The sequence below is a fragment of the Harpia harpyja genome, chromosome 19 (genome assembly GCF_026419915.1).
Source record: "Harpia harpyja isolate bHarHar1 chromosome 19, bHarHar1 primary haplotype, whole genome shotgun sequence".
Taxonomy (NCBI): domain Eukaryota; kingdom Metazoa; phylum Chordata; class Aves; order Accipitriformes; family Accipitridae; genus Harpia; species Harpia harpyja.
In genome coordinates this window covers 3,014,441-3,156,653 of record NC_068958.1, presented here as the reverse complement: position 1 = coordinate 3,156,653, position 142,213 = coordinate 3,014,441, and the positions used below count along the sequence as shown (strand labels likewise).

The window sequence follows — 142,213 nt, the reverse complement described above, 5'->3', positions numbered from 1 at the left end:
AAAACAGCTCAAGCAAATAGCAGCTGGCGCAGCGGTGGGACACAGCAACTTGTACATGACGAAACCAAAATGCCGTTCTCGCTTCTGTGGTGCCAGTGCTGCTGCCGGCCATTTGGCAATGAGCTGGGAAGCGCCTCCAAGCCTTGCCCACGTGTGTGTGGTTGCCTTGGAGGCAACTGATTAAGATTGTAAGTGTGTGAGGTTATTTCTCTAAAGAGGTGGGGTTATTAGCATTTTCACACAATGTTCAGGGCAAGGAAGAGCACCTGCCAGCAGCCTGTTTATTTAGCACATCTTGCAGCAACTGGTGAGGAGTTCAGAGTAATTTTCATTGCATCCCGCGAAAGATCGGAGGATTAGTGTATGAGACATCTAAATGCTGCTTGTTCAGTGCAGGTTTGTAAATGTGGTGGTGTTAAATGCAGGTATTCTCCTGGAGCCAAGTGGCCCCTAATTCAGATTTCCTTTAATGCACAGATTAGCAGTAGGCTGCATTCAAAGGTCCAGCTCTCCACTAACTTAAAATTAAAACGAGACCAAAAAAAACCCCTAAAGCAGCTTGTGGTCTATCATTAGATAATGGTACTTCTGAACCTAAACTGGTACAGCAGGTCTGGGCAGAAATCCACACCTTAAAAATTAAAAAGTGCTGCTATCTGAGTGACAAGATGGGTTGTAATTGGCGTAGTGTTTGTCAGCTCTCGAGATGAGAAGTGCGCTTTCAGCACAGAGACGTGTTGCTGGCGTTCTCCAGCAGCGATAAGAAGAGAGGCTCCTTCAGCCTGAGAGCTGCCTCCAGCAAAGCCCAAGGCCGTACTACAAAGGGTGGGGAAGGTAAGTACAGGTTGCACTTGGCTTTGAACATGCAACTTGATGTTGGCAAGGTGAGACATTACTAACACCACAGATGGTGTGGCAAGAGAGTCATTCCCATTCCTAAGTGGGTGGTTTGCCGTAGCCTCTCCCAGCAAGCCGTGCAGTCATTGGGCTTTCTCCTTCCATGCGCTCAAGCTTCTCCCATTAATTGGAGGTCACTAGTCACACTAACCCATAAAAAGCAGTAGAATATCGTGCAATTACCTGGCCGGCTCCTCTAACGCGTCTGCCTGGAGTGGGTTCCAGTGGAAACGGGAGGAAACAGCAGATGCTGCCCCGGGAGCTCGTACGCCCTGGCAGCCCGATGCGCCCAGATCAAGGCTGCAGTCCCCTCTGTGACAATCATTTGCTCTGTGCTTGATCATGCTATTTTTTTTTTTTTTAAATGGTGATTTTACTATAGGAGAGGAATTGGCCAAGGAAGCAGCACCTCTGGAAGCTGCTGGGGATGCTTTGCTATAGGGGAAGCGGGTTTGGGACAGAATTAATGGAGCGAATTCTTTTGTGTCACTACTCAAAAGCCTTCAATTCAAATGCAAGACCTGCATTTGTGACCTGGAGCATTGCTCCAGTGGTTTGGTCCTGGAAAATGGCTTGAAAGTGGGCAGGTCTGGAGCGTAGATGTGCGAACAGCGTTGGTACGACTGCCAGTGAGCGTGACCTGAGAAGGGACGGCAGTGCCCAAGCCCTGTGTATCCAGTGTCACCAGGAATCCAGTCACTGGTGGAGCTGGGGGAGGGACATCAGTAACTCGAGATGTGCTGGACCAGACCATGCCGGACCAAAATAAACCTGGAGAACTGACCAGCTCTCTCAAACCCCAGGGTGTAAATCAGACGGCTGGCCGAGGAGCTGGTGCCCGAATAAAAGGCCTGAGTTCAGAGCCCACGAGTGCCCGGGGCTCCTGGGCAGTCACCGTGGCTCCGGGTGCTGGGCTCCAGCAGCGCAGCCGCTGCCTCCCCTCTGCAGGGTGCTTGGATGCCAGTGGTTAATGCAGCAGCTGGAAGGATGCAAACTCCACGTCCTGGGGTCCTGCACAGATCCTGCACCCCAGGATGCAGTACTGCTGCTTCCCCACGGCTGTCATAGGGAAGAGTTGCAGCTCTCAAACAGGTTTCTCGTTAACGTTGCCATCAGGAGTTGCATAACGAGCTCTCCCACTCTGGGAAGCGGCGTGCATGGAGGAGCGGTGAGCTGGTCGAGCTGGTTCCAAGCCAGGGCTCCGCGTGTGCCGTGCAAGCGACGGCTGCGGAGGCTTCGCATTTAATTCTTGGCGAGGGCTGTCTGAGCGTCTCGGTGCTGCGCTGTGCAGGTGTGAGTGGCTGCTGGTGCACCCTGAAAAAAATTATTCATGGAAGACTTGTAGCGCTTATGCATGATGTGGTTATGTGGCTTCTATGAGCCATAGCCTGGGCATAAACCACATTTATGTTGTAGTGAACCTCTATTTGTCCTCCCAGGAAGGGCTGCTCCGCAGGGAATCTGTGCCCAGGAGTCCCGTACCCGCGGCAGCTCCCACACGCCCAAAGTTTGGTTGAATTATTCAGCTGCTCCTCGACGCTGCTGTGTGGGACAGCCCTCGGAATAGTGCAGCCCCCGGTGCCGCGCCGAACCTGCTGCCTCCAGCCACACAGCCGCCTCGACCCCTTCCCGTCGCACGAGGGCCGTGGGGGGGTTGGGACATCTCTCTGGATTTCTTGGCACATGGGATTAGATTTTTTGCGCTGTTCCCACGTGGTTCTGGCAGCCGGACAGCAGCACGGCTCCAGCTGGGGTGAGCCAGGTGGTACGGGCTGCTGGACCCCCACGTCCCGCACGGCTCCTCCGTAAAGCGTGCAAGAAAAGGAAAAGAGTTTGGACCCTTCTAAATCATCCTTAAAAGGCCACCAGCCGACTGTTTCCGTGCTGTTGGCTCGGCGTTGCAGCAGCCCTCTTCCATCTGTGTTTTCCCCTACACAGCAGCTCGTTGCCAGGCTGCGTGCGATGAATCACGGGGTGCTCTCCGCATTTACCCCCCTACGCCTGGCTTCCTCGCAGACGGGCGCCTTCGTCCCCTGTTCCCAGACCCAAATGCTCACAGAGAAAAGAAAAAAATGCACAGTCCTCTGTGAAATCTGCGCTCTGGCCTCTGAGTGATCCTTCCCCATCCCTCCTCTCCTGCCAGCGCAGGCAGGAGATGGCAGCAGCCCGCTCCTCCTGCCAGCCCCTTCTCCGCCCTTGCAGGAGCATCGTGCCCGGCCAAGCCCATAAGCGGTTTGAAGTGCCTCGTATTTTCATCCAGCCTGGGTGTCTGGAAGCTGGACGGTGCCTTTCCCCGCCAGAGACCCGGCAGCGCGGTGCTGGCCGGGCAGCTCTGGCCGCCGCAGGCTTCCTCGGTGCCGTCGCTTCCCAGGCCAAGAAGTCGTTCAGATTTCCGTGGGTTACCGTGGGCTGTATTTATAGTTTGCTGTGCTAAAAATAAAAGCCCCAAGTGTTGGGTTCCCTGATCCCAGCCTCACGTGAGGAGGGATGCCCAGAAGCCCCTGAGAGGGTGTCTGGTGTGGGGGGGTGAGTGATGCCCCTGGGGCTGCTCTCGTGGAGGGCTGAGAAAAGTTTCTATCTTGGAGACCGTGTAGCTGCTGCATCACTGTCTGACCTGGCGCTGCTCTTGCTAAGTACAGAGCCTCGTGCAGGACTCTCATCCTACTAAAAATATTTCATTCTGTCTCATCGGGCTCGATCTAACGGAGCCTGCGAGCGAGAGGGGACGGAGCGTCAGCGCTGCTGGCTGTGGTTGGCGGGTGGTGCGTAACGGAGCCCTGCACAGCACAGCTACGAGCAAAGGTGCTACCAAAATGCTCCGAAAAATGTCTGGATGCGGAGCAGTTGCGTGTGGTGGTGCCTGAACTCCCCTGTGCGTGTGCCCAGCTAATGCTTCTCCCTCTTCTTGACCAGTTTCCAAGCAAGGCCACTTTTCAGCTCCCACGGTGTGACCGTGCCGGGCCACCAGTGCTGGGGAGCTGCGAGTGCCTCCCAGGGATGGGCTAGGTCCTGTGGGGATGATGCACGGGAGCAGCATCGCTAAAGACAAGGAGCTCAATGTGCCCCTTGAAGGTGCCCTCCCCCTGTTCATGTGCCCGGCATGAAGGCGAAGCCAGTCAAGGCAAGTGATTTCTAAACCAGTTTCCTTAATCTGGTTGTGTTTTGAACAGAATTGAGGCCCAAGGGCAGCACTGGGGCGCGGGGTCCCATCTGCCCGGGGTGTCCGTCCTGCTCTGCCCCAGCCTGCCCCGTGCCCAGCTGCCAGCCCTGGGCAGCTTTCAGAGCTGACCCATGGAGGGGCTCCGGCATCTCCTCCCCTCCCGACTCCGTGGGTCTCCTGCAAAATAACGCCAGGATCCCGGCGAGCCGCTGCCCAGGGCGGGCTGGATCTGAATGTTTTCCCCGCACAAACCCTTCCAGCTTTAACCACCAAAACCGAACCGGGAATATTTGCTCCTGACATTGCCCTCGGCCCCTCCAGCCCCCGGCCCCCTCCTCCGCATCTCTGATGTCACTCATAAATGAGCGTGATTCATTCAGCAGTTGCCGTGGCGACGCCAGCGATGCTGGGGAGCTCAGCGCTGCCCTGCTCCCCCCGGCCCTTCCCGGGGAGCGGAGGGGACCGAGCCCCCCAGCGCTGAGCCCCCGGGACGTGCCATGGGCTCCCACGTCACGGGCTGCTGCCCACAGCCCCCTGCGACCCCCGAGGCTGCGAGGATGTCGACGGCTGTCACCGGTAAGTCAGCGCTCTCGGGGATTTACCCGTCCGGGGGGCTTCTGCCAGGGGTCTTAGAGCATCCGTGTGTCTTCCCTGGCGGGACAGGCAGCGGCACCCATGCCCCAGCCCCACGGCTCTGGGTGTCCTCTGCAGCATCCCCTTCTCCGTGTGCTGCTGGCAGCCCCGGGGGGGCTCGTCGCCCCAGTTCCCGGGGCCAGCTGGGGGGGTATGGGTGGCTCTCGGCCAGCTCCGAACCCCGGGGAACGAGGGGAGCCCAGGGCAGAGCAGTGCTGGGCAGGCATCAGCCTCAGCACGCGTGGGGACTGGGGTGGTACGGCACTGCGTGTATGGGACCGGGGCCATACAGCCCCACACGTGTGGGTAGCATCCGTGCCTGATGGCCCAAATCATCGGCACCGTACCCGCTTCGACTGGGACAGCGGGGTCAGCCCTGTCACAGCAGGATGGGACCACCACGAGCCACGTCGCGTTTCAGCCCCGGGTGCTGCTCGCGGTGTCGCGGCCTCTCTCCTCGCTCGGACCCGTCCGGGCGCAGGGCCGCATCCTGCCCGCGCAGAACCGCGGGCTGCGTCTACCGACCTTGGGGTGTGCCAAAGCCTTTGGAAGGGATTACGGGCGATGGATACCCTGCTTGGGGCAGCCGGGGGTGTGCGGGGAGCCCCTGTGTGCCAAGCTCTGCAGCAGGGAGGGACGTGCCGTGCCCCCCCGGGGCATTAACATCTTTGCCAGGGAGCAAAGTGGGGACCGGGCTGGCCTCTGCCCACCCCCCTGCCTGCTCCTGCCCGCCCGAAGCATCTGCTCTGAGATCCATCGGCCAGAGTTTGCTGCTGGTGGTGGCTGGGAGGTGCTGGCGTGGTTTCCTGCTCGGTGTCTTGAGTTTTACAGTCGCCGAGTTCTCGCTGTAAATAGGACCCGGACAAGCAGGATTGAGATGTTTCAATTACTCTGACTAATTTGTACATTAACATATTTCTCTGGCTACAGATTTAAGAGCGTTCAAGCGCAGCGTGTGCAAGCTGGCAGGGACCCAAGGGGTGAGGAAGGCAGTGTTTGTTTTGGCACCTCTCTAGAGGCAGGGCGAGAGGGGACAGGGCTGCCAGGTGAAGGGCTCAGCCGCGGCACGGAGCCGGCAGCAAGGTGAACCAGGAGCTGCCGTCCCACCACAATAGCAGGAGCTAAAAATACTGAGTCGAAATGCAGTGGGAAGCCACTGCCCGCCCCCCACCAGACCCTGCCTTGGTGGAATTAGAGGAGCTTTCATTTGCTTTTGAGGCAGGTTCTGCTCTTTAGAAGCTCTCTGGGCCGAAGCCTTGCACATCAACATCACCTGGAGCGGGTTGCGATGCTGTGCCCTCAGCCCAGGGCCGTGTGGTTTCTATCTAATCTATGGAGGGAGAAGCCTTAAAATCCAGAAATGACAGCCCTTCCTCAAAATACCCTCTGTATCTCGAGACTGTAACACAAACCTGCCACAGGGAAAGGGAAACGCCTGTGTCAGGTACATCCCTCCTGTGTCTGGGATGGAAGAGGTGATTTTCCAGGACCCAGCGGGCAGCTTTTGCCTCGTGCATCCCACGGGGGACCTGGAACAAGGCGGCCCCAGTTTCGCTCCCACGCAAACACCTCCCTCTGTGCAACGATTGTAAAGTGTTTTGGTGAAATGACGATGTTGTCACATGTTTTTGGAAAAGGTTGGCTGGAGTCCGCTGTGAATTCCCAAAGGTAACGCTTAGCAGTGGTTCAGGACGTTGTTTCTGAGCAGAACCCTGCACCAGCTCATAGGGAGAGAGGAGGGTTATGTGCCGTTTTGTTGGAAGTCAGGTTATCGGGGTGCCGAGGCTTCGTACTGCTCCAGCCACAAACCCAATGGCATTTATTGGGATGAAGATGCCGAGCACATTCAGTGTTGCTCTTGGCTATTGCAGCTTGCAAAGCGCAGCCTGGAGCAGGGGGCAGATGTTGCGTTTTGGAATTCGGTTAGATTTTTTTTCTTATTCATTTCTTCTGCCTCTCAATTATTCATTTCTTTCCAATAATGTTTAAATAGTGGTGAAAAAGTTGGGGATAAGTCATTCTCTCTTTGCATAGTTATACATTTGTGGTAAATACAGTTTTACTTTCCAAAGTGTCCTCAGGAAAAAAGTGCATTTTGAAAAGAAATCATCTGGGTAAAGCAAACCAACAGTTCCCATTGAAATTGATTTTTGTCTGAACACTACCCAAATGTGACTGCTAAGAGGGTTTAATGAATATAAAGATGCATTGAAATATAGAAAAAATATCATTTGCTCATTAATTAGATCGTGGCAACACTCAAAAACCTTTCAGCACTTGCCCAGCTAGTCCCTGGGGTCTTTCTGGTTGGGGTTGCTCAGGGAAGGACAAGGCATAGGGAAGGCACGCTGGGACCAAACCTCTTGGTATGAAAGTCTCTCTGGAAAACCTGGTGGGTCGTAAGTGCTATTGACCCGTCATCCTCCTAAACATAGTCCAGGGACTTTAAAAATAAATAATCTTAGAGATAAAAATATCTTACATGCTAAAACCCCTCCTATTATTAATGCAGGCACTTAAAACCCACCACCAGCGTCTCCAGAGCTGTAATTGCTGCAGATAACCGCAAGCCCGGTGAGGGACCATCCCGCTCCTCGCAGCCGGCAAAGGAAGGTCTGGCTTCCAGCAAGCCAGCCAGGCAAGGCGAGTTGTCACCCCTCCCTCTGCCAGCTCTTCCCCCTGGCAATAACAGAGTCATTAATTAATGTTTGTACAGCGCTTTGAAGATAAGTGCTGAACAGAAGTATTATTGTAGATGCGATGGGGTTCATCCTCACCCCGTGCACACCAGCCGGGGGAAAGCCCCTCTCTGCAAGGAGCAGAGCTGCCAGCACGCCCTGCCCGGCTCGTTTGCCCCCGGAGCAGTACGGTCCCTGGTTCGGAGGGGCAGGAGCAGCCCCGGAGCAGCCCCGTGGGCTGGCAGGGGAAGCCCAGACAAGGCCCGAAAGGCAGGCGGAGGTGTGAAGCGGCACTTCCCCCGGCATCATTTGATACACATCAAACATTTTAAGCGCGGGGAAAAGAAATAAATTTGAATAACTTGTTGCACTCATCAGTATAATAGCTGGATTGCATGCACATTACCTTTAAAATAATATGAATGCATGAATTAAATAGTCCCACTATCTGTACTTAATTTGTTTTCTTTATTTACATGAAGAATATTGCTTGTTGTATGCGGTTCCCCGATGCACAAGGCCGTGCCACTGCATATTCCTCATGGGTTACAGAACTGGATATAAGTAATTACTGACAACGGCATTATGCTGTAGAAACTGTTCCCGTGGTGTTGGTAATCACACTGAAGTGACTGTTCTATTACTAAGAATAATACTCTGCTCTCTCCTCCTTAAGGCTGGCTGCATGATGAACTGTCATAGGGAACTATTTTGTACAAGGGAGAAAAAGACATTTTGAAGCTGTCAGAGCAGCAACGGAATGAGGAGTCCGCCAGCCCCCCTTTCACCCTCACGTTACAGTACCCCAGCTCCATTCATTCAGGCGATATTTTAAATATCTTTTTGACCACTTCTCTTTTTCCTTAGTGAATTGCTAGTAAGACGTAACTTTTTTTGAACTTTGTAGTATGTGCTGGGGGATGCCAAAGCTTACCAGCACAGAGAAGACGGACTTCTCCTCCCAGAGAGCCCGCGGTGGCAGTGCCAGCATCAGTGACCTCCAGAAGCACCCAGGCTCTAAGTCGATCCCAGCTGGGGATATTAAGTGCTCAGCACCGGGGCAAACGAGGCCCTGCAGAACTAAGCACTGGGAAGCAGATAGACCGGTGTTCAAAATTAGTCCAGGGCTGAAAATAGAGCCATAAGGAGAGGGCTGCAGGCAGCCTGGGCTGCAAGTGTGCACGAGCTGCTCCTCACTGCTCTGCCGGGCCCGTCCTCAGCACTTTTGACCGTTATGGAAATTTTGCAAGGATAACAGGAAAAAATTCCCGCTGATTCATTTGACTGTCCTCTCTCGCTGCTCCTGAGAGCGCAGGCAGGAGCTGTCGAGCAAGACTGAAGGCAAGGAACATCTTCCCAGGTAGAGCCACCCACCTTGACACGCTGTTGAAGAGGAGGGGTGGATTAGCAAGCGCTCCCCCAGCAATGCTAACGAGCAGCCCCGGCAGCGGGCAGCTCGGTCCTGCAAGGTGTGGGTTATAAACCAGCCGGAGGGAAGAGGAGCGCAGTATGCACCAGACCAGAGTGGTTTCTTCTTGTTTGCTCCGTGGCCGTGCTGCCTAGAGCAAAGCCACCCGTACAGTGTTTATGCTGTGGGACTGGGGTATGGTAAATCTTACCTGATTGTGGGCAGCGTTTGAGGAGCTGGTGGAGGGAAAGGCTTTCTCTCCTGCTAATAACTGTTCTTTTCCTGGGGAGGGGAAGAAAGGAAGTCAAAGATGGGAAATCGCCACTTTGGAAAGTGTGGTGAGGCCTCATGGAGGGAAGTAAACGAAGCAGAAATCAGGCTACCCAGTGTGCCAAAATTCCCAAGCCATAGACCCTCGCCCTGCTTTTTTGCTGATTTTAGCACTAAGAGCATTATGTGATGGGTAGAGACATCGCATGGAGTCCTCCCTTTCCATAAATAGCTACAGGGAGACAGTGAAGCATGGGCTTCATGCAGTCTCCGGCAGATGATACGCGTTTTCCTTCAACTGAAGGTGCTTTTTTGTAATGCTGAGGGAGAATCCCAATTCCTGGCTGGCCTTTCCAACTGGAAGGTGCTGGTTTGTGCCTCTGACGGGTCAGCTCTCGCTTTCTCTACATACCCAGCAGGTATCTCCATCCTACATGATCCCAGTGCACAGCACATTTATATTTCTACAGACTATACATTTTTTTACAATATCAATTTAGATCTGATGTCCTTGGGATGACAAGGGACTGGCGTCCTTGTTCTACACGTAGTCTCCCATACTGATAAACGAAACGTGGTGGAAAAAACCAAAATCGCAGGCTTTCTTCCAGTACGGCAGAAAACAAGCACGTGGGTTCAGCTTTGTTACACGTACTAGGTGTTGTGTTTGAATATGCTAATTTCTTAAAGGTAGGGCCTCCAGAGTTCTGCTGGAAGACAAGTTGCGCAGTATTTGTCAGTTCACATGTACACCCACTCTGAATGGTTAAGGAATCCAGGAGACTAACAGGAAAATTATTTCTTATAGAAAAGCAATGTATTAACATTTTCCAGAAGCAAAGCCTTGAAGCATGTTTAGTAGTAGAGTACAGGAAAAAAACAAGTGGTACACAAATTAAAGATGAATTTGCTGCTACTGAATATAGGAGAGTCGTTTATTTTCTCATGGAAAAAGCAAACAGGTTTAGCAATCCACTGATGACCCTCCCATTTTAAATGCAGGCTTTTTATCCCCAGGACAATTTTGAGGATGCTGATGCGGGATGGTGCCGAGTTCTTGACAAACCGCTTCATCATCACCTACAAAGTTTCCCGAAACACCAATTTCAGCTTCCACTTAAGGGCACACAAATGCCCTAAGTAGCAGAGTTTCAGGGTATTGCCATAGAGGAAGAAGTGGCAGCACACTTCACATCCGACTGGAGGACAGCGATACATAAGCGCCGATCTGGAGGATAGCGCTGTGTGTGTGAAAGGGGTAGAACAAGAGGTAATTCTAAGGTCAGGATCCTACATGCAGCAGAAGCCTGTAAAAGGAGAGCATTCTCCTTACCGCTAGACTTCCCCCTGTGCTTTTTCTCCACAGTGTTCATTTTCTTGAGGCAAACTTTTCCACTTTTTTATCCGGAGAGTTTCGGGGGTCTGGGTAATACTGGCTTGGCTTTGCAGAGGTAGTCTGCCACCCTCTTAGAACATATTTCTAAGTGCTTCTGATAAGTTTAACAACTGGATCCATTCTTTACCTCTAGCAAAAATACATCGGAGGAAAAAGCAGGTCAGTTTTCTCCCAGTTGCACCTTTACCCTCGCATACCAGTCACCTGCTCTAAGAGTCAAAGGGCCATTCTGTTTCTGCAGTCCATTTAATGCACGACCCACTACATAAATGAAAACATTCTTCTTGAGTTTAAGGGGATTTGGATTGGGCCTTAATGCTTAATCTAAAAACAAGAGCAGCTTGTTATAGTGATAACGTCACAAAACAACAGCCTGTAAAAACTGTATTGCAAACCTAACTCTTCGAACAGAGATTATAAAACAACTAGCATGTTGTTTGTAAAGGATATCTACTTTAATTGCATACAGCCTTGCAATATGGAAGAGTGATAGAGGCTGGAATAACCTTTGAACGCCAGATTGTATTTCCTGATGACACAGAATGCCCTCCGCTTGCACTTTGAAAAGATATAGGGAAATGTTGAATCTTAAGACAGACCCAAATTAATCTTTAATGATTTTGAAACATTTATGTAATCTACCAGTTACATGCAGCAAAAAATAATTTATGAGAATCATAACAAAGAAAATTAGGTAGAATAAGGTCAATCTGCTATCACTGTTGTGCAGCTAAACTTATAATCACATTTTCAGTAGCTGGATATTAAGATAATTCATCTATCCAGCACGGGCATTAAAGGCTTGAACCTCTAGTCACTTAATCACGTAGCTTCACTTTTGAGATGAGCCCTGAAACTCACTTGTCAAGCGAGTTAATCTGCAGGGTCTGGTTCTGATCACAAACGCAGTGCGCAGCACAGAGTGGGATGAACCCCGGAGGCTCTCCGTGCGAGCAGCAGGACACCAGCCTCTGGACCTCTGGACAGCGGCTGGTAGACAACGGTGTCTAACGGGCACCCAGCAGCATGGCCTGAGGGTGATTTTGATAGTCTAACTGCACCCAGCAAAGAACAACAATCAACATACTATACCTGTCAAACGTTTCTTGCTGTTATCTATGGAACATGGCAAAAACCCGGTGAAGAAATTCTCTATTTGCTAAGAAATACGCAAGATGCATACGCCCGGCTTCTGCCTGAAAACCTTTGGCATCCTTCGATCATCAGCAGGTACTAACACATCAAGTCTTGGGGGAAATTATTTGCAATAACTTGAGGAAAAGTATCACTGATTATCAACCAATGTTTTGTCAGGTGTGGCTGGCAGCAGAGAGAGATCTCGACCCTTCACGCGATCAAGCAAACGTCTGATTTCACTGCAGCAGAATTTATTGCGTACCTAAAGGTTTCCACGGCTAGCGATTTGCAGTCAAGAGACAAAGTTTCTCGGGCACTCCCGTGCTTCCCTGCGCGCCGACGGAAGCCCAAGTGAAGATGACAACGGGTTGCGAAGGGGCTGCCGGCGAGAGGAGGGGAACAACGGGCTGGCGGCGGCGGAGCTCGGCCCCACGCCGCTCACCCCAAACCCCCGTCCCGCAGTCCTGCCCGCCCGCTGCTTCCCCAAACCCCTGCAAGCGGGTTACGAGGACCGCGACCCGCCTGACAGGACGGAGGGCGAAGCCGCCCCAGCCGCTCTCATGGTTCACCCCGCTTTTAACCAGAAAGGCTCCTTCTCCGTCACCGTCACCGTGGATCCCCGTGCTCGGAAAGCGGAGCCGGGGCCACGAAGCCGCAGCACGGGGTCACCACCCGTGGAGGCGGCTGGACTCCCTCCCTCCCTCCCTCCCAAGGCGGGAGAGGCGGACTCTGCGGCCTGACCAGGCCCGGCAGTCGTCCTCTGAGGATGGGAGGGCTCACCCGACCACCGGCAGCTCCCCGTGACCCACGGGACAGGGGCTCCCACGGACACCGGGACTGCGTCCTGCCCTGCCCGGGCCGTGAGGCGGCCCGCCGGGGGGGGGGGGGGGTGTGTGAAGAGACTCCCCGCGCCGCGCGCGGGCCGGTTCCCCGTTGCCCCGGCAACGGTTGCCTAGCGAGGGCCGCAGGCGGCCCGACTCTCGGCGCCTGCGCATTGGCTCCCCCTCCTGCTCACCGCCCGCCGGCCCCCGAGGCCTGGCGGGGAGCGCGCGCGCGGGAGGGACGGAGGGAGGGGTGGGGCCCCGCCTCTTTTCCCGCCGAGCGCGCGCCGCCCCGGCCTAGGCCCGGGAGAGGAGGAGGACGGAGAGAGGAGGAGGAGGGGGGTGGGGGGAAGCGAGGGAGCGCGCGCGCGCGCGCCCGCGCGCGAGGCGGGCGCATGCGCGCGCAGCGCGGTCCCGAGCGTTGGCAGCCCCGGCCCGACGGCGGCGGCGGCGGCTCCCTCCTCCCTCCTGCACCGGCGGCGGCCCCGGCCCGCCGAGCCTCTTCCTCTCCCCCCCCCCCCCCCTCCCCGCCGCCTCTCGGCGAGCCGCCGGGGCCTCGGGCGCGCTGTGAGGCGGTGCCCTCCTCCTCCTCCTCCCCCCCAACCTCCTCCGCCCCGGGGATGAGGCAGCGGTAGCGCGGAAAGGTGAGGCGGCGGGGCCTGTAGGCCGCGGGCGGGCGGGCGTGAGGTGAGGGGGGGGGGGGGGGAGCGGCGGCGGGGGCTCGGCGGCTCCCGAGTGCGGAGCAGCCTCCCCGGCGGCGGGTGGGCTGCGCCCCTCTCCCTCCTCCTCCTTCTCCTCCTCCTCCTCCTCCTCCTCCTCCCGGGTGGGGGCGGGGATGCGGGCTGGGCCGCGGCGGGGAGGGGGAGCCGCCGTGTGTGTCCCCCCCACCCCCCGCCTTTGCCCTCCTCCGGCGCGGCGAGGCTTCCCGCCGCCCGGCGGGGGCGAGCGGTGCGGGGATGGGGGTGCGAGCGAGAAACCTCTGCTGCTTCTCCCGGGCGAGGCGAGGGAAGGAGCCCCAGGTGCTGCCCGGGGCCTTGCCCCGGCCCCGGCCCCTGCCCCCGGCGCGGCCCCGCGGGGCGGGGGCGGTGCGGGGAGCGCGGCGGGGGGGGGATGGCCGCGGTACCTGCCCGCATTGTTCGGCTGCCAGGCGGCAGGGGGGGTGGGGGGTGCGCTGGGAGGGTGGAGAGGGAGCGCCCCAGCCTTTCTTTATTCCAGCGGTCGGGCAGGTGATGGGGCTGCTCCTTTCTTCTGTCGCTAACGCCAGCTGGTAGCCTCGGCAAAGGGTTTTTTTCCGTGAGCAAAGCCCTGTCTTCCCTACAAAGGGATGCTCGCTCTGGGCTCGGATGTCTTTTGATTTCCGAGTGGATTTTAAATTGCTAAATAAGCCCTTCCGAGGAAAATCCTGAAGGATGTCGGGCCTGTGGCGTTCAGCCCGCCGTATTGTGCCTGGTGTAACGCACGATGCGTTCGGCCGGCCTCTCTCCTGCGCGGTTTTAAAAATGCGAGGGGAGCGATTGCTTGTGTGAAAGTCCGCTGCCTTTTGTTTTTGTTTTAGATGGTGGATGTTGATGTTTGTGCCGGTGGAGATAGTACCAGAAGAAAAATGGATGCCCTGACAGATAGTGCAGTTGAGATTGTCCCTTTGGAGCTCTATGATTCAGCCAGAGCAAAAATAGCTGCTAATCTACAATGGATCTGTGCTAAAGCCTACGGAATAGGTAAGATCGCTTTTCTCAGGAAGTCATTCTTGATTTTGTTCTTGCTTTTTCGGTCTCCCCTGCCATTCCAGAAGTAATTAAATTGGGCTTGACTCACCTTTGTTTTAAATATCAGTGATATGACAGTCTGTTCTCTTGCAATATTACATGTTTCCTGGTACCTTCGACAGGAATAATGGAACTGCAAGAGATGCCCTGAATCAGCAAACCTAATGGTGAACACTCACAGATTGTGCTTGTGAAGAATGCATACCTCAAAATGTTTAAATCCTCATGTTAGCTAAGTAGACTTGCTTCCACAGAACTGTATGTCACTACTTGCAGGCCCCGAGTCCCTCCAGGCTGTGAAGGCTTTAGTGTGTTTCCTGGTCTAGTCATCTTGGCCAAGGGATGCTAGGACCTTGACGCCCTTTGTACACTCAGTTAGGACTTTTTTTCTGTCAGATCGTGTTGTTGGTTTCAAAACGAACTAAAAAGCAATGCATTTATGATCAGCAACATTCTTTTATGTAAAAGAAATGTCGAATGAGCAGGTACGGTTTGTCTGGGTTCTGTGACATTAAACAGCAAGTTGTAGGTGGTAGAGGAGTTCTTTTTCTCATGTTGTCATAAACCTGTACAGTCAAACATGGAAAAATAAAGATTCTTGGAGTATCGTTTGTACAGTATTTTCCTGACATCTATTGAAATTTGCTTTTTTTGTTTTGAATTAGATCTATCTGTCTGTTCTGAATTATTGTTACTAGATACATCCTGACTTTAAGTAGCTTCATTACGGAGAAATATGATAGAATATTTGTGGGCTTTGTGTGTCCAGAACAAAACACATAATAAAAATGTGTACAGAATCTTGTTTTGGAAAATGAGGTAGCCCTGTTAATCTTAAGTCTAATTCACCAAACTCATAATATGCTTAATGGATTAGCACTAGCTTACTTTGTGACAAGGCTGAAGAAAAGCAGTCCATTCCTGCAGTTAAATATTAATCCTTGTTGGAATATTTTTCTGAATTATTTTCCTTTTTTAATATTTCCAGCTCTTTCAGTGTTCTCATCATCTTAACGATTGGGGGAAACCAGAAAATCATGGGTTTATAATGTTTAATATTAGTTAAGGTATTTTCATTACAAGCAACAAGAGGCAAAAATAACCCCTTTATCAGATGACGTTTAAAAAATGTGGGAGTTTTGGGACGGTGTTAGTATGTTAGTAGAACATTGATAACTTAAAAGAACTGAACAGGCATTTCCTCATGTAAATATTTTTCACTTGCTGGAATTGTTTGTGATGTTTCCTGAAGACTTTTTAGTGATCAGAGATAAAATGGGTATTCCAGACATGGAGACGCACTATTTATATTATGACTTTGTTTCGAAAGAAAGCTAATCCCAAATTAGAATCGACTGGCATGGATCCTGTGCTGCAGAGAAAGCTTTGTGGCCTCGTGTTTCTTGGTGTAGTGTCTTCTGGGGCTCCAGAACTCAGGGTTGTGCCTGTACATCTTGGATCAGTTAACTGGTTAACAGCAAGTCTGTTTATGCACTTGACAACACAGGCTTACATTGAATAAGTGTTTGGCTTTCTTTTGACTAAAAGCTAAAAAGAAAGCCACCTTTCATAATGACAATGATGTGATCTCTAGCGTAGAGAAGGTTGTAGCAGTGTTTGCCAGTTTTTCTACTTGTATTTAGGCTTGTTCAGATTACATTTTAATAGAAATTAAATGCCGTGAACAGTAGGAAGAAATATTTTTTGCTGGGGCTTTTGGTGTTGCGTTGTCGGTTAGATCCAGCGAGTAAGGTTTTTTGTGTGTATCTTTGCAGGACCATGGCCCATGGAAATTTAGTTTGATTTTTGAAATGGCTCCTGCAAGGCATTGTCACATAGTAACCCTTACGTCAGGAACAGCATTGCAAAATACCTAGAAATTTATAAGCCTCTTTAATTCATAGAGAGATGGGTTTAGAAAGGTTTCCTATGTGATTATCGTTTTGAATAATATTTGAACGTAAGATATTACCTCTCTCTCAGGCTTATGTTTTTGTTTTAAGATACTGGATATTGTTCAGTGAGTCTTGGGCAGCTACCAAGCAATTGTGAATTTGTTATATAAAATCTCACTAGGCAGGTGAAAGTTTTGGGGGGCTTTTTAGACTTAGTTCTGGTCAATTTGGTGGAAAAAAAATGCTTCTCTGTTTATAAGGTTAAAACACTGTCTTATGTTCTAAAGTAATTCTTATCTGATAGGGTTTCCATAACTGCCTTCAAGTGGCTAAGTAAGGAGTGGTTTTCTGAAATGTTAGGTTTGGAACTGATGTAAACGAATTGACATAATTTTGTGCCTTAATCTTTCAAGTGCTGGTGCGTATCCTGGATTTCATTTTCATCTGAGTAAGGCTAAGCTCGTGCTGAAGTGTGGGAATGGTCAAGAGCAGAAATTTGATTCTAGTGTAGACTGTTGCTAAAAGTCATTCATCACTGCAGGTTTTACCTGAAACTGGATTTTCTATTTGCTGTTACAGGATATTTGAATTCTCCATGTCTAAGCTGGCATCTAGGTAGAAAAATTCTTCATCTTTTCTTTTTTTTCTCAAGGACAAATTACTGAGAGCATGCATGACACATAATTTGGAGTTGAAGTCCTCATTTGGGTTTTGTTTCATTTGATGATGCATTCCTCCTTTTTTCCCTTCTGGCCATGAAAAGAGAGAATTTTGGTAGCCAAACAACCGAGGACAGCTACTTTCTCTCTTCAAATACTGCTAGTGAGACAACCCCTCTTCTTGCATAGGAATTGGGCTGTCTGGCTTATTTCTGGAAGCCCATAGCCCCTTCTGTCTGTCTGTGGTGGCTGCCTGGTTGTCACAGGTGGACTCCAGAGGGAGGTCTTACAACTGTTTGTCTGAATTCCAGAAGACAGAGAGGAAGGATGTTGTGAAGGAAGGTGTTTCCCTGTTCAGTGTCGTCCGTCACCCCAAATAAATCTGGGAGTACTGACAAGGATCGCTCTAAAAGTCTGTGTGCAAACATCTGGAAACCTTCTGTACACTTGAAAGATTATAAAGTCCATTTAGCTGAGACAGTAGTTTGAGGGAATGGAATTTGATTAGAACAGAATTATCTTTTTCATCAGCAAACTTTGATTAGAACCAAATGTGCGCTTTAAGGAATTCTACTAGCAGTGTGAAAATACAATTCATAACATTTAAGTGGCCGAGAAGCAAGGGTGCCATTGAGTTTGTGGAACTTAAGTTCACGGGAGGTGAGTGTGGGAGGTTTAGAGAGGCTTGGCAAGCTGTCCGTGGGAGAGATCACTTTTTCACAGTCGGTGGAATGAACCAGATTGCCAAGCAGTAACAGGGCCACGCGCTGCACAAAGCCGAGCGGAGGGAAGTGGACCTGGTCCTTCAGCGCCACTGTCGCCTCGGGCTCTGAGCAGCAGCGGTCAGAATGGAACACAACTAGTACGTTTTCATTTGGTACCACTTGGGAAAAGAGACAATGACAATGAAAAATTGTGATTTCTCAGCAGATCTAGTTAGTACAGCATGAATTTATGTGTAGAAACTATGTTTTCCACCATCACGGTTATAATGTTAAAATTTAGATATGGAAGGAGTATATGGAAGTTTTTCAGCATTGCAGCTTGCTGTGAGCAAGTGGGTTGTTTGCAACCCTTTCCGTAACAAATGTTGTTGCTTCTTTAAAACAGTTTGTAAAATTCGGATTTTTCAGAACGAACTTGCTGCGTTTTACTTATTTACTAGGGCTAGGAGCTTTACATCGTTTCCAGACTTAATGCTAACATTAGCCTGAGACCTTTGGCAAGATACAGGCAGGAAAGCCAAGGAGTAATGTAATGCATTGTAGGGGAAATGCAAGTTGTGGCTTTTTTTGGTCTTTGAAGTACTTAGTACTTACCTGTTAAATAAGGTTTTACAGTACTGTAATAGCTACCCACAGTTACCGGTTGGTAGAGGCAGTGCGAGCAAGTTTCCTGGGCTAAATTGCCTAAATTCCTGGGTTCCCTACTTCTAGTCTTTGTCAGCTTTCTTCCCAGGTCCATAGTAAAAATATTTTTAAGCAAGCTGTTGTGTTTTGCAAATATTCAATAGTTAAACATTTGTTTCTTTAATGATGCCCATTTCATAAACACTAAATATTACTTGTGTGAAGTTTACAGGGGTGAAGAATTCCGTAATTATTATTTTGTCTCTTCTGCTTCATCCAGGTTTGTGGCTTTATGCTTGATCAAAAGATATGATAATGAGAGTGCGGTCACTCTCACCAGCAGTATACAAAGTCTTTAGCTTGTTTTTTTTCTGCCTGTTGTATGTAAATTTTCAGGTGTAGTGTTATAGATCACTTACGGAGTTTATAATACAGTTCTGTGATGAAAACCAACAAAGAATGTTTTTATTATAATGCAGGTGGTCTTAGTTGCTGAGAACGTGTAGCTTCTGCTCATGATCTGCAGCTTAGAGGACATCCATACAGTACTAAATAATTCTGTGAACAGATACTGATACTAATGAAATCCCACTCAGAATTTGAATATGCTTCGTTCTGTTTACCATGATGCTTTGGCTCTCTTTCCATGTGAAACCAGTTCTTCATGCTTCTGGAGGTAAAATAAGATCTGGGGTGTATCCACTTCTCCAGTTCAAGGGATAAGTCAAATTTGTACAGATTGCTGTATTTTTCTTTATCAAATCATAATCAGGTAGTCGTCTTTGAACAGGGTTTTGTAAGTGAGATGATAAAGAAATGGTCCCTACCCTAAAGCGAAGAGAGTCTGGTAATGATTGTCTCTCTGACGGTTGTTAAAAGTGAAATTATTTTTGTAATCCTGTAAACTATGTTGTACGCAATGATTTATGCTTGGAACTGACAGGTTTTTTGAGAGATTAGAACTCATTGATATGATGGAACGGACCAGAAGAATTGCTTCGTGAGAAATTATGGCGGTTTATTTTTGAGTCCATCTCTTATAAAAATAGCTGGTAGAGATATCTCTTCTAGTAGGCTCAGTAGGGCAAGAACACTTAAAAGTTTATGCTGCTGAAACTTGGAAAAAATATGTTATTACTTTGTTTTTATAAGTGTGGGAAACAGCAACAATGAGCATTTTTGCTCTATAGTAAGCGGACTGCATGCAACTAAGTAACGTGGTATAAAATTTACCTAAAATCCACGTGTGAAAGGGATCTGGTCAACTCCAATTTTGAGTGTAGCATGGTAAATTCTTCAACAATTCTTGGCAGAAAACTTAGGACAAACTGAATTAATGATTTATGCCTTCACAGATCTGATTATCAGGTTATGTGCCATTGTTTTTAAGTTACTATAAAAACACTGGTAGTTTTTAAGCTTTATGTCTTTCGAGCACCTCAGTTTGCCTAAAAATGGCAACTGTACAGCTTGTGTTGAAGTTGATGCTAACATTTTCCTGGGGTAACAACTTAGAAAGCACATTAGGAAAAGCAGAAGGTATTTGCAAGCTTTTCGATAACATGCAGTAGTAACTTAAAAGTGGCTTCCTTTTGGAATTACGATGGTATTGGAGACCTTTGCATAAGCAAAAAAAAGGACATGGTTTAATTGGTTTTGGTTTACTTTGGTACAATTAGTTAAACTTCTCGAGCAGAAATTTTTGTAGCTATGGCTTAGAAGTTAATTGCTCAGAAGTTAATTTTTCATGTTGATTTTTCCGAATTCCATAGCATAAATGTGTAAAAATACAAGTTTTAATGGATGGAATTTTTCTAACATCTAAGTTCAGTTATAGGTCATGAAAGTAAGGTGTTGAAAAAGGTGCTTATAGAAACTGGGACTTGAAAAGACTGGGACATTTTCTTCAAAAAGAGCATTGACATTCTGTAGTGAGGCAAGCAAAAAACATATGACATGTTTGGAGTTTGCCAGATCCATAAAAACTGGGGAGAAACGCTATCCGTAATACCAGTGCCTACTTGTGTACCCATAGGGTGTTATTTAAATTCGTGTTAGGTTAACTCTGATGGTGTGTAATTGGTCTAAAACTGATAACGTATTTCTGAAATTTTTGGCAATGTGGTGATTTTGACACTTTTAAGGGGGTGTTGGGGAATGAGCAGAGCTGGGTGCTGCAAGTGTTTCATGTGGCATTACACTACAGATAAGAATAATTAGCAAAGATGTGAAAGAGAAGATAGGTTCCTTACATTGCACTTTCAGATGCAGAATTCAAATATTGAAGATATCTCACAATTAGAGCACTTTTTTTGTCGGTGGCTGTCTAGGAAGGCTATGTTACCCTGTTTGAGGTAATTGCATTGTGTATAGGACATCCACAACTATGATATTTGGAAGTTTCTCAACTCAGAATTACATACTTATATAGCATCCTTTTTGCATTACAGTTTTCCCTGCCATTTATTTCTTACTTATTTGTGGCTGCCATGTGGCTAGTATGATTATGTCCAGTGTGAAATAAATTAGAATTAATAGTAAAGTTAATATTACTGCTCTCGAGCTTTGATGTGGTTTTTATATCTTAAAATTTCTGTGGGCCTTTAGTCAGGACATCAGGTTAGTTACAAAACTGTTCCTTTCTGTCACAGATAGGCAAATTTAGCTGGCAGAAGTGTTGTATACACTAATGTAGGAAATAAAACTGGACAAGTGTTTACAGTGAAATAAATTGCACTTATGGGAGGATTAATGTTTAAGAATAACTTCTTATGATAGTATCCAAATTATTAATGCTCATACTAGAAGTTATTGCCTTGTGGAAAAGGGACCTGAAGAAAATGCAAAGAGAGCTGTCTGTCTGCTGATGCAGTGGGCTGCATGGATAGCTGGGCAGCTGATGTGTTGGAGGAGGTTCAGGGTTCTTTGTCCAGCCATTACTCACAGCGCAGTTTCAGACAGTCACCTCGGTTACCCTGCTCCACCGGGCTCTGTGGAGCTGGTGGAGGGCAGATGTTCCTACTAAAACCCTCGTCTAAGTACTTCAGGTTTCAGACACTTTGAATTTGCATTTTTTTTGTTTTAAAAAAGCCTTCAAAACTTGGAGTGGTGCTAATGCTCTTACCAGAAATGTACTTCTTCGTGGATATTTTATGAGCTAGTATTCTATTATTTCCTTTCACAAATAACTTTAGTAAAAAGTAATTTATCTTTGATTGTTAAAGGGGTAGCTGCTTGTAATGAAGCTAAAATATTGAATTATGTGAACTGCTTTACGTTTTGATTTTTGGATCTTTCCCCAGTCTTTAGAAATGGAAGTTCTAGTTCTCTTTTTGGAAATGGCAATGAACATTAAATGGAATTAGCTTCCAACAGCCTTTGATTTTAGGTCAGGTTGACTAATGTTAAGGAGATTAAAAATATTTGAATTTATTATCTATTTCATTAAAAATGGACACCAACGTTAACAAATACTACTACAGAACCAGTGGGGTTTTATTGTGTCTTTTCTAACCATCTTCAGTATATAGTCCATATATCACAGCATTCAATGTCACATAAAGGAAAAATAGTGATCTTAATTTTTAAAAACTTCAAAAAGCTTTCCATTTTGAAAAACAGGGGCAGTACTGTGTGACTGAGTAGCTGTTACAGCTGTTACGATAACACTGGTTTACTACTCACATTTAAGTGAGTTGTGCTCCTGGCTCATGTAATTGATAACATTCTGTTTCAGTTTCTCTTCTTTATGAACATTAAGTGCTCTGCAGTATACAAATACTGTGTGGCTTATTTTGCAGTTCAAAGATACGCTATGGGTAGGAGGTTTTTTGAATGGGGAAATTTAATTATTCTGGAAATGAGCTGAATGAAAAGTAAATATGCTGTCAAAGTAATAATTCTTTTAAGTGTAGATGTACGTATTTAAAATGAACTATTGAAGTGACTTCGGGAGAAGATCTTCGGAGTGACTGGATAGCATAAGATAGGATTTTATATTTCAAAATTATGAAATGTCAGGCTTCTATTAAGAAAACACACTTGAGGCTCTCGTTACTGCTAGGCTATTATAAAGATCAATAGCTTCTAGTCTGATTACTGAATATGAGTAGAAGTATTTATTTGGGGATATATCTATTTTTAACTTGTTTTGTGTTTTCAGTGATATCAAACTATTGCTTACAACAGCATTTCCTTCCACTTTCAACTGTTGTAATCAGTTGACATTTGCCTTGTGTTGTAGTGTTACAACCTTTAACACTGGCAGTACCTCAGCTAGCAAGGTATGGATTTGCAATGTCTTAGATGTGTTGAGAGTGATCAGAGTGTTAGTTGTTGTTAGTGCCTTTCTTTCCTGCCAGCTATGAAGTTGTGCTGATTAGTAGCAAAAGTGTAAGTCTTTATGAGGGTTGGGAACTGGTGGGGAAGAAGTGGTGTGTGAGGACCAAGTCTTCTGTGTTGTTAATTTTGACTTGCATGTAAATTACTATACTCAGAATCTGTGTTCAGTTTGATAGAATTCTAAGACAACTTGTGGAAATTGTGCCATTACAAAAGAAGTTAATTTTAGACTTGGTTTAAAATTCATGTTGAATCCAAATCCAAGCGGAATGGTTTTGCTTCATAGGCTTTAATTTTTTTTAAAGGCTGAAAAGCTGCAATAGTTTTTGCTTCAATGTGCTTGTTGTCAAAAAAATAGAAAATCAGCTCACTGGAGACTCAATTGTTTTGCAAACTGTTTATAAAATACTCGATATTTTAGTCAGATATTTCAATCTTTCTATGAACTTTGGCAGTTTAGGACCAAGAAATAGGTGGCTTAGTTTTCTTTTTCAATTTGAGAATGTTTGGCTAGTCCCTCTTAGTGACTGAGCATTGCAATTATTTCATTGCTGTGCACAGGTGTTTTGGGATATTGCTTGAAGTAGCTGTAAATTTTGCTTTGAAGATATATAAGCTTTGCCCATCTGATACACAGAGCATTTTAGCCTGTGATCTAAGTAAATGATTTATAATTCTAAATAGAATTTAAAAACTAATAATATGCACCAATCAGTAGAGGTGGTAGCATATCATTCTGATTAAGCTGGGTCTTCTTCAAGGAAACAGCTAGAGGCGTGTAGAAGACAGTGGGACTTTTGTCCGTGTTGAAGTGCTTTCGTGAAAGGTACTCCAATATCTTGAGAAAGCTGACTGGTAATGTATAGGAATTTTACTGAAGTATGTATATGGCAGGAGCCAATTATATACACTTTACTGAATTAAAGTTTAAGCATGAAGACCTATTGAAAACCAGTTGCAATATGAAACTGCAGACTTAATTACATTCAGTATTTTTTGTGCTTGATTTTTTTGTTGTTGTTGTTCTTTCATATGCTGTCTTTGAATTAAAGTAAAAATGTTTCCTTTTGTTTATAACCGATGCCACTTCCTGGTGCCACTTGCTGAAAATTTTCTTCATTGTTTCAGATAATGTCCCAGAGGAGCTGAAGGACCCATTTTACATAGATCAGTATGAGCAAGAACATATTAAACCACCCGTCATCAAGCTGCTGCTGTCCAGCGAGCTGTACTGCCGTGTCTGTAGCCTCATTCTGAAGGGGGATCAGGTGGCTGCTCTGCAGGGACACCAGTCAGTCATCCAGGCTCTGTCTCGAAAAGGGATTTACGTCATGGAGAGTGATGATACACCTGTGTCTGAATCTGATCTGGGCTGTGCACCAATCAAAATGGTTAGCTTAATTAAATCCACCTAATGATCTTCTTTTTATTTAACACTATTTAAAATAGTGAATGGAATGAAGAGCTCTTAATTTCTAGGTCGCTAACCTCAGGAATTTTTCATTTTAAATACAGTTAGAATATGTAATTTTTTTTTTCTTAAAGGATTTTATTTTTCAGTCCTTATTGTTTTCTTCTTTTAGAGTTCTCATATGGCCATGATTGATGCTCTAATGATGGCCTATACTGTAGAAATGATCAGCATTGAAAAGGTGGTTGCTAGTGTCAAGCGTTTTTCTACATTCAGTGCCTCGAAAGAACTGCCCTATGATTTGGAGGATGCAATGGTTTTCTGGATTAATAAGGTAAAATTTCCTTTGAGAAAAGTCTGCCTGTTTCTTATTGTCAATTTTCAGATTTTTAAAAAGGTTCTGATGAGTGTCTTCCTTCCATCTTTCTTACCTGTGCATTTCTATCATCTTTTCCACTTAAGATGAAGAGAACTGCTTTAATTACTGTGTTGTTACTTGTTATCTCAGGTCCAATGATAGCTGGGTATAATATCCTCCTAATACAGATTATTATTGATGGTATTTGGTTTCCTTATTACTGCACTGTATTCTATTTTCATCTTCTTGCGTGGCTTCCCAAGGTTTCCATATGTATTGGGAAAGAGAATCAGACTAGCAGGGAAATGAAATTTCTTTTTCTTAGGGATGCTGTAATAAAGCTGGTAGATTTTTCAAGGCAAATTTTAAAATAAAGAAGATAATTAAGAACTAAATTAGGAAAACTGTGGAAATTGGGTTCTTTATTTTCAGACGAGCTGCTATAAGTTTTTAAGTGAAGCATTGTTTCATCTTAAATAACAGGATAGACTTAATTCTGACTGGCTTGAATACATTTAACAGAAATACTGAAACTTTTTCAGAGGGTAGAGGTTAAGTTACTGAAACCCTTTTGAGTGACAACAGAGTCACATTCCAAAGAGAATTTCTCCTTTGCAAACTCAAGATTCCCTTGTTGTGATTATAGCTACTGCTAATAAGAGAGTTGGTCTTGAAAACTGTTATAACACGTTATTCGATGAACTATTTTTGTTTGTAGAACAGATCGACCATTAAGTAAGGGGTAGAAGAAGAAAACTTGACTTGTGGAAACATATATTCAGATGTATTTTAATATCTTTTTTATGCTATGCCCTTTCAGGTGAACCTTAAAATGAGAGAGATAACAGAGAAAGAGATTAAATTAAAACAGCAACTAATGGAAAGTCCAGGGCACCAAAAGGTAAAATAAATGTCTTCAGCTGTGATTTTATGTATTGCTGATTTTTTTAATGGATTTAGATACAAACGTCTTGGCATTTTCTTTGTCAGAGAAATCCTGAGATCTTGTACATGCCATTTGTGTTGTGTCTATCATCAGTGCCCTTGTTACCTTTCAAGCCCACTGGTATCTTCTGACTTTCCTTTAAGTTTCAGTTGGACTAAAACAACTTGTTTCAACTTAAAATAACTTGTATCAACTTTACGTGGGTAAATATGACTCAGCTTTCACACCACAGAATATGTATTTTGAAAGCTCTTGGGGCATATTCATTTTGCATGGGTTAATTGTCTAATATATATTCAGAGGTTTATTCAAGTTCTATCTAGTAAGCATACTCTTGGCATTCAAATGTTATATGTGTGTGTTTGTAGTTTTTTCCACCTTTTTCCCTTGAAATTATATCACAATGCACTAACATTGCAAAATATAGTACACTTTCATTTCTGGAGAATGTAAAATAGATCTTTCTCAAACATAATGTGTATCAGCTATCTGAGCTCCCAATTTATGATTTGAGGAAGGCTTAAGAAAAACTGCTAAGTTCTTTCTTCAAATTGGCATTGCTGTGCAAAAGGGGGGAAAAATGTGACCTATGAACAAGGCACAATTGTTTAACTTTCATGTTAGTGGCAAAGATGCTTTACGTAAAAAGCAAATAAAACAATATCTTTCAATGGTAAAGGGCTAAAGAGCTGTTTATAAGTTGATGCATGGTCTAAAGGATCCCTTTAACTATTTGACTCCCTATTGACTTTTGGGTCTCATTTTAATATTTTTAGATCTACATTTCTAGGCTACAACCCCTCTAAAATATGAAAGTGTTTATTGCTGAAGTGCATTTAAGTATTACTGCTTTTAACTTGCATTGCTGATGTTCCTTTCCTATTCCTACATTCCTTTCCTTGCTTCCTGAGCAGTCTCCTTCCAAATGGTATTGGAAATTAGTACCTGTAAGTGAACTACTTTTACACCAGTTGTCATCCACAAAATCATGGCTTTTTAAATTTCTTCAGAGTGTTTGCTTCCATTACAATGCTTCTTAGATGGTCTTTGAAAAAAACCTGTGTAAGCTTTTGGGTCATCAGGCTTAGTTTTCATAACATGATTTTTGCATACTGTACAGCATATAGCATAATCACTTTACAGCATTTCAAAATTGTTTCCACAGTGCAGGAGTGAGGGATATGGAGTAGCAGCAAAAAACTAGAAAATTAAAAACAGTTGAAATGGTTGCATTTACTATTTTTGTTGTAAGTAGGCACTATTTTTGTTGTAAGTAGGCAATTGATCACAGCACTAAGGTGATATAAAAGCTGGTCGGTTTAAATGGTTGCTTAACCTTTGAATCCATAGTTAAGATACTCAGATGTTTGCAGTTTTTCATTAAATAATACTCTTGCACTGCTCTTGCACAGGTTTGTAAGTCTGTCAAAACCAGAACACTGTTATTGAGATGGGGTTAGGAGACTTGACAAACCAGTTTGGACCCGTTATGATAGTTGTTGGAATAGTATGCTAAATTAATGAGACTGAAGCTGGCATAATGGGAGGAAAGACAGTTTACATATCAGAACAAAATACTTATTTGCTTTATGGTGAAGTGTGAAAATGGAATATCAATTCCACTATATACAAAAAATAATAAAATTGTACTTCTAGTATACAAGCCTGCTTTCTTTTGGCTGAGTTTCCTGGTTTTATTTCAACTTGTAGAGATTTTTGTTTGTTCCTTTGCTTTCCTTAGCCTTGATACCCTTCCCCTGCACTTGCTGGATTTGGTGTTTTTCATTTTCTCTCTGGGAAGATGAGAGCTGTTGTCTCAGTTGAAAGTTCCAAAGAGCAGTGCACTTGGAAAAGGCAGGCATGATCAGGCAGTCACCTGTCCCCCCAATCTCTCTGCCTTTCCACAGAGAGCTCAGTCCCACTCCTCTGCCTCATAATCCTTTATTTGTTTGAACCAAATGTATGGACTGCAGTAAAAACTTTAAATATCTGATATAAAGGAAATTTGAGTGGGGATCTGCAGGCTAATAAAACCTGACAAAGCCCTGTCTTACAGCCTCATTTAATGACCTGCGCCAGTATATAATGAAGTATTGACCTAGTGCTTATCACTTACATTCTAGTGTGCTTAAAGATTGTGTCTGTATTTGAGGTGTACATTTGATAGCCTTTCGAGGAAGTTGAGTAAGTCTGTGTTTTGTTTAGAGACAACTGGGTGAGGGTAGAAGAAACTACAGGAATGGAATTGACTTGCAGGGTATCATTGAGCAAGTTGGTGGTGAAGGAAGGAGTAAATAGAGGTTATCTCGCTGCTAGTCCAGTACAACTTACATTATAATGGTTTACTGACAGATTTTGCAGTCTCCATAGTAGTTGCCACACTGTGTCACTTCTGTATTTCTTTTTTCTTTTGTGATTTTTTTTTTTTTTTTTTAAATATGGAGTTATCTCTATTTCAGTAGCACCCATTTCTGCACTTTAGGGCATACAAATGTCATTAGTTGTGTGCATGGCAGGGGGACAAACCACAAAACTTGGCTTAGAATATAAGAAAGAATTCGGAATTTTCCAGTACAAAAGACTGAATGGTTAAGAGAATAATAGTTGAGCAAAAAATAAGGAATTAAATTAAGTCCATAAAAAACCTCTTTGATGATAAATTTGTGTTTTTTCACCAAAGGTAAAATAAACAAGGAATTACAGATTGTAGTTCTCTGTATTGATTGTAGTTGGTTTAAATTCCATTTAAGCCTCTTGGAAAGGATATATTTGTATCTGCTTTAAATACAGGAGGAATTAAAGTTTAAAAAGAAATTTCTGAAGTTCACCTTTAGTATGTTTACTTCAACTAAGTGGATAAATGATGAACCTTTTAAGCTAACCAGTTCACCTTAGTGTGCATACTTATCAGACTTAATGACCACATTTCCAGTGCATAATGGATGTTGCTAATGCATTTGATTTGATTTTCATGTTTGAATAATCACCGTCATATATCTCACTATTTCTTTTTGTGTAAGCCTGATCTGATGCATGCCATATCGCACTGCATGCTGGAACCAGTGGAATATGCTCGTGTGGTACAGTATGATTCACATTCCATTACATATTTGTGGAGTGCTCCAGGCTGGGGAAAAAAATAATTTGCACCTGGTAAAAGGACAGGAAAAATAGCATTAGCATATAGAGATAGCTTTTAGAGTTACTTGCCTTTGCCAGGGAAACTTAACGTGTTTATATTTGTGCAAAATAAATAAACTGGTTCTTATTACTCTGATTGTAAGTGATCTTTGTTCCATTGAACAGATTTTTTCTCAGCCTGTGCCATCCTAATTTGACACATATGAGTGTGTATGTGTTTGTGTAGAGAGCTTTCTCAGGTTGTCTTGGAAAGTGTATGATACCATTGGTAAAATCCAACTTTACTCTGATGATTAAATACATTCTCTGTATATCTGCACGTCAAGCCAGCACATCAGTCAAGGTAGCTTGTTAAATGCTAAGTGATATTAATGCATTAAAGTGTAAAAGGAATCTTTTTCCAACACTGAAAGGTATTTCTGCTAGGCCCTGTAGCGTGTTCTTCTTTTGCTTGCCTGATCGCTTTGCTGCTCAAACTTAGATACAGCCTTCTAGTCTAGCTAGCATGTGGATGCTTAGTAAATATCAACGCTAAAACTTTTCTTGCAAAAGTTGCAAGAAGCAATGCCAAGATTTGTTCTTTACTTGACTGGCTTTAGCTACTCTTCATCTATGCTCCAAATTACGTGAGGACTAGGGGGCGGTTTGCAGAAGAGTTTGATGTTGATCTTTAGTGAAATCAAGGAGAGTATTGCCATTGATGTAAAAGGCCTACTTGCTCCTCTTGTTGACCATTTTTGGAAAAGGCCATGTTTTTTTCTTTTGCACGACATTAGTATTGTATACTGGCTTCCCAGACATACCATGTTCTGAATCTCTGTGGACATGATGGCAAGTCTGTGGATGTAGGTAATGTATGAGAAATCACTAGCTCATCTGAAATATTTTTTGCTTTGTTTTGTTTTGTTTTTCCCAAGCTTTAAGTGTTTTCATGTAGTTATCTGTGTCTCTTTCTTTGGATCTTCTGCATTCATGCATCTGTGTGGAAGGATTTTGACTTAAATTGCTTGCAGTAAATTAAAATGTGTGAATGAAGCTAGGAACTCCACAGCATGGATTGCTTCCAGATATGAGGAGAATGATTAAAAGGAAAGCGCTGTATTCTTCAGAATTGGCTTCCACTGAGAGAAAAGCATAACCTTGTAAATTGTTTTTGACTTAGAGCAGAATGCTATAAAGGATCCACCGTAAAGAGTTTTCAGTGCTTAACAAAAATTCCTGTTTGGGTTTTTGTTGGTTTTTTTTTTTTTCTTAGCATCATATGAACGCCTGTTTTCTTTTGTTAGGTGCGTTACCGAAGAGACCATCTTTCAAGCAGGCAATTACCTTACTTTCCTTTGCTTGAAGATTTGATGAAGGATGGTAGTGATGGTGCTGCTCTTCTAGCTGTGATACACTATTATTGTCCAGAGCAAATGAAACTAGATGGTATGTAGTAAAGGTTTCTAAAAAAAAAAAAATAAATAATTCTTCAATCTTTGAAAGTTGAACTAGAAACACGTCATCAAATGAAAATGTGATACATCTCATAGGTAGTGGACTACAGCAAGTTAGGTCAGATACGAAATCTGCATCAGTGTATTTCAAGTAACCTCTCTTTGATTTTGGTTTTTTTACTTACTGTATTTAGAAGGCGCTGCTCTGTATATTATGAGCTACAAAATAATCCTTTCTTTTATAGATCTAGGTGATACGGCTTTCTTTGTTCAAATAACTGAACTTGGTTTCAATAGACCACAAAAAAGGAATACATGTCCACTACTGTTAGTCGATAATTCTCACGTTCTTCTGTATGAGTACAAAATTTGGCATTTTAAAATAGTTTCTCCCAGTCTTCAGCAATTGTCACTCTTCAGCATATCAAACATGAATTCTCTTTCCCAGAAGTGTTTTTCTCAATAATTCAATGTCCTTGTTGCATTTAACTTCTACAAATCAACATTTTGTATTGGTTTTTAAATTCTCAGATATGTTGTACCTTGCAGAGCTCCTGAATGGTTTCAGAAGGAACCAGCACTGTGAATCCTAGTAGTAATCTTTTATTATTTGCAAATCAAGATGTCTGTTTTTAATTGTTTTTTTTTTTATTTTGTCATTATGTGTGTTCTTTGTAGCTTGCTTACCTTTTCTGTTGCTGTAATAGAGAGAGTCCTATATGGATTCTAAAATGAATGCAAAATTGATACTGTTTTATCTGTGGTTTTCTTCCTCTTTTTCCTATCCCTCTGGTACTTAACAGGTAGAGAAATGTCACTGATAGCCAATAAATATTAAATGATGGTGTATAAGCAGTCTGTGAAGTTCCTGTATGTAGTGTTTCTGTTAATTGTGGATGGAAGTTTAATTCATTGGGATAGTGTCATAACTTACTCTTTCTCACCTTTCTAGATATTTGTTTGAAGGAGGTAACCTCAATTGCAGACAGCCTCTATAATATTCAACTTTTGAGAGAATTCTCCAATGAATATCTAAACAAATGTTTTTACCTCACATTGGAGGACATGTTATATGCTCCTTTAGTTTTAAAGGTAAGAAACGTAATGAAGAATATATTTTTAAATAAAATGTGGGTAAGTCATAAGTGTTTTGTTATTGTGAGGTGTGTTTTTTCTCATTCCTGTTTAGCCTAACGTCATGGTGTTCATTGCGGAACTCTTCTGGTGGTTTGAGAATGTCAAACCAGACTTTGTACAGCCAAGAGATATTCAGGAAATAAAAGATGGTAAGTTTTTAACTCTTGATAAATTTTAGCATGTTATTTAAAATACTTGCATTACAATGAAACTGTTGCACAGTGGTGTTTCCGTTGGAGTTTTGTTTCTGCTCAAACTTTTTGCTTGCTGGGGATCTTTGAAAGCAGTAAAAATGGAAGGAAAGTTAGTCCTAGATCGAGTTGGGTCTGAATTTTTTGAATGAAGTAGCTAATTTTTTCCCTAAAACCACTAATTATTTACTCGTAACTTTCTTTCCATTAAGGTCACCAGAAGATACATATTTTAAATAAAGAGTAGTACTTAAGGTTTCATTTTAGTGTTGTTGTAAAGTTTTCATTCTCACGTACTGCAGTCTGAAAACTTCCTGTTCTGTTTTGTTGTTTTAATGTCTAGTATAAGTTGTGTTAATGTTATTAATATATGCACAGTTAAAACAGTGTTGCAGCAGAAGAGCAGTCGTCCACCTGTTCCTATTTCCAACGCAACTAAGCGAAGTTTCATGGCTAGCCCTGCTAGTACAAGTCCAGCAGACTCGCAGCCCTTGGCTCAGACGGGCCCTGAAGCTTGCAATAGATACTACCTGCACCCTGAGGAGCCTGACTATCTGTAAGTCTGTTTTTCATGTTGTTTAGATTAATCTTCAGTTTATGCTTCCATTTGGATAACCTAGGAATTTCTGCTGCTAAATGTTCTGATTTTGCTACAAACTGAGTGAATTTGAGTTGTGTGCAGTCAGTCTCTAAAATACTCTCAATTCTCAAGTTCAAAGAAACACTTTGCACTGTTGTGTTTGATCTTTGTTGGCAAATGCCAATAAGCCCCACCAGTAAATGTCACCATTACGTGACAGAAGAAGTGAGTCTAACTTCTATTTTGGAGAAAACGTGGAACGTGAAAACTGTTCAAGCAGCTCATCTCTACTAGCGGTATTCTATAAATGGTGATATGAAAACAAACTTCAATAGAATCTAATGTACAAGAAGGTTAACGACAAGGTTTTTCAGCTGACCTAGGTTTGATGGCAACGAATAAGCTATTTCAGCCTTTGCTTTGTCTCTAATGTACCATTTACATAAGCCACATTTTAAATCTGCTGTATTTAGAAACTGAAACAGTTTGATTTCAGGTAGTAGGTTTACTTTTGCATCGTTACATGTGAAAACCTTTTCTTCTCTTTAAGTAACTTCTTTAACATTAAAATTAATGATATATTGTTGTATTTTAAAGAGATGGGGTAACTACTACCAGTGTCACTTCGCAACTATGTAATTTCTCTTATTATAGAAAAAAAATTATTGTAGTAATGAATTTTTGCTTTTCTGAATTAGTGGCAAAGGAGGAAGCCCTGCCTTTAGTCCTTCCCATCCACTGCTCCCTTTGAGACAAAAACAACAAAAATCTTTACAGGGAGAGGACAGCCCTGGTAAGTCTACCTTGACTTTGTGTTTCAACAAGCAATGATGATCAATGTCAATACAGTAATGAATAAAAATATAAGTTCATATATGTGTATGATCTAAAATCGAATTAAACTGCAGTCAGCCAAGTGGTAGGCATGTTTAGTTTGAGTAAATCATTAAAAGAATTTAAAGATCTTTTAAGAAAGTTACTGGATTTAAAAAACTTTTTTTCTTTTACAAATAAGCTTATTTCTCAGAATCTCAAGTGCAAGAAATTAAGACTAATAATGTCAATTCTGTGAAAAGAAAGGAAAAAGCCACTTGTCAAATGTTCATAAGACTAGCAAAAGTCTTAGGAAGTAAGACTGTCATCCAGAATGACAAACTCGCTCTAGTACTTGACATGTTTTACCTAAACATTTTTTTAATTACTAAAAACCTAGGTTTTACACTTACCCGGAGATGCTCAGAATTTCTTCTTTTATCAGCTAAGGTACCAACCAAACATTCCAACTGCTTAGGCTCTAACAACACGCAGTGAGGACTTTTTTTTTTTTTTTTTTTTTTTTTTTTTTTTTAAAAGTTGAGGGGCTGACAGAGGAAAGCAAATTGAACATTTTCATGTTTGGAAATCCAAAAGTCAGATATGTATATATGGTTACTTTTCATTGGGTTTTTTTCAGACTTTGACTGTCTGTGTTTGGTTAATATGTCAGCAAATCTGTTTTCTGCTGCCATCTCTTGGTGAAAGAGTTTATGATGTTTGCTATTAAATAAAGTAAAAGTGCTAGTTTAAAGACCATTTCTAAAACCATTAAAAATTTAAAAAATATTTCAGGTCATCGGCATCGTTCCAATTCTCTGACCCGTGTTGATGGGCAGCCACGAGGTTCAGTTCTTGCGTGGCCAGAGAGGAAACCCAGGTAACATGCATTTAAGTATTACAATACTGTTTAATGAAAGGATACTGTGACAATTTCATTGTAGTAATGTGGTATCACTTCCTTAGAACTGGACAAAAAGTCACCTAATTTTGTTTTCTCTTAAAGTACATTTTCAGACACAACTCATTTTAGGGTTGCAATTGAAAATACTTTAAACATGATTTTCAGTAAGCACGGTTGAAAATTAAGTATCTGAAGTAGCTGTTTAGTATTGCTGGTCACTTTTGATACAGGATACATTTTTCAAGTGGAGCAAAAATTTTAGCTGTCTATATTATGGTCCTTAGTTCAACAAATGGTAACTTTTTGTGCTTAAGTGTCAGTAGACTGTTCTTATCTTTTCTAGGCCTCTGTCTCAGCCAACACCATTTGCTCTTCATCATTCTGCCAGTAGTGATGTGGACCCTGGGTCGGGTGATAGCATTAGTCTGGCTAGATCAATCAGCAAAGACAGTCTTGCTTCAAACATTGTTAATGTAACTCCAAAAAATCAACCCCATCCTCCGTCAATGAAAACTAACGGGAAGAGCTTGCTGAACAATGTTGAAATTGAGGATGAAGATGAAGAGCTTATCGCAATAATCAGATCTGAAGAAAGGCCAAGCCGTAGTGATCTTGAATTACAGAATGCATCAGCCAGGGTGCCCAGCATAGTTGCAACTGCATGGTCTCCAAAAACAAATAGTGAGACTTCAGAAAGCAAACCAGACAGTTTTTACTTGGAGCCTTTAATGCCTGCTGTTCTAAAACCGGCAAAGGAAAAACAGATAATCAATAAAGAGGATGAATGTGGGGAGGGGAAACAAAGGAGTTTTATAACAAAGAGATTAAATGAAGGACACTTGCCTTTGATCCGCAAGAAAACAAATAGCAATCATGGTGAGCATGACCTCAATAGGACTTTTACTCCAATTTCTAGTTCTGATTTCACTCCAGTTGCAGATCCTAGTACTGCGGATCCAGTGGCACTGGTGGAGGCAGGTTTAGAAGCTTCCAGACCTTTGGCTAGTAGCAGTTTAGATCCTTCCACTCAGGAGCTATCCACTGGAGGATTTTTTCTTCATGCTGCTAAATCTGATGATGACATAGCAAGTAAAGTCAATGTAAGTTATGTGAAAAGCCTCAATTCGCACGTTCCAGATACTACATGGACTATGGTGAGACAGGACTCTGATTCAGATCTCTTAGACTTAGAAGACACTGAACAGGATCTGGTAGTCATAGATGACCATCCTATAGTCAGTAAATACATTGGTGAGGAAGAATCTGCAAAATTGCAAGAAGACATGAAGGTAAAAGAACACGAAGATAAGGATGATGCTAGTGGACGTTCCAGCCCATGTTTGAGTACAATTTCTCAAGTTAGCAGCGTGTCAGTGACTAGTGGGAGTGTCCGAATGACCAACTTCGCAGAACGAAAGCTTCAGAGACTTAATAGCTATGAAACAAAGTCCAGCACAAGTAGTTCACAAAAGACCACACCAGATGGATCAGAAAGCTGCCCAGCACCACTAACCACATGGAAACAAAAGCGAGAACAAAGCCCCAACAGACAAAATAAAGATAATGTTAATCTTTTAGCTTCTGAGTTGGTGCAGCTTCATATGCAGTTGGAAGAGAAACGAAGGGCAATAGAAGCGCAGAAGAAGAAGATGGAAGCCTTATCAGCAAGGCAGCGACTAAAATTGGGCAAGGCAGCTTTCTTGCATGTTGTTAAAAAAGGGAAATCTCCTGATGTTCCGCAACCTGTTAAACCAGAACATTTTGCAAAAGAATATTCTCGGCACAATGGTGAAGACTTAGATGAAGTTTCTTTGAGTTCCAAATCTGAGGAGTTTCTTGTGAAAGAGGAGGAGAGAGAAGAAATGCTTAATGATTCTCAAGAAGTAACAAAAGTAAAAATGCAAGAAAGCCTAGCTTTTGCTGAGCAACATAAACCAAAAGACTCTGCTGCTATACATGATTTGGAAAAAAGTAAAATTATTTCCGTTGCCCTCCTGGAAGACAATGTTACTGAAGTGGATATAAATGAATGTGATCTTTCTATTGAAAAACTGAATGAAACAATCAGTACGCTTCAGCAGGCTATATTAAAGATTTCTCAGCAACAGGAACTACTTATGAAATCTCCATCAGTGCCATCGCCAGGAACCAGAAGTAACTCTCAGGACCAAAAGGTAAAACCATCAATTCATTTTGTTGAGCCTCTCTCTCCAACTGGAATGAACAGTCTTCGTAAACCACCTCGATTTGGTCAAGGAAGGAATCCTCGATCAGGAAGACCAGCTGATCTGAAAGTCACTAAAGACAGACAACAAAATTCAGCACGTGTTAAAACCCCAACACAAAGTCTAGAAACCTTACCACATTTAAGACCATTTCCATCCAATAGCTTGTCAAAGACACCAACAGAAATCAGCTTGGAAAGTAGTCCTGATCATGGAAGTGGTTCTCAAGAAAAGTGTTTCTTTGATACCTATAGACTTCATGATGAGAGCAATCAAAGGGCACTTGTTCTCTCCACCTCCAAAGATGCAAATATTATTTCTGAAATGAGCAAAGAGGTGGATAACAGCTTCAAGGAAACAGGGTTGAATTCTTCTGATGGCTCAGGAAAAGAAAATGTCCCAGTGGATGAGCCACTGAGAAGCAAGGCTAATCTCATTGAAGTAGACTTGTCTGACTTAAAAGCTCCAGATGAAGGAGAACTTGAAAACCAGGATAGCTCTACAGATATAATTAGTGAGGGTGATCAGAAGTCTGGTGTGGGTTTCTTCTTCAAGGTAAATATGTTGCCTTTCTATCTTTGGTTATTGTTACACATTTGCCCAGCATTAGAACTATTCTTGTCTACTTCATTCTTCAGTCTTCTGATGGAACACAGTACATCTTGGTTGCAATATTAGGATTTTTTAAAAACTGCATGGGAAAAGAATTGTTTGTGGAGAAAAAAGGTTTTGACTTAATGTATGAAATCCTGGTTCTTGTTACTTTTACTAGGAATCAGGATTAACCTTGCTTTTCTTCTCTTTCCTTTAGTTTTTTTTCTATCTGAGAAACAGACAAAGACACAAACATATTGTAAATACTTAGCACAAAAGAATCACAGAATGCAAGGGAAGAATTTGCCATTTTGAAATCCCAGCATTCTGTGAACCTGTATCAACTGAAAGAAAAAATTCTGATAGAACACAGGTGTCTAGCAAAAGCCTGCTGAACAGGTTTTAAAACTTGTCAGGGAGCTGAGAGTCTTAATGGGGCAGGGGGGGTGGTGGTGGTGGTGTTGGCATTTGCATCCAAATTTCTCCAATTTTGAGCAGCCTAGCAGCCTAAAAGTCAAGGGCTGTAATGGAGAATTTAGTTGTATCGCTGCAGATGCAAGTGAAAAATTAGATGCTTCAGTGCATTGTTGGAAGAAATGACTGTTTTTCATGCAGCTTTTGTTTTTGTCCTATAATGGTAGTGTATAGGGCTCATAATGAAAATGCATTAAATTTAAGTAATTTTTCTCATTTCACACCTAACTGTGGCTTGGGGGAAGGGTGGTTGTTGAGCTGTTGGTTTTTTAGTACAGTGATATTTCTTATATTGGGTTGGATGTTTTTTAAATAATGTGTTTGCTCCTTCTAGTGAAGTTCAGCACTGCTATCGGAACATTTAGTATCTTAATTTGTGCTTAGCAATGATTATTTTAAATACCTCAAATGTGCTGACATGGTGATAGTTTCTTTTTTAATTTCTCTTTCAAGAAAGTCGAGCTAGACTGTCTCAATCTCGGTGAATTTAACTTCTGGGTTTATATAGTGTGATTAATATTGACTGACTCAAAGGTTATTGTTATGCTGGGGTTATTTGTGCTGCCCGTCCTAGCCCCCATGGTGGTTGCATTGTACTTTGCAGTTCTAGAAGGTTTTGTGATGATGAAGCATACTTAAAAACAAGTCAGAGTAAGATGAGACCTGTTTTTTCTCCTCACAGACTTAAGGGGACACTAAAACTGTCTCCTAAATTTTTCTTGAGCAACAAAAAGTTCAATACAGTTCTGATTTATACTTAGCAATTCTAAAACCGTAAAGATTTCCAAAAGTAATAGCTTTCGTTTCCCTAAAATATTCCTGGAAACTTTGGCAATCTTGTGATGTCCAGCTTAACATATTTTCTTCTATTCTTTAAAACTCTCTATCCCTATGAATTTTGCAGGATGAACAGAAAGCAGAAGATGAGCTCGCAAAAAAACGTGCAGCGTTCCTTTTGAAACAGCAGCGCAAAGCTGAGGAGGCTCGGATTCGGAAACAGCAGTTGGAGGCTGAAGTTGAACAAAAAAGAGATGAAGCTCGGTAATAACATGTGGAAAAGAATACTTCTTTTTGTCTTTAGGATGAGGAAAACTATTATATGTTGAATATAATGTTGTGTTTGCTTTTCAGTCGCAAAGCTGAGGAGGACCGAATACGGAAAGAAGAAGAGAAGGCTCGAAGAGAACTTATCAAGCAAGAATATCTAAGGAAAAAACAGCAGCAAATTTTGGAGGAGCAAGGGCTTGGAAAGCCCAAATCAAAGCCCAAAAAACCCAGGCCAAAGTCGGTCCATCGTGAAGAATCTTACAGTGATTCAGGGACAAAGTGTTCTTCCACACGTAAGAATTTTGATTTGTTTGCTCTCACTGAGTCTGCAAACCTGCCTTAACAAAATGTGTTTCACATTTTCTCTTCTATTTTGTAGCTGATAATTTGAGCAGTGCTCAGTCTGGTTCCAGTCTTTCTTTGGCCTCAGCAGCAACAACTGAACCTGAAAGCGTACACTCTGGTGGCACGCCATCTCAGAGGTAGAGAGATAGGCCTAATATTAATTTTTTAATTTTTTACTATGTTATGAAATAGTGTTGGGATTCAGTGTTGTTTGCTTCAGTTCACTGGCATAGAGGCACAATAGTAATCAGTGAATTCATCTTCTATTTTATGTGGCTGCCAACTCCAGTGTTCTGTACAAACTTGCAATTTTGTTTTCTCCCAAAGGAATTAATAGAATTTTGCTTTGATAATCTAGCAGGGAGAATCTGACTGTTTTGGAGGAGGAGAAGGGACAGTAGCCTGTTCCATTCAGGGCCAGCAACTGGTGAATTTATTTAAGATTGAAGGAGAAAAAACCAAAATCTTGGCATATAATTTTTTTTTTTTTATTCCCCACCTCAGAGTTGAATCAATGGAGTCCTTACCAATACTGAGCAGAAATCCTAGCAGAAACACAGAAAGAGATTGGGAGAATGCTTCAACAGCATCTTCTATTGCTTCAGTGGCAGAATACACAGGTGACTATTTTGGTTTAGTTTGAGCATTTGTTATGAATAGCAGGTCATAAAAGCTGTGGTATATTTGATGTGACACATTGTTATTTTTGAGAAGTTGTCAGGTGTATTTTGTTCTGTTCAATATCCCTAAAAATAAGTTACTGTAAAAAAGTATTTGAGAGGTTTTTCACTTCGAATGAAAATCTTAATGTTCATAAATGTAGGGCAAATAATTTTTACTTGTTTATCTTCCTTAGGTCCAAAATTATTTAAGGAGCCCAGCAGCAAATCAAACAAACCTATTATTCACAATGCTATATCTCATTGCTGTCTTGCTGGAAAAGTGAATGAACCACATAAGAATTCAATATTAGAGGTAAACATTAAAATACAGAATTATTAATGCACTCACAATAAAATGTATCTGTAATGCTCATTTCGTAATCCCACTGATGCATTGTAGTGACTGCCATTTCCTAAAACGTACCTGTATTGAGAATCCTTTACTTCCCATGACTGTATGGACTTGTGGAAAACATGATCCTGTATTAAGAGTTCAACTCGTAAGTTTATAGGACTGAAAATCATAGTTACTGATCTAGTGGTTAAAAAAACTTTTAGACACTTACTTAGCTATATGTGAAAGCTTAAACCTTGGCATAATATGAGAATTTTCACTGTGAACAATCTATGTATATGTGCGTTTGTTCCTTTTTAATGCAGGAACTAGAAAAATGTGATGCCAACCACTACATCATTTTGTTCCGTGATGCTGGCTGCCAGTTTAGAGCACTTTATTGCTACTATCCTGACACTGAAGAAATCTACAAGCTGACTGGAACAGGGCCAAAGAGCATCACCAAGAAAATGATTGACAAACTTTATAAGTACAGTTCGGACAGAAAACAGTTTAACGTGATTCCAGCCAAAACCATGTCTGTCAGTGTGGATGCTCTTACTATTCATAACCACTTGTGGCAAGCCAAGCGACCTGCAGTGCCAAAGAAGACTCAGACTCGTAAATGACACTGAGTTCTTGGGGAGAAGATTGCTGAACGGGATTGCATCAAAAGAAGACATGTTTACCATTTTCCTCCAGTTTGGTATGAAATGTGCAGACCCATAAACATTTTTTAAGAAGCTTCTAAACAGAAACTGTGGATGCAAGTTATTAAGAATGAAGGAACATTGCCAGTGTTTTTTTATTGATAAATCTGCTGTTACACCCAATGCTAACTACTGTGGCTTTCAACTGATGAGGGACTGTGCATGTAGCAAGATCTTTAACAAGTGGATTTCCTTTTACTTGAAGCTTTTCATCGGTACAAATTGGGAATAATTTAGTTCTGTTTCCTCTCCGCCTCATTCTCTCCTTTTTCCTGTCGTTCTTAAAGTTGGCAAGCTCCAAACTTCAGTAGAAGGATTGAACAGATCTTGGGTGAAGTGTTTTGGGTTTGGTTTGGTTTGGTTTTTTAAACAGTCTTTAGGGAAATCTTCCTTTCAGACTTTTTTTTGAGGAACTGTTTAATACATCAAATTGTTGTACTGTATCTACTGCCAACGTAAGTCCAGCTCTCAGATTTCTGAAAAAAGCCCCAACTTGTGCTGCTCAGAACAGAGTTTACTTGCAGTATCTGTTTAGGATAAGCATTGCAAGGATTGCAAAAGCCAGTCTTTTTTTAAAAAAATTGTTCGCAAATTTAAGGATTTCTGGAATACAATCATGAAGAGGCATACAGGTGCTACTAGTTGGAATATGCCTGACTGAAACTTAAGGCAAGCTGAATGGAGCACAGTTATTACTGATTTGAGTTTCAGGTAGTGTCCTAAAGATTTGTTTGCTTTAATAAAGATGGATTCTGGTAGGTATAGAACATTTCCACTCTGAGCACGCTACTCCTGTACGACGGTGCACTTAATGATCACAAATTTTAATGTTTTTATTACATCATGAAATGTAATACTACTTTCTTTGTCCTGTCTTTATTCTGAATGAGCAGCATGCTCTAAAATGAAGAGTGTGTTATGTTTTTTTTTTTATTTTGGGTGATATATTAATATATATTGATTTGTTTTTCTCATGTAAAAGCAATTTTTAAACAGAGACATTTGCATTTGTTTCAAAAGCCCAAATAAGTCGAATGGCTTGGATTTCTTTTCATGTTGAAATATTAAATCTTGAGTTATGACCTTAAAAGTCTTTGTGTTTCAGCAGATTAAATTTTTGTCTGTGGTAACAGGGTATATTTGCAGTTCAGTTCCATTTTTTTAATATTCCCATTTCTCATTTTTGGCCCTGGCTAGACTTCTGAGTAGGTTGCTGTAGCTATTAGCTAATTTAATCTGCTAACGAGCGCCTGCTACATCCGGTTTGACACTACTACCTGAGGGTTATGTAGGCTTATAACTTTGGTTTGCACATGTTTACTTTTATTTGAAGTGTTACTTGAATATGTATCTCGTAAGTGCAAAAGGCACTACACCATGCTAGAGATGAACTGAGCTCTAAAATACAATACAGTGTAACTATTAAACTTTGAGAATAATGGAAGTTACAGAGAGTTATGTACATAAGGGGAAAATAGGGTACGTAATAAATAAAGTGCTAACTAGATAGAGCAAAGTGAAGGTCTTCCATTGCGGTCTCTCCATTTTTTTTCCCCTTCCAGTACTCCTTGACTAGGCTGCTGCAACTTTGTAAATTATGTTAGATAGTTTGCTGCTTGTAAATAATTAAAGGCTTTATGGTTTCTAAAGTGCTAAGTATTAAACACCGTCATGACTGTAACTTTTGTTACCATGCTTTTCATGCTTGTGCTTTATTTCTCACTGTTTGATATTATATACCATATTTATTTTATGAAACACTGAAATTTAATAAAAATCATTAACTGATTTCCTTTTTATTTCATGTGGACTTTTGTTGTTGTGACACTTCATACCCTCAAAGAACTAATATGCTTTAAAGATGTGCTATTCTATGTTTAGTTGTGCTCTTAGAAAGTTTCACCTGTAAGTAGCCATAATAACTTTATGACAAGACCTTAGTTCTTCTGACCCTGATTACAATGTGCAAGAATTTGACCAAAAGGCTTTCAGAAAATTGGAAAGTAATTTAACAGTGTCTTTAAGGATTTATGTCATCAGTCTTCAGACTCTTGAATCTGCCTGGTGCATCTTCTTTGATCTTTGTATTCAGTTAGTGATGGAATTTTGGAAGCACCACGAGAATTTCATTTGTTGGGCTTTTCAGTATTAACTTGCTTGTGATTTGTAAAGACAAGTTGCTTCTAGAATTTAGAAATAAGCTGGTGGTTTAAGCTTCTTAATTAATCCATATTGGTTGCACAGAAGTGAAATTTGCATTCTCAAAACTATAGACTTTTCCAGTGCAGAAATAATTTTCTGTGACTGCAATAAATTTTTCAAAGAAGATAGTCCTTGTTTGTAGAGATTAAAAAAAAAATTAAAAAATCAGCAATTCTAGTGATTTGCACTTTTCTGTATTTCATTCAGGCTGAGATATCACTGCCCATAGAAGGGACTGGAAAAAAAGGCAGCGATGGCACCTTCAGTGTCCTCCTGGATCTCATTGCGCTAGATCAGGTCCTTATTTTTCCTGCTGCAATGTGGCTTCGTTTGCTACTGGAAACAATAGGAGGTGACATCTATTTGGAGAGGGAGAGGAGGCTGGGAGTTCTTCATCTATAGGCAGCATGTAGTCCAAAATCCCAAGCTGAGGATCACAGAGGAAGTAGAGGAGTAAGTCATTTTCTAAGAGATTAAATTCTCTGGAAAACTAATAGCCTTGAGTTCTAGTTACCAAAAAAACCCATTAATCTCAAATACCTTGGCAAGCAATATGGTGTATTAATTTAGTCTGGAAACAGGATGAGAGAGAGATGCTTGTTTATAAGAACATAACATAGAATTTTGGGGCGAATGTGCAGAGGAACATGGGAAAACTGTACCTGTGTGTAGGCAAATACAGACAGTGTTTTGTAGAAGAGAGAACAATTCATTTTCTTAAACAGGTTTTGTATAAGCCAAAATGTCAACTTAAATGTGTTTGCTGCTTGGTGTCAGCCCAGGGTAAAATGTGGTTGTAGGACCGTGACTACATATCTTTAACTCTGTTTTTTGTGTTAAGTTTATCAAATTCTGAATACATAGGATTTCTAACCATGGTTTTAGTGACATCATGCTTAATGCTTCACTTCCAATGACTGAAAATCATTCTGTGTACGAATAGTTAGATGATCTGTACACTGATAACTGTCATGGAAGAATGGTGCCAACACCTTATTTGTTGATGTCACTTCTTCTAAAAAATCACTGCTTAGAATATGAAATTTTGTCGTTTCTACAGCCACTTGAGAGTACTGTGTAAATACCCTCACAACTGAAATGCGTGGAAAGTTATTGGTTATTTCAGTAGTATGGTACTATACTGTGTGTCTGAGTGCCTCCTGTACATAAATAGAGGTAATATGTCAACCTGCAGCTTAAGCTGTTTGTTTTTCACTAGGATTAATTGGAGCCAGGGTTGTTCCCTCTTAGCTGTGTAAAAGCAAGCAGAACTGGCTTTGGCTAAAAAAACGTTCTGGCTGCTCACAGAGGTGGTTCTTGTGGTTCCTGGGAGTTTGGGCAGGAGGAGAGAGTGGGAGCTTTAGGTACAGCTACAGTATCAGCTTTTCCTACTGACTGTAGAAGGGAAGTAGGCTGTAATAGCTGTCTAAAAACAAGTGATATTTCTTTTTTTTTTTTTTTCCCACTGGATTTTCTGAAGATGTGCCTAAGCCGAACAATCTGTAAGCCTTTTGTAGCACTCCTTGGAAATGGACCACAGCGCTCTGGCTGTGTTTGCTCTGAGCTAGAGAATTAGTTTCCCATGTAGAGCAGTGTGAAAGTAGATCTGTCTTTGACCTCTCTTGATTTCTTACTAGTTTCTTACACATAATAAACGCAAGAATGTACATCTTTAAAGTGCTTTTAAATGCAAATTCTTTTTCTCAAACTTTCATACATCAGTCTGTTGTGTATTTACACGTGCTGTCTGCATTTGTAGTTAATGTGTCTTTGTCTTATTTTCATCATGCTCTCTGGCAGAGTAAGAGTTCAAGCAAGAATAATCTGAGTCTAGAAAATACTATTTTGAAAACCTTAATACAGTTCAACTCTCTATACTGGGCTGTTAGAATGGTTGAGTGTGGAAAAAAAAAAAAAATCTTGACTTTTCTCCCCACTACACTGGAGAGTTAAGAGCATTGAAACTGGTGATCTCTCTGGATTTTTCACTTACTACAACCAATGGTTTGGGACTATAGTATAAAGTAAGACTGACATGAATGAGTTCTTAGGACTGGAATAGAGGCAGTGTCAGAACACTCAAAACCCCCTCCTTTTGTTGTTTGTTTGGTTTTGTTTGTTTTTTCTAAATATAGCATCAAACAAGATGTGTCATCTTTGCTCTGAACTGACTGTCCTTGGAATTTGATATCTTGTACTTTCTGACAGCAGGATCACACCTGGGGTTTTTCTTCAGTCGTACGTTAGTATAGCCAGTCTTTATGGTTGTGTATTACGCTATTATCCATGTTATGCTTATCCAATTAAATAACTTTCAGTTAATTAGGATTTTAAATTTAATTCATTTTAAGCAGTTCAGTGAGATGCAAATGGCTGCATTCTGGTGTGACTGAGGATGGCAGTGGTGGGGATAAGTCACAGGGTACGATTTCTGCAGCGGGTTTTGTGGTTAGGATGCCAAACGGTAGCTGAATTCTAAGACTTCGGGTGAGGCTGTTTTTTCTGTGACACTCCAAGGACACCACTCCAGAAAGTGACATGCAAAGAAGATTTTTGAGATTGTTTTTTGTACCCATTTTTATTGCTGTTACATATGCAGAACTGGAGAAACCTGTGAAGTATTTTGTGGGGAGGTGTTTTGTGTGTGCTTCTCATAAGTGAAAACTTTCATATAATATTCTTCAGGACAGTTTGAAATTGAGATATTCATGTGGTCTACTTGAGTATATTTTTTAGATGTCTGAAATACTTCTTTCAACACATTAAAGCCAAAAAAAATCAAATTCTTGTCGTCACTTACATTGATCAGATGTTCTATTGTTTAATTACATATATGAAGACTGAGTATTAAAAATGAGAGAAAAAGTTTGCCTCATCTTACCTCTAATTTTTTTTGGTGTTACATGTGTATTATGATATACCTAAAATTTCCATGGATGGTGAATCTGATCATGGATTTAGCTTTAATATGTTGTTGCAGCAACCAAGAAACATTAGTGTGACACATCCTAAGAGGTTCTCCACAGGTAATCATGAGCGGTCACAATATGAAGGCACATTTAATCCACCTCTGTCATGTGCTTCAGAAACTAAGAGAAGAAAACAGTGAATCTTAACTTGTTTTTTGACACAAGGGTATGACGTGCATTGTTACAGTCCTTTATCTCACACAAATTGTCAGGACAAATATACCAGAATTACAGGAGGAACTTTCACATCATGAAATGTAAGTATATTGCTCACATTGCTTTTAAAATTTTGCAGTTAACTTGAGATCGCCATTCCGACAATGGACTACTATTAGCATGTGGTAAGTAAAAAATATTTAGGTTCTTTTTTTTTCTTTTTTGAAATTTTGTTTGGAGACATTACTGATATAAAATTATTATATAAGCAAAATATTTCCCTTATGGTTCTGAGCCTTCTGTTTGTAGGTATATTAAAGCTTATTTTGGTTTTAGGGGTTTTGAAGATCTCAACAGTGTGTGTATGAAAAGGTGTATTCTTGCTCTTCTGTTCCAAGTGGTAAGTTAAACTCTTGTTTTAAAAATTAAACCAAACTTGTATCAAAAATACTATTCCTACCACTTAAACTTTCTTAAATAGGAATATGTTATTTGTTTAATCTTGGTTTGGTCTGTTAGGGTGACCATTAGTTAGTTGTCGGTAATTTGGGGATTTTTTCTGTGTGTGCATAAAAGAATTGAAGACTGTAACAACAGTGTTCTGCAGAGTTAGCCAACGTCTAAGTTCTTTGCAGTAGACTACATTAATCCGTGTTAATATAACAGTTATTTTAAAGACCTTTCTTATAATTCTGGTCTATATTTAACCATTTGTTTAGTACTTATATTAGAATTGGGAAAATTTTGCTATTAAAAATAAGCTTATGTGTTAGTAACAAGAGCTTAATTTTTCACATTCACATTTCACAATCCAGCTAGAACGTCTTTAATCTCCTCACAGTTTTAAATTCTGGTATATGAAAAGAAATTATCTGTCTGTATTCATGCAAGCATTTCTTTGCCTTGTTCCCTAGATTTCCCAGAAGCCTGGCCTCGGCTACGCCTGTTGCAGCCAGGACTGGAGTTACCGATTCTACGGCCTTCAGCAGCCCCGTTTGCAGCCTGTCACAAGCCTCCCTCTAGCAAACAGCAGCATCGCAAGAACTGACCCTGGAGCCTTCTCTCCCTCCAGAACCCCGACAAAGCTCAGTTTGTATCAAAACAACTCAACGACAATTTCTGCTTTGTAGCTTTCCAAACCTGACCGATCAGAAAATTGTTCGGTATCCTAATATTGTTCAGGAAGTGAGACCCAGTGTGTTACCCAGTTTCCCTAACCTGACCACGCTGAATTTAGCCAGCAATAAGATTGCAGGTGAAAGTCTGAAGCATTTATCAAAGCTAACTTTGATTTATCTGTCCAGTAATACCTACTTTATCAAGAAATGTGTTCAGTGGGATATCTCCAACAGTGAAACTACAGTCCGAGGAACTGTTCGTGTCATCTTCAGGATTTTGGATTTTTTCTGCTAGATAGTGAATAGCGCAAGTTCAGTTTTCTGAAATAAATAGGAAACACCAGATAATGAAAATTCACAAAACAAGAGTTTAAGCGCTGCTGTAAAATGTCCTGTATGATCTGAACACTAAAGATTTGGGTATTGTAGAGATTCTGACATAATTTATAATTTCCTGTGTTAATGCCTTATATCATTTTGTGATTTCTGATTATGTTACTGTGTATAGTACTGAGTATTAAGGATGGCAATATATTCTAGATACACTTAGTATCAAAGTAGATCTATAATACAGTATTGCCTGGGATAATACTGAAGAGTAAGAGGAGTATGTGCCTGAGCTTATACTGTAAAAAGCATAGCAAAATGCCTGTTTCTTCTCTTTTGTTTTACATTGACAGTTTGACTGTCAAAAGCCCATAATATGAAGTCATCCAAAGAAAACTGCTGTTGTAACTGTGGACCTTCATGTGAAAGAAATGGAATGTCTCTTCTGGCTGAAGGTCAAATTAACTGAAAAGATTACCTAATTAAAATGCTGCGCTTTTTTTTCAGTTCATAAATGATCCTAAGCCTTATTGATTAGCTATTCTTGTCCCCCAGACAGAAAATTACTCAATGTTTGGATAGAATATGTGACAAAAATAAGCTAGTATTTCAGTAGTTGAACTAAATTAAATACAGTCCGTGTGGCAAAAGGATAAACTCCAGAAATTGAAAGACTCATTATGATAGAAATATGAACTAAAAATTGAGTTAACTTTAGTCTATTCCCCTTTTAGTTTGCAGGATTGATTCTTTCCATATACTTCATGTGGCAGATTATACTGTGTTAGTTATCTAAAGCATATTTAGACATTTAAGTGATAGATTTTTCTAGTGATATGCTTTCTGGTTTCACAGAGCTGCTGAATACTTCCCTCCTGGAAAAGGCTCTAGCTGTAGCATCTCAAAGCCCACCAGCAGCGAAAGGAATGGCTCTTGGGAACATTGCTGACTTTCAGCTGTCCTCAGTGAGGTGCTGTCCACTCCGGCGTGTTTCCTTGAAGGTTTAGTACATTGTTTCATATTGTGCTTTTCAAAACATGTTTTGTGACAGCAAGGACAGCTGTGATATTTTATGTACCTTCCTTCATTCCCCAGCCTGCCTTTTCAGTGGAATGCCAGCGTGCACAATGCATGGTGAACGCAGTCACGTTTCTGTTGCAAAATTACAGGATGGATTTATTTGTTTGTCTGTGCTAAATATAAATCTACTTTCAAATTACATCTTGGTACTGAAATGCTGCCATAGTTTTCTGATACATCCTTCTGAACTTGTTCAAAAATAACATATATTTATTATAGTGTGTGGGGGGGAAACTCTGGGGAAAGCGTCTTAAACTGATGTGTGCAGCGGGGATGATTAAATATTCAATATACAGCATTTGTTAAAATTTAAATGAGGCACTTGGAAGAACGGTTTGAAGCATACAAAACCATGGCATTACATGGAAATCTTACCAAAGAAAAAGCTTCTTTTGAATGTATCTCTTTCAGGGAATAACTATAAAAAGTGAATTTACAGCAAAATAAAAAATCCTTCATGGTTTTGGTTTCCTTTTTGTTTCCCAGCCACATCAATAACATTCTCTTTTTTTTTCCTTCTAATGTATATTTTAGTGTCTAGATTTTTCTCTTCTAAAAAGTTTTCAGTTTGGAAGTTAATTTTTCTCAACTGGGGCAAAGTTTTAAATGAATTTTTGGTCGTTTTGCAGTATTATTTCCTCCTCTTTTACTGCTTCTCTTGCTGTGGAAGGTGAAGCAAGATAAAAAGCAGGTACAGCCAGGTAAAGAACCTACTGCTGAGAAGCAACGAAGCCCTCTTGGCATGGTGACAGAGCAACTGAGAAACAGGATCTGGTGACAGTGACAAACAAAGGTAAAGCGAGCTGCGACCCTGGAAATCATAACACAGAATGGTTGGGGTTTGTTGAGAAATGAAGGTAGGTAGGGGAGATCTCGCAGCCAGGGATCTGTAAGTGGAAACCGGAGGCAACCAAAACCAAGCCCACTTAAGAAACGAAGAGTACTGCGATGCCGTGGGCACGTGGACAAGCTTTCACAACTTCACTAGAAAGAGCACTGTCAGTAATAACTATTTTTTTTTAACCAACTACAGCAAATGCAGACAGGTGGAAAAACCACTGAGTTTTGTGTTGTAGCTAATGAACCACGTAACAGCTCATTCTTAACAAACATTTCTAGTTACCTGTAGTAATAATATGGAGTATTAACTCCTGTTCTGCAGTCTTTGATGGGCTTTCATAACAGTGAGGGCTGTTTGTGGTGGTGTTGAAATTACCTTCTTCTGGTTGGAATCATAATTCAGCTGCACTGGAAAATCGGAAGGAATTTTTTCTACATGTATAGATTTGTCTTGTTTAAAGACAATAGTTAAAAAGTAATTTTAACAGGGACCTGGCTTCCTGCTGTCCTCCTTGACTTGGGTACGTTTCCAGCAAAATGACTTGACGGCTTCCACATTTCTCACTTGTACATGTATGTTAATCCTAGAATAATCTTCACTATTTAAGGTATATTGTTTGTGTCCTTCTGTATGATTTTTAAATAAATATAATTTCCTTAAAATGTCTAATAAAAACAATCTCTAGTTGCCTGTTGTTTGCATTTGATTTCAAAGTTAAAATGTAGATGTGTAGTATGCTCTAGAACTGGGTTCTCTTTCTGGAAATCTTGGGATGGGGACATGAAGCATAGAGTCAGTGAAAGATTTTGAAGTGTTCGGAGGTAGAAGAACATGTACTGAATCCTGGCTCAACATCAGTAAAAAAAAAAAACTTCAGTTAAATAGCCACAAACGTTAATGCATTTGTTGAATCATAGAAAATAAGGATTAAATAATGAATTAAATGACCTTTAAATACAATGTTGGAGTTGTACTGTTACTGTAACACAACAGCAAATCTAACATGCCCTTTCTACATTCATGCACAAAAAGTTTTGAAAGCTGATGTTAAAAAAAACCAGTTTCTATGTGTCCCAGCTTTGGAAGAGGACTTGAAACACAGGCTCCTAAGTCGTAGGACTTTGGCACTCTGAAGCCACATCTTGCCATGGATTTTAAAATAAAAGTTTGCTCCCCCCCCAAAAAAAGAGAAGACAGCAGTCTACTGTTGCTGCATGCAGCTCTTTTATTTTCATTTGTCTTTACAGAAATGTGAAGCATCTTCACAATAATTGTACAAAACCATCTGCAGTTGGCTGGCTGCAGTGCAGCCCAGCAGAACATGTCACAAAATTGGGTCTCAGAGAGGAAAGGTGGGAGTTTTATCTGCTGTTGCTGATAAAAATCCATGCATGAGCTGACGTTGAGAGACAACTGGTCTCACTCAGGGGAAATAAAAATGTCATGTTCTGTATAGATTGAAGTTAAAAGGGGTATAACAGGAAATAAATATACTCTAACATTTGTTTTAATATTTGATTTTACTTTAATGCATGATATACGGATTTAGTCCATATTTAGCATATGAAACCATTAGTGGACATGTAACATGCGATGGAGCCGTTCGCTAGTAAACCTGAAAATGCCGCAGCCATCCTCGTTTCTGCATTCCCCCAGGGCCTGTCATGTCTTTGCTTTAGAACACAACTGTTTCCTTCAGAAAATCCTATTTTTCTAAGTTTATTCTCAGCAGCTGGAAGCAATAGCAATTGTTTTCCTCTCCCCATGGGAAGTGCAGGATGGGGGTTGTACCAGGCAGCTCAGGGAGAAAGTCCTCCGTTGTGCACCCCTCCAAGACAGCCCTTTTATAAGCAGAAACAACTCTTCTTGATGCATCAACATTTCCAGGACCATTACAAAAATAAAATACCTTTGTTTTTACATTAGTATTGTAACTGAGTCTAAAGAATTAGAAAAATTAAACGTTTGCTTTTAGACTTGCATTGACCACAGGTAAGTATCTACAGTATTTATTTCAACATCCCATTAGAATGTCTGCTATAAATTTACACCATAGAAAGAATGTATGTAAAACGCGTATGGTTTATACACGTAGCTTTCTCTTTAAATACATATATTTATACATTAAACAAACAGAAGCATTGTCAAAATGCAGTAATATTGAGGGTTGTTATTTTAATAGTTTTACAAACCACATGTAGTCTACACTTCTTTTGGTATGTGAGTTTCCTCTTACGTTAATTATCTCCTCGATGAAGGGTCAATAAGACTGGCGAGTGCCCAGCGAGGAAGGAGAGGTACCTAAAGCTGAGCTCCTGCCGCGGCACCCGCTGTCTTTGCAGCCTGCGGGGCCGCTGGCACGAGGACCCTTCCCTCTCGGCAGCACTTGGCTAACCGGGATGCTCAGCGCTGTGTCATTTGGCACATCCCGCAAGTCAAAAAAAAAAAAAAAAAAAATTAAAAACTTACGTTCTGAGTAGTTAAACATGTGCAGGTAATCACGTCATCCACACGGCTTGGGTTTTTTTGAACCTGTAATACTGCTTTGTTCCACTCTCCCATGAAAGCTAAGTGGGGATTGGAAAATGACCTGTCTGAAATCTAGACAATTAAATATATTAACACGTGAAGAGGCATTTCTGGAGTTATCTGAGCATCTTGAGGCTTTAACACAGACCCGACATGTGCTTTTGTACTTCAACCGCGCTCACTTTTTAGCCTACAACAACTTTTTTTTTCTTTTAAATGATATTTTTGGCATGCTAAGTTACCAACAGAAATAAATAAAACAACATGTATCTGCCTTAACTGAATAGATAAAAAATTAATAATAAAAAAAAAAAAACCCAACCCAAAACAACCCAAAAAAGTATCAGAGCCAGTTCTGTTTGTGTCCACACCTAAGTGTAGCCAAAGGGTCAGGCTGGGCTCATTGCTTTTACCTGCGGTTCCTCTCCGAGCCCGTGACGTACCGTCAGCTGATGGTGCCCAGTGCAGGTCACCCAGGGCCTTGTGGCCAGCACATCAGGAAAAAATAGCAATTAAAAAAAAAAAAAAAAAAAAAGACTGACCCCAAACCCCATCCAGGCCCAGAAGGTCTTTCTCGCCTTCTCGAGGCAATGCCAGCCCCCGCGCGGGTCCTACCCCCACCCCGGGCATCCTCGTTCCTCACCCACACGTTTCTCTCCCATCGCTGCTTTCCCACGGGGCGGGCAGCACATCCCCGCGGGCTGGGGCTGCCCCAGGACATCTCACCAACTGCTTAAAACTGCAATTTTAAACGGGCTTTTTGGGGTTGGGTTTGTTTTTTTTTTTTTTTTGTAAACAACTTTTATTGGGGGTGTCATGGGGAACGAACTGCAAGTGTTAATGGCAATAAACCATTCAGCTGGCAGCAGGTCCGGGATGGCTGATGGGATTTCATGGTGATGTTGTGCTTTACAGGCTTCTTGTTTAAAAAAAAAAAAAAAAATCACATTGGAGTTTTAATATATGAATGTAAAAGTATATAAAGTTAACAACTCGGTTATTCACTTGGCAATCAAATAAAACCTTTACACATCAACGTTGTAAAGTGTGCAAAAATAGATGGAAAATACATCTTGTGTTTCTGCTATCGAAAGGTCTCTACGGGTCGGCCGATGCAGACCGAAAGCGCTTGGCCAGCGTAGGCGATGCGGCGGCGGAGGGTTTAACGCTGTTCTGTACATTCATGCACCTCTGCTGCAGGCGAAGCCGCTCGGACGCGCGGTTTTGCTGGGTTATAAAGTCGAGCGAGGACGGGAGGAGCTGCCAGGGTGGGCACGGGGGGGGGCCGGGCAGAACCCGCTGCCTTTAATGGTGTCACCGGTCCGTGACCCAGGGGAGGGGAAGGGGTTGAAGCCATGTCCAGGCTGCGCTAGCCGGGGGGGTGTCGGGCCCCAACGTGCCCCAGGAGGGAGGGGAAGGGGCTGAGCCGAGACGCCGACCCACAACACCCAAGGGTGCGTGTCCCCCGCCAGCCTGCCCCGTCCCACCCCCTCCCCGGTATAGGGACCCCCGAGTCCCTCGTGTCCCCCCCCCCCCGGGCAGCCCCGACAGCAGTAGCAACGGGGAACGAGCTCGGCGGGGGACGCAAACCCAGGGGCACCGTGTCCGCAGCCGAGGCACGGGTGACGAGAGGCATTGCCGCAGGGATGGCACGGCTTTCGGTCCCCTGGGTTTGGTGCGTTTCGGTTTGGAGATGTCAAGATGTGCTGGAGGCACCGGAGGGGGCTGCACCGCCCCGTCCCACCCTGTCCCGCCTCGTCCCACCTTGTTCCATCCATCCATCCCGCGGCCACCGGTGAGTCCTTCCCTGCCTCCCGGCGCAGCTCCGAGCGCTCCTCACATCGACGTCCGTAACAGAAAACCAACAGAGGATGAAGAACATGAGTTGAGTGAAAGAGCAGAAGTTTGGGTACCCCGGGGGATACCTGGTGAAGGAGGGGGAGGAGGAGGAGGAGGGGTTTGGCGCAGTTTTGCTCTTGTATTGACAAGCCCCATCAGATGCAACCAACGTGCATCACCTGGGGGCAATATTAAACACAGTCCTCCTGCTCACACAGGGTCAGTTGTCATCTGGTCTCAGCCACGTCCCACCAGCACCAGCGAAGACTTTCTCACTAGTTGCGGTATTCGTATAAAAAGTTAAAAGCCACGGGGCGTACGACGGCCGGCTGTCGGTCTGTCCGGCTGTCCCGTCCCTCCGGGGGGGGGTCCCGGCATCCCTTCCGCGGCGCAAAGCCAGGCCGGGCATCGCCTTCCCCCGGGGCAACGGGCACCCGCGGGCGGCAGCAGCCTTCCCCTCCGGCTGGCCGTCCTCTTCTTCTTCACCACCTCTCCCCGGAGCCCTGCGGCCCCCGGCAAGGGCGTGGGGTGCGGGGGGGGCTGCTCACAGCTGGGTCTCGTCGCGCGTTTCGGGGTTGCAGGAGCCCAGCTTGTTGCTGCAGCTGCTCTTGCGGCTGTGGCCATCGTTGGCCACGTGGGCCAGCGGGTCGGAGCGGATCAGGTACCTGTGGGGCACAGCACGGTTACGCCGATGGGACCCCCCCCCTCCTCCCCCAGTTCCCCAAGGGCAGGAGGGAGCTGTGCAACCCCTAAATTGGGGTCTGGCCCATCCTCGAGGCCAGGACATGTGGGGATGTCCCACAGCGTTTTGCTGGGAGCTGCTGCTCACGGCGGCAAGGCAGCTGTTAAAATAATTAGGAGTTATTTCTGCGGGTGCTGCACAGCGGCAAAAGGCAAGGGAAAACCTCCATGCATCCAAGTCGGAGCAGTGATGAGCGAAGCTGGGGCTGGGGCGGTTTGGGCGCTGCTCAGGAACATGGGGAGGGGAAACAGCCTGGGAAGGAGGCAAAACCCACTGGTTTTTATGAGAAATCACGGCAAGAAATGCAACGGGGTCAGCCCACGGCGCTGGGGCAGGTCTGGGGGCACGGGGAGCGCTCTTGCCTGGGGGGAAGCCCACGGGGGGGGGGGGCAGCACCTACACGATGTCGTTGAGCTCCAGCCGTGTGTCCGGGGGAGGATTGATCAGGACGTAGGACAAGGTGTTCTGGTGGTCGTTCATCTCATCTGCGAGAGGAGGGGAAAGGGCTGGTGAGGGATGCCCCGACAGACGCCCCGACAGACGCCCCGGTGGCCCTCCCTCCCTCCCGCAGCCCTGCTGCAGCAGCCCCGAGCACATGGCTCCGAGAAGTCACGGCTCGTCCCCAAGGACAGCAAATGGGTCCCTTCACTGGGGGAGCCCGGGGGCAACGGCGTTGCCACCGAGAGAGCACCGAGAATATCACTGCCACCTCCCTCCGCACCTCCCCAGCCGCTCTCCCTGCCCGGCATGGCCCAGGGGCTTGGCAGATGTAAGTCTTCAAAGTCCCCGCTCCCCTCCCAAAAAAAAGGAAGACGTCTTACCTTGGTTTAGTGCAAAAAAAGGGAACAGATTAGTCTTGCCATGTTAGGTATAGCACAACGACTCCAACCACTGGGTCAGGGCAGCCAAACCCCCCCCGGGCCGCTCGAACGCTCTGCCCGCTTGTCCCCTGCTTGAATTACTTAATTTAGCATCATCCAGCAACAGGTTTTGGTTCAAAGATTGCTTCTTTCTCCTGCCGAAGGGAAACCGCCTCCGTGGAGTTTCAGAGCCATCGATGCCATTCGGGGACGGCTCTAAACTACGGTGACCTCCCGGGGGTCTCGGGGCCACCAAGAGCAGCACCCATGGGTGCTGCGCAGGGCGAACGGGCGGCCTCGAGGCCGGGGGGGGCCCTGCGCTTTCCAAAATAGCTGAGAACAAGATCATGGGTGAAATGAATGGGGGGTGCAAGGCTGCGGGCGGCCGGGGAGGGGGTGGAAGCTGCGACAAATAACACCATTTACAGACGGAGTAACTGGGTGCGGATGGACAGGATGGAGAGGGGATGGACAGACGGACGCCAGGGGCAGCGTGATGAGCGCGGCGGGACACCAGCTCGCTGCAAGGCTCGTCACTGGGACGCCTCTCCGGGCTATTAGAAAGGCTTCTCTGAGCAGCACCAGTGTACACCAGATGTTTGCCCATCTCGGCCAAATGGAGCTCGGTCTGGTGGGCAGCAGGACCAGGGACCGGCCACTGGGACAGGCGTTAGCTCCGGGCTGGGGGCTGCTCCCTGCAACCTGTCCTGCCGTTCCCACCGTCCCATCCCTACTGTCCCCCCCTGCCCCGGCCACAATCTGGAGCGGATCGCCCGGTCAAAGGCTGCCCTGCCACACGGCGGGACACAGGCCGAGTCTCCTGCCATCACAGCACCCATGGGTGCGCGATCACCCCAGGGACGGGGCAGGGGGTGGCCAAGCCAGCCCGTGGGCGAGGAGTACCACTTCTCTTCAGCCTCGAGACTGGGGTGAAACCTCTGAAGCGAGGCTTTTCTCGAGCCGTGAGCTGAGCTCCAGCCGCCGCAGCCACCAGGCAGGGCATCCTGCGCAGGGATGCAAACGGGTCCTGCCCCGGGCTGCCTTTGCCACGCATTTGGTCCGGATGGGCCCCAGAGCATCCCCGCGGCTGGACCACGCCGGTACCGCGCACAGCGGCGCTTGCAGGGGGGGCACGAGACCCTCGTTTTGCTGCTCAGACACCTCCCTGGCACCTCTGAGGCCACAGAAGGTGCCGCAGCCAGTGGATGACTGGGGAGGTGCCGTGCGGGACCCCCCCCGAACTGGGCCGGGGTGCCCAGCCCCAGGTGCCGGCCGGTCCCTCGAGGCGCCGGAGAGCTTCGGCCATCCCAGTGCTCAGCCTTACAGCGAGGAGGGGACAGGGGGTGGCAATGCTGGGGCACAGGAGGCACACGGACCCTGGGACCCGACGGGAGACACGGGGTTTGCCATGACGGGGGAGGGCCCTGGTTCGTGGCAGGTTTCCCTGCTCCATGGAAGCACCTTTTCCTGACCCCCCATGCAGCCGAGCCAGGCACCGCTAAACCCACCAAGTATATTGCCATATCGTCCCCTGCGGCACAGCGGCAGGGCTCAGCCCAGCGGCACCCTCCAGCGATATTTTTTTTTTTTTGGCGGGGGGGTGGTGGTGGGAGCCAGCGCTGAGCTCCAACTCCCGCACCCACGCAGCCCCCCCGGCAGCGATGCCACCACGTCAGACGTTTCCCCGTGGGTTCTCCTGGTTTAGCAGGCAGCTGGGGTGAATTGACGGTGCTGGGCCCCTCCGCGGCAGGAGACGGGCTCTCGCTCAGCCCCAGCTCTTCTGCGGGAAGGGGGGGGAGATACCAGTGGGGTCTGAGCTCTGCCCAGCACCCGCCACCCAGCTGGCAATATACTCTGCTGGCGTGGGGCTTCCATGAGCCCCAGCTGGGGCTGCTTCTCTGATGAAGGACACAGTTTATAGGAAAATGCCAACTTTTCACCTTAAGCATGGACTAGTGAAGCCTAAAATACAGCTAGGTCGGGCTATCGCTAACCTCTAGGCTGCTGCGGTAAAAAGGGGCCTTTCCAGGGCACTTTACACCACTGCGTAAAGGTGTAAATGATGCAATAACCCTGCAGACGCCAACAAGGTGCCCTGGGGTGTCTGCAGCACGGGTGGCACCCGCGGCTGCTGCCGCTGCCTCGCGCCCAGCCCAGCAACCCCCCCCGGTTAGAAAACAGGGTCTGCTAACGCTTGAGAGTCGTCCAGGAACGCAAACCAAGGATTGCAAAGGGCTTTCCAAGCGCTGCCTTGCCGCTGAGCTGCGGCTGACCCACGTGCGGTCAAGAGGCGAAGGGGCCGGTGCAGGAGCTCCAGCGTCTCATCGCAGCACACACCAGCAGCTCCGCTGCGCTCGTGTCCCCCCCCCCGCAAATCCCCTCCTCGAATTGCCACTGGCTTTACAGACCAAAACCAACTTACAGAGCAATGGAGGGAGGGTTTCTTTTAATGACAGCCGAGGGCTGCGATTTCCCTGTAAGAATTCAACTAGAAAAGGGTCCCTGAGGTTTTTATCTCCATGACTTCGCAGAGCCCTGTGTTTGCACCGCCGTTGCAGGACGGGCTTTTGTTTTCCAAGGCCACCCAACAAATTAGTGCTTGAAAGGCTCGGGTATCTAAGGTGAAAACCGGCAAGGGTGTGGTTTGGGCTTAGCTGGCATGATCTTGTTGTACGCTGCACGCCGTGAGTCACGCGGGACTCCCAGGGAAAGGGAATTACCTTGCAAATATCCCAGGTTTACCCGATTCATCACATCACTGGCTGTTAAATTTGCTACATCCTCTACAGAACATACAGGGAAAGGCACAGACATAAACAGAGAGAGAGAGAGAGGTCAGCAAGCCATGATTCGGCAAATATCAGAGACGAGCTCCTGCACTGCAGAAATAAAATGAGCAAAAGAAAAAGGAAAGGGGGAGAAGGCAGAGCAACGTGTCCTTCCAAAACGCCACGGGTGTCCAGACACTGACGGTGACACACGGTGACAACGCACAGTCCCAGCACAGCCGGTCGCAGACGTGCCGCAGGGGCTAGGGAGCTGCTGGTCCCCCCGCCATGCCCAGCGCCCCGGTCCCGGCCGGGCATTGCCCTCCCGCCCTGACGGGAGACGGGTCCTGCACCCCCCGCTGCCTCTTTGCTTGCCGGAGCTCCCCCGGTTTGCTCCAGCCAAAATTTGCCGGATCGGCCAGGAGAAGGATGCAAACTCTGATGCTAACCCAGCCAACGGCGCCCCGAGCATCCCGGCGGGGCTGGTTGCAGGGCGGCCCGTCGGGACCCTCAGCCGAGGCCGTACAGGCAGGGAAGCTGCCTTTGCTTTAACCTCTGCCTGCGTTTGCAGGGGATGCCACGCCACGGCCTGCCCTCCGCAGCACCCGCTGCTGCAGATCTTGCTTTGGGTGCGTGGGCTGTGCTCTGGGTGCACCCTGTTTCCCAGCTTCCTACGCCCAGCAGCTGGGTAAAACAGCTTTTTTAAGGCGGTGCATGCCATCAGCCGTGCTCCGGACCCTGCAACAGAGCTGCAGGGAGCTGGAAGTCCCCCAGAAAAAGCAGCAGAAACTTTTAGGACTAGTAATGTAGGAAAAAAAAGAGAGGGGGGGATGCACGGCTGCAAGCCCTCGCCTGGCATGCCCTGTGCCCCCTCTGTCCTGCCGCAAGCCGGCCCTCCTGCCTCCCTCCCCTCCACTCCAAACCCTCCTGCGCTGCATTTCTTTACATTTTCTCCTCCTCTTTCACACGCCTAAAGGGCTGCGAGGGAGAAGCCAAGATGGGAGAGGAGGAATCCCCCCTCTGCCTCCTGAAATCGGCCCCCGTCCCCGCTGGGGCACGGTGTGCGGGCAGGGGCTGGCACGGGATGGACGGACGCTCTTTGAGGATGGAGCAAACAGGCAGCAGCACAGGATGGCTTAAAAGAAAGAAAGGAAAAAAAAAAAACCCAAACCAAACAAACCAAGGAAGCTGTGGGCTACAGACTTTGTCATAACGGGGTGGGGAATCATCTGGGGGGGACACAGACGCCAGCACCGACGGGACGGGCGGGTGAGAAGCTTCACGAGAAATGCGGCTGCACGGAGGGACCCCGAGCGCTGCGGACGCCCCGGGGCCGTGCGGGTTCATCACAGCCAGACACCGGTTTCACACGCAATGAAGCAAACCACTCAGCCCTGTAGCTACCGAAGTGTTTTCCATGGAAGAGTTTTATGAAGGATAAAAGTCTATAACAAGAGGGGTCTCCGCCAGCTGACGGGGCTTCACCTCTCCCTGCCGCACTAGGGGGGCTCTCGGGCAGAAGGGTTTTGCTGACTTGGAGTCAGCGTGTCCTGAACCACCGTTTCTGCACGGCCAGAAAGCTGGGGGGGCAAGCGGGGCATCGCACCCAAAGGCTGCACGGCGGTGCTCAGTGCAGCTGCAGGCAGAAGGGTGAGTTACTCTGCCGCTGCAAACTCCTGCCTGGACCCATCCCAGAGCCCCGAAACAGGGGTGGCTGCCTGCAGTCGGCTGGGGGGGGGTGGCAGGCAAGGGGGCTCTGCACCGCGGGACCCCAGCCTTGAATGCGCTCATCTGCAGAAGCACAAGCAAGCTGGGGAATGAGGTGCCGCTCGGAGCCGGGCCTGGCAGCGCCTGCAGGGTTAGGCTCGGCTTGGGGTTAGGCTTGGCATGGGGTTAGGCTCAGCTTGGGGTTAGGCTCGGCTTGGGGTTAGGCTCGGCTTGGGGTTAGGCTCGGCTTGGGGTTAGGCTCGGCACAGGGTTACCTGAGGAGCCCGTGAGCGGGATGCACCACCGCAGAGAAGCGCAACCGAACGGCACTTACCGTACCCGGTCGTGGGCAAGCCCAGGTGCTTCATACGGTTTTTGACAAGCTCAGAAAGCTCCTGCCTCTCGGAGCGCCGGTACAAGCTGAGGCGCTGCTGGCTGATCCACTCGGCCGTCTTGCTGGAGTGCTTGTTGCCTTTCCTGCTCAGCCGGCGTGCCCACTGCATGCTCTTGCGTCGCAGCAGCGGGTGCTCGGACTGGTCGCTGGAGCACGAGTTCCTGTGGTGGCTGGTCTTGATGCCCCAGTGCTCCTTGACATCCTTTGTGTCCTCGCAGTCCTCGACGTTGATTGAGATCTGTGACTGGAAGCCCAGCAGGTCACGGGCGGAGGGGACCCCAAAAGAGCCTGTCCTATCTCTGGTGGGGTGGGATCTCTCCCATGGGATGGGATCCTTTCTCTGACCCACACGCACTCTCCCGGCACACCATCTCCGTACTGCTAAAACTACCTGGCCGGCAGATTTGGGATAAGCACTGTCGAGTGGAGACTAACGGGCGCCTGACATCTCTCCCACGGTTATGTCTGGGCTGCCCAAGGGACAGCCGTGCCCTTGTCTCCTCTTTCATCTTACCGCAGACATGCTGCCGCATCTCCGATACAGCAATCCCCACTGGTGAGCAGGAATTTATTAATAAAGCAGTTTAAAGCATCTCTAAGAAAGAGGTGGATTGCATTTAATTAATGTCAACTTTCAGCTCCCTGTAGCTGCTTCCTACAAAGCTGAAAACGGAAGGTACTTAAAACAGAGCCTGGCTCACTCCCCTGCTCTTATCCCAGTTAATTATACTTCAGGGCACCAAGGACTTTTGTATTCCCGGACTGCTGAGGCTCAGCCGGCATCACCCTTCCATGGGGACCGGCAGCGCCGTGCCGTAATGCCCGACACCCCCCTCGAGCGCCCGGCGGCTGGATGCGAGCGGCACTCACCTGCGCTCTGATGTCGTGGGGCTGCAGCGGGGGAAAAGGAAGGAAAAATAAAGTGTCAGCCCGGCAAACGGGCAGCTCTGCTGTACCACATCTCCCCCGCTCCCCGGGGACTCGATGCCACACGGCACTGCGGAGCTGTGCCGAGAAAATCCCCCCCGCTTCCCCACAGCCAGGCTGCTGCCTGGAGAGACGGGCATTTACACCGACCCAGCTTACCCGGCTGGGGAACCAGGACACCACGACCATAACGCAGACGCGGGGCCGCTAACGAAGCGAAGGCAGAGCTTCCCCTCCCCTCGCTCCCCCACCGCTGCTGCAACCAGGTCCGAGGGGCCTCATGGACCCGGCCGGCCTCGTGGACCACATCTCTGCCGGGCAGTGATGCTCGGCTGGGACCACCAGCAGCCCCTTCCTGGCACACGCCATCACCGTGCCCCCACCTCGGAGGTTGCGAACATGTGCGACTCCGTCCTGTAAATCCCGATGGGAATCTCTGCACTGGAGGAACAGAGCTTCTGGAAGAGGCGGCCGTACGTCCGGATCCAGAGGTCATCTTCGGTGATCTTCATCTGAGCAACAGAGGACAAACATCAACCGCCCTGCGCCGCACAGAGCCCGCTGAGGAGCACCTCGGGGCTGGTCCCGCGCTTCACACCAGCTCATCCATGTCAATCCCAAAAGCGAGCCGGACCCCACAAAAAAGACCAGGGGCAATTTCCAACCTCAGCTTTCAGACCAGGGACTTTGGGCAGCTGGCAGCTCTTGGGCTTTTGGGCTCTTGGTAGCGCTGAGGTTCCCCGCACACGATGGAGGGCAGCGATGACCTGGCAAGGTTCCCCAGAAGAGGGGAACCCTCCACCCCCCGTGCGCAGAGTGACAGATCCCACCAGATCCACGATGACTTGGCCCGATGGTTTGAACGCGGAGGGACTTGGCACCTACCGCACAGAGGTAGCCGGAGCCCGGCGTGGTGTCGAGGCCCAGAAGCAACCGAGTGATGGTGATCATGTAGTCCTTCACGAATGACTAGAGGGAGACATTTGGGCAGGAAGCCGGAGAAAAGGTTTGCTCAGTTATTCATTGGGAGATGCAAAGGGGTGGCCACAGCTGCAGGGATGCATTACCCAGAGCCTGCCGGGCTCTCACCTGGTAGAGCAGCGTGTCCAGCATGCTGATGCTGAAGACCCTCCCGGCCGCGAAGGGCAGCCGGAACATGAAGGCCAGGTTGGAGCCATTCTCTCGCTCTTTCTGGAAGAGGAAGGGGAGACGTGAGCACCCACAGGCAAACAGCATTGGCAGGGGCTTGTTCACGTCCTTCCAGGGCATTTAGCAAAGAAAAAAACCACTCAACCTCCCACGCACACAGGTTGCACAGAAACTAGGAGACTCATGAAAATGGGAGGACACCAGCGTAGCGTTTCTGGTGGGTGTGCCAGGAGGGAAGCAGGGCAGCATCCTTACACTGGGTGAAAGAGGGTTTTTTTTCCTCCATGGAAATGTGTGAGAGATGGTTGGGCTTTTTTGACATGGGCTGGATGTGGCCCTTTCACATGTCCCAGTGTCTGGTTCAGGGGTATTTTCTCCCTTGTCAGAAGATCTGTCTCAGCACAGTGACTCCACTGCCCCCCTTCCTTACTGCAATCACAGCATTTAAACCCGGTTCAGAGATCCAGTGTGCCCAGCACAGCACTAGGCAAAGCAGCACAAACTCCAGCCACCTATATGTAGAAGGAGGTAGCTAGTCCAAAGGTCAGCTGCCCACTTATTTGTTTGCTGCAGGTTATCTCGGGTAGATGCACACTAACTATGGTAGCTGCAGCATCCAGAAGAGCACGGGACCTTGAGGAGCTCAAATGTAGTCACTCTCAGCATTGACTTCCCAGGCCCCACATGCAGGGGAAGACCTTCTCTTACCTTTTCTAGCTTGGAAAGGGCAAGAGAGTAACTGTCCTTTGCTCTGAACTGCATAAACCTCATGTTGGAGGGGTGGGTCAGCTCTGTGATAATGCTGAGGCTGGGGAAGAGCCTGCAATGGAAAGAGACCTGTTGTCCTGCAGCTCACTCAGAAGTGAGAGCACTCCCTGCATTTAAAGGCTGAGGAAGACCAAAACCATCCCCGTGCCTGTCTGAGGTCAGAAATAGCTGATTAGATGCTGTTTCCTAGAGCGAGCCCAACCGCAGATGTGTCCCACCGCCCATAGCCACCACCCCAGCCACCGGCACCCTTCCCGGTCTTGTCTCTAGCAGAGGTAAGTGGCCACAATGGAGCCGGGGCAGTGGTTACCCCTCACCTGAACATGGTCTGGACGTTGACAATTGTCTTTGCATCCGCCATGTAGTCCTCCTCGGCGCTCATCGTGCTCTCCTTGTCCACAACCACCAGGTTGTCGGCATAGATGATGCCGCACTGCAGCAAGCTGTCCAGGCTGGGCAGTTCCCAAAGAGAAGAGCGCAGGGTCAGCCCTTGGAAACGACACAGGGAAGCAGCACGCTGCAATACGCAGCGCTACAGCAAGCCCAGGCTGCTCCCAACCACCAGTTCTTCACCTGCTCCCATCTACTGGGGGGGGCTGTCAACCCAAGAAGCCAACGGTGGGCTCACCTCTACGGTACCAACCCTGGGGCTTCTCATGGGATGACCCAAAAGTCTGGGCTGGGGTAAATGCAACACATTTAAGCACCGTAAGTAACAACAGCTACACGCGGAAACCTACTTGTCGATCGTGCCTTCCATGTAGTAAACCATGGGGAAACAACAGATGGCTTCCAGAAAGTGGTGCTCGGGCCTGGAGGAAGAGCAACAGAGAGCAAAGTGATTCAGCAAGTCCATGGGGCAAAGACGGACACAAAACCCACACAGGAGTCCCCAGGGCCAACATCAGCTGAAGGACCCAACAGTGGCACTGCCATTCCTCCACGCTCCCATCCCCACAGGACGAGATGCCCACGAAAACACAGAGGAGGGCTCGGTGCAATGGAAAACATCCACGGAAAAGTACTTGCTTGTTGTCCAGCAGCAACACGATTGGGTTCAATTCTTTGCGGGACCGATAGTACGCACGAAGGGGGACAATGAAGTTATAGAGTCCATTCCCAGCCGTCTCTGCCGAAACGATAATCAGTTTGTTCTTAAACCCGTAGGCTTTGGCGTCTTCAAAGCTGTTGTGCTTGCAGCCCTGTGTGGGGAAAGCAGCGCAGGGACTCAGCGTGCAGCTCTCGGCCGCCCGCCCACCCACCCACAGAGCCGTCCCGCTCCTGGGGGGGCTGCAGCCCCCAGGCAGCCCCATCGTACCTTGTCCAGCCTCAGGCAGCAGAATGGGGCTTTCTCGGGTAAAAGGTGGCACAGAGTCGGGGAGCTCCCAATGTAGGGAGAGTTCGGTGGGTAGCCTTTTACGTACCTGCAGCAGAGAGAAAATCCAGCAGCGTGAGGACATGGGGAGAGCTTTCCATGTATACAACACTCAGACGCAGGAAAAACATTTAATAGCAGCAGCCCGGGATTCAAGCAAATCACTGGCAAATGCTTTGCAAAACTCTCCTGCAGCAGCTGGAAATTTTCCAAAATACACATATTTTGGAATCATTTTTGCTATGCAAAGTGTCATGAGATTGTAAATATGCAGTGATCCCAGCACGGGTGGAGAAGGCAGCAGATAGGACCATTTAGCCCAGTTGAAGGGAGACATGGCAGTGACCTCCAGGACAGGAGGGCAATGCTGAGCCGTATAAAGAAGCAAGAAAACTCATCGTCCATTTTTAGAGGTTGTTTTGGTGAACAGATATTTAAAAAATCACCACTTGTATTTTTGATGGAACCAGAAGCAGAAATTTTCATTTAAACAGCATCTAAAAGTGGACATGAATTAAAAGCCAATTTGTCAGAGTTTGCAGATACTCAGTAAACTCCCCACATTGCTATGACAGCATCCAAACAGGTAACCAGTAAAGCAAGTGCTTATCTGGCTGTCATAAACTAACAACCGACTTTAAAGCTGGAGTAAATATCTATTTTGTATTTTTTTAGTTATGTGCAATAGAGAATAGGATCCCCTTCACGTCGGTGAGTGAAGGGAGGCGAGAGGACTGATGGAACAACCTGCCCATCCCCAGCAGTGTCTGCCTTGGTGCAACTTCGCTGATACCCAGAGGAGACTTCTCCAAAGCAGCCCAAACGGCTGACGGCCAAGCGGTGATTGCCCGTGTTCCAGACATTCACGTGCTCGAGCAAAAGCTGAGAGGGGCTGAGCCTGAGCATCCCTCAGGCACCACTGAACGCCCATCATTGACAACGGTCCCCGTCTCTGAAACGAGGGACGGCTCAACCGAAGGCGGGCGACTCACTCCACCACCGCCGACCCCTCCTCGTCCGACTGCGTCATCTCATCTTCCGACTGGTCGCTGAGCAGGTCGCAGGGCAGCAGGGACGAGGTGTCGGCCAGCTCAAGGACGGGCGCGATGCTGGGCCGGCGGTTGCCCGAGCCGTTCTCCGCCGGCAGCGCCAGCTTGCTGCTGTTAGCGGGGCGGCACTCCGTGTTTTGCAGGTCCATGGCTACTGTACCTGGACACGGTGGGGAAGGAAGCACAGCAAACATGCTATAAGGCGGTGAAGAGAGCCACGTCAGCAAAGCATCACGCCCTTGAGCCCTGCACGGGGACGAGGTGGAGCACGCAGGGCCGTGCATCCTGCCTGCTAAATACAACCCAGATGAAGCTAAACCATTCGTGGGCACAGGGAGTGCAGGCAAAGCACCCACCAGCGACCTCCGCCTGGGCATTGCCGTGTGGAGCATCTCCCTGGGGGCACGGCTCAGCTGCTCCCACGGTGGGTGCAGGCTGCTGGCCCTGGGGACTGTCACCCTCTCTGTCACCCAGCTGTGGTCACCTCCGTTGCGCAGGCTGAACCGCTTGCCCACCTGCTGCGCATTGAACCTGCAAAACCTGGCTTTATGGTAATTTTTATTATTCTGATGTATCTCGGAGATGACAACCCTCCAGCCTAGCCCCTACCTGCAGGCTCTGGGAGACACCAGCCAGGTTAGGAACGAGCTGATGCCACCGTGTCTGCCCCTCGCTGGGACGCTGCCCTCCCCAGGGACACCCCTTCGCCCCGATGGTCCTCAAGCCCCCAAGGAGAGGCAGGCAGGCAGCCCCCAACGCAGCGCAACACCCTCATCCACCTCCTGCATCCCTCTTGATCAGCTCCAGATTTTCACGTGGGACGAGAAAGGCCTCCCCATCCTGTCCTCCAGCAGCTTCCAAAAAACCAAAAATATTTACCAAGTATTGACCAGGGCTACCGAGTCACCATCACAAACCCCCACCAAGGCTCTCATCTGAGTCTTGGCCAAACAGTGATTTGTAGATGGGCAGGAATGCGGGGAGTTTCCCAGCAAGCAAAGTCCAGATGCTGGGCTCGCCGGGCACCACTGCCCTGCTTGCACTCGTGCGATTTCTCTCCCTCTCGTTACTCTTTGCCAAACTCTTTGCCAAAGGTCCCTCTGCAAAGCAGCTATGTAACGAGAACACTGACATGCTGTTCAGCAAAGTGCTTTGCAGCTTGCTGGGAGATAATCTATGCAAATTGCTGCTCATGAGTACAAACGCATAGATTATTTGCCTGAAATATAATCTGCTCATGTAGCGCAGCCTCCCCAAAACTTGCTCTCCCCAGATACAAGCTGGAAGTAATGACTCATGGTATTTTTTATTTGCGAAAATGCACTGCTCGCTGCAGAGCAAACTACGCTCTTCATCAGGTTGTGAATCATAAACGTGATTTAGGATGCGGCCAATGGCATTTATTATTCCAGCCAGGGCTTGGGGGATTTATGCAAGTACTGTTAATGATAATGGACATCATGAGTTTTAATAATGATATTTGAGCTTGCTGAGAGCACCCAGGGTGCAAGGAGCAGTGTGTATTTTACTGGTGAGGTGACCAGGACAGGGGATGGAAAGGGATTTTCAGTGGCTTCAGCAAAACTGAGGTGGGGGGCATGGCAAGGAGTTTGCAAAAAGCAAAATAAACCCAAACCCGGGGAAGGAGATGGGGCGGTGTGTGCAGGCTCCTGCCCCCCCTTCCCGGGGAGCCCCGCCGTCCCCCTGCGCTGCCGAGGCCCCGCCGACTCACCCATGCTGGCGATGATGCTGTGCACGGGCAGGCGGGATGGGCCGTCGTAGGTGCCTCTCCTCGCAAAGCCCTTCTTCTTCTGCTTCTCCTCCTGCTTGAAAATGAAGGCGGAGTTCTCCTCCTTGGTGATGTTGATGTAGAAGCAGGTGTCGGACGCTGCCATGATGTGCCGCGGGCCGGGGTTCAGGAGGATGCTCTTGTTCTCCTCCCTCCGGATGCCGATCAGGCAGACGCCGTACCTGCGCCGGGAGCACGACGTGGGCATTCACAGCTGGAGAAAAGCCCCTTCGGGACTTTGTCCCTGCACAAAGGACCTCGCAGCTCCCTCCAGCCCCGACTCCCCAGGGATGCAGACTGGCAGATAAGCCTTGCCCACCCCTGCCCATCGCCCCCCCCCGCCGCCCTCACTTCTTGTGCGCGTGGAAGGCGGCGTAGGTGAAGCTCTTCCCCTCGTACTCCATGAAGAACTTGCTGTCGCCCATCCGGATGTGGTAGACCTCGTTGCCCGAGCAGCGCCCGTACATCCGCTGCCACTGCTCCGGGGACTCCTGGCCCTCCCTGCAACGACAGCAGCAGCGTGCCGGGACGGAACCCCCGGTGCCAGGATGGAACCCCCGGTGCCAGGATGGAACCCCTGCATGGTGCCAGGATGGGACCCCTGCATGGTGCCAGGACAGGACGCCCCGGTGCTGGCACAGACCCCGGCACGCCAGCCATCTCCCGGGGCAGAGCTGCACAGTGGGAGTGTTAATAAGCGCTGAAACTGCCATTTAGCCCAACAGCGGTGAAATTACAGCGACGTGTCTCCACGAGCTGTCGGTGTTTGCACGCTGAGGACGAGCTCATTTTCATTTCTGATTTTAAGTGCCTTTTTATTTAACAAGGGCTCCCCGGGGGGCTGCAGAGCCTGTGTTGGCAAACAGCTCTGAGCATGGGGCAAGACTCATCTGGCAATGATGTTTCATAACTCTTCTGACGGCACTTTACCCAAAATTCAGGCATTTCTGACTGGCCAAGGAGTGCAGGACCCACACCACCGCTGTATTGGGCTGGCAGAGCTCCTTCCAGCTGTGCTGTATATAAACCCACCAAGCAGCCTGCAGGGTCCGAGCTTGCAGGGGCTGTGAATCAACCTTCCCACCAGCGGGACCATGCCAGTATAAAGACGACATTTTTTATTCCCAGCGTCTGGAAAGGTGGTGTTGGCCAGCCCATCTGCACTCATACGTTCCCCCTACAATATTGGCTTTTGCTCCCAACCTGGCCGGGGGTCAGAGGTCCCGCTGTGCTCCTCCAGACCCACCCCAGACCCCCACCCTCTGCCCCTGGGTCCAGACCCCCGGGTCCTGCCGTCCCTCCACGCTCAGGCTGGGGCAGCGGAGGCAAGGGCAGGGGCGGGCAGGGGCGGGCAGGGGCGGGCAGGGGCAGGCAGGGGCAGGCAGGGCAGTGTGCGGGCAGCACTCACTGGCCGCGGGAGGTGTGCACCAGCAGCGTGATGAGGGTGGAGGTGGCAGGGCAGACGCAGTTCAGCGCCAGCATGGCGTATTTGCACTCCTCTTCGCAGACGACGTGATCTGAAAGGCAGAGGGGACCGTCACGGGGACAGATGGGTTCCTTGGCCAGCCTGGTGCCCGGGGATGCGGTAATTTTGGGGTGGTGTTGGGGGCTGGGTGTTTCCTCCTGCTGCCAGTCCAGGAGGGCTTTCAGCCGATCAACGGCCCATGAGGAACACCACAAATGGGATTAATGCAGGCAGGAAAAGAGGGATGCAGGCTGGAAACCAGCCGGGTGGACATCAGCCCACCAAGGCCACCACCGCTGCACCCGCAGGAACGCAAACCCAAGCACACGTGGGACTGGTGTGCCCGCACGCAGCCCATCCCGGGGCAGCCCGGAGCCAGCTCTCCCCCAGCCCCAGGCTTTAGTGTGCATCATGATAAGGGGGCTGATGGCCCTAAAATATCTTCCAGCAATGGGGAGGAGTCTCAGCACCAGGTCACAGACTCCTCTGAGATGGAAACATCACTGGAAACATCTATCATGGCAGGTAAGACAGCCCAGCCCGGCGAAGCGAGCGGTGCTGCCCATCGCTGCACAGCCCCTCTGACTCACCGGCAAACTTGACGTGAAACTTGTTTTCAGGCTTTAAGATCTGAACGTAGAGAGGACAGTTTGGAGCAAAATCTTTCACAGCCCAGGCTCTCAGGATGGTCTGGTGGTCCTAGCCAAGGAGAAGAGCAAGAGCTACTTGTCTGATGGCTTATTTTCCCCAACGCTTCTACACCCGGGATGAACTGCAAAGCACCCAGCCACCGTGGAGACATACGGCAAAGGCTCCTCCAACACCTGCTGCTAACAGGGGATAACCGCCCTCTCCCGCTCCCCAAAACCCAGCACCAGTGGGAAACTGGGACAGCAGAAGGAAGGTGAGCCTGCAGGGGCTCAGCCAGCGGTGTGCTGCTGCGTGTCCTTGTGCCATCCCCATGTTTCTCCATGGTCACTCCCTGCCCATGGGGACCCTTTGGCAGTTTCCCTACAAGCAGGAGTGCCAAGTGCCAAAGGAGGGAAGGGCCAGGCAGCACCTTGGCAGAGGGAGGGAGCGTGGCACCCCTTGCTCTGCACGTTAGCACCAGCAGAAAAGACCCTCCAGCGGGGCTGTGTGGGCTCAGGACAGCATGGACAGGCAGGAGCCACCGCCACGGCACGGGCAGCATCCCTGGCACCAGCCAGCAGTGAGGGCTGTCACCGCTGCCACCCACTCCCTCTCACAGGGCTTCAAAACTAAGATCTTCCCAGCAAAGTCTCTGTCCAGGCTGGGATAAGATTGCATTAGGGGAGGAGGTTTTGGGGTGAGCTGCCCAAAGGAATGTGGGGTGCATAGCCTGGGTGGGTGCCCAGGGGACAGAGCTCAGCACTCAACCCCACGCTCTCGCCCCGGCTGCCTCCCAGTGTGCTCCTTTGCCATGCAGAGGCAAGATGCAGCCATCACCCCGGTCCCTTCTGGCCTGAGAAACGAATAATCTCCGACCGTGCCATCCCCCAGGCCTGGCTTACCGCTGCGGTGCGGTCCACCTCGTTTCGGCTGCTGAGAATGAAGCAGGCTTCTCCGTTGTCCATCCTGCAAACAGAGAGCAGCAACCCCATGAACTGCACGGGCCAGCAAAGCCAGGCATCTGCCCATAGCAGCCAGGATGCTGCCACCCCCCTCCGAGACCCCAGCGAAGGCATGCAGGGATGCCCATCGTCATGCATCTGGGCTGACATTACTGGGGACCCTCCTCTGCGGCTCCAAGGCCTGCGGGCAGCTCAGCAGCGCGGCAGGACCGGCGGTGCTGCGGATGCGCAGCATGTCCCTCTGCTCACTTGGCTCTCATGAGGTCCTGGTCCTTCAGCGCAGAGCCCTGGAGGTAGATCACTCGCTGCGACCACAGAGGGATCTGCAGGACCCGCCGCACCTGGATGTCCATCTCTGTTGGGCAAAGTATCACCACGTAGTAATCCTGGAAGAGAGAGAGGCTCACGTGGGTCAGCAGGCTGGTGGTCCCGCACACGCCTGCCGCAGCGAGCTGAGAAATGGGGTTTTGCTGCCTGAGAGAACAGCTCCTCTGGGGCTTCTGATAGTTGTCACCATGTGTGACACCCCCTGCCCCTGCTCTACGGCCCTGGCAAGGGTTTTGGAAAACACATCAGCAGCTTCACCACGCTGTTCTGCATAACGAAGCCAATGCAGGCACATCTGCATGCACGCAGCAAAGCGGAGCCTCTTGCAGTTACAGAAACAAGCAAGATTTTAAAGCCTGAATGTGTGGAATCAAGGCTGGGCGATGGTAAAGAAGCATGTGTGAGTGTTGGAATGAAATGCAAATCTGAAATATGTCTGTGATGCTCTCGTCTTGGGGACAGGGAAAGGCACAGTCATTTGCTTGAAGATCACTCACTATGTGGGGATACTCCAGTTAGAGCTGGGTAAATCCCACCAAGGTTTAACAATTACATGTTCTGTTTCTGTCCGAGATTCTTCATTGAGTAAAGACGCCCTCCAATCTAGAAAAGTCCCTCTGGCCCCTCTCCATGTACTTACACACTGCTGTAACAGGCCTGGCCAGAAAACGGGGCGGATCAGGCAGCGAGAGCCCCACCACTGAGATGGCAAAGCGAGGTGGCCCTACGGTACCACTTGTCACCTCTCCTCGGCCAGTGCAGCATGTACTTCCCAGTGCAGGGCTGGATGGTTTTTACCTTATTCTTTGCCACATCCACTGTAGCTGGGCAGGGCACTCACCACCAGCAGCGACCCAGCTGTGCCCAGTAAGGCTGCGAGCCTGGCAAGGGCAAGCATTGACCGAGCACAGCGTGGCAACACGCCTGGTCCTCACCTGCAGGCGTGGGTGGGCGTAAAACTCGTTGAGGAAGTCCATGAGGAGATCGATCTTGAGGGAGCTGACACAAAGGACGACGTGTTTCTCCGTCTGGGCACGGTGACGGCTGTAATTGCCTCCCGACTTCTGCCGCTCCATCCACAGGTAGACAAGCTCCTCGAACTGCAAACGAAGGCAGAGAGCTGATGTCCCCATCGGCAGGGCTGCCCGGGTGCAGGCTCTGCATCCCTCCCCATCCTCGGCTGCGCTGGTCTAACCTGGAGCGGCAGCACGACCAGGGCGACGCAAATCATTATCACGACGAGGAGCTGGGAAGGCCAGATCTTTGGTGTCACGTCTCCGTAGCCCACGGTGGAAAAGGTGACGATGCAGAAATAGAAGGACTTGAAGAGGGAGAGCTTCTCGCCTGCTCTTTCTAAATGCTGGATGCCACAGGTCCTGAAGGGAGAAAGGACACATCACAGCGAGTGCTTCCCTGCCCGGGAGACATGCAGTGCCCGTAGTGCCTGCTGCAGTCAGCGGGGAACCCTAGAAGGTGACTTACACCCATGTCCATAGAATAAATTAGTCTGTAACATGCTGTCAGCATCAGCAGTGGATTTATGTCACCAACAGAAATGATTCAGCTAATGGTGCTTACAGATGAAGGAGTTTTAGTTTGATGTGGTTGCTCACCAAAGCAGCACGGGGAAGTCTAGGTCCCGGGTGATGGGTCACAATAAGACCATGCCATGGACAACATGTTGAACATCACCCGGGCCCTTCCCTTGCATTGCAAAAATGTGGAAGCAAGCAGCTGTCCCAGTAAGGCTCTGGAGGGACTCGGCCCGCGAGAAGGGCTCTCAGTTCCAGGGAGATGCGCTCCGGCAGGCAGGAGGCAGATCCTGTCGCCCGCTCCCAGTCCTGTGCCACTGCCCTTGCAAAGCCGTGCCGCAGAGCTGCCTCGCTCCCCATGGATATGCAGACAGTGTAACTCCACAAACCTGCAGTTTCAAAGTCATCTTGCTAAACACAAGTGTCACCTAAGTTGTCCTGGACACGAATTGTAGCCCTGCCGCATCCACCAAGAAACACGTCCACAGCCCCAGCAGGCAGGAGGTGCCACAGGCAGGGAGCACTGATGAGCTCCGAAATTGCGTTAGTCATTCTCATCAGAGGATCGTCTTTATTGCCAAAGACTCATGAGCCTAAAAGCTTAATTTCCTGTGTGTCCAGCAACTTAATGATATTATGTGCTGTAAATCCAGACCAAGGGAGCCAGAGGAAGATTCAAGAAGCCTAATTCAAAGCTAAGTACCCAGCGAGAAGAACAGACTCCTTTCTAAAGAGATGCCCTTGTTGTTGGCAATGTGCAGGGTAAAGGGCCCAGTTAATTAGCAGGAGCCCCAGTGGCCTGTTACACAAACGAGCTCAGCAGCCATGGTAACTTGGTGGGGAGGAAGAGCGCGGTCGGAGCCAGGGAGTGCAGTGGGTCCTGGTGAATGAGCCGTCACACACATCGGAGCCCGTGTCCCCGCGGGAAGCTGCTGTCCCTGCCCTTGACCCTGCAGCGCTCACAGTCCTGCTCCCAGACTCGCGTGTCCGCATCACCCATCTCCCTCTGACAACACCCTCATCCTCGCATGCACCCGTTCAAAAGTTTCTGTTAAAATCATATAATTAGGGAGGATAATTAGTTTCTAAAATAGGAATTGATCTTCCCAGTGTTCAGTGCGCTGGGGAATGAAGCCAGGCAGGGAGGAGCCCGGTGCCGGGGGCTAGTGGTGCAGGGGGGTCTCCCAAAGTTCCAGCAGACGTGGCCGTGCCCGAGCCAAAGCCCATGGACACGCGTGGAAACCTGGGCCACACTCCTTGCCATGGCGCCCTAATTCCAAAATTCAGCCCGAGGAACTGCAACTTGTCCCATTAGCAAAGAAAGGATGCCAAAGACTTGGGAGTTCAGTCCAATCATCAGCCCTAAACAGTTAGGCTTTCTTCAGTGTACACAAACCTCTCAGGCCGAAAGATCCAGCTAGAAGACACCTCTTCAAGACTGAACATCCTCTGGCTTCCCAAATCACCTCATTACGTCCTGGCAGTGCCATCCCACCACAGCTGGGAAGGTCCCACCTCCCCCTCCTGTAAGCCCTGCGAAAGCCCGGCTCCACCAGTCACCCCTGGGACGTGCAAGGCTGGTTTCCCTGGATGAAGAAGGTGGTTTAGTGAAACGAAGTGCAACACTCACCCCGTGAAAACGAGACACAGGAGGGTGCAGATCAGAATGAGCACCTGGTTAAACATCGCGGACTGGGTCCTTTGTATGGCTCGGTGCAGGTCGTTCTGGGAAGAGAGGAGAGGACTCACCAACTCGGGGAGGCTGAGGGTAAAGTAATCCTCCACGTACCAACTGGTGTCTTGCTGGCTCCAGCAATGCCCCCGCAGATGGAGGTCAGGCCAGAATTTGGCCCTTGGAAAGGGATGTGCATTTCTGTAAGCAGGTCTGGGCTCTGCTGCCAGGAGAGACAGCTCGAGTGGGCATGTGGGAATGGCTGGAATATCTCGTCCTGCTGAAATACCATATCCCGGGGACAGCCAGAGGCTATCCCTGTCAATATGCGGCTAACAGAGTCAAGGTGGCTCAGACCCCAAAGGGCTCCTTCTCTGCAACAGGTCGCAGCCCAGCATCACCAGTTGGCAAAGCCTCACCTCCCCCCAACCCCGGCACGGCTGCACGCACTGAGCACCCAAAACCTGCCCGAGAGCCGGCGGCAGGCGAGGGCATCCCTCCCGGCCACGCCGCATCCCCGGGGCAGAGGAACCCAGGGCGAAAGGGGTGGGATGTGTCGGTCACTCACAATCATGTTCTCCAGGGCATACTTGGCAAGCCAGCAGTTCAGAAACACAGGAATGAACAAATTCCGCAAAGGAGGCCAGAAGATCTAGGAAAGCAAGAGTTACTCGCAGAAAAATCCATGTTCTCTATCAGAAAAAGCTATAAACAGCCAATATGAGCCCTGTCGGGAAGGGGTCCATCTCCAAACTAAGCACCGGCCTCTGCAGAGGCTGCCACCGAACGCTGTCCTGCTCCCCCGGCTGCGGCGGAGCAGCTGAAAAGGGAGGATGGTTTTGGGGATAACACTGCAGAGGAAGTCATTATATTCAAAAATACTGAAGCAAAAATTTCCTGCCAGCTTGAAAAACTACTTGGCCAGACATCCATTTTTCTTTATTTCACCACCAAAACTACAGTACTTATTAAACTTAATGCTGCTTTAAAATTTCACCAGGAAACCCTCACCGTGATAATAAATGGCACCGTGTTGATCATCTCAAGGATGAATGAAATGCGAAAAATCTGTTCCCAGATGTTCCCCTGAGGAATGAAAAACAAATAATAATTAAATAAGCTTAAAAATCTGCCAATGACAATTAAAAAGCTCCCACTCTGCCACAGACATGCTAGATGGGGGAAGTACACCAGAGCAGCCAGAAGATGCTCTGGTTTGCCTGCGGGAGAGAGATGCCGTGCTGGCGGCAGGCACGCTGGAATCAGTAAAACCTTCCCAAACTGTTCAGTCCTTTCCACAGCCACGACATCCCTCTGTCCGTCACTGCTGCTGCCCAAAGCCAGGGGACAACAACACTTCAGGCAAGGGCGGAGAACGAGAGCGACTGATACAGATCGCTGGCACTCAAACCAGGCGGGTGACGCAGGGTCTGAGTCTCTTCTGCCAACTGTCCCACGGACCCTGAGAAGATGCCATTTGTTAAGGTCACTTTTCTCGGCCATTTTAAGGGGCTTTGGTCCAAAGGAGGCAGCTTGTGGCTCTCCCTGCCCGGCTTGGAGCAGAGCCTGCTCCCTCCGGAGGCAGCAGACCTCGGCACAAGCAGGAGTCACGCTGCCGAGCTCAGCTCCAGGTCCTCAACCTTAGGAAACTCGGCATGTGTCAATCTGCCCCCCCCCAAAAAGAGCGAGCCTTTGTAAAACAGACCTGAGTTTAAAGGAAAGTAGAAAAAGAAGAGATCCCCCAGCTCTGCTCTGCACAACACTTATCCAGCAGCCTGAGGGGGAATGAGAAAGGAAAACAGCCACAGGCAGCTGAGACGTTGCAGAGACAAGCGTCCTCTGGGGATGCTTCGGGCTTCAGACAGCTCGACGAAGGAGAAATGAATTCATGCCAGGGGTCAGACCCAGGGGGCACATCCCTGTCCACCGCCCGCCCCAGGCACTCACCTTGTAGCTGAGATAGATGAGCAGCATGGTCTCCAGAAAGCTGATTAAAGCTATGCTGACCTGCAGAGACAGACAGGCAAAGGCTGCTGAGGGCTCGTTCGACGCATCGTCAGTCGCTCAGAGCTCTGCCGAGCCCTCCCTGCCCTGCGTGACGAGGAGCCCGTGGGTAATGCAGACGAGGGCTTGTTTGTTTGCTTTCCCTGCACCCGTTTGGGTTAGACGTGTGAACGTCTGCCACGCACGAGCAGCAGGCGTGCGGGTAGCCCTGAGCAGAAGCCGACGGGCGCTCAACCCTCCTGCAAGCGATTCCCCAGGCAGCTGCCCGGCCTGAAAATAGCCTGTTAGGGGTACAGCTGCATCCAGGCTGGGGAGGAGTTGAGCCAGCCTCATGATTTTATCTTCCTACAGCTTGTCCTCTCCTATCAGCCCCCAGGATTTTCACCCAGGGCTACGTGGCTGCTCCCAACAGAAGCCCCGGCTCATTTTCTGCTCACCCAAGACAACCCGTTGCCCCTCGCTGTTGCGGGCAGAGGATGCGCAGAGACCCGCTGGTGGCAGAGCTCAAACCCCAGCTCCTGCTGCACTCCTGCATGACCATGCCTGAGGTCTGGGCACTCACCTGCACAGCCCACAGTGGCATTTTTCTATCCACCCAGAAGATGTGTGACCTGCGAAGAAAATTCAAACTGGATCTAAACTGTAGCCCAACTAATTGTAGCCCAACCTTTACCCCCCACCAAATGCAAATCTGAGGCCATCACTGATGCAGGATCCAGCACAGGACTGGTGCTGGTGTTTCTTACCGCACGGTTTGTTCAAGCAGCCTCTACACTGGGAATAAGCCATTCCCAAGGGTGCACCACAGGCACTTGTCAGTTGATGTGATCCTGGGATGCTGCTCCACATCCCTCGAGCAGCCCCATGACCAAAAAACTGCTACGGGCAGCTGCCAGCACCAGCCACGTCCATCGCTGTGTCCCCACGTCCCAGCAGAGCCAGACCCCAGCACTGGAGCGACTCTTGACTCACCAGTTTATCTTTGTGGACTGGTTGAATGCCGTGTAATTCTGCTTTTCGCATTCCCAGCTAGGAGAAGAGAAAGACAAAGCAGGGGAAAGCAGTCAGCGGGGGGGAGGAAGGAAAAGGGGTGCTGGCGTGGACTCCCCGGGCTCATGGGGTGCCCTCGCCGCACTGTCCTGGTGCTGGGGGAGGCCCCTGGACAACACTCCCACGGGTCCAAATGCACGCTGGTCCCTGTAGCCAGGGCTTTCCACAGGAGCCTATCTCACCCAGGCAGTTTTTAACATCTTACTACTGGAGAATAAGACCCGCCAGGTACTTCAGCCCGTACCAGAGATGCTGCAAAACACTGATGCTGGCCAGGCACAGGGCTCCCTGGGCACAGTCCTCAAACACAGGGCTGCAGCTGGGAATTAATTACCAGGTTACAATTAGCAAACACTACCGAGCTTCGGCTTCTAGGACAAGGCTAGCTGGGCCCGAGCAGCCTGCCAGGCAGGCAGTGCTGAAGCCAAATTCTCCCCCTGTCTTGCTGCAAGGGATGCATTCCTACTGGCCAGGGTTTATTTTGCTACAAACCCTCAGGAAAGTGGACTGCCCCGAACGGCAGCTGTGCTAAACCTTTCAAGGATGTGTGTCTGTGTCATGCTTAATTCTTGCAAGTTTGAAACCACTTTTGGACCACGCAGATGTACTCAGTAGTCTGCAACCTTTACAAAGAGAAAATCAAATTGCTAATTCTCCTAGCTCTTGAAAAAAAAAAAACCCACACTGTATGTGAGCTAAACAAAGCAAGGACATATTAAAAATAGGCTTTTACTGAAACCCAGAGCAAAGCTGATGTATGTAATCATCTGTCACCTCGGGGATCTAAATGGCACAATGTATTTCCTTCCCAAATGCTTAAATGGGATTTAGCATAAGTGTCTTCAAGGGCATCAGCGTTCAGGAAATACTTGCACGGTGATTCACTGAAGTCATGAGCTCTTGCCTGTGTCTGAAGGCCACGTTGCACCCCTGACTGTTAGAGCCAGACAACATTTGGAAATGAACGTGACGCTGAATTTTTCCACCACCTTTTCCCCGTGCGCCGTGCGGGGCCAGCAGACGCCCACATGCCACTCCGTGGGGCTTGAGCAGGGAGCAAAGCCCACCAGGGCCGGCGAGTTTTGCTAAACTACCGATTCAAACAGCTGGAGTGAGAAAAGCCATCCGTCGTGCATCCTCGCACCCGGCGAGTGGCTGCCACCGCACCCACGCTCACCACTGCCCAGGCTGGGCTGGGGAGCCCGGCGGTGTCGGGGGGGGCACTCACCAGCCTATGCCCTCCTCCGGGTTGTCGAGCAGGACGCGGACGATGTACAGGAGGCAGGTGAGCAGCTTCAGCGAGAAGTTGAAGAGCCGGATCCTCAGGCCTGCGGCAGAGGGGAGCACGGCGTGGGCCAGGCAGCACGCCCCGGGCACCCCACAGCACAGCACCTTTAGTTTCCTACAAGTTTTGTAGGGTGTTGCTCATGCTTTGCCCGGGGCTCTACACATCCTACCCAGTGTCAGATATATAGGAAACCAATATAGAAATAAGCAACGATGAGTCAGCTCCTTGCTGGCCCCGATAGATGTGAGAGACAAATGAGGAGCTGCTGGAGTGTATCCCCTCATTAACAGGCATCCATTAAAAAGCATCAGATAGGCAGGGCCAGGACCCCACTCTGCTCACCGCACTGCAAACAGCTTGCAGGAGGAGGGACGGCGAGCAAAAGCTGCTGCTTTATCCGGTCTCCCTCCCCAGCCAGTTCATCGGGTTATTACTCAAATTACAAGTGAGAAATTCATCACATTTTCATTAAAAACTTCCCCGTGGGCACCCTGTTGTGCTATGCTCCAGCTTTTTAACAAGACAACAGGATGCAGGGAGGAAAAGAAAATGTGAATTTATAAATTAACGAGCAGACTCCCTCCAGACAGCTAATGACATCTCAGAGAAAGAAAATAAAAACACCATTAGTCAATGGATATTAACCCGGATGGCTGAAGCAGGAGAGGGTAACTCACAGCCTGCCTTGGCTGTCCCCACAGCCGCTGACCTCCCTGCGGGCTGGGGGAGCATCGCCAGCTCTGTGATGGGGACATTTGCTCCCTGACCCCCCCCCCCGAGCAGCTCCCAACACCCACCCTGCTCCCGGCCAACTTGTCCCAGCTGGTTCCCATGCTGTGTTTGTCCCCAGCAAGCAAAGGTGGCAGGCAGCATCCCTTAGTCCCCGTTCAACCGCGTTCCCCCCAAACCAAGTTGGCCAACACCCAACACAAAGGCCAACAGGCAGCGGCAGCCCTGGGCTGGGCAGCCAGCACTGGGGACACTCAGGGAAACAGCCACCAGCAGATGGCAATGGCTTCTCGTCCCATGACGAGTTCAGAGCACAGCTCTGGAGCTCGGGCTCGGTTTGGTTTCTCCCGGCAGACGCTCACTCTGCGCATGGAACACTCACTCGATCGCTGGTTTTTGATGAAGAAGAGCTTCAGCCGCTCCTTGAAGGTGTTTTCATTCACGTAGAACTCGACCTGCACCCTGAGGGGAAAGCACCCAGAGGAGACCATCAGCAGGGTGGCAGGTCAGACCTGGAGCCCCACAAGAGCTCCGTTCCCCCATCCCGGCTGGGTGACCCCCCAGAACAGCCCACAGCAGACCCCGGGCTCAGCCCCAGGCTCCCAGCTTCTCCCACAGTACCAAATCACTGGTACCACCAGCCGTGAGCACCAGGACATGGTGCATCGACAACTGCCAAAGCAGCAAATGTGACCCATGGGGGCAAATCTGCTTTGGGTTGAGGGCTTGCTTTCATTCACGTGCAACCAGCTGACATCGGACTTGCAAACTTCTCCTTTCCCGCACGCTTTACAACATTCAAAGCCCCTCAGAAAAGCGGTAGCCTTGGAGCAGTCTCCCCCAGCAATGTTTTATCTGCTCCGATCCTCTGTGGCTGCACCAGAGCAGGAGCCGGCGAGGGTGACATCCCCGGTACGCCCATGCCCTGGCTCTGTCCGGGTAGGAGCAACATTCAGCACTGAAGCTGTTAAAAAACAAATCTGATCTAAAAGGAGAAAAATTCCCTTTGTTGCTAAGCTACCGCATTTGGCCATTCCAGAAAAAAACAGGAGCTGCCAACCAACTCCCAACGTCACTTGGCATTCGGAGCCGCTGGTGACTTGTGGCACAGGGACAAGGCGCCGTGGCAGGGAGCTGCCCACCGGGGCACTTTGTAGAAACTGGCAGGGAGGAGCTGCAGGTGAAACTGAAAATGGCCCGTCCACCGCTGCGACCACCACGGGCACTTCTTCATCTTCAGCTGCTCCAGTCTCCATTACCGACCCCCATCCGCAGCCCTCCTGCCGCTCCCGCCGTGCCGGTGGATGCCCACAGCCGCGTGGATGGGGGAAAGCCTCACCAAGGCTGGAGGTTCCTCACCACGGATGTCAGTGGGGTCTGGGATCAAGCAGACCCGGATTAAGGGTGTGCAGGAGAAACTGGTCCCTGCTCAGCTCATCTGCCACCCACCTCTCCTATTACTTTAGAAACGCCCGCAGCCCTTTGCAAACTCACTTATTCACACTAGGCAGCGTTATAAATTACACTCCTGCCTGCTAAGTGCAGGCAAAAAAGAGATGGTTTTCTGATGCCTCGGCTTCAGTCTCTGAGCAAGACAGTCTGTTCATTACTGTTACAGCTGGTAATGGAGTTAAGTGCAATGAATTAGCCATTTCCCGTATTTCGCTGTATTCAACAAGTCTGTTAAGTAAGCGCTACTATTATCACTATTTTTTTAACTGCCTGGAAGAGGTCATCAAGATCTCATTAATCAGGCATATTACCAAGCCAAGGCATAGACCAAAGCGAGCAAATTCACAGTGAGAGTCATTAAACCTATCTTCCCCTTCTATTTTGCCTGTGCAACCCCAGTGCACACATGGTGCCAACTCCAGCCGAGCGTGCTGCCTGGCACACGCCACCGAATCGTGATTTATTGGAAAGCAGCTGCTACACACTCTGACAACAGAGGGATAAACAAATATTTACTGAGCGTTACTGCTGAGCTGATCGGGCAGCATACTGGGAAAGGGTTTTATGAGACCCTCATTGCTCAGAAGTCCCTCGTCTTGATACCCACCGGCGCCCGCTGGCATTTCACAGCCAGCCTGACTGCTTGTGGGCAAACTGCCCAGCATGTAAAAAGCAAGGCACACACTTGAGAGCTCCTCGGGGCTTCTCACGGACTCCCTTATCAGGTTGAAAAGTCAGATTTTTAATTTACAAGGCTCTTATGTACAAAAAGCAAACGCACAGAGAGAAACCCATCACCTCAGGCACGATAGCTGGGATAAAATTTTATACGGACTATCAAACTTTGCATGCTTCTGCCATAAGCCAGTAACCACTCTCTGGCTTAGCCTCCCTTGGAGTGATGCAGCGGGAACCACCGGCAGCTGCCTGGTCTGGTGGCTGGCGGGGACCGGGTGACAGGCTGGGGGTGGCTGACCCGCTCCGAGAGCCTCGTCCTTCAGCATCTCCCTAACGCTGCTGGAGCAGCACAGCCTGGACCAGGTGCAGCCGGGGAGGTGGGTGAGATGCAGCCGCCTGAGCCCCGCCGGCTCCAGAGCTGCTGCGGGCAGAGCCGAGGGGCTCCACGCTGCAGGGTCACCTTGTCCCCATCAACGGTGCTGGAGAGGAAAGAAATCAGGAGCCTTAACTGGGAAGCAAACGCTGAGCTCCTGCTGCCCACCTGCAGGCATGTCCTCTGCGGACCCCCGTGCCCTGCCCAGGTCCCTTGGCAGGACGTCAGGCACCGAGCAGCTCCGTAACGGAGGTGACAATAACCAACAGCCTCGGTGGGGCAGTCACTAACCCCGTTAAGATATTTGGCATGTGTGCTGCTTAGAATGCCAAGGGGAAGGATGCCCAGGTATGGCTGGCAGCACTCAGCAAGCCCATCAGCAGCGATGCGAGCGTGTCGCTACTCGCCAGGACATTTCATAGCATCAGCTGAAGAAAAATGCTAAAACACAAATGCACCTGAGGCAGCAGCTGTGGGGGCTCACCGAGAACACACCTCACCCCAAACATCCCCAGCCAGCAGCAGCAGGGACAGGACCTGAGCCTGCGTCTCCCCTGGGGCCCCGATGCTCGCGGGGACCGGGCAGCCCAAGGAGCAGGGAGGGCAGCCGGGGGAATTTGCACCGAACCCACTGCGTGTTCACCAGCCGCACTCACTGGCACAAGAAGGGAGCGGGCAGGCGGGTGGGCAACCACGGACCCTGCTGCGGGGACGGTGAGCGCTGGGGAGCGAGCAGGACAATTTATGAACGCTGGCTCAGCCAGCACGATGCCTTAGGAGCAAGCAGCCATAAACGCAGAGCTTCATAAGCGCAGGTTTAACACGTGTTAAAATTAATTGTTCCCAAAGCCAGACTTGGCAAATAATTTATTTGTGTCAGGGCATAAATCAGCTGCCGTAATTGCTCACGACACTGCACACACAAACTAATTGTTCCTTCTCCTTATTAAAAATACCCAGGAAATGCCAGGAACTGCCCTTCAGCTCTGTCGTGAGCGCTGGGCACCCCATTCATCAGAGTCCCTGAGGATTAAGTGCATCGAGGAGAGGGAGACTTCAGGGAGCACGATTCCTCTCCCAGACATTCACTTCCACACCAAAGAAACAAACAGCAATATAAATCTCTGTCGCCAGACAGATGGTTTGCTGATCTATAGTGTTGCAGCCCACCTCGAGACTATGAATATAAACACTGATGGATAAGAGACCTGAATGATTAGAAGAGATCTAACTTTTTGTGACAAAAAGTAGCCCATGTATTTATCCATCATAATGGCTGCAGGAAGAAGAAACACTTGGAAAGCAACTGAAGCAGGTCTTGGAGGGGAAAGGGGGTATTTATCACTGCTAAGAGATGAAGCAATAGAACATAGAAAGAACACATTCCTGTGCAGACAACCTGCCCTCGCTGCTGTCTGGGCTGAGCCCCTGGAGCCGTATGGGCCCCTGCGGGCCGATGCCCTGCCGAGCCCCGGCAGCGCCCGTGGCTCTGTCTGGAGGAGGAGGGAGGGCAGAGCAAGGGCTCGGCATGACGGGGACCAGGACACTGCCCCGGTCCGACACTGCACCCGCTCTGCAGGCACCAGGTTAACCCAACACCCCAGCATCGACCCACCGAGCGAGCGATGGCTTTTACCAGGCAGCAGCAACCACCCAAAAGCATCAAAGCTCCTACTCCACTTCCAGCTGAGGGAAGGAGATTGTACCCTCTAAAATATACTCTTGAATTTTGTTGTCAAGAAGTTAACTTCAAATAAAAATCAAGCTAAACTCCGACTGCATTACCACCCCAAAACACACACCCCGACTGGCTCTGCCTTCACAGCAGCTCGGCCAAGCTGGGCCATTCAAACTGCCCCCTCCCCGCTGCCATGGCCGGGCATCTCTCCTGCCAGCCCGGCATCGCTCCCACCGGCCGGGCAGCGTGGTCCCAGCCCAGCCCGGGCAGCAGCGAGGGGTGCAGGCAGCAGCGAGGGGTGCAGGCAGCAGCACGCCCTGCGGGAAGGGAGCAGGCAGCACACCGCTCCCCCCGCCTCGCCCCGGCTGAACCTCCCCGGGCCACAGATAATCATCACGGTACAAGTTTAGTTACAAGCCCTCTGCTTGGAAGTGTAATTACCGCTATTATGCACTTCATAATGCCTGAGCAATTTCATTTTCTTTGTTCGGTTATTTATTGTACTTTATTAATCTAAGATTGGAGGCAGTTTGTTCTAAGATGATGAGTTCCCAAAAAAGACACAATAGTTTTTTCGGAAAAGTGCAGGATGCAAGACCGGGACGAGCACAGCCCGGCTCGACGGCATTAAAATAGACACTGAGGAGCGCAGCCCCAGCTCCATACTTGTGCCTTCCCCAGAGAGCTGGGGATAAACACGCTCCCCTTAAAGACAAGTAAACCACGAAAAATAGCAACCCACGTGCAGCCCCACGCCAGGGCTCACCCGCACGGGCAGCGCAGGCAGGGACGGGGGACGGAGACGTACCCCCGAGCTCTGCGTCCCCGGGAGACTTACATGGGCAGTCGGGCGCAGGCAGCTCCCCTCCGGTCCCCGCGGCATGTGACAGCCACCAGGCATGGCCTGAAAACTGAGACGGCTCCAAAATCCACCGGCCGGCCACAGGAGCGAGCTGCCACCCCCTGCGCTGGGACGCTGCCCAAAGCCTCCCTGCTGCCCTGCTGCTTTCCAAAAAAGGGCTTAGGTGCCCAGGGAGTTTTTGTTCTATTTTGTAACAGAGACTTCTTGCCATGAGAAGGGTATCTTACAAAAAAATATGGCTCTTGAAAGACAAGAAAACAATCTCAGCATCTCTCCGCAGATCCAATCCTTGCTCTCACACTCTGGCTGGGTGGGAAATGCCATTCTTGTTCCAGGAAATTTCTCAAGAAACTTCCCCCATCATGTAGTGGGATGCAAATGAGACTCTTCAGAGATATGGGGGGAAAAAAACCAAAACAAAACCAAAAACTCTGCAATCTGGTGGCTGCCAACACCCACTTCTGCCAAGACGGTGTACTCTCAAATGAGACCCCACTTGACCCCCCACTCTGGCTGAGCCCGGAGGACAGCTCTGCATCCTCCCTGCAAAACCACAGCGGTCAAAATACATAAGAAATGCGGCTGTGGCATACAATAGCTGAAATTAAAGAAACGTGCTGATGGCCCAGGTGGGCTCACTGGGGATGGGCTGTGGGTACCAGGTGCGGCCCCGGGCAGAGGAAGGTGAGGAGCAGCGCTGAAGTGCAGGTCTGCAACGTTTCCCCTCTCAGCATCCTGCAGCACAAGGAATGGCAGGGGATGTTGTGCAAAAGGCAGGGTGCTGCTAAAGGCACCGCATCCCGGCCGGGCTGCTGCCGGTCCGGCACAGAGGGCGGCCGGTGCCAGCACGGCCCCGCGGGGCATCAGGGGAAGCCAAGTGGAAGCCAAAGTTCTTCCCAAATAAACCACCGAACCAGCCAGCCTACGGCTCAGACACCTGCTGATGGCAACCACACGAACTACCCAGGTACATCTCCCGCAGCTGCCAGCCCTCCTGATTTCCTTCGGAGATGCTCTTTCCTTTTTTCCACCGTTTTCCCTGACGGTAACAGGCGTTCGGGTACAGAAGCTAAAGCAAGACAGATGACACCGAGTGAGCTTTGTGTACTGAACACCACCTCTGTGATCTACGCGTTTGCCATCCTCCATCTATCCTGGGATGAGTAGAGGACAGGGGACAGCTACGGCCCTTCCCACCAGAGCTCCCAGCTCGCTGAGCTGCTCCCAGCGCACAGTTTTGAGGTGGGAAGAGGGAATAGCTGTACGGCTGTGTGCGTATAGAAAACCTGGGCGCCTGCCAAAGTGAGAAACAGGGAACAGGCTGCCCCCACACTCAATAAGCAGTAATTGAACAATTACTCAAAGGAGGAGGGTTGTGGGTTTCAACAAGGCTGTACCGGCTCGGCACCGGCGAGCGTGCAAGAAAACGGCTTCAAAACCACATGGGGCTGCACGGCTCTGGGGGGGCATCTCCCACCGCACCCCCTTGCATGCCCCCCATGCACCGGGCAGCCGGGCAGGGAGCAGCCCACCACAGGGGCTCTGCAAAATCTGCTGCCTGGTTTTGCTTCATTGCCTCTTCTGCAAGCTCCAGGCTCGGCTGTGCTGCAAGCCGAACGTGGCGCGGACACCCCGTCACCCTCCCACCGAGCCGTGTAGCACCGCCAGCACGCTCACCAGCACCGCGGCCGGGAGCTTTCCTCCATCAGTAGCTCAGCTTCTCCAGGGGTTTATCAAACACCCCTGAACATCTCTCACTGCAGCAGCTTCTCCAACAAACCTCTGGCACATTTTTAAACAAGAAAGCACAAAAGTAACCGGAGAGGGACTGGGAGCCGCGGCATCGCTCGCCTCTCCCCGCTTTGGGGGGAAGAGCCCCCCCGGCCAATGCTGCTGACCCGCACAGGGAAGGGGAGAGGGGAGACCTCTCTCAGGGTGAAGGTTTCAGCGCCTGGGAGGTACCTGAGAGCACCCGGGAGACCAGGGCGAGAGCCTGCATGGTCCCAAAGGCCACGTATTGCAAACAGAGGAAATCTGCCCGTTTTCTACGAATCACTCTTGTCTCCCGTCCCTTAGTAGGTGCAATACTGAAGCCACTTCCCTCCTCATCCTGCACAGTCCCAGACGAACCCCATAGATTGTGGCAGCACCCAGCCCCGAGGCACTCAGCAGGTCCTGCATCAGCCTTTCACAGGCACCATCGTGGCCACCGTGGCACCACTGCAGCCACCGTGGCACTGTCGCAGCCACCGTGGCACCGTCGCAGCCCCGCAGGAAGGCAGCTGCTCCCGCCAGCTCCGGCCTCTCGGCCAAGCTGCCGGGGTGGCCCCACCGGACTGATGGAGCACTCCAAGCCAGGGCTCACGCAGCACCAGGAATGAGCTGGCTGAGCTGCTCCGGGCAGAGCACATGCCGAGGCACATCACGAACGATGATTAGCAAAATTGAGTCCCACACCAATAGACACGCTGCACTGGGAACCAGGATGCTGTGGCACACATTGCCCCAGGACCAGCTCAAAAACTTGTTTCTTCAAGATTTCGTGCATTTATCATGGGAATAAATTGGAAAAAAAAGCATCTCCTGTTTTATTATGGAGTGTGATTTTTGCCCAAAGAAAGGAGCGATATTGCCAACCACTCTGCAGCAAATTAAACACAGCTGGATGCAGGTAATGGCATCCTGGCTCCAGCAGTAATACTGCAATTTTATTTTGGGGGGATGAAAAGCAAGCTCCAAGCAGCCGCTTCTGGAAAAACTCTGCCCAAGGCCAAGGCTGGCTTCACACGCCAGTCTTCACAGCCACTCACCCTGCACCATGAGATGAACGATGCCCTGAACTCATCCGCACAAGCACTCCGGTGTTGGTGGGACAAAGGCTGGGCAGGAGGCACCACGCTGAGGGCACAAGGGCTCTGCTGAGCCGGGACACAGGCAAGGGCCAGCCCTGACACACACTGCAGGAAAGGGTACATGAATCTGTAGTGATAAAAAAGAAATCTGCTGCTGGGCTTCTTCCTGGTTTTTTATTAGGGAGGACACTGCAATGAAAATGGGATTTTTATGTTGCAAGAGTTCATCAATTCCTTGTTCCCGAAGGCAGCTATCATCTCTCTCCAACTGTATTTAGCAGGTGTGGAGCTCATTTTCAGGCACCAAAGCAAGCACTGGAGGCAGCGGGGATGCACTCGGGGGTTGAAGATATCTCTATGCAAGTGCCCTCGGTACCAAAGAGCAAGGGGCGGTGATGCACGGCGGGGCCGGCAGCGCGGCACCGACCCGGCAGCACCCCACGCCCCCGAAAATGCGAGTTCAGCTCCGGGGTGAAGCGGGACACCCTGCTTCACCCAAGGGCTGCTCCGGTGCCTCCCCGGGCTGGGAACCCCGGGTCGAGGCCATTCCCGGGGGACAGCGCTGCTCTGGGAATCGGCACAAGCGTGCACCGCGGAAAGGTACACAAGGCAAATACATCCGAGAGGAGCCAGGGCAGCACCGAGGGGCTCCGTGCCGTGCCCACGTGCAACCCTACCCACACGCCTGCAGCAAGTGGGGAGTGGGCCTCGGCCCACAGCCTGCTCCCAAAGCTGGGTGCTGAGCCAGGGCGGATGGGGAGCCCTTGCCAGTAATGATGTGCTATGCGGGGGCCTGATCCAGGCCTCCCCCCGCGGGGGCAGAGGGCTCTCGCTCGGCACTGTGCAAGGACACGCATCCCCAGCGATGGGTCCTGGGCAAGGACACGCTCATCCCCCAAGTCATCTTCCCGCTGCATTTCCCATCCAAGGTCTCGACAGCCTCACTAGGATGCACGGAGCAGCCCCAGCCCTGGCCCCATGCTGCTTGCGGCCGGGCAGTGGCATCACTTGCTCTTAATAGAATAATAATAATTAAAAAGATTAAAACCCAGAAAGAGAAGCAGCAATGGAATAACACGCTGTGTTTTGTTTGGCTTATTTGTTTTGCAACATTGGATGTTGCAATAGACTCATGAGTCTGCTCCTATAATTGCTTCTGCTGATGAATCTGGATTGTTTAATTAGAGTCTGCGCATGGAGCTCATCGCTAATGGGTAATCACCAATTTGCTGCCAAAGATATCACTTCTTCACCAAGAAACTTGTCTGTCTCTGAGCGCAACTAGTCTTCCCCATGGTGGGAACCATTGCTCTTTCAGAAGGGTTTGCCAGTCCTGTACACAACTCCTTGGTGCCAAGAGCAGTAAAAAACCAACCTCGTGCTTATCAACTCCCTTAAAAGCAGAATAATCTACCACTAATTTAAAGTCAAGGCTAACCGCTGTTCTTGGCGGCAGGTACTGCCCAAAATACTTGGCTCATGAGACACCATGCACACACAAACCGCACAAACACCCCAAACGGCAAGGGGGTTTTGCTCTCCGGAGAACGTGGTTGGCTTTTCCCCAGTGGAAGAGTGACGGTCCCTGGGGCCGGCGGTGCCACAGCAGCCCTCACACCCCTCCCCGCAGCGCCGGCGCAAGAAAACGCGTGCGGTGCACTTACTGCGAGAAGGAGGAATCCACGCTGAAGTCCTCGGCGTGTGGCCTACAGAGCGAGAGCATCACAGGAGGTGAGGGAAACGTACAGCTGCCAGGCAGAAACCAGCGCGAGAGCCGGAGCTGTGCCAGGGGAACGCCAATGCCGGAGGGACAAGCGACCGCCCAAGTGCTCGGCCGGGGGTCGCGCCGTGCCTGGGACGTGTCCCTGCTGACGTCCCCGGGTGGGGATGCTGGGGACCTGGCGATGCTCTGGTGGCTTTGCCAGTGTACGGCCCCTTTAAGGACTCAGCTCCACAGATAAAAATATTTTGTATGATTTTGGGGGGTTTCTTTTAATGAATCTCGCAAACTGCATCGCTGCTCTGTCTCAAATCAGTGTCTCACTTTCTGTGGAGAAATTAGATTTTGAAAGATGCTGGTTGGGGTGGTTTTAGGAACTAACATGCCCTTTCTCCTATGTACACCTTCACAGAGCTGATTTTACAGACACAGGTGATAACCAGAGAAGGGAAAACAAAATAAAATAAAGGAACAGAAAAGAATGATGAGGGTAACATGGGGGGGTCATGGCAGGGGGAGAAAGAAGAACACAGAGCGGGTGGGAGGCGAAGGGACCGTGCTCGTGTACTGTACATCCCACAGCCAGCCAGCAGCACAGTGCTAAGAAACAAAGCAATTGCAGCTGCAAAGAAAAAAATTCCCTTTGCAAAACCAACACTCTTTTCAAGACATATCCATCCCTGCAGATGGCCATGGGTCCCTGTCACCTGAGCTGGAGCCCTTCCCTGCCTCCCAGTGTCCAGCAGTGCCCTCTTTCCTGTCCTTACTTAACGTGAGTCAGGGCAATCGAGAAATATAACCAAAGCGAAGGGGGCAGTTGCAGCTCGTAAAGGTTTTTCTTTTATTTTACTTTGTGCTTTATGAGTCCACAGCACTCCAGCATAGTTCAAACTAAATAAAAGCAATAAATTGACATTTCAATTAAAATGTGAGTCCAAAGGAAAGCTAATTCATCCCCGAGCTGAGGGCCTCCCTGCGGCATGATTTAGTTTGCTACTCCTCTTCTTTTATTATCTGTGTGAAGGCAGCAGGGAGGAACCCGTCGCCCCAAAGCCGAAACGCCCACAGAGTGCGCAGGCTGTGCCGACCGGAGCCGCCATCCCGGGTGACACCGACAGCGACGTCCCCCCACATCAGACCCAGGAGACCCACGGGAGATGCTCAGCTTGGGGGAGATTCTCAGCTTGGGAGAGATGCCGGAGGACCTTGAGGGATGGAGCTGGGGGAGCTGAGGAGATGCTCTGTCTAGACAAGAGGCTCCCATGCAGCCCCGCTTCCCCACGAGCCCAGCCACCGGCCCTCCCCGGGGAGCTGCTCGGGGGGCCGCGGGGGCAGGAGGTGCTGGGGCTGCTTGCAGGGAGAGCTGGGGGTTCCCACCTCCGCTTTGCAGGCTCAGCCCTGGCCAAGCCTTGGCCATCGCTCCTGACCTCCCAGGAGCCCAAGGGGGCTCCTGCAGGAACCCCCCCAGCCTGGGTTTGTGCCCCTGGGGCCGCACACCCAGCCTTGCCCGCAAATAATCCGCTTGTGAAAAGAAAGCCGTTGACCTGCCACCTTCGCCCCCCTGACCTTCTAATTTCTAACTTGCTGGTGCGATGATCACGGAGCAGTAAGTCGGCTCACACCCAAGTGCTCTCTCGCACCATCTCTCCCAGCGGTAACAAGCCCCGGGGTGGGTCTATCAGCTGCGCCGTCCCTCGGAGCAGCCCTGGCATTTATTAGTGACAAACAACCCAGATTTTCTCCAGCTGCAAGCCAGAGGAAAGCGTAGCCCCAGGAAGGAGCCCTGTCAGCTCACCTCCCTCCAGCCAAATTGGATTATCCCACATTAGCAGCAGGGGCTGCTCAAGCCCCTCCACCCGCGTTTGGTTTTGCACAGGAGCCTTTTATGTCTCGCAGAGATGTTTATGGGAAAGAAACAGCAAATGATTTGGTTTTCTCCTATTATACTGCCAGCTGGCAACTGGGAAGACTGTACGAGCAGGGGCTTATTTCAGCTGCAGCTCCCCAAGGCAGAAGAACACTCCTGAAAACTAACCAGCAATGGCCCATTTAATCACACAGCACGATGGGGTCCTGCAGACCCCGAAGGTCTGGCATCACCATGGGTCCCAGAGCAGCGGGATGAGCCAGAGTGATTCCCAGGACACCTTTCCCAAACAGGCAAGCCACAGGCTTGCGAGGCGAATAAACATCTCACTCACAAAAACGCAGCATGAATAAAAGGGACTCCAGTGATGGACAGACCACAAACCTCCCCAGCAGTGGCTTTGGCCACTCTGTGTGATAAAATAGTAACAAAAAGGTGCTGTCGGCTTCCCAATGAACTAGCTGCTTTGTGCCGATCACAGGGGGAAGAAGCAACCGTGAGATGTCACGCTGAAACCTCTCCTTCTTCCCACCAGGCACCCAAATTCTCATAAACAGTCTAATTGCTGAGAAAATACGGAAAAATTTTTAGGAAAACTAAAAATCACTCTAATTCTCATCTGAAAAACAGTTATTTTCTGGATCCCCAAAACTTTTCAAAAGTGTAAACCTGGCCCGAGCAGAGCTGCTAACCCAGCACCAGAGGGGCTGCACAAGCATCCTCCCTTTGCTGCTCCTCAAACTCCACCCCAGCCTTTGTGGACTTGTCTGCAGTGTCACTTATCTGACAATTAATCCATGTTAACTTCTAGAGGGGATTAGCAGAACGGCATGAACCTTTTTTGTGCACAGTCTCACTTGAAAAGAAAGTAGATTTACAATATACAGAATTAAAGCCATTTAACTGAGTCAGAAAGGTTACACTGACTTTTAATGTGTTTTAGATAATCTACTTTAAATTCACTTTTTTATTTCATCCAGATCTGCCTCCCTGAGTATCCTTGTGCAGACAAACCTCGACTCACCTCCCTCCTACCATGAAAGATAACTAGGACACAGGCAGCGAGCCCAACCTTTACTCCCTCCAAAGTCTGGGGTCTGGGAGAGAAGTGCCGTACTCGCACAGGGAAAGCCGAAGCCCCTCGTCTCAGCCCTGCAAACCATAAACCACAACGCTGAGCTCCCAGCTGGCACAAACAGCATCTCCTGGAGAGAGGGGCAGAGCAGGGAAGGATGAGACAAAGGAGCGGAGCAGAGGGGGAAGAAACTTTGCTGCTACAGAGACAAGTCTGTCATCGCGTTTCAAGCTGCAGCCCCTTAAAAAATGGAAAGGTTTTATTAGAAGGTGAAGAGACAATGGCGTATTTATTATTAGAACAAAAGCCACTAATACACCTTGCTTATGTACAAGAGAGAGCAATCACCTGCCCGCCCACGCCGCGCAGCAGCTCCTCGGCTGAGCAGCCACCTTTTCACCCCGTCCTGCCTCCTCGGCTCCGGCTCCGGCCCCAGCACACCCCAGCAAAGGCAGCTCTGCTCCCTCGAACTGAGCAGGGATGCGGGCAGCACCCCTCACGCCCCACTGCCCCAAGGATTCAGGCTGCAGACCCAGTCCCCTTGGCTCTGGGGAAGGGAAGGCAGCCGGCCCCGAGCCCCAGCTCTCCTCCCGGCTCTGCCAGGGTGCTGCGGGATCTCAGTGGCATTGAGCTCATCTGCCTCGCGCAGATAATTTGAGGCTAGATACTGTCCCTGGGTTTCAAGTGCTCAAAGATGCTCGGATGGAAGAGAGAGCAGCAAAGCATGGCAGCAGCTCAGCTGAGCTTGCAGAGAGATCCCAGCAAACTCCCTGCCAGCTCCGTGCCTTCGCTGCTGTCTCCTGATTTTTCTGGGAGGTATTTTGGTAAATGAAGAGTATTAAAAATTCACTGCTTGTCGTGCAGTTCCTATTCAATTTACGGCCATCATTTCCAAGCAAAAAAATAAATAAATCATGCCTTGACTTAAAGCCCCTGGAAGTTACAAAGACAGAAGTAATGACCTGCCAACACCACACTTGGCTTCAGGCTGCTTAATAACCACTTGCAAGGCTCAGAGGCATTTCGAGACCAGGGGCTCTGAGCCAGAGTAGAGAGCCGTCAGATTTAGTGCCCTTTAGCCCCTGGTCTTGAAGCGCCTCCAAGACGGGGGCAAGGCAGGGGGGGTTATAATGAATCAAGCAAGGTAACTGCTTGGGAAGGTTTCCCGAAGTGGCGTTCATCCTCTAAGACATGAGATGCACCACGGTTCCTACCATATTGACAGTGAGAAACTCAACCCCCAAAATAGCCTGATGTGAGAAGGACAGATGGGAGCAGACGAAAAAAGAAAGTAAAGAGGGGGAGAAGGAATGAACAAGAGGAAGGGGAAAGGGAGAGGAAGATGCACGCGTCCTGCTTGCAAACACGCGTGAGAGGGGAAGGCATGCTCAGCGCCGGGGAAGGGCAGCCCACCTCCCCGGCTGTGGGACGGAGCAGGGATCACCCCGGGGAAGGGACTCCAGCTCCCAGCACCCCCAGTCCGGAGGAAGCTCGGCAAGTTCTGCTGGTGGGCACCAGGAAAAGGCACCGACCGCTCCAGGCATGCGCTGACAGCCGTCTGACGGCTGGAGAAGTGCCACACGAACAAACCCTCCCGCCACCGGCAGCAAAGCATGCCACGCAGGCAGGCAGGCAGCACGCCGGCAGCGTGAGCGCAGCTGCCTCCTCCCCACCAAGCAGCACCGCGAGGGGCTCTTGTTTAATCGCAGAGGTAGTTTTTTCTTGGCGTTTCTCTGCAAAACCTACATCGCAACTAAAATACATAGGGTTTAGAAACAAACAAGGTGCAGCACCAAAAACGCAGCATTGCCCGCTGCAGCCAGACGAGCCGTTCCCAGCCCAATGCCCGGCAGCTCCTGGCACTGCCTGCAATTAGCTTCCAGAAAGTTTGGGCTCTCCCAAAGGGGTGGACGCTGCCAAGCCTGGGCACTGGGCTCTGCCTGCTGGGCACGAAGGTTCTACAGATGCTGAGGCTGCTCTAACGCACACCTCCCTGCCTTTCCTAACGAGCTAGAAGAGTCCCTGCGGTCCCGTCAAGCGGCTGAGCCTTGCAGAGGAAGGACTGTGCGTGAGCTTGGAGATGGGCTGCGAGACCCCGCTCCATCGCAGCCCCGCACGACGCCGACGGCTGGGCTGGCAGCGCTGGCAGCTGGTGCCCGCTCAGAGGGATGCCCGTGCCTGGCATCCCACTCTCACCGCAAGCAGGAAAGCCTCCACTGGAGGAGGAGGAGGAGGAATGTGCTAATCCCCATGCCCTGATGGGACCTGATTGGGAATGAGGGACCTAAAATAAACAGAGCCCAAGTGCATGTTTCAAGTGTAGGCATCTTTAGGTTAGGCACCTCGTCTGCGTGTCAGCGCCTATATAGGGCACCAAGATTTTCAGCAGCGCTGGCATCTCACCAGCAGCCGTGGGAGGAGTGCTCAGCACTTCCAGAGCTCAGCCTGTTCCCCTCAGACACCCGGTTGCAGTGCTGCCAGCTCAGAGGTTAGCATCACCCCGGGCTCACGGGGGTGCAAACGCTTTTCTGCCAGAGTGTGCCTGGGGACAGGGATTTGAGGGATGGGGAGCACAAACACGGGACCAGCCACTGAAACACAACCGAAACCCGCAGGAGGGAGCTCAGAGCTGAGCCCTGGCTGGGACACAGTGATGTGGGTCTTGTCCCCACGCAGAGGAGTGGGTACAGAGCAGGGAGGATGAGCAGAGCTCGGGGTCATTCCAGCGCAGCTCCGGGATGAGCACAAGAAACAACCGGGCTCAAGCCCCCACGCCGCAGCCCAGGATGAAATCGCTGGCTGTGTTTACGAACGGCTCTGTTTAGTGCGAAGGATGCCAGCTGTCAGCTCGCTGGGCTGGCAGCCGGGATCTGGGATCGTTTCCTGTTCATCAGGATCAAGCAGTGCGTTTGCATATTGCCCTTATAACGGAGTTCGGCGACTGAGCACCCTGCCCCTTTTTTGCAGCGGTCCTACACTGAAAAACATGCTCAGCGTCACACAGCAATGCCCGCTGCTACACGGGAAAGAAATGCCCAGGTTAAAGTGCCACCTCCCGTGGTCACCAGAGCTGTACAACAGTGCCTGGAAGAACAACCCAAGGAAACTACACCCAAGGCTGCGAGGAGAGGCGATGCTCAGCGGGCACCTTCCCACAGGGACACTGGGCACGGACCCGCAGGCAGGCTGGGTGGTTGGATCCCAGCTCCAAGACCAGCCCGCAGTTTGGTTACTGCCGGTAACCAAAGGCTCGGAGATGCCATGCTCCAGTCTGGGCAACCATCGCAGAGCATCAACACCCTGTCAGCAAACATCCGCGGGGCATAGCGAAGCCTGACGTGGACTCAGCGCTCTCCGTACAGAGATTCCCACTGCCAGAAATACATCCCCGCGAGGGGCTGCCCAGCCCAGCCGGAGGGAAGGTGGATCAAGGCCAAAGCACTTTGTAAGCGAAACTCTCTGGATCCCCTGGGCTCTCTTTCAGGTCTTCTCTGTGAAGGCTCCCGCAGGGACCCTGCCTGCAGCGATGCCGGTTCCTACCCCCCCCCGGGACACGCGGCAGTGCCACCTTCACAAATTGGCACAGGCGGTCCCGGCTCAGAGTGGAGAAGTGCAGGAGCTAGGTCTGGCACAGATGCAGAAATCCTCCCATAACCAAACCATCCCACTACCCCCAGCCTCAGCATTTCTTAAATGTCTGATATAAACCCTCAGCGAGCAGCCAAGAGAGTAGCGGCAGAAGAATCGAGGCCGGACCGTGCGTGTTGGCAGGGGTGGGCAATGCCCGCTCGGGGGAAGTCCTGCCGCAGCATTTCTCCTGCACAAAAGCACCTCACCAAAAGCTGAAGTGGCATACCAGCACATGCTGTTCACTGAAGACAGAGATACATCTCCAAAAGCTCTTTGTGGGAAAAAGCTTTTGTTAAAGAAATGTTAAAAAAAAAAAAAATTAGCTGTTGACTTATTGTCCCCCTGGGAGGGGATTCAATAATACGGCACAGCAATGGTTCGACAGCAGGGGCAATTGCACCCAGGCACTTGCTGCCGTGACCTGCTATGGAGATCATCACCGGGAAACCTGGCCGCAAGGACAGAGTGGTTATAAGGGTTTCAATGGCCAGACTGGACCTTCCCACTGGTCAGCGTCAGGCGATGAAAACACATTTAGTAAGACCTGTTTGTTAATGCCTGGCTGCCCCTTGGGGGAATAAACATCAATTGGTCAGAAATTACATTTTCAGACACGTTTGGGTGGCTTCCTCGCTTCCCGAAGTGCTTTATCTCCAAGAAACATTGCATTAAACTTGCCCTAGCAGAGTGCTGCTATTTCTCACTGAGCAGACTGCAGCCACCTTGTTGACTGCAACATGGCTGAAGCAAAGTCCCATTTATTCCTGCCAAAAATATCTCAAACCGAGAGACGAGGCAAGGCTGTGGGAGGTGGGACTGAAGGAGAAAAAGGGAGGGAAGGATCTAATTGCTGCCCTCAGCTACCTGACGGGTGAGGTGTAGTCAGCCTCCTCTCGGATGCGTGCAGTAAAAGGACAAGAGGGAACAGGTACAAGATGCAGCAAGGGAAAAATTATTCATCCTGAGAGTGATCAAGCCCTGAACCAGGCACCTAGAGAAGCTGAGAAATCTCCACCCTGGGAGATGTTCAAAACTCAGCAGGACTGGTCCTGAGCCAGCTGAGCCAACTTTAAAGTTAGTCCAGGTTTGAGAAGGGGTTGGACCAGAGCCCTCGAGAGGTCCTCTCCAACATCAACTCTTCTGCAATGCTGATTTTCTTCCCCAAACCTCAGCAGTTCAGATTTCGGCTATTGGCAGCTCAGCAAACACAACTCAAAGAGACAGGGGTGGAAACGCAGGGCAGGGAGGGGACACACAGCACTGCCAGCCTCTGGCCCTCGCAGGGCTTAGGGCAGAGCTTCAACACCAGATACCTTACGGTTATGTTTGAAGTCCCTTAAGAGTATCAGTTTGCCCCAGGACGGGTAGTGGTCAGAGTTTCCCCTACTTCCAGCAGAGCTGCATAAACAGGACATGATTATCTTGTAAAAATGTTTGTTTGTGGTTTTAAATGCACATCTCCAGTATTACAGAGAGATCACCGGCCCATGAAATGGGATCCAAACACAGATATTTACACGTCCTCACGCCTGCCAGCAGCTTCCTCCCAAACACAGAGCCGCTCCATGGAGAGCACAGCGCAGCATTGGGCTTTTCTGTGACTTTGTTCCCTATCACACCTTTCTCTTTCAAATTCCCCCCCAACACAAGCTACACGGGACCAACCTGCCTCAGGAAAAGCCCAGCTCGTAGGGGAAAGACTCAACCTTTCACAGCTCGCTCCAGCAGCGTGATTGCTGCGTGCCAGGAGAGTTTCAGTGCCCAGGCTGCAGGTCTGGCAGCAGAGCCTGCCCTCCCCGGAGCAGCCGGGAGCCTGCCCTGGTCACATCGCCTGATGTACCAAAGTAGCTCCAAGCATCTTCAGCAGCAGCCACTTCCACATGAGCAGCCTGGGCCCGTCCCATCCCACCCACAGCTCTCCACCCACAGGAAAGCATCCCCATCCCAGATGCCCAGGGCCAGCCCTGAACTCCCCTTTTTTCCTCCAGATGTGGAATAATACATGGCTGTGGAGTGGTTTCTCTTCAGATGAATTCAAATCCTTTCCTCCTGTTTTGACTGAGGACCCCTAAAAGCTTTGAGATGCTGCAATGACTAAGAGACAGAGTAAGGAGGTAAATAAAGTAGGTGAGAATAAACTTCACTGGCTTCAGTCGTCTAGAGAATTCATTTGCATCCCTGAGAACACCCTGTAACACAGCTTCTTCTTCCACCATCACCTGGTAATTTCACTCCCAACTCCCAGTGACAATTGTCACTGCTAACTTGATAACGCTGCTTGCGTCTGGCTTTGGAGGAGACGAAGCATCTCAAACACACTATTCATCATTTCCAAAGCAATCTTCCTGCCTTTGTTGCTTGCACACAGAGTGAAAGAGAAGTGCACAAATCTCAATCTTAATTGCCAACTCAATTGTCGAGCAGCAGCGCACAGAGAAGAAGGAAAGCCCAGCAGTCGGGAATTCAGACACTGCAAGCGGCAGCTCTCAGGGCTCTGCCCGCTGCCAAAGGAGCATAGAAGCGTTGCCGTCAACTTCTCTACCTCTCAGCAGCAGAGCCCAAGGTACCATCACTTGCTTACAACAAGACTGCAGCAAAACACTTGAAATTCCAGCGAAACACAGGGAATTGGGTTCTTTTATAAAGCCCTGAGGCATGCTGCTTGTACTCTGCACGCTTGGCCTTCTGGCAAGGGTCCCCTAAAACACTGTAGCTATGCGATTTTTTGAATTGCTGCTCCCCCAGATCCAATGATGTCTTGCAGCATCCCTCCTTTGTGCCATGCTTCCCCCAAGAGAAAAGGAGGATCAGCTCTGGGATGAAGGTTTGGCTCCCTGGTCCTGGGCAGGAACCCACCAAGCCCCTGGGCGCAGAAAAGGAAAAGCCCCTCTTGGGTGTTTAATTGCAGCTGATTAGCAGTGGTTGGGATGAGTTGCAAGAGTCCCCCAGTTGCAAGTAGGAGTCTTTTTCTAGCCCCAGTGCATCTGGATGTGAACATCCTGGCACTGTTATGAGGGGTACGTCAACAGTGCCTGGAAGGGCACAGGGAAGGCAGCAAGCTCACTCCAATGGCTTCGCCAACAGTACTGTTGGGGACATGCCTTCAGTGATGTAGGTACCCCCAGAATAGGTCAATCTTTGATGTCTCTTTGAAGCAATGAAAGCAAGACACGAAAATAGAGTGAAAGCAGTCTGATTAACACTGGGAGCAGATACAGATTGCTTGTCAAAACATGTGGAGACCACACAAGCTTCAGGGATTTAGTTCCAATGCCCCCCCACGATGCCCATTTGCAGCTTTCCACACGTGTAAGCCCTTGCCTCATGAAGTCAGAAGGCACCAACCCACAAGATCCAAGTGTCTGCTCACCAGAGAACTGGCATCGGTGCCATCTGGAGAGTTGACACACCACACATCAGACCAAGACATGCACTCTCAGTTCCGCAAGTACGCCAGGACTCTGCATCCCAGACCTGGAAACTAAAGTCGGCACTGGGGGAATGACCATGCCGATGCCCCTGCCTTGCTCCCACAATGCACACCTCCCTCCTCGGCTTCCCCAGTGGGGACCACATCTGCTAATCCTGGCTTGTTGCCATCTTCCCCCCAGCCCACCGGTGAGATACACCAAGATACTGAAGCTGAGGTGGTTAACTCCTTCCAATCTAAAGCCAAACAAGTAAAATTCACCATCAGCAGCAGCTTTCCTACAGTGCTAATTTGCACTGGAAACCAGAGCTAGAAACAGCACCAAATTACATCCTAGAAGATATACAGTACACAATCACAGGTGAGGCAATTTTTGCCAAGAAGGAAGACAGCATGGATGGGCTGAAAGGCTGAATAGATGGGGGGGGGTGGAATAAAACAGAAAATGGAATGAACAGAACAAGAACTAAATTACTGACATATGCATCCTCATCATAACTAGGGGACCTGGCTTCTTCTGAAACACTGTAATTCAAGTGCAATGTAAAGCATTTTTATTCTCCTCAAAACCAGCTCATTTCTTTCTGTACACATCAGCTGTGTGCTTGCAGAAAGAGGCTGCAGCATTTTGTATGGTAGCTTTTTCTTTTTTTTTTTTTTTTTTTTTTTTTGCAGTTGTAGATAAATTATTCCTCAGATGGGGGATTGAGCATCTCTCCTTCCATGCGAACATGGTGCTTATGTACAGTGCATACTGTGGCATTAGCAGTGTAAATAAGCTTCGGTCTTATACTGCACAGATAAGGCGCAATGCAAGTTAACAGTGTTGTGTGGCAGCCCCACAGTCTCAGGGCTGCCATTCAGACATGCTTTTGGCATATAAAAAAACCAAGAAGCACTTATAAAAAATTTAAAGGAACTGGCTTTCTTCTGCTCCAGCTACCTATTTCATAATACAACTTTGGAGCTGGTGTGGCTCTTTAACATAGCTATCAGAAAGATTTGATCCACCACCCCTCCAGCCCATGGTGGCACTAATCCTTTCTCTCTCATTTAAAAGATAAAAGGTGCTGCCTCCCCCACCCACAAAGCCCCACGCATCACTGCAGTCCTGCAATACCTTTGTCCGACATCACTCCCCAAGGATCCCATCCTCCGAGCCGGTAACAAGGGGCTCACCCCATGGACATCTTCTGTCGTGGCTGGTGGGACAGTTTTTACGTGGGAATTGCTCTCTGAAGGGGAATTCTTCAGCTTGGCTCTCGCCATCCCGTGAGCTTTGGCTGCCTCTCCGACTTCCTCCTCTTTTCCCCCTGAACTCTCTCATACATAGCAATCCTCACCGCATTCAGTTTAGAGCTGTCGGCACGTACCATCTCTTCCTTCTTCTCTCTCCCCACTCACGGCTGCTCAGTGGAACAATCCTGCCCTGTACATTTATTTTGGTAGTGAGGAGAGTCAAGGCAAACTCTCTGGCCTTGCTGCTGCAATGAATTTCGTGCAAAATGACTGAAAAAACATCCACAATGCAGAAATCTCTGAAATGGCTTTGTTTAGTAAATAATGTAATTGCCTTGGCTGCTTCCTTTAAAGAAATGATTGCATTGCTCTTATCACCACAAGCACGGCAGGGGCTGAGGGATTATTTTTTCCCCATCCCTGTTTTTCAGTAGCAACGTGAGGGGGAGGAAGCTATTTTATCTTATTCCTCTGTGTAAAGAGCAGTGTGTGGACTGCATGCCAGGGAATAGACTCAGCGTGCTTGGCTCGCAGACACAAAGCAGCAGAGCAAGGTCCCCTCCTAAATGCACCCGCTGTGAACTGAGCAGAGAGGAACTCGCCGCTCCTTCTCTCTGAGCGGCCACAGGGACTCAATCCCCGCTCGCCTGGCCAGGCTAAAACAGCGCCTGGAGAGGTGCGCGCTACCTGTCCCAGAACAACTCAGCTTTCCCTCTTCAGGTGAGAACAAAAGCTGCTGCTCCTTGAACATGCTTGGCATCAATTTCTCAAGATGTCAAACAGAAAAGGGAATTCACTGTGGCCAGGGGTGTCCGGAGCAGGAGCTAAACCCGGGAGTCCCCCAGTGCGCAGGTGGGACTGGAAAGGGGGGGGTCATCCATTCTGCCCTCTTTTGGGGATGCCACCAGTCCATAGCTGCTCCAGCTCATGCTTGGTGCCAGCTCCCAACACGGAGCATCTTCAAGCGGACCACGACAGCACTGCAGCGTGCTGGGTCGGAACCGCTCCCCCAGGCACGGGGCTCAGCACCACGGACAGCGGCCCCACGGCACCACCCCACGACACGCCAACATCACGCCACGACATGCCAACATCACGCCACGACATGCCAACACTGCCCTATGACATGCCAACATCACGCCACGACATGCCAACAGCGCCCCACAACATGCCAGCACCGCATGCCAACGCTACCCCGTGGTGCACCGATGCTGCCCCATGGTGTGCCGATGCTGCTCCACTGCACACCACTGTTGCATGACAATGCTGCCCCACTGCATACTTTAAATATAAAGACTAAATTCACTGACTGATCACCAGCGAGACATCGCAACATGAAAAGCCAATGCAAATAATTAAACTCACAACAGGATTTCTTTAAAAAGAACATTATGTACAAAACCTCAACAGCTGGAAGGGTCTTCCCAGAGTCTGAGAACAGAGAGGTGTGTGAGGGCTGTCTTTGAGGTAAGGGCAAAAGCTCCCCTGAAATGGGAAATCTGGGATCCAAAGTACTTCACTTTCAGAATGAAAAGCTGACATTTTCCTTTGGCACCAGCTGCGTGCCCTAACCACACTGCACACTTCCATACCCCCGCAAGGCTATCGAAGCACCCGGCACCACTGTCCTGCGCCAAACTCTGGGAAGAAAAGGCCAGTCCTTTTTTTTTCCTCTCTTTTATCAGTGTCAGGCATGAGCTCTGCCTGCTGTTCTTCCCCCTAAGATCAGTACCTAACGATGACTTACCCCGTGACACAAAGGCAGCCCCTGTCTGCTCTCGGAAGAGAAACCAAGTCCCCGTTTCCTGTTAACCAAACCCTTGTTTCCCTACTCAGAGCATTATTTATTAATGGGATTTCACCGTAAGACATACGTTATTTCAGCATTTTAAAATATAAAATGGATAAAACCCACAGCCCATTTACTGATGTGCCAGCTTTCAGCATACATTTAATTTCTCCTTTTCCCTCAAAATGATGCATTAGCTCAATGCATTCATTTTCTAATAGTCATTCCTTTCCGCTTCATGGTTTGCTTCAGCCTCATCTTTAACTTACTGCTCCATATCTGTTTACTTCAGGGTGTTGTTCTCAAGCCCCAGGTATAATTACTGCCGTTAGCCCTCTGGGCTGGACTGTGCCCAGCTCAGGGCCTGATGAATCCTCCTGGACAACAGGGGTGGCTGGGACTGGGGCAATCAGGTCTCTCTTTTAGGGAGCTATTTGCAAATTCTACGCTATATTGTAGTCCTAATTCCAGAAGAACATTAATTTCAGGATTGAGGTTTGATGTGAAAAGTGGTTTATGCTTAAATTATAATCTCAGCTCTAATGCCAACAAGCAGCAGCACTGAACAGAAGAGGTATTAGGGAAAGACCTGGGGAATTTTAACAGAAAATGGAAACTCTCCTGTCATACTTTTGCTGTATAGAAGGTGACAAAAAACACATCAAAGAACCTCTTGAGACACTCAGTTCCTGCCTGCGGGACCCTTTACATGAAGACGTCTTTCCTGTTAAGCACTTAAACGCAAACCAAGACACAAAAACCAGAAGAAAGCGGAGGGTCATGAGAAACTGCAAACAGGGCTGCTGGTTTGAAGAGCCATTTCCCTTCCAAGGGAGAAAAGAGGTCACCTGATGCTGAGGAGAACCCCTCCGAGGCTGAAGAATCCCACAGAGCTGCTCAGATCCGCGTTGGGCTGCTGAAGCAGTTCCTTTGCTGAAGTTCTGTCTGAAAAATATTCCTCTCTCAGGCAACACGATGTGTTCCACACTTCACCTAAAGACCTACAGCCCCAGCAACATCTCTCATCCCAAGCCAGAGCTGTCTGGGTCACTGAGCCACCAGCAATGCAGAAAAAGCACCCTGGTCCTCTCGGCTGGGAGATGGGAAGCCAGGGCATTGACGAGAAAAAAGGAAAAATAAAAGCACTTGAGTGCTGGGTTGTTGGTGGAGTACGTCTCTGTCTGTCAAAGGGTAAAGCATCACACGGAATGGATAAAGCCACTTTCCTGTAACTCAGAAAGTGAAGGGCTGTTACTTAGGAAAAGACGTTTAAGACTAACTGCCTGTGCCTGGTGCTGGTGATGCCCGTTCATGGCTGCTCTATGCTTACCCTGAACTCAAATAACACAACAGGCAAAATGCATCACGCAGCACACCCAGAACACTCATTCTTGCTCAGAAACTGCACGTTCCTAGAAAGAGCCATGGCTGTAAGTGTAACCTGAAGTACAGCTCGGTGAGCCTGCTCTGCAGGGACACGTTGTCTGTGTTCCACCCATGGTATACAAGGGTAAACTACACATCAAACACCTTGTTTGTACAGCACGTTCTCCAAGGGAATCCGAGAGTGAAAATTGACAAAACACAACCCCAGTAACATCAAAGTCCGAATAATTCCTCAGGTCCAGAAATATTTGCCTAGCTAACCGAATGTCAACCATCTGACTGTAAGCCAGGAAATTGATGTTTAATTTTAGTTTGAGAGCCCATTACAAACTGCTGATTTCTCATTTCAGTGTCTGCGTTATGCAGAGACCACTGCTGTGCCAAGGGCTGGAGAGATGGCTGGGAATTGTGGCACAGCAGTTACAGTGGCAATGATATTTCTGAAAATAAGATTTAGAAAGAAGCAGATTCTTCATTAGTCTTAGTTGAATCCACAGCAACTGCATTGTTAAATATTCTCCTTTTATCCAGGTAGCTTTCAGTCCCAACTGCCAAAACTCCTTTTATGCAGCTCTTCAACTTATTTTTAATAAAGCATGACCTGGCCCATTATAACTAGTTGATGAAACAGGAAAGGGTTGGGTTTTTTTCATATTCTTCTGGCAAACAAACCCGTTATGTTGAGATACAACCCAAAAGTGTTAGTGTGTAAAGCCTTCTGTAAGAAAAGCCAGTTTAATATATTTTAAAATCTTGAGAAATCACCCTGAAAGGCATCGACTATGCAAAGATACTTTCAAAACCACAAAAGGTAACTTGTGTAGGAGAGGACATTTTGCTAGAAAACGTCCGTGCTCACAACCACGTCAGCATCTCACGAGAAACTTTATCAGCCATGGCAGAGCTGCTGCTCTGCAGGAGGGAACTGCATTCATACAAATACAGTGATAATTCAAGGGACCCCGAGCTGAAAAGTCATTAAGGCTCATTATTATCTCTCTAGCGAACACCCGGTTCTATGGACCCACTGGCGAGCCGCTCTAGGAAAATCACTTTTCCATTTGGGCTATTGCCCGGCTCCCGAGGAGCAGCGCCCTGCACGGCCCCTCCGGCTGCTCCTCGTCAGGCTGCTTGGTCTTTGTGCTGCCTTTGCAGGGCAGTCCTGACCTCCCTTTACTTAATAGCTCCAAGAAAAAGCAAGATCCCAGCAATTTTACTACCACCACAAACAATTCCTATGTTTCAAGACCCCAACAAATGTCATAGCATGACATTAATGGCTTAATAAACTTTAGAGCATTACTAATACTTTGACAAATGTTACAAACCAATCTGGCCCAGCCATTTGCTGAAGCGTTTTTCAAGAAGTGCACATGCGCTGGTTTCGCCCTTTAGTCACCAGGGAATGCCCTACATTGTCACCATGCATTTTGCAAAATAGCTTTTCAAAAACTGCCAATGTTGTGAGCTTGCCTAGGCTCACACACAGCCCTGCAAAAACAACTCCACGCCCCACCACGAGGCTTCTGCAACCAGGCTAGCACCGAGCTGCATAAAGCAGCACTGTTTAAGCACCAGCAGAAGCACCCCTCTTCACCAGAGTTGGCTGGAAATGTCAGCATTTTTGCAGAAATGTAAAGATTTTTTTTTCTGTTTATTAATTGTTCTCTTTTTCAATGGGAAGTTAAAATTACAGAAGATGGAGCTTCTGCTTCCTCACTAGAATATTTTTTCCTCTGACATTTGTTTCAGTTAAAATAACAAATTTGCCAAAAAGAAAAAAATGAAAAAAAAAAAAAAAAGTTGATGCTCCATCCTCCTTCTGTGCATAGGACGTGACCCTTCCATCCCTGTGGGGTGCCAGCCCTGCTCCTCCGCACAGGGATGTGGTGGGAGCACAGACACACTCAGAGACCCCCGGGAGACCCTCGCCTGCTCTCCTGAACAGCGCACTGTGCACAAGAGTGGCCCAAGTAACTCTCTTCCTCACAAGATGGGTCCTTCTGCCCATATTTTTCACTATCAATCAGCAGGTGGAGTTGCAGTTAATGAGAGGGTTGAATCCAGAGTTTCAGTTCCTTTTACAGTCAAAAATACGATACCAATACATTGATTACTTCAGGTTGCAGAGATATTAGAACATACAGGAGATGCTTGGGAATCCTCTCTGGACAGCAATGATGTGTATATTTATTAATAAAAGTGCTTAGAAAATACTGTTTGTATTGATTCAGAGTCAATTTAAAAACTTCTTTCCATTTTCTTTCCATTAGCCTGGAGAGGAAGGTCCTCTCTGGCACGTGGCCACCGGCATGGGAGCAGGACCTCAGCACTCAGCTGCTGTGGAGAGCCAGCAGATCTTTCTCAGAGATGAGCTGTGCAATGAAAATCGGGGTTTAATAGACACAGATGATCAAATCCTTCCTGAAGAGGCCGGGGGAAAGCCAGGGATTGATGGTGACTGCTATGTACGATCACAGAGACATGCATCCAGGTGACCTGGGGCTTCCCAGAGGCTGCTCCCCACGAGAGAGATGTGGATGCCGCCGAGCAGCCGTGGGCCTGGTGCTGTCTGAGCGCTGCTCCACGCCAGGTTAGGGCCAGGCAAGTCCATAGCAGCACTTTGCAATTCAAAGTACTTGCAAACGTGTCCGTGCTACTGCTCCTGTAGCGCTCTGTATCTGACGGGTCACAGCTCCTGCCCTCCCCTCTCCTGCGGTGCCTACGAGCAGAGGCCCTCAGCAGCAGATTGCCAAAGATAATGGGAGGATTTCCCAGAACTTCAGTTTTCTTTGAGGTGAATCCATGTCTTGGCATCTCCACAAACAGAACCAGTAATGGGCTGTAAGCAGTAGGGCAGCAACACGAGAAAGCATCTCAGTGACTCTCCCACCTGCATTCACGGTGCACAGAGGCGTTATTATTCACCATGTGCATTCCCGTCACACCAAAAGGTCCGAGCCAGAACAAGCCTCTGTCTCCCTGGACTCAGCACAAGAACCCAGCCCTTTTCCTCTGCAAGCCGGCAGTCTGAAGAGGGCCAAGATGCAAGAGGGAGATGTAGAGCAGGACAGAGAAGGAGGAAAAAAAAGCCCAACCCCCAGTGACTTTGCAGGAGCTTGTAAGAGGTTATGGCCTCTTTGACCCCGCCAGCTAAGAAACTAGAACCAGTAATTATTTCAGTGGAATTTCTCCATGTAGTACGCGGAGTGCACCAAGCCCCAGAGGACATTCAGGAGCTGGGAGACTCTTCCCAAGCAATGGGGCTTTGAGCAGCTGGAGAGGCGAGGTGCAGAGGGAGCAATACACACTGGGGTTAGGGCAACAGCAGCTCCCTGCAGCGCCTGCTCACCCAGATCTAGGGCACCAGTAAGTCAATACTGTGCCCTGTCTTTCACTTACTTACACTGGTTTCTGTTCCCTCCGCACGCTGCCTTGGCAGGTTAATGCCTTTGCACCACAGGCACTGACGAGTTCCCCGAGAAGCTGTCAGATGGATCTACACCACTGTGAGTTCTCCTTTGTATCTAGGACTCTTTCCCGACGTTTGTCTTTAAAAAGCAACACCATTCATATGAAAAGTTGATTAATTCCACTTGTTATAATTATTCTCACAAATAAAATCATCTATTCCCCCCCCTGTGAACATGGGGGATAATGGTCCTTACCCTTCATGGTAAAGCATTTCAGTTCCAGGGGTGAGAAGCTCTGTACCAAGCGCTAAGTGTTATTATTAAACTGTCATTAAAAGCATTTCAGGAAAAGCTGACAAACTGCAGGGATTTCTGTCATCACAGCAGCTGCCTGGGACGGCAGTTGGGCTGAGCGGTTACTGCCAAACCCACAACCGTACAGAAGACCTGTCTCCATTCAACGCCACCATTGCAGCCACGTCCACCTTCGGCATGGTGTCACCTCTGAGGATCTCCCTGCTGCACCGCCCCGTGGGACTGTCTCCCACCACGGTGGGTTTGGGGGGGCTGCTCCATCCCCCCATGCACTGCTAGAGGGTGCTCAGCACCACGACAAACCAAAGAAACCCAACAGGAGAGAGCCTGGCGCAGGGGAACACCAATATTCACCGACACCATCACACAGCTGCAGAAACCTTTGGCCAACTGGTGCCGCACCAGAGACCAGGCACTCGCCTGAAAGATTTGCATGACACAGGCAGAAATTAACTGACTGCATTTTACTCTCTCACTTCCCCTGTTTAGTCTTGGCAGCTGAATCAGGCAGTACAACTGAACGGCACCTGGCAGCAGCTCACTGCCTTGCCCAGTGTCTCCTCAGCAGAGTTTGAGAGACTTCTCTAATAAACTGGAGCACTGGAGTTTCAGGGCAGAAGGAACATTTTGGAAAGCACAGAGGAGAGCATATTTAACAGCAGCAAGACAGCTGGAAACAGAAGGAAGTCTTTGAAGAGCTGGGCTGATGGAGAGAGGTGGAAAAATTATGTAAAGTAAGAAAATACATACAGAGCTTGCAGGCAGGCTGCAAGCCCAGAGGGGGACGGCGTGTCTGATACTACAAGAGCTTTTGATTTCTCTCCCCTTCACCGAGTTTGCTGCATTAACACTTCAAATGTTAACAATTTCAAACCATTAGCATTTAGAAGAGAGGACCCAGGACTTCAGAAACTGCGCAGCAATAGCCAGCCATGCCCTGTGGCTTCCCTCCCGCCCGGTGCACTGAGCAGTTCCCACTGCCGGGGGGCTCGCCCTGATCCCCACGGGTGGATGTAGGGGATCTGCAAACAAGTCCCCTCTTGGCTAGCCCAGAGGAGGGACGGCAGGTCCCCTTCGCCAAGTAACTCCCCGACTACCCGGAGAGTCGGCGAGAGCCCTTATATAACTGCGACGCAAGAGCCTCGCGCGCTGAATCCCAGAACTGTCATCGCAGCCTTTGCAAACCCATTTTTACCTCTCTAAGTGTGGCTCATCAGCGACGAACATGAGAGCTGCAAACCCAGTATGTTAACTTGGGACTGCTTAGCAGGGAGAAGAAGAAATAGAGCAGACCCGAGCAGATGCTGAACAAATATCCCTACAAAGCCATGATACCTCCGACAAGTTTCCTATTTCTGTGGTGCATTTTACATGCTTACAAGCAGAGCAATGAGACCCTGAAGCTTTACAGTGACTCATAATCTCTTCCCACTTCTTAACAAAGCTGATGACAGGTTAAAATGGCCAGATGAAAAAGGGAAGGTATCTGTATACCTGTCACGGCTGCTCACACCAGCAAGGAAATTAAAGGCCCTTGGGTAAAATCTAAATATATATCTGCAAGGGAAGCATGAAAAGTCTCCAGGCAGAGCAGAGCAATCAGGCACAGCCGAGTCACTTTTCCAGATGAGTACGTAACGGGGTCACTATCTGCTTCCCAAGATTTAATGAGACGAGCGCCGGGGTCCTCACCCCGGCAGAGCTGGCAGCCTGTGCCGGCAGGGACGGGCAGCGCTTTCCAGAGCATGAGTCAGCCCCGGCTCTGCGCAGGGAGGCAGAGCGATGCGGTGAGCAGGGAGGCAGGCGGCGATGCTCAGAGAAGGTGGCAGGGCAGGACCCAAGCCCAGCCAGGAGGAGCAGGGGGCTCCTGGGCTCCCCCCGGCACAGGGCTCTGGGGACGATCAGGCTGGGTGAGCGCCCTCCACTGCAAGTAGCTGCAGTTTAGTGCCTCCCAGCTGTAACGATCTTTGCACTATAAATGTTTATTACTCTAAGTGTTTGTGCAGTACTTTTCCCCCGTGAATCTGGCAACACCTTGTAAACACCCCTGGGCACCGCTCGTGATACCCGCGGGAGGAGCAGGAACAGAGAGGTCCCCGTGCCCAAGCTGTCGGTCGGGAGGAGGCAATAAACTCATGTCGCGTGGCATAATTACCGTGGCAATTCTCTAACGTCCCTCCAGCCTTTCCGAGGGCCTGAGCCCCAGGCCTCCCCTCTGAGGCCAGGACTTTCCCCTTGCTGCTCTCCTTCTGCAGGTGGCTGAGCCAAGACCTGGAGAAAGGCGAGGGATGCTCTGAGCATCCTCGGCCAGCAGCTAAGGGCAGGATGGACAACAGCAGCGCGCTCACGCCCCAGCTTCTGTGGCACACTGTCCAAAAACGCTCCGCTCCGGGGAATACCCTGCTCCCCTGGGATGCGCTCCAGCTTTCCCCAGGGGATGTGACAGGCAGCAAGAGCTGAAAAGGCTCCTTCTGCCTCCCCACGCAGCCTCTTGCGAGCTCTTCAAGCGCTCAGTATTTGCAGCCCAGCAGCAAAGTGCCTTCGGGAGCCAGCAACGCTCTGGATGGAGAAACACTACGGCGTTTAATGAGCCGGCAGCACAGGCGGCTCGCTCGCTCGCTGCTGCAAAACACCTCTCTGAGCTCCCCGGCAGAGCTCGCCAGGAAGCAATTCCAGAGTGACTTTCAAAATGCCAAAGTGATTCCTATTTTGCAGTTTTCAAGGACTCCAAGCCTTTTCTGCGTGACATTTTTGCAGCGACTTTGTTACTAAAGTATTAAAATTCTAATGAAACGATCTGTTAAACTGCAAAGGAGTGTTTACTTATTAAATGGCTCTAAGAGTTTCTGCTTAAAACATGGAGAATTTTAGCATCTAAAAACCTTCTTAAAACTTTTTTTCTTTTTTTAAAAAGATGAATCTTCAAAGGAGAAACTTAGGCTTTGGTGCTTTCCATCAGCTCTGCCAACTGTGTCTCATGGTAATAAAATCTTCTTCCCTCCCCAGGGTCGCTAGATCGTGCTAGGTGCCATTTGCCAGGCATTTCCCGTTTCTGTCACCATTCATTTCATAATACATTATATAAGACAGAGAAAATGGCAAGTCCGTATAAAGAGAAATTCACAATGTGCTGCAGAAATGAAGCATGAACTCCATGGAGTCTGTGACAGCCTCATCATGGTGTGTGGGAAGGACTAGAACAAGGGGTTGTACCAGACCATTGATCTTCAAGTACGTTTCTTATTTTAACTTCCAGGAGAAAAATTTGCTTACCAATCAATAGCGTGCTGTAGCTGAAAGTTCTGCCATGAGATCGGAGTCCCTGCCAGCCAGGTGATGTGCAATGCCCAAGTCAAAGCTCATGCTGCGCCCAGATGCCGTCGGGGATCTGCCAAACAGGGTCTCTCTGTTTACACATTCAGCCAAAAGCAGGGCTCAGAACCAAGACATTAAAAGGAAAAGAAAGGCTTCTTGTGTAATACTTGGGCCATCCAAACCACCACCACAAACAGGCAGTGCGTTCCTAAAAGTCCTAAACACGGCAGTTAAGCGATGGCAAAGGTCTTTTACAGTGTCAGGTATCCACCCACTTTGTGTACTCTGAAATAAGTGACTATGGTGGGCAGATGACTGCATTAAACACCTTTTCTCTGATGTAAGAGGCCCCAGGGGCCTCTTCTGCAAAAAAACCCCTAAACTTCTGCCCAGAGGAGACAAACGCTGCCATACACATGCAAGAGCTGCGCTGCCTTCTGCCGAGCATGCCCGGTCAAGAGCAAAAGTTGAACTAAAGCCATGGAAAAGGATCTTAAGTCAGGTTATTATACACTGTTGGTCTTATCTGCTCATCAGCTTCTGGTTCAACTCCCATGACAAAATCATCTGTTGGGAAGGGAATATCCGCTCCAGGAGTCGGTCTGACATCAGATGCTATTCCATGGATGCCGGGTCTCGACTGCCTCATACATTTACAGTAAAAAGCACACTTAAAAAAAAAATTCTTGGCCTGTTCTCATCTCTCACATAAAGACACACAAAAATAAAAAGGAATAGGCTCCAATTTTTCACACAGTGTCTCCTTAAAGACTCAACTGCAAACACCATCCTCTCAATTTATATTCATTCTGGCCAGGCAGAAGCTTTTAGGAAGAAAGATTGTTTAATAAACAGACATTTGTAACAAGTGTCTGATCTTGCAGCCTCATCATCTGGAACAGAGTCCATTAAACCAAGTGAGAAACTCTCTGATCATTAAGGATGTTTAATGGGATCAAGATTAAATTATATCATGATTGTGTTAATATCTGCACCAGCAGGTCCAGCCGTACTGCCTTCTCTCCCTAAGATCTGGTAGTGGGAAACAGGGCAGCTTAGAGGGAAAAAGGCCTTTAAAGGTTTGATAATTGTTCCAACTCTCAAAAGTTGCTCAAGAAAAGCAGCCATCAGGCCCCAAAGCAGATCTCCGCACTCTCCTGCACCAATATGTGCCTGATCAGCAGCACCCGCTGCGCCTCTCAAGTCATTCTGCTCCAAAAGGGCATGGGGGATCACACTGGCATGAAAAAGCACCTGAAATTCTGGAAAAGGGCACGGGACTCATTCAGACATGCATTTCATCTCAGTCTTTCATAATTCCCTGCCACAGAGCTGAACGTCCCTCCTTTGCCTTCTCCCTCCGGCTGAAAGCCCGGTCCACGTTCCCCTAACGCTCCCTCTGAAGCGGCGCAGTCCCTCGGGAGCTCGGTAACACACGGGACGACGGCAAAGCAATCCCCGGGGGTGCGAACGCCAACTTCATTCAGCAGGGCAAAGCCATGCCTGGCATAGTGCCATCTGCTTCAGCACGCTTACGTGATGAACAAACTTTGCCCCTCACCTCCAAAGCTGGATGCCTTCCTGCGGCAAAGCGCATCGGCAGCTTCTCTTGGAAAAACCTGCACGTCACAGGCAGAGCAGAAGACACTCTGCCTCCTCTGCATACCAGCACAGGGCTTCCTTCAGCAGCATAACCTTGCTATGCAAATGATGGCTTTGGATTTACTTAATTAACCTTCGGGGCTTAACCTGAACCTGCTGCACAGCTCTGCCAGCCGGGACTCCTTCACAAAGCTGTACGAGGCATGTCCCTGGGTGTTGGAGAGTAAGCTTGGGGGTTTGATAGCTGGGCTTTGCTCTTTTTCATTGTTGTTGGGGGTTTTATTTTAACTCTCACCATTGGGAAGGCATCCATCCTTCGTACATGTGCAACGTGTTTTGCACGTGTCTGTAAGCAGAAATTTTTGTACTGCTGAACCCTGGAAGCTGAACATTTCTTAGCCACAGAGCACTGCATCCAGCATTAAAACGCATTTACAAGTTCCTAGCAAGAAAGAAATATCTCCCATTAGAGGCCATAACAAGAGCTGACTAGAAATTGTTTTTCCTCTCAATTTTAGCAAATAGCTGCTGGCAATAAACCTCTCCATCAGCACTGGGCAGTTCTAAGTGCAAATACAGTGTGGGAAGAATCCAAACAATGTGACAATACTGAGCTTTAAAAGCATTTTGGAGAAAGATGAAAAGGAACAATTGCTGAATGTCAGCTCTGGAAGAGGTTGATGAGATGTAATGGCTCTTCGCGTCACCATCTTTTCACTACATAACATTTTCAGTACCCCAACAGATTACTAACTCCTGCAGCAGAGCCTTCCAGCTCATGGCAATCGCTGTACAACAGCTCTGAGATGGCAACATGAGAGACCTCCACTCAGGAATGGGACTATAAAGCCTCTCTCCACATGGGGAAACCTCGTGGTGCTGATTTACCGAGGTGGAACTGATGCCATGGGTACAAGTCTTGAGGAACTTCAGACAAATGGGGAGGAAGGGGTGTATAGAGAAGATGAATGTCCCCTTTCTTGCTTGCATGCCGGCACGTGGGCGAGCACACTCATGCACGTATGTGTGTGTGAGCGCCTCAGGAAGGGTATGTCCCTGTGCCAGAGAGGTGGAGCTGCTCCGGATGACTAGAAAGACCAATCTCAAGTCATCCGAAGTGGGAACTGAAGTGTCAGAGAAGGCCTTCACTCTCAGCAGCGTGGGTGTAACTGCATCAAACTGTAATGAAGCAAATCCATCTTCCAAATCCAAGCTCAAGAACAGTGACTAAATAGCTTCCTTGAATAAATGTCTTTCCAGAGACTAGCTGTAACTTCTTGCTGAGAAATACGGGCACCACCTAATACCCATTTCTCTGCCCTTGAACAAACAATGTGACTGTGCATTATAAATACCAAACTAAATTAGCACACTAGTGTCCATGCCAATTATTTCAATTAAACTCTCTTCTAATAACCAATTACCACCCATTTTATTAAATTAGAAATTTTTCAAACAATACTCCCATACGGACCTATTAGCCCGGACGTAATTATGTGCTTCCCACATTGACGTGTGGACACCGGGCAAATGAGTTTCTTTCGGTCTCTGCAGCTCTCCCCACCCCCAGTCATCCAACCACATCCATAGCTGGTCTGAAAAGAAAAGTTTTAGACAGTGTTTTAGCTTTGAAAAACTGTATTTAGTACCCATGTGCAGGAAACCTTTCTGTTTAAGCTTTTTTGCTCGCATACAAAATAGCACACTGCGTGCAGTAAGAAGGCCACTGTCAAATTAAATAGCTCTAGGGGATTGATTAAGGCATTCAGAAATAATGCAGTGTGGCTTGGCCAGATGCTTATGTCCTAACGGTAATAGTTATGAGACCAACTCAGCTGAACTAGCAGAAGACTTGAGACAATCTCTAAACCGAAAGCGTTTGGTTCCTCTCTGCCTGCAGCAGGGCACAACCTGCCTAATCTCACCACTAAAAATAGAGATAACGCATCAGGATCAGCGATAAACAGCAGCGCTGGCTGAGCCCCAGCTACCCAAGCTCTGTCAAAACCCAAGTTACACGAGTCGCGAGGCCAAGCCGCACTCATCAGACAGAGGCATCTGCATCTCACCAGAGCTGCTCGTCTGGCATCGCCCTGCCTGGTCCCTGCTCAGCGCAGAAGGGGAAGGAGTCGAGATCCTCCCCCCACCCCTGCAGACCGAGGCTCCAGGCTCCGGAGCAGAGGCAGGGAGAAGCTCACAGGCTGCTTCTTGCTAAAATCCAGAGGGAAGCCAAGGGAGAAAAAAAAAAAACCAGAAGAGAAGGCAGGAGCCGTGGCTCAGGGGTCAGCAGAGGCTGGCAGCCTTTGCCCAGGAGGGATGGCGATGCCCTGCCCAGCCGGTGCCAGTGGCTTCTGCCTTCAGCCTCCGCATGTGCGGGAGCAGGATTCCCACTACTCCAAGGAGCTCTCGCTCCATGAGTCTCAGGGGTGGAAAACCACCCGCTTTTGGCAAAGGCCTGCCTTGCTCGTAAACATTTAGCTGGTGGATTTTTTGCTGCTTTCTGACAGGATAACACATTTCTCAGCGATGTCACTTCTGCCCACAGGATGGCAAGGTCTCAAGCTGACATTTGCTAAACATCTTCAGCACCTGCTCCCCAGAAACGTTCCTCTCTCCTAGACAGAGGAAACGCTTTTCTTGACAGCTCCTGCCATCGGGGAGCTAGCACGTACTCTGCCACTGAACCATGGTGTTTGTGCGTCGTGCTCTAACTACTGCTTGGCACCCCAGCAACGGGGGCTGGATTCACTGGGCCACCGACCCACGGCCAAGGCTCACAGAGGGCTGGCCAGGCCAAAGCAGCAGCACAGCACTTAGAATGTCCAATTCCCAAATAAATCTGCTTGTATCGATCTGAAGTCAGAAACCGATTGCAGCAAAGCTCAACCAAAGCGATGGCTTTGCTAACAGTCACCACCGGCACGGATATGAGACATGCAGACAGGCTCAATGACTCTACCCACAGCCCAAAAAGTAATTGCTCCCTGCCTAAAGGTAGCTGCTAAATTTGCAGAGCAACGCTCCCGCTCCTGCAGGAGCCTGCGTGGGCTGCAGGAAGCGCGGCAGAGTCACTAATCCAAACACAGCCGCTGTAGTACCGGCACTCGCTCCGCAGCCTCCCCGCCGCACTCCCCCACGGTTCCTTCCCGAAGACGCCGCAGACCCGCCGCCGTGCCGATCTGCGGCGCTTGCGGACGGCGGCTACGTGAGCCCGTCGGCTGGAGACCCGGTCTGAGCGGCACAGAGCCCAAAGAAGCTGCGACAGGCCCCGCGGGAGCCGCAGCCTGCAAAGCGGAGAGCACATGGGTGTTTGCCACGCAGCAGGAGTCGCCACCCAAACTTAGCAAAATCCAGCAGATCTCAATGACAGATTGATCGCAGAAGATGTGGTGGGTTTTACCTGACCTTAAAATGAAGCTTTTTTAGAAAATCATGCTGTTGATAGCAGAGGCTGACAAACACACAGTACCCATGGCTGTTCCCAGTGTTGCAGGAGAGCAACAAGCCCCAGCCCGGAGCAAGGAACTCATCACAGCCCTCTGCAAACCAGGACCAGGGAATAGCCAGCGTGGGAAGAAAAGCAGCACACAAGGAAGGGTGGGAGACAATCTGCAGATCCACGTTTAACTCCAAGAGTTTCAGGACCTGCAGATAGGAGGATGACAGCACCTTCCTCAGGACCCTCGCACGTCTCCAGGCAGGATCAGGCCGGGTGGAGGATCTTAGCCTACAGCCTTGGCTAAGCTCCTGTTGCAAGGGGAGCACAAGGACTGCTGCCCAGACAGGAGATATGGACATACCCCCCTCCACACCCCCCTGCACAGCATATCCAGCAACTCACATGCAAACGCAGCACATTGGTCAGCTTTATGCAAAGCTACAGCTGAAAGCTAGAAGAGATGTGACAGCAAAGAGTCCTGGAGAGAATAAGAAAATTACAATTTTGCCCTGGGTTTGGGGAGTTTTGTTGGATAGGAGTCATGTTTGTGTTGTCCTCAAGAGGGCTCTACCACAGTATTATGAAAGAGCAGCAGCAAAAATCATCTGTGACAAAGAAACTGGTGACAACAGTAGACATGAAATCCGGCTCAGTAAACCGACCGCGGCGAGGCACAGAGGGAGGGTCAGACACTGGGCAGCCCCACTCGGGTCAGGGGAGCGATGCCACACGGGTGAGAAAAGAGCTCATGCCCAAGATGGACACCCCCAAGCAACAGAAGGAGGTTTGCACTGGCCATAGTGAAGACCTGCACTCTTCTCCATCAGTTCCTTGCAACACCCAACACCCCCTCCGGGGACATAAACCCCCCCCAGGCAGTGGAAGGCTGCTCAGCTGCTCGGCTCCCCGAGGGAAGAGGCGAGGGCTCAGCTCTGCTCCTCACGCCGCAGCTGGGAGCAGCTCCGACGCCAGGGAGCCGGGGGAGCTCCGGTTCCAGCCTGCCGGAGCGTGCCGAGGCACAGAGCGGCACGGCGGCACGCCGCCGCAAGACAGCTGGCACCTCGCTACTGCCCAACTTTGCAGGCAGCGGTTGCACTGAGCAAAAGCAGGTTGTTTCTGAACCAACACGTTCAGGTACAAGACCAACCCTCGCTCTGTTTCTTAGCTCACGTCAGGCAAGACTTTAATACATCGAAACAGTAACCCTACAAAGGGAAGGGTGAATGAACCTCTTGGCTTCAGCGAGGCGACACCTCGCTGCATATGGCCCCCCTCTTGCCACACTTCAGTCTTTTGCCCTTGAAGCAAACCACTGATCTCACCCATTTAATTCATTGCCATTTCACTCTTTACATTACCCAGCTGACCCCACAAGCTCCCCACCCCCGGCTAATGGGCTCACTCAGCGTATGCTGTTAGCCTCAGCCTTCAGCACGATTCCTCCTTCCTTCCTTCCTTCCCTCTGGCTGCGCCCACGTCCTGGCCCGGCTCTGAACTCTCGAAGGCTGTGGCCGTGGCTACTTGTACATTGTGCTATGCATATATGCACACCCACACAACTGCTGCAAAAAAGCAGGCAGGGAAAAACAATGATTGCATTGGATTGGAGAGAGCATGAGCAAGCTGCACCCTCTCCATTGCAAGAGAGATCCTAGTGAATGAGGAAAGTATCTTAGAAAAAAACAGGGGAAAACACACCTGTGTACAGGTACCCTCACACGCAGCAAATACCATCTGACTGTAGAAACCTTCGTTCCCGAAATAGAGGGCTTGCACCCAGCACGTTGGAACTGACCACAAAGCCATTGCTTTGGAGATGTCATGATCCCGACGTGTTTCGCCTGCCTGCAGACTTCGCTTTGCAGCTTCTGCTCACAAAACACTGCTTCGATGTCCTGCTTGACTGTCAGCAAACAGCACAGCCCCAGACCGTCTCTTGAAGAAGGATGATCAGAAGAGAACCAGATGGTCTGTCTTTAGGAAGAAGACATAAACAAGACCATGCAATTGTGGCCCCAGTGCAAGTCCAAAGAGGCAAAGCCCACTCAAAGCTCCTGGGGTTCTTCCAGAAAGCTGTGGATGGCCCTTGCAGAGGCACACCTGCCCCCTGCAACAAATGTCTGATGGAATTTTAGAAGAGAAAATAACTCTTTAAAATGCTTGCAAGTTACATAACTGTTGCAAAGCATTGCTTCACCCACTACTACAGGCTTCCTGCTTGAAGGAACAAGTTTTCTGAGTTTGAGAGATTTGGAAAACATGCCTTTTTTTTTTTTACTTTGATCTCCTAGTAATGTGCTAACATCCACAACCTATCTGTCCCACCACGACTTAAGCCCTGGATTTCAAGTCTATCACCACAAACTCCTTCATTATCAATTATTTACTGTCTAGAAAAATTGAAGGGGCAATGCTGAAGCCTATCCAGGGAACCTGCAACCCTGGAAACATCCTCCCAGCCCTCTGGTTATGCAGGGGAGATTTTAAGACACCCGCAATAAGGTTTTTGGGACAGGACAGGAGAGCAGAGACTGCTGTTCCCCACAGACCTTCATCCCCAGGGACCTGTGCTCTCCAGCAGGTTGGACTTCGATCATCTCCCTGCAGTAAAACAGCCAGCCGTGAATTTGCTAAAATGGCAACTAAATGCTCCACAAAGGAAGGAAATGAGGTCATGATGGCAGATAAAGTTCAGCAGTAGCATTTTATACCAAGTGTCATATAGCAATGTAATCTAAACTCTGAACTCTCTGAAAGATAAGAAAGAATGGAAGATAAAATTATTTTTAGTGCAGCAGTGCAACAAATTAATAGACTGATACTAGCAGAAATCTCCAGATTCAGGGACTTGGAGGCTGGTGCTGCTCAGCCTTGCACTGCCCAGCAGCCTGCCCTGCCAACCCTTCGCAGGCAAACTGTGGCCAGCCCAGTTCTGTGGGTAGCTGGCAAGATATTTGTACAGTGCCCATATGACCCATTCACTGAACTGTCAGTCAGGAGGAATATGAGGTATTTTCTTTGCAAATTAATATCTACATCTTTGCTATGGATCCAAGCAAGTAGCAGTGGAGCAGAGGCAAATGCAGCATGGCAAGGAAATCTGCACTAGCTGCAGGGCTTCAGCAAGCAAATGTATTCACATCTCTCTTGATAAGCAGAGCTGAAAATAGTAGACAAAGAATTAATCCTCTCTGTTGGTGGAACTTCTCAGAAACAGAGACGTTTTGATCCAAATTTCAGTCCTTTTGTTCTTCTCTAAACCCCTCTGCTGCATTGTCTACCACAAAATGAAGTCTCTGAGATGCTATGCCTTACAGGAAAATGTAGGGGGGGGGGGGGGGATTTACGAACCAATTTATTTAGGCTCTGCCTGTGATCTCTTTAACCACGACCAGAGAGGGGTCTGTGCAAGAGCAGCTCACACCCAAGTAGAGCTGGCATTAGGACAGGGCTGGCTGCAGAAGGCAGTGATGGTGCGGCAGGAGTCGAGCCCCCGTCTCCCCCAAGGCTGCGAGCGGGGGAAGCCTGAGCTCCGATGCTCCCTACATGCCGTCAGTCACCGAACAGGTTGTGCAGAGGAAAAGGAACGAGCACCACCTTCAGAATGGCAATAAATTATTTCCCTTGGGAACAAAGATGCAACTGTGATGAGACAAAGCGGTGGGAAAACATAGCAGAAAAATTTAATGCATTCTCTGCAATTACAGCTACAGCTGCCAAGTTGTTTCTCATACTGTCACTACAGCAGTGGTTACAGCTTCGGTCTCAGCCTGACCTTCCACCCTCACTCAAGCCAACAGCAACACTCCCATTGGTTTCTGCAGACACAGGGTTTTGCTGCAATGACAAATATCACCGTTTCTTCACCAGATCTGTGGACACAGACTCACATTCATGATACTTCCCTGGTGCAAAAGGGACCCACGTCCCTTGTAGATCTCTGCCTAGATCTTGCATGTGACCAAGCTTCTTCCACTGGCTCGCATGTGATTTCTGTTCTCTGCTCTTTACCGGCAAGTTTAAGCAGCCGTCCATCTGAGCACAGGAGCTCCAAGAAGCCCCAGGCAGAAAGGTGCACCAGGCCCATGAACAGCTGGACCAACCAGTGATGTCCCCACCGGGCATCAGTCTCACGCCAAGAACATGTGCAAGGAGATTTGTCCTAGTTAACCATGGTAGGATGCAAGACTCCAACATTTTTCATGCCACTCTGCACTCCATTTCTTCAGTTTCACTGCAGGAAACTTTTCAGTTAGGACTTTCTGCGTGTCCTGTACAACTGGTCGTGGGGAGTAAAAATGTTCATTTTGCCAGTGTGTTTAATTTTCCTTCAGTAAGGCCAACATCAGCCACTTAGGTGCTCCCCTGACAGCGTGCCCAGCTCACAGAGCACCTGGAGAGCGAGCGCTCACTGCTGGGTTGTGAGGACTGTCACTCCTCCCCATGGCCCTGCCCTTCCCCTTTGCTCTTGCACACAACGTAAGATAAAAAACCAGATCCTCAAGCGGTGTAAGTCTCTGCTGGGACTACACCCACCGCTCTCATCAGGGACATGGTGCTTTGCCACCCTTGCTCATGCTTTGCCCTTTACTTGGACAGGTACTCTCAGGTAACTTGAAACACTACGTTTTCCCTTTCAAGCCCATCCTCCCAATAAATTGAATAGAAACCAAAGTGAAAGTAAATAAACCGAGAAAATACACCAGGGAGGGATGGAAATTTGAGCCCGTAGTGTTAAATTGCGCTAAATAACTGAAAATCAGTGTTGTTCTTCCTTTTCATCAGGGCACAGCTGTACGTACTGCAGCACCCCAGGGACACCTCCACTCATTCCACCAGACTGCTGTGTGCGCTTATTTTCGTTACTAGCAAGGTCCATTACTGACAGTAAAAGCAATATCCCTGAAAAGAGTAATGACTTTTTTTTAAAATAGAATAATAGATATAATTATAAGAGAAGTGCATTTCTTCTCTTTACTCTATTACTTTCATAACCTCCCTAATATTTCTGCTGATGTCCAGGCATTCCTGCTTTAAGATGAATATGCAAAGGCACACCAATAGCTACAAGGAAATATCAATTTAAAAAAAATCCAAACAGCACTTCAATTAAGACTCTGCGTTAGTACTCATCACTGCAGCCTTTCAGAACAACTGAAAAAGCAAACCGCAATTAAGAATGATATCTATCATTAAAAGAAAAAATCTACAAACACAGGAAAACCCAAATGCTTTACATGAAGCTGCCTCAGGCTTCCAACACGCTCTTCACCCCAGTATATCCCATCTGGAGCCGGGCTGAGGAATCCAGTGGCAATATATGTTGGGTTTGCCTCTAAGGGAGAGGACCTGCTGCAGCCACCCTCGCTGGAGAGGACCCGGCCACCCAGGATTGTGGAGCGCAGGCTTCTTGGTTACTCTTCCATGTAAGGCGGCAAATGGGACTGGCAGCAGATTTAAGTACGCCAACACCCTGCCCCAGGTGCTTTTTCCCTACACTCCTATAAGCTCTGCTAGTCTAGACCTAAGGCACCGTGCTTCAGAAGAGCCCTGCTAGATGCCTGGTCCCTGGGACACCCCTGCCCACTCATTCAGAGAGCAGGCAGAAGCCCCGTCGGAGGAGCGCCCTGTGTCCAGTTTGCCCCCCATAAGCTCTGAGGCTCCTGGCCGGCAGCTTCTCCGACAACTTAGATGGTACCTGGGGACTGAATTCAATCTTGTCCCCAGCCTTGGCTGGCACAGCAGAGCTATAGGCATCTACTTTGGAAAGAGCTACACCAGTATCTGTCACCTGCCCGACTTGCCTTGCTGCCTGGCTCAGGAGCAGGAGCCCACACAGAGCAGCAGTCGCTCCAACCGGGAGCGGGCTTACTGCCGCAGGCTGGCTGAGCTTTCGGGAGTACACACTTGTTTGTGTACTGTCAGACAGAAACTTTCTGACAAAGTGTTGACTCAGGAAAACAGCCTAATCCAATTAATAAGTGTTTTGATTTTGCTTTGCCAGGTGGCAAAAGCAGAGGAGAATCGATTCAAGTGGTCACACTGGCACTCCTCAGTTTCTGTTTCGGATCCCACCTCCTTCACCAGCATTATTTATTGCTTGGTCTGGAGCTGGGCTCAGGCATCGCAACTGAGACTGAGTCGCCCCTTGTGAGATTCTGCACACAGGGCTGGTGGGAGACGGGGTCTTAACACGCTTATTGAGGGAAGGGGTATTAGACAATAAATACCTTCATCCCACTTTCACAAGCAAGGGATCAAACTGCTAGGAGATGAAGAGCCTTTGCCAGAGGAGTTTTGTGGCACGCAGGCATCAGAGCTGGATCTCCTAAATCTGGGTACAAACCTTCACAAGCGCAGACAGTACAGCCTGAACAGACACTGCAGTCCAGAACCTAAAATATTGGCAATTACCTCACCCTCACAGAAATAACTGTCTCTAACTTCTGGATACAAACTGGAATTTTCCAATTAGCATCTGCATCTTCCATATAAAATGAGGAAAATTGCCCATTAAATCAAAGAGCAATGAAGTGGGGATTCAGCTGCAGACATATTCAAGGATCCTGACACAGGGACACAAAACTGCTCAGATCCATTAATGTAATAATGCATTTGATGAGGAAGTCACTTAGGGCATGTTAGCATGAAAACTGCAAGGATAAGATCCTACAAGCCTGATATTTCAGCACTCCAGTTTGCTTGTGCCAATTATAATGCAACCTATGATTTAGAGCTACCAGTCAGTGACAAATTCAAGCAACAAGGACCAGATGTCAGTTAACAGCCAAAGAAGTTTTCAAAATCTATCTAACCTGGAAGTAGAAACTTGAAAGGATTCGCCCCAGTTGTTACAAGCCTCTCTCTTCTTGGTTATGCAACATCTGAAAAATCTTTGATTTGAAACAGGTGATAATAAAATTTTTATAAAGATGTTGCTGAATTCTTCTGCACAGGCAGCTTTTCCAAACATCCTCATCCATCAAAATGATTCTTTGCTGATAATTAGCCTCAGAAAAATGCACTTAATCAAAGTGACATCCATTACTTCTTGCTCCTGTAAATAGGACTGTGGCTTCTGACAACGATTTTCTGGAAAGTGTTCAGACTATTTAAATCAGGCAACAAATAAGATCCTAATGGCACTTCTCCACGATACAGTTTAATTTTATTTATGGGCTTTTTTTATACATGCCCCAACTCAGTTGTCAGCACTGTCCAAGAAAAGAGAATGCAGGAGATCAAAAACTGCCGTAGTCAGGACAGCAAAGATCAAAGGGATGCCACAGCTTGTGGTATAAAACAATATTTATCAATTCAGCAGATGTGCTTTCTCAGCTGCCTTTAATCAGCAAATACCAGTATCACTTTAGAACAGAAGCCTTCCTTACAGAGCCCAAACTTGCAGCACTGATGGGATGCTGCATTCAGCTCCTTCTCCCTTCCAGCAGCACCCCTTGGCCTTGCTCTGACACCCACAGGTACCATTGCACAGAGGATTTCCATGACCGGAGGAGTCGTGTGCCAAGTACATGAAAGGGCAGCCAGGCACAAGGAGTATTCATGCCCCCAGTTCTTCACCTTCTTTTTGTTGCAGGCTCAACATCTTAAACTCTGCCTTTACAGTTATATTCCAGCGCCTCTGAATACTTTCATGACAACAAAACATCAGTGAGATAAGAAATGCAATACTGCCATAAGAGAGCAGTACAGATCTCTTTTTCTCCCAGTATTGACACTAACAGAACCTTCCAAAAAGAGGGAAAGAAACTTCTAAACCAGACAGGACTTATGTCAGACAACTGAGGCAACTTCAACGTTCCCAAAAAGAACCTTCTCTCCCCAGCGGAGAAATTACCTCCCCGTCCCCATTAGTCAGATTTATGCCCCGAGACTGCAGTTTGTATCCTCTGGAAGTTTAGAGCTGAATGACTGTTAATCCTGTTTCTATAACCTAAAGTCCTGCCTTGCAAAAATGTCAAGCATGGTATTTAAATACAGTTGCACTGCATTCAAACACAGCTAAGCCCAAAGTCTTCCAGATGCCTCCTGGTAGTGAGCTCCAAAGATGAATAAGATGATGTTGGAAGGAGCACTTCCATTTGACAACTCTAGATTTGCTTGTCATTAGGCTTTTCTCTCTCTGTTGCACAAATCCATTTACCTCCCCCATTTCTCTTCCAGCCAGTCTTTTCCTATTTGCTTCCTAGCTAATTTATTACCATCCTCCACACAACATTCAAAGCATTATTTTAATTCTCATGTCAATCAGTCTACCTGCCAAAGAGTAAGCCTTACTTAGTTAGACTGACTGTCTTCACCTTTCACATTTTAAAAAGAAAAGTAAAATAGGAGCAGCGTATTTTACCTATTCCACCTCATATTCACTGATTAGTTCTTTCAGTTCTGTGGGTTATCTGGACACACTCTCTCCTCCTGCCATACCACAGCTCTCTAATTATCTACTTGTTCCAGAAAGCTCCCGTCTCCTCAAGCTCCAGCATTACCTCATTCTCTTACTTCAGTCCAGTGTTGGTGTCTCCTCAGCATCCTCTGTGACGAGGATGGATTAATACATCTCTAACAGAAGCGGTTCTAATTCCCCAGAAGCAGCGAAACCTGGATTCCCCTACACCCTGCCATCCTTTCAGCCTTCCACTGACCCCAGAAACCTCCTCACTTTCATCAGCACACTATTATTCTACGGGAGTTTTTCAAAAGCACATATTTGAGACGCTAATGTTTTTAGCGTTGCTTTTATAAATAAATGAGGTATTTAGTGCTATGGGTGAGTTTTTTCAGTGTTACAGACATAAGTCCAATGAGCTCTATTTTACCATTCACAGTTCCCCATACTGTTTACGTGGGGGAATTTTACTCAGCACAGTCCTGTCAGTGCTGTAACAAAGCGCTTCAAAGCACATCTCTGAGCTGCTTGGTATTTATAAGCACAGCAAAGCCAAAAAGGCTTTCTGCTTTTCTTCTGCTAGCCTAAATCAGCTCCTTCTTCAGTTGGTTTGGAACAGACTAATCTGTAGTCATAATTACTCCAGTGACCTTGCTTCATCTATAAGGTCCCAGTATCATTAATGACTTGGACTGAAACTGAGGCCTAATGGCAACATTTCTGAAAGCCTATGGCAGTGGCCCACCTCAACTCCCAGTGAAGCCAAGAGGACTATATGTGAATAGCAAATGTGCGCTCATAGATTTGCATTCCCAAACACACTGTGAAGTTTTCAATATTTTCTAGATGAAGGGGAAAGTCAAACAACTAAAGACAGCAGCACATAAAGCCAGTGAAACAATGATAACTTGAGAAATAAGGCTAATGAATTTACCAAAATAATTTAGTATCTCCACACTAAAATTAAAGAGAGATTCTGAATCAGAAACACTCATATCTAGATGAAAATGAAGATTAAGGGGTATACCAGTGAGATGCAGAAAACCCACACAATTTGCAATTGTCATCTTCTGTATTTCAGATCCATTCAAATACCTAAATATGGAAACTATTAAAACTCTAAACTTATCCAAATGAGCCATATCATAACCATTCTGAAATCCAAACATTTTCTGCATTGGAATTTCCAATCAGCCTCTCACCCGATGCCACAAAACTATATTAATGTTTAAGTGCCTGTTAAGGAAATCTGGGCTTTAAAATCTTGAGGATCACAGACTTATTTTCGAGAAAGATCAGTTCTTATGCAGCTATAAAAGTTAGGAACGCTTATTTAGAACATTTGTAAATCCCACATTCTCAAACGGAAATTCACTTTTTTTTTTTTTTGTATGACACTGGTATGCATAAAAAAAAATGAAACTACCTTTTAACACAGATGCACGAAAGCCTCGATGCAGGTGTACCAGATACACAGCAGCTACGCAAAGGCTAATTCACCAGCAACTGAAGGGTTTTTTTCAACAAGAGTTACAGCTCTCTCTGTTTACATCATGCAATTAATTGGTGGGAAAGAATTACAATCTTATTGACTCCCCATTAGCACTGTAGCTCCTTGATTTTTATGATATGAACAGAGTTGAAGGGATGGTTGTTCTTGTTCCTCTTCATCTAACTGCTCTGCTCGTGGAATTCACTTGCCACTCATGGCGTTCCTCCTTTTGCTTTAGCCCCCTCAACCCAGTAATAAATCCCTGCCAGCCAGCCAGGAATAGCAGGCTTGGTGCTCAATCCATAAAGGCCATTTCTCTAGGCAGCTCAAGAAAGGAAGAGTTGTGCCACATCCACAGCAGCTCTTTAGAGTCACTCTGCTCCCATCAGCATCCCCGGCCGCAAAGACAGCCTCTGAGAACAGGCTGGATGAGCCTTACCTCTTAAATAAATGTATGCGCCCAGCCCAAACTCTGCATATGGCTTAACAGGGAGTTTCACCAGTCCCTCACCTCACCAGGTGTATCCCATGCATCTCCCAGACAGCGGTCCCTTTTCCTCCTTGCCAGCGCCTGATGGGACTCCCAGACACAGCAAGCCGCTCAGCATACCCACACATCTCAGTGTCTGCTGGCCCAGTATACCCACGACTCCCAACGCCCAGCAGCTCCAGCATGTCCACCAGCCCTGGAACACCCACACGTACCCCGTGCCTACTGTCCGAGGCATGCCCACACACATCCCCGTGGCCTCCATCCCCAACATCCCCACACACACCCCAGTGCCCCCTCGCCCGGGCACGCCCACTGGTTCCTGCGAACACATCCCAGTGCCCGCGGACTCCCAGTACTCCCGCATCCCAACGCCCGCCAGCCTCTGCCTGCCCGCCGAGGCCGCCGCGACGGGAACCGGCCGTCAGCACCGCGGAGAGCTCCCGCGCCCCGCGGGGATCAGCACCGCGGAGAGCTCCGCACCGGGCGGGCTTCAGCACCGCGGAGAGCTCCGTGACCCCCCACCCACCCTCGGGGCGTGGGGGTCCCACCCGGAGCGGGGGGGTCCGCCTGTCTCCCAGGTAGGTGTCCCCAACCCCAGGTATGTGTCCCCATTCCCGGCGAGTGCGCGTCCCCAGGTACGTGTCTCCCTCCCTACCCCGCTCCCGGTGTGTGCGTGTCCCCGTACACCCCGCTCCCCCCCCCACAACCCCGCAGTCTCCCCCACCGGTGCGCCCCGAACCTGTCGTCGCTTTGGAAGGACTGGTCCCCCAGCAGCAGATCGCGGAAGCGGTACCGGGGCGGCAGGGGCAGCACCTCGGACTCCAGCTCCGTCATCTTCAGGGCGGCGATGTCCAGAATGACCCCGCTCTTGCGGCTCCCGCCGCCGTCCCCGCCGCCGCAGCCGCCGGGCGACGAGAGCCTGCGGGAGAGAAGGGGGCAGCGGCAATGGGGGGGGTGTGGGGGTGGGGGGGGGCCCACCCTGCCTTGCCCTGCCCGCCCCCGCCGCCCGCCCCCGCCCCGGCACCTCCTCCGGGGCCGGCTCCGCGCAACCTGCACCCCGACACGCACAGCCCGGCGCTGCCCCGAACCGCGGCCCCCCCCGCGCCGGGAGAGGCTGGCAGCCCACCGGCTGCAATTACATTGCGGGGCAGGCGGCGGTGCCCCCCCTGCAGAGCGCTCCCCCCGGGGGCATGGGTGGCGAGGGGCTCGGCCGGCCTCAGGCGAGGGGCCGGCGGGGTGGGCAGGGTCCCCCGGAGCGTCCCGCAGCCCGCTGCGCAGGGCAGCGCGGTGCACAGGACATTTGCTCCTCAGCAGGAAAAAAAAAAAAAAAAAAAACAAAAAAAAAGAAACCAAAAAAAAAAACAACCCAGAGAGCAAAAGGAGCCAATGGAAAAGCCCAATCTCCAGGAAGAAATAAAACCACTCGCAAGATAGATCTACAGCTGACAACCAAACCCAGATCCACCCCCAGCCTCCCCCCGCAAAGAAAAGTATGGATGGGAGGCAGGTAAAGCGATGGCTTCACAACGGTGCTGGAAGCAGAAGCACAACCTCCTCTCCGGACTGCCAGCACTTAAATCATCTGAACAGCCCCAGTATTAAATGAGAAACCGCGAACACTGATGAGTCAGTCATCTGTCCAGCTGCCAAGTGTCGTGGCCGGGAGGATATATCACCCATCCCTTGGCGTTCTGATGCCTCTGATCAAGGGATGGGGGGATCACAGTGCCTGGGAGAGACCCAAGGTGATTGCTCAGACAAAGACAGCTGTGTATGACCAGCTACATGCAGTCCGCCCTGCCACACAGAAAAGAGATGAAACTCAACCAGCTCTCAAACTATCATTTCAGAGGGTTAAGAGCTTGCCTTTAGTCTCCTTTTTCAAACCACATTTACCAACCAGAACATGGGTACGATACTGCTCCCCATGTCAGCTAGAGCTACTAATTATAGCAGATCAGGGTTAAGCTGAAACTTCCCTTCACAAGGCAACAAAGCCATCCAGTGCTGTAAAGCCAGTATACAGACACACAAGGCAAGATCACAGGTCCTGATCCTTTGGGTTCTGGCTTCACCAGTGAAATTTATCCATGCCATGACAGGAACTCCCATTTCACAGATCCTTTGTGGAAAGTGGGAAGGACCGGGAGAGCTTGGAAGTGAGGACGTGGTGCCTCTGCAGTGAGCTAATTCTTTGTCCCTCACATGTAACTTTGGACAGTGAGGCAGGCAAATAGCTGAAAGGCTCCAACTCCTGTCAGATGTACTTCCAAGGGTCTCACCCACAGCCTCTCCAACCCACTCCTACCACCTTCCCACAGCTTTGCCTCCAGTACATACTGCCTAAGCTACATACAGGCAAAAGAGCTTCAAACAGCTGAATACTAAATTGGCAATAAGCAGACATCTAGGGGTTTTGCTGCTGGCTGCAGAGATGGGATCTGAGGCTCCTCAGACCATCTTCTACCTTTAACAACTCAAACCCCTGTAAATAATTCCCAGCTGACCAGGTTCCAAAGTCCTGATCAGCTGTTGTTCCCAAGTTTCTGGAAGAGCAACCAGCATGTGAAATTTCTGCTGAACACAGCCCCAGAAGACAACACAGCTCACTCTCACTGCTTCGGATGATTTTCACTGATGTTATTTGCCACTTAATTCTATACCTCCAGAGATTTTCAATTCCTTTTAGCTGCCACATTCACACCACAGCCGAGGCTCTGCGCCGAGTAATGCATCTGTGCAGGGCCTTGGGCATCAGGGAAGTTATTCTATGATATACATTGATCCAAAACTTGGTCTTTAAGAGAAATCAAGCCAAACTCCTGTCAACTCAAGGACTCCCTCTGGATTGACGGATATAAGCACAGAAGCTAGCTGACCATCTCTAGCTCACACTGCAAAGGAGGATCTAACATAAATCTAATTACAAAAAAGCCACAATTAAGTCTTTCCTCTTAGAGCTTAACTATGATAAATTATGCCAAAAGCATACTTTCTCCAGGCCACCTCCAGCAAAGTTCTAGCCCAGCTGAGATTTCTTATTGCTGTGAGGCCAGGACAGCATCCAAAAACTGGACTTTTAGGGAGAGAAAAAAGAAATTTTAAAAATCATCCACTCTCTTATTATAATGCATACTTTAAAGTGGGGACCCAGGTGCCTGACTCCAAATGTGGGCGATTATAATTGCATTTGAAGGAGACCACCACACACAGTAACCTCCACTGATTATTAAGTGCCTGTTTAAAGGAGCATGTTGTTTCCTTTCCCGGAGGAAAGGCCGAGCGCTACGGCTGCACAGCCACGGACACACTGACTACCGTGTGGAAAGGGCACCTTCACACAGAGCTACCACCCCGTCTTATACTCCCCACAGCTCCCACTGCCCGAGGTCCAGGCAGGCAGATCCACTTTTATCTTGCACCCATTGAAAGCGAAGGACACTTGTATCTATACACAACCATCCTCTTCAAATGTCAAACACTTGTCTTTTGGGGTTTGGGTGTGGTTTGTTTTTTTTTTAAACTCCACATGATTCTTTTCAAACCCAATTAATCTATCTCTCTTGGCCTCAGATCATGTGTCAGATTCAGGAAACAAAGCAAATATTTACCACTGTCCTTTATTAGTGTTAAGAAATTGTAGTAAAATCCAATTATATCAGTATCTCTGGAAACGCAATTTCTGCTGTGTATTTGCATCTCAGTTTCTTCTCCCATCCACAGTAGCAGCTACATTTTTTAAATATTCTCACTTATTCTTGCATATGAAATCATTCAGAATTTTTAAAATTTGGCACATTTGTTTATTCTGAATGAAGGTTCAGTAAGACAAATATTGCATGCACCTATTTGATAAAGACATCTTTATCAATTACACAGTGACTTTAAGATATGTTGCACATCAGTGTCTTAGAAAAAAGTGCTCCTGCACTGCACACAGATCTGACACTGGCACGGAGAATTTGCAACCCTTCTCTCTGCCCAAACATAGGGATTCTGAGCTATAGAAATGCCACAGCAAGCCGGCTACTTCTTCAAAGCAGTAGTGGTATAAAATAAAAAATTCATGAACAAGCTTGTTTATTGCATAGTCTTCAAATACTACTGAAAAAAAAAAATAATCCCAAAGTGGTTTATAGCTAAATACAGGACTGCAGCTTTATTTTTATCTTCCCTTTCCTTCCTTCCTCCAGAACCATGTACCACTAAAAATGCACGCTGTAATCAGCATATGGAAACCTCAACACTATTCCACTTTCTCACTACGACACTGTCTCTCCCCCAGCTTGGCCAGCTCCCCGGCAGCGATCAGCACGCCGGGAGGGGGACACCCTACTGCTCAGCCTCTTGGAAACACGGGAACCGAGATCAAGCCGAGTGTGATCCAAACCAGATCTCCCCGTTGATCTCTCCTACCGTTAAACTGCAGCTAGACACATTCACCATCCCAGTTTAGCAAACACAGCTGCCCCTTGGAGCACACTCTAACAGGAGCCTCAGAGCTGCACCAACCTTGGGTTTCTTCGGTAAGCTTTCTCACGCGTGGGCTGGTCGCAATCACATTCTTCCCTTGCTGTATTTCCACCCGGGGCACACAGGAAAGCTACGCTGATGACGGCACCATCCCCTGAGACTGGAAATGCAGGCAGAAGACCAGTGACAGTCCACGCATCTGCCTGTGCCGGCTGGGGCTGCGCCTGGCCGTGGGGGCTCTGCGACACGCGTGCCCTGTGGAGTTCGTCAGAGGCTGTTCAGGTTCCCAGCACCCAAGAGGCAGCTTTGCCTCAGAGGAAACTCCACGGGCTGGGAGCTTGTTGCAATGTAGTTTAGGATTTTTGTTATTATTTTTGACTATACATGTCAAAGAAGAGGAAGGACACAACCAAAGTTCCTCTTCCTTGCACAGTATGCACCACAGAAACCACAGAGCATCCTCCTGCTTCCCACCACGAATCAAGCCCAAACTGCCCCGAGGTCATCAACAGATCACATAATCCTACGTTCTGGTACCTGCGTGATGAAACTGCCCGGACCTGCAGGCACCATCAGAAGCTCCAAAGCTCTCAGTGACACATCCTGCTCTGTCGGCACCAAAAATTATTGAAGACCCTCCCAGAATGCCCTTCCTCTCCTCCTTCTAGGGGCTGGGGTGCGTAAACAGAAGAAACAGCTGAACCTACATTTTCGGCAAATTCTTGCATAACCTACAGTCTAAATCCCTCCTCTCCCACTACTCCATGCTGTAGAAGGAACCAGAGACACAAGGTCCTGCTGGCAGCTGTCTGTCCCAACTCCATCCTTCCCCCAGGAGGATGTCTGGGGATGTGTAGCCAGGAAAGCAAGTACCTTGTGCCCAATCTCAACATCCCCTCCCCAGGCAAAGCCACCTTTCCTCAAGCTTTGGTACCGAGCACATACTGCAACACCGCAGCCAACTGCTGCCGCGTCACCTCTACCAGGATGGGAAGGACAGCCCTGGGCTGAGAGCAATGGTGGAGCAAGAGTCAGACGCAGGGTCTGACTTTTCTCTTGTTGTTGGCAGATACGTGGGGCTGCAGCACAACTTGGTGTTAGAGAGGCAAAGCCAACCTGGCCGTCACCGTGGCTAGGCTAAACCCAGCCTTTTGGGCAGCAACCGGGCACTGGTAGGGCGGGAGACTCCAGCTGCTCTTTGCTGGCCCAGACTCATTGTAGGGCAACAGTGTCTGGATTGCACTCAAGGGATGGGATACTTCTCATGAGAGCTCTTGAAGCGAGGCTGCCCCAAGACAGCAAGGACCCTGCCATGTCCTCTCCTCCCTGCCATGGTGTTTCACCAGCCCTGGCTGCAGAGTCTGGCCCTGCACCCCTTGTCCATCAGTGAAGGCAAGCTCAGCTGCTGCCAGGCTCCGAGAGCCTCTCTGATGAACAAAGCCATACAGGAAATTCTGCCCTTTCTTTTTCTATATTTATTAAAATATATACAATCATCTTCTATTTGCTTCTCCTCCCACAGCTCTTATGGTTACCAGGTTACAGTTGTTCCCCCCTCTTTTTTTGTTTTTTCCTTCTGAGTGACATCCCTGTGGGGTCTCCTAATGGCCCGAGTGCGTGGGGAGACGCATGCTCGGTCTCCAGAGCCGGGCTGGAAGACAGCATCCCCCCTCCCGCGCCGGCGACACGCAACTGCTGCAGGCATTGGCATCGCTCCCTTGGCAAGGAGGGGCAGCGAGCTGGCACGGCAGCACAGCACAGCCCAGCCAGAGGAGAGGGCAAAGACCATGCAGCGAAGGAAAGCAGCGGATCTGCACACACGTGGGCACGCACACGTGCAGGCTAGGTCCTACGACAGGCGTGCCTCGCACACTGGCTCGGCATCACCCTTCCCCAGACACCAACCTCAGCAGCCTTCAGGGCAGGATTTCTCCATGGGAGTGTCCTCATGGAGGAGTTTGGGTGCTCATTTCAGGCACAGAGCCGCTTTCTCTGCCACCGCCTCAGCAGCGCATGTTCCTTATCTCCCTGTGAGCACCAGCTAACATGACTGTCGGTTACGTCTCAGCTTGTCAGAGGAAGAGCCCCAGGTTGTTATCCCACCATCCCCTCTCCCTCCCCAGAGGTCACCTGGTGACTCATTGATGCCATTCATTTTGATCAGCAGTCCTGGAACCCAGACGATGTGTCCAGAGCCACAGAAGGATCTTCTACACCAAGGTGTGGCCTGAATGGCCTTCTGCGAGGAGCCATGGTGGGGAGGAACGCACGCACAGGCCAAGTGGTAGGGTTCTTTCCCCCCAAAACTACATTAAAAACATCTCTTCCATTTTCTAAGCACAAGCCCCACGACCAAGTGATAAATCATTGCCATCAGAATGACTCCCAACCTTAAACATAATCAACAAGAAGCACAAATGCTGCCAGCTGTGTGAGCAGAGCCTGCCCCTGCCACATCTGCGTGGAACAACCATGTGAAAGGAGCCTTTATTGCGGGCAATCCCACACATCAAACCAGGGGGACAGGAACGATGAACTAATGAACTTGCAAAGTTACTCTCTGATAATGTATGAAAAAGAGCTAAAAAGACTGGCACTAAAGTCCCAGGCACTAACGCCCTGAGCTTGGTACAGAAAAGGGGAATTAGGGAAAGATGGGGTGTCTATTTCCTTTAATGAGATCATTTTCTCTACTTCACAAACACTTCTGCATCCCCACGCAACCACCTTCCATTTCATTTAATTGTTTTGTCAGCTTCTTGTTACTTGTCCGATGGTTGTGGATTTAATGCTTTTTGATTCAAAGAGCTTAAAGTGCTCCAAGGGATGTGAACAGGCCCATCACAACATCCAAGTCATGATTTCCAGATACTCTAAGCAGCTTTGGCCCAAGTCATGTTTTGTGGGTACGACAGCTGCAGAACACACATACACACACACATATATATCTACACACAATATATGAAGTGCTCAGTCTCCCAGATTAAACTCCGGCATCCAAATTTGCAACTCCATGGACAGTCAGACTGTCCATGTCAGGGGCTGCTGTTGCTCAAAACTTCCGCAGAATTGCTGAGCCCTGTGACAAATCCATCCATCGCTTTGCTTTCAACAAGCGGGGGCAATTTAGCACCACAGGCCTCACAGAAAAATTAGCATTTTGTGTATTTCACATTGAAAATGAACAGGAAGCGTGAGTCAGTGCAAAGCTCCACAAGCCTTCTCCCCACTGGCAATGCTATTTTCTAGAAGATAAAAGTAGAAATTGTACCTTCCAGGTCCAGAGCTGTTTTTCTTATTAGACAACCCCATATTAGCAATTCAGCCCCACGACTCCCCATTCCCTTCTGGCCTGATGCACACGTATGCTCTGTACAACAGGGTAAAACTCACAGAAGGCAAAGCCCCGCTGAGAAGTCTTTTCACTCCTCTTTGATCCCAAAGGCAGCACATCGAGCACACGAGTGGCACAGGCAGGCAGCTCAGCTCCTCCAGCCCCGACACCCGGGAGGCCGGTGAAGCTATCCATCGGCAGCCCTGCCAAGGGCAAGGCAGCCGGGAGGAGCGAGCCGCAGCCAGCCCCTTCCTCAAGAGCATCCTACAGGGAGGGCCCCAGCAGTGCTAGGGGTGTTTCCAGCAGAAGCAAAGGTAAACAAGTCATGATGATGTGCCTGGTGATTGCAAAGCCTCAATAACACTGGGAGAAAGGAGGGAGGGGAAGCACATCCTACACACCCTTGGTTCCCCGCAGGTGAGGGGACCGGCTCCCTTTCCTCAAGCCTGGGCTGGGGCTGCCACGCCGGTGAAGCGAGACGGCGGCACGTGGCCAGGTTTCATCTCTTGACGTGCACCTCGTTCTGCAGCACACCGACTTGTTCCCAGTGCCTTCCTGACCACCCACGCCAGCCCCTGCACTCCCACTCCCTGCCTCTCTGCCAGAGGCACAGATACGTGCCATGGTGGGGAGATGACAGAAGGGACACCTGCAGCCCTGGGAGCCCTTTCTACATGTGCCCTAAGTTTCCAGTTTAACCCTTGCTATTTTAGTTTTGGAATTGCATATCCCATCCTTCCCTTTTGCAGAGGTTTGTGAGGCAGCTGCAGCCATGTGGGACGAAGAACAGGCTGGAGATGGCAGGGAAGGGCTGGTGGGGAGGGGGTGAGGAGCACAGGAGAAGGCACACACCAAGGGCCACCCAGAGCAACCCCAAACCCATGTCCTTTAGCAAGAGCACATTGTAGACATTGCTGCAATTCAAAAAACATCCCCCCAACTTCTGGAAGCAAACAGGCTTCAGCCTCTCTCAAAGAGCCTCCTGGAAGGAAAAGGCACTTATCTCCTCATCTTTGCTTGGCAATATTAGCTAATACCAAAAGAAAAAGCTGAAGAAAGAATCTGCGGTGCCTAGTGCAGGGAACCAGCCTGGGCTCCCCCTCCCAAGCCCAGTAGCTTCCAGGCATCACTGAATTCTCAGGGGTTTTGGTTTCATGAGCAGTGTCTGTCACCCACAGGTCCCTGCTGTGCCAAGCACCGGGGACATGAGCGTACCATCTGCCTGGGAGAGCCATCCAGGCAAGACCAGAAAGAGGAATTCAAGGAGCGCATGAACAGAGCGGTGCCAGGAACAGGCCCTCGGTCGGTGCCCGGGGGAGAGCAGGGCAGTGCCCGGGGCAGAGCAGGACCTGCTGGACCAGACACCTCCTTACCCCGGTGCTGACTCAGTGCCAGAGCCGCATCTCCACAGCAAGGGTAATAACAGCACCCAGCCAGGCTTGTACTCCGTCAGAGCCAGGCAGTAGAACATAATGGTCCATGTGCAACCGTTTTAGTCTATTGTGTAAATATGCAAATAGAGTGCAAATTAGCTCGGATGATCACTTACAGCACAACATACCAAGCCCTGCTTTCCTAAGGCCACAGCTCTGCTCCCCATCCCAACGTCCTTGGGGCAAGGGTCTCCAAGGGTCTCGCTCCGGCAGCCGGGAGGGCTCCTGCCACAGGAGGACTGGCAGGACATCACTCCCTCGCCTTCCTCCAAAGGTGAAGATTCAAATCCCCACTGGAAGCAAACCACTTACACCAGCGATCTGCACCCAGGGACAAGACAGGCACAACACTCCAGCTGAGATCTGCCTGCGGCCACCCATCCAGCCCGACCCTTCCCACCGGGAACAGGCTCAGGAGCACCCACAGCACTCTTCCCAGCATCTCGGTCACAAACAACCTCAGAAGGAGGGACAAACCCAAAACACACTCAGCCTGCTGAGCCAAGGTCACTAACCCTGCCGGGAAATTCCTGACCCAGCGATCTCCAGGGATATTTATGGATTACAACATTAAACTATATCTTCCTTGTAGGAGCTATATGCTGAGGAGCAGGTTTCCCAGAGCACCCGGCCCTGCCCCAGCAAGGACATGACCCTTTTTTTTCTCATCACAGCATTGGATTTGCAAGGTGGCCTGGGAGCACATGCAAGTTCATTTAAAAGCAGAATCATCCCCACTGCTCAAGAAATCAAGTGACAAGGACTGCTGGAAGTGAGAAACGATCCCTCACTGCGAGGCCCCATGGTCCCGCTGGAGCTTTCGGAGGCTGTGTACACCAGGGTCCCCTGAGAAATCACCCAGCCTCTAACGACAGGGTGCTGTTGCACACAGGGATAACACCAGGCTCATGATTCATGCCAACCAACCGTGAAAAGTCTTAAACCTAGACAGATCATTAGACTAAAAAGAGAGCAATTCACTTGTCACAGCCTCCAGCTCTGTTCCTGGAGCCAATAGCCAACCCTCTACTATTACCTGCTTAAGAAGGGGAATATAATTCCTACCGACACTACAGCAAGTCTCTACATCTCAGCCACTCCTCTATTCACAGCCGTTAGGTATCACTTATCCCAGTGCAGCTACGCTCACCACCCAGACTTACCCCTCGGCTGTCCCACGGGTCCCTGCTCCAGCAGCTGGCATCATGAGGAAGGCCAGAAAGCCAAGTGGGTCTTGGCCAGTTATAATCTTCCCACGAGGACTCTTCTTAGTCCCCACAAATCCTAATACTCCATCACAGTTACCCTTCTGCAGGCAACGGCAGCCCTCCTTCCTCCAGCCCAGGGGACAGAAAAGCTCACCTCTAGCTAAAGCGAGGCTTAAAAGTCCTTTGCCTTCCTGCTGTTGCCCAATCCATTTTTTTTCCTGGGGCTTCCCCTCCTGCATGGAGCTTACCTGGGACCAATGTCACCCTCTCCACCTTGGGAACCAGCCAAAACCCTCATCTTGGTCGATGACCGGTTGCAAGCAGGACAATGCTATCTGTTCCCAGCTCTCATCAGAATGAGCAAGGAGATGCTCTCAAGGCAGAGCTCGTTACTCTCCAGAATCATTATTCACAGGAGCATATCTGGTATCCCACAGCACACGATCCTGGCGGTGTCTCACTCCCCCTCACTCCAAGCTGTTATACCCTCTCCCAAATTTGCCAGTGCCCAGTATTTTTCAGGCTCACGTCAAAAAAAAAAAAAAAAAAAAAAAAGAAAAAGGCTGCAAGATCAGAAAAGTGCTAATTCTTGCTAATGATCTGCTGGGAAAATTCTCCCTTCTGCACAGCCCCAAACTGCTACAAGCTGCTAGGGATGAAGCATGGAGAAGAAACTTCTCTGCGCTCCAGACCCCTGCAGAACACTCCCTTCTATTGAAAGCAGAAAATAATAGAGACGTGGGAGGAGGAAGAGTCTTTTCACACTGTTCAAGGATACAAAGACTTACAGAAATAAACCCCAGGCGGCAGGCTTGTCAACCCTGCCAGACCAGGATGCAATGGGACAAAGAGAGGGATGTCTCCTGGATTAGAAGACAGGAGACAAACAGAAGGGGAACGCTGAGGCAAACACCTTCCATGGGGTCCCACAAGGCTCTCTGTTGTTCCATGGATTCAGAAGCGATGGTGATGACTGCAAATTATCCAGTATGGTCAAACCTAAATCTGACTGTAAACAGTTGCAGGAGGATCTTGCAACACCGACTGACCCAATGATAAAATGTCAGACGAAAATTAGCATCAATAAATGCCAACTAATCCAAAAGGCAGGGGAGAAAATCACCTTCCTGCACAGGCACTAGAAGGTCTGCAAATTAGCACTCAGAAAAGAGCTAAAGTCACGGTAGGTAATTCCACAAAGCCAACAGCTGACTGTCAGTGGTGGTCAAAACCCAAAACATTAGGAGATGCTCTTATACTACAGATAAACCCACTGCGTAGCCACACACACTTCTGGGGGGACTCTTCAGAGATGATAAGGCACAGAGAAGGGCAACGGAGATAACTGTGGGATTATAAAGTGTTTTGTACAAGAAGAGACTAAATAGATCAGGAGGAGTCTTTAGCCTGGAGAGAGACATGATGAAAGGCAGGTGAAATCAGGGCAGACGACCAGGGAGCAAGCACATCACAAGAGCTGTAGGGACCCAGGGAAATCACAGGGCAGCAGGCTCAGAGGAAAAGCAGCACGTTTTCACAACAAGCAGCTGCATCAGTGAATTCACATCTTCTTACAGAGGCAGAAAGTACCAATGGGTTCAAGAGGGACCAGGCAAATCCCAGGGAAGAAATCCACGCACGTCTTGGAAGCACAACTGCTGGCTACAACCTCCAGCTCAGGATCCCGATCCGACGGGCTGCAGCAGTACAGCCCTGGGAAGGGTCGCTCTGTACCTGCCTTCCGTCCCTGTCACCGGCCACTGGCAAAGGACACCAGGCCAGTGGCACCTGTGCTCAGACCTAGTATGGCTCTTTGCCACTTTTTATTCATAAGAAGGATGAATGAGATGTTCCACACTCCAGCACAGTTTGGCATGGATGCAAGAGAAACACTAACAAGCTCCAAAACAAATTGCGTGCAGCACTTGGGAACCAGGCGTGGAGGTCAGGAAGAGGTCACTGATGGAGAATTGGGAGGATTCAAATAGATGCTGTAAATATTTTTGCAGAGCAGAAAGAGCCTTGAGGACAGGCGATGACCTACTTTGCTGTTCTCCAGCGAAGGGTGACACAGCCATGCCAGAACCCAATGGCAGTTTCTAAGGAGGACGTTCAGCATGTCGGGGGTCCTTTGTTAAACAGAATAGCAGGGGGGGTCCCAAAACCTCTTCCCACTGACCCAGGTGTGCTGGCAGGTGCTCTCCTGTGGCAGTTTTCACAGCACGACCTGCTGACCGCCCTGTCAAGCCCCAATTTCAGACTCCTGCCAGAGCTGCATGCTTCTCTTTCCTCATCAGCTGAGAAAAACAAGAGCAGAATTCCTTATCTCTGCTACATAAACACTCTGAAAATACAGGGTGTTTGGCCCTGTAGTTTTATGGCTCCCTATTGCAATTTCTCCCAGAACAGCAAGGCCAGAATCCCCACAGGCAGCCAGAGCAACAGTTGTTGCAATCCACAAGGCTGACTTTTTGGAAGCTGATAAATGTCTAAGCTAGTAATCTTGCCTGGAGGAACTGGTTATTAATTAGCTACACAGTCTGGTTCAGTGCAAGCTCTGCCAAAACAGCATCTTCCCATTCATTTCCAGAAAATGGCAAACTTAAGAGACAACAACAGGCTCACAGCTGCAGGAACCATCCTTGTGCTAAACTGAGACAGTCCATTTGATACATCTGAAGTGTAGCAGGAGAAGACATGGGAAATTCAACGCAAGTCTGGATGAGAGTGTTCACATTGAGCAAGAATCCAGTTTAATCAATGCTTTTTTTTTTTCTTTTATTCATATCCTTCATGGATTCAGATCAACTTTTCCAAGCCCTCTCATAGAGACACAGCCCTGGGAACTCACCGATCACCTCGGGTTCAGCAAGGACAGCAGGCAAACACCTGCCTTTGGACTCAGAGGCTTTGACCAGAGCAGCAGAAGGTGCCCATAGGCACTTTTAACCTTGCTGCCACTGCTCCAAATCTTGCCATGATTTCTAGGGCCAGAAAGTACGATCTGTCCCGGCTGCCCAGTCGGGCAGGACTGAAGACAGACCCCACCACAGCCCAGCCCCTGTCAAGCCAAGCCCTCTCCAGCTGGCACTCCGTAAGCACGTCCAGAGCTGCCATGCCAGCGGTGCTCACCGGTCTCTCTGGATGCTGCTCTCCAGTCCCCAATCTCGGCTTCTCAAGCACTTGCACACCGCCCAGCACAGGACGTCGACTGTTTACTCCAAGTATAAACAGCAGCACTGAACCTAAGCAGCACGGTGCAGTCTAGCAGACAGACAGATCTCCCGTAAGAGACATTAAAAACAGACATGAGAAAAGACACATACGTCTAACACAAAGATGTGATCTTCCTAAGCAGCTTCTCCAGGTATCATCATGCATGCCTTCTTCTTTCACCTTTTTCTTCTTAAATAAGCCATAGTAGCGGGAGGTAGCGGATGGAAAAAACAAGTCTCCTCTTGCACGTCCCTGCTTCTCCCACAGGCCCCCTTACTTGTGCAGGATATTTTTGCATGAGTCCTTCCATATGGCTGCTCATCCATCACTGCTTCTTCTCCAAGTGTCCTTACATGGGCAAAGCAGAGGAAGCACAGTGCTGGCTGGAGGAAATCCTGTATTCCCCTAAATGACGGACTAGCTCCTTGTACAAACATTTACCCAGATTTCCCACGAGGTAGGAAAGTAAAATTTAGGCTGTTTGTACCCTCTGGGTGCCAGAAGTGTGTATTTGCTCTCCAAACATACTTTCAAGTGCTTTTACAGTTAACCCCTTGCTTTCCAACTGGAAGGGACTTTCAGGACCGTTGTGCCCTTATAAAGAGAGCCAGGAGAAAGCACACAAACATTTACACACACGTGTCCACACTCGGGCAACTGAGAAGATGGAATTTCTCTTCAACAGCTTTTAAGCCATCTCTAGATTTGCTAAGCAAGGGGATAATTGAGGCTTCCATTTATTTTAATGGGGCCAGCCCCGCTGAAGTCCCCTTGAACATTTAGCAGAAGGTACATTGAACATGTTATACATCTTTGCTGCTCAGATATATTCGGGCTCTCACATCCTTCGCGCACACCTCTGGTGACAGGTCTGCTTGTCTGCCATCACACCTACAGCTACAAGTATACGCCTGGAAGCACGGAGCGGAGACAAGCCGAGGAACCTGCGTAGGACTCCCGAGCCCTGGTCTGCCCTGGGGACTGCACACCCGTCAGACACAAACCCCATGTCAGACATGGGCAGGGTCTGAGCAGAGATAAAACCCACGGGAGGGGAGGAAGAATCTCTTGTACCAGGCAGAGGCTGAGTGATAGCAGGTTGTTAAATGTGGATGATCACGCACTGAAAGGGGACGCGCACCCCCAGTCCACGCTGCAGAAGAGGAAACCACACAGCAGATTAGCCAGTGGGCCCCTGGGATCATCTAATGGGGGAGATGGTGCTTTTTGCTCTGCCTGCTCCTGCACGTTTCTCTTTAGCCATTTTACAACAATCATTTTCTGCTTCTTCAGCTGAACAGCACTGGAAAAGCACATTAGAGATTCAGGCTGCTCTGAGCTGGAGCTGGGGAAACAGGCAGCTATGGGCAAAGCTGCCGAGTCCTCAGGGCTCCAACCAGTTTGTTCAATATCTCTGGAAGGGTAGCAAAAGGGCTGAATGCAGAGGCAGGCAAGATAAGCCATGGAAAGCAACGGCATTTCAACCTCCCCAGAGCCAGAGGGGGTTCGAAACACATCGAGCCGTATAATAATAATTAGGAAACAAAGCTCTTCTGTTCAGATTGAAAGAGACAGAGGGGAAGACCTTTGGACAAGGATTTTGTTGTTGTGCGTTAGAAGAGGATAAATGAGCCCGAGCAGCACTGCAGTGTAAGTAACAAGGAGCAACAACTGCTGTCTGAGCTGAGCAACTCATCATTTTCCCGTAACGTTGGAGTCCAAACCCTCTGCAAGCTGCCGTCTCTAGCCTGACCTCTGATCTCTCCCCACACACAGAAGCGTTCGATAACCTCCTCAAGGACGTCATTTCTGCAAACACACCGAGTACAGCTGCAAAATGAGGTAATTGGGTTTGGTGAAGGCACTATAGCTCCACAGCCACCCCGGTGTCCCCAAGGCAACTGAACGGTGTTCTCAGGAGTTAGATAGTCCTGGTTCCCAAGGCATTGCGGTACCTTGACCTCACTGGATGTTGTGCCTCTGACAGAGAGGACAGCAGAGGGAAATGATGAGGGGCTTAATCCCAAGAACCAATATTTAAGGATTTTACCAATTACCCAGTCAGGGGCAATGTACTTAAAGTTAGAGAGTTCACCGAATAGACCGTGTCTTCTTTTGCCATCTAGGCTTTTAGGAATAAAAGATGGTCTCCCCAAATGATAGCGAGCAGATGTCAACATACAAAACCCCAGCTGACCAGCCCAGGGCACAAACCCGGCCAAGGTCCTTATCTGTCAAGAATGAATTGATACACACGCTTCATTTGCTCATTTAAGCTGATATTTGGTGAGTGTGACAGCCAGAAGAGCCGCACTAGTAAATATAATCAGGGCGATGATAACATAAAGGAGTTATCAGGAAAAGCTGGGATACTTCAGCAACAAGCAGTCGTTCCCTCGTGAGACACGTCTGCTGCTGCCTGGGCACAAGAAGACAGTGGCCCTGGGTCCCTGTGATCCCCTCTGAGCAGCTCTTCACTTCCACACCACAGCCCCTCCCTCGTACTGGGCATTATAACTTTGGCATAAAACCAGCCTAAAGCTGGAGCGTGGGCCGCGATGCCCCTAGGGAAACGCAGCCCTTTCGCCTGCGTGCATCTTAGTCCCCTGGCCTTGGGGTGGCTTCGGGGCTCAGCCAAACCAGCTCCTCTAAACCACCACCTGCCCCGCACACCAGGGAGCACAGCCTCAGTCCATGCTAGGCACGACGGAGGGGCAGCATCCACCCTTTTCCCATGAAGGATATGACCGGGAACAACTCGGGGATCTCCAAGCATCCCCTGGACCGAGGCAGCCTCTCACTACTCCGTTCCCCAGGCGATGCTGCCCAGAAGGGCGTTCTCAGGGGACCCCAAACCAGGCCTGGAAGTGTCACGGAAACTTTTCTTCCAGGCTCGGGGCACGGGAAGGGCGGTGGGAACGCGGGGCGAGGGTCCTGCCGGGCCGAGCCCGGCTCCCCCCGCGGGGTCCCGGCGGCGGTGGAAGGGGCTGCTCCCCTCGGCTCGGGGGGCTCCGCGGTCCCCCGGCTCCCCACGACGGCGACACAGGCGGCCCCCGGGGATCCCCGACCCCCCCGACCCCCAGGGCCCGACCCCCGCCGGCAGCCCCCGGCCCCGCGCCGCGTCCCGCCGGCGGGTACCTGTGGGCGCTGCCATCGTCGTAGACGAAGGAGCGGTTGGTGTAGCACTCGGTACAGACGGTCGCCCCGCCGGCCGCCCTGCCCTCCGCCGGCGCCGCCGGCTTGTAGATCCCCTGCAGGCTCCGCTCTTCGCCCGAGAAAGGCATCGGCGAAGCGGCGCGGGTGCCCGGAGAGGCGAGCCGGAGCAGAGCATGGGCGCCCCGCGCCGCCGAAGGCACCGGCCGGGGGCTGCCGGCCGCGGGCAGAGCCACCGCCGCCGTCCCGCTCCCGCTCCCGCTCCCGGCCGCCCATCACGGCGCGCCCCGCCGCCGCCGCAGCAGCCCGCGGGCCGGCCGGGCGCTCCGCATACCGGGGACGAAGCGGCAACAGGTACCGGAAAGTTACCGGGCTGGGCGCGTGTGGGAGGGAAGGGAGGGAGCGAAGGAGGGTCCCGCCCTACGCGCACCGGCGGAGCGCCGCCGCGGCGGCCCCGCTCGCCTCCTCCCGCCGCCCGCTGCGGCTGCGGCGCTGCCCGCCGAGGCAGCCCATGGCGCGGAGCGGCGGGGCGGGAGCCGCCACCTCCCCGCTCCCTCCGCCGCCGCCGCCGCCGCCGCCGCCGCGCCGGGGCCCGGCCGGGCTCCCGCCGCCGCCGCACCACGGCGCCCCCTGCCGTCCGTGCCGCCGCCCCGCTCCGCCCCGGCTGCGCGCACCAGGCAAGGAGCGCGCCCTGGCCCGGCTCCGGGGGCGACCCCTCCGCCCCCGGCCTCTGCCCGCATGCCCCCCCGGGGGCGTTGGCTTGCTTTTTGTCCTCGTTTTTTCCTTTTTTCCTTTTTCCCCCTTTTTTTCCCTTTTTTCCCCCTTTTTCCCCTTTTTCCCCCTTTTTTCCTTTTTTCTCTTTTTTCCTTTTTCCCCCTTTTTCTTCCTTTTTTCTTCCTTTTTTCTCTTTTTTCCTTTCTCCT

General features: G+C 49.2%; 2 protein-coding genes across 15 annotated transcripts; one reads left to right on the top strand and one right to left on the bottom strand.

Annotated features, from left to right (window-relative positions):
- The first annotated feature begins 12,780 nt into the window (after window positions 1-12,780).
- Window positions 12,781-41,506, top strand: CAMSAP1 (calmodulin regulated spectrin associated protein 1). Of its 5 annotated transcripts, none has more exons than XM_052814915.1 (20): window positions 12,781-13,044; window positions 13,956-14,118; window positions 23,539-23,801; window positions 23,994-24,155; window positions 25,000-25,080; window positions 26,040-26,072; window positions 28,146-28,205; window positions 29,553-29,694; window positions 30,655-30,794; window positions 30,892-30,988; window positions 31,409-31,586; window positions 32,309-32,403; window positions 33,219-33,303; window positions 33,671-36,107; window positions 37,525-37,661; window positions 37,752-37,960; window positions 38,047-38,149; window positions 38,517-38,632; window positions 38,869-38,987; window positions 39,335-41,506. In XM_052814915.1, the coding sequence occupies exons 2-20, from the start codon at window positions 13,956-13,958 to the stop codon at window positions 39,635-39,637; spliced, it is 4,923 nt and encodes a 1,640-aa protein (XP_052670875.1). In that variant the 5' UTR covers window positions 12,781-13,044; the 3' UTR covers window positions 39,638-41,506. The 5 variants fall into 5 exon arrangements, with proteins under 5 accessions (XP_052670875.1, XP_052670872.1, XP_052670873.1 ...); XM_052814912.1 differs by lacking the exon at window positions 12,781-13,044 and adding an exon at window positions 13,293-13,419; XM_052814913.1 differs by lacking the exons at window positions 12,781-13,044; window positions 26,040-26,072 and adding an exon at window positions 13,294-13,419.
- Window positions 41,507-52,473: 10,967 nt separating this feature from the next.
- KCNT1 (potassium sodium-activated channel subfamily T member 1) lies at window positions 52,474-141,844 on the bottom strand. Of its 10 annotated transcripts, none has more exons than XM_052815480.1 (32): window positions 141,276-141,844; window positions 125,213-125,392; window positions 78,349-78,428; window positions 77,178-77,277; window positions 75,872-75,928; window positions 75,462-75,510; window positions 74,843-74,902; window positions 73,907-73,981; window positions 73,464-73,547; window positions 72,854-72,948; window positions 70,887-71,067; window positions 70,627-70,791; window positions 69,614-69,750; window positions 69,305-69,368; window positions 68,363-68,471; window positions 67,716-67,824; window positions 66,659-66,808; window positions 66,251-66,489; window positions 64,462-64,678; window positions 63,413-63,518; window positions 63,124-63,296; window positions 62,835-62,906; window positions 62,412-62,546; window positions 62,035-62,146; window positions 61,267-61,368; window positions 61,063-61,146; window positions 60,561-60,689; window positions 60,121-60,141; window positions 59,191-59,494; window positions 57,102-57,164; window positions 53,922-54,006; window positions 52,474-53,444 (listed from the first exon to the last, which is right to left on the bottom strand). In XM_052815480.1, exons 1-32 carry the CDS (start codon window positions 141,419-141,421, stop codon window positions 53,324-53,326), a joined length of 3,804 nt encoding a protein of 1,267 aa, XP_052671440.1. In that variant the 5' UTR covers window positions 141,422-141,844; the 3' UTR covers window positions 52,474-53,323. The 10 variants fall into 10 exon arrangements, with proteins under 10 accessions (XP_052671440.1, XP_052671442.1, XP_052671441.1 ...); XM_052815482.1 differs by having other exon boundaries at window positions 59,191-59,488; XM_052815481.1 differs by having other exon boundaries at window positions 64,462-64,672.
- Window positions 141,845-142,213: the final 369 nt, after the last annotated feature.

Excerpts from the sequence above, each read along its gene's own strand:
- CAMSAP1 (XM_052814912.1), top strand. The coding sequence starts at position 13,357 with ATGGGGGTGCGAGCGAGAAACCTCTGCTGCTTCTCCCGGGCGAGGCGA. Across the intron at positions 37,662-37,751 it reads CAAAAAAGAGATGAAGCTCG|TCGCAAAGCTGAGGAGGACC; the intron begins GTAATAACATGT and ends TTTGCTTTTCAG. Across the intron at positions 38,988-39,334 it reads ATAAGAATTCAATATTAGAG|GAACTAGAAAAATGTGATGC; the intron begins GTAAACATTAAA and ends TTTTTAATGCAG.
- KCNT1 (XM_052815480.1), bottom strand. The coding sequence starts at position 141,421 with ATGCCTTTCTCGGGCGAAGAGCGGAGCCTGCAGGGGATCTACAAGCCG. Across the intron at positions 72,949-73,463 it reads ATGCCCTGGAGAACATGATT|AACGACCTGCACCGAGCCAT; the intron begins GTGAGTGACCGA and ends CTCTCTTCCCAG. Across the intron at positions 63,297-63,412 it reads GCTGCCTGAGGCTGGACAAG|GGCTGCAAGCACAACAGCTT; the intron begins GTACGATGGGGC and ends TTCCCCACACAG.